The sequence below is a fragment of the Aquarana catesbeiana genome, linkage group LG03 (genome assembly GCF_042186555.1).
Source record: "Aquarana catesbeiana isolate 2022-GZ linkage group LG03, ASM4218655v1, whole genome shotgun sequence".
Lineage (NCBI taxonomy): Eukaryota > Metazoa > Chordata > Amphibia > Anura > Ranidae > Aquarana > Aquarana catesbeiana.
In genome coordinates, this window is record NC_133326.1 from 706,414,527 (window position 1) to 706,558,705 (window position 144,179).

The window sequence follows — 144,179 nt, forward strand, 5'->3', positions numbered from 1 at the left end:
TATGATTAAGTTTATACTCCGCCATATGGATGGGTGTCAGAAATAGGCGGAACCGGCTGGCCAGGATTCCAAATGTGTTCTCCACCACTCTTCTGGCTATGGCCAGCCGGTAATTAAAAACCCTCTGTTCCGGGGTGAGGGTCCTCATAGGGAATGGCCGCATAAGATGGTCCCCCAGCGCAAACGCTTCATCAGCAATGAACACGAATGGGAGTCCTTCCACATTGTCCTCTGCAGGTGGCAAGTCCAAGCTGCCATTCTGGAGACGTCTGTAAAACTCCGTCTGGGCGATGACTCCACCATCGGACATCCGGCCATTCTTCCCCACGTCCACATGCAAGAAGTCGTAAATAGCCGACACCACCGCCAACATCACTATACTATTGAACCCCTTATAGTTGAAATAGTACGACCCGAGTTGGGTGGTGGGACGATGTGGACGTGTTTCCCATCAATTGCCCCTCCGCAGTTAGGAAAGTCCCACCGCTGGGCAAAGTGGGAGGCCACAGTCTGCCATTCCTGTGGCGTGGAAGGAAACTGTTGAGGGAAAAAAAAAAAAAAATTACTATTTTTGCACACAAACATGGCAAGCAGATTAGACACAAACATTCTTGGCCAACCCCCAGATAGCATTTAGTAAGGGGAATTAAACAACACCAAAGTATAAGGTACACCTATCATATTCCCCCTCCCCCCCTCTCATGGGCCATTTCTAACATTATATGGGGGGTAATCTTGGACAGGTAACCCTCTCCACTTCATTTAGAGATGAATGCCTAAATAATGTATATTACTTTGACCAGCCCCTCCTTAGTTACACTATTGGCAGCCCACTGGACAGGAAGTGTCATAATACAAAGATATAAATACACATTGTACACATTTGAGGACATTTGGACATTATGCTATTACCTGTCAAGATAATAATAGTATACAAAAACTTTAAACAGTACCATTTGCAAGTATACAGGCAGGCCCTTGCACTACATGCTTTGGGGAATTCATCCATAAATCTGACCACAAAAGAGGTGGGTATATAGTGTGTATGGGTTTGGCAAAGTCAGCAGATAGATGATTGAGGATAGATAGAGAATTCGGATCAGCTGACTTAGCAGTTGGGGGGAGGGAGGGTTCATAAAAATGATTTGGGGACACTACAAAACAAAGCCTCTGGCACTCTGCCTGAATTTAAAGCACAAATCACATTTCTAAACATTTTAGGGGGTGTTTGGGGTAAAGCACTACTATGGAGCAGATAAAATACATTGTTAAGTGACTACATGAGGTGAATATAGGGCCAGGAGAGAACATGCTGGGGAGGTTATTGAAGGCCAATCTGTATGAAGGACTAAAAAATTATTTACAGAAAAATCCAGCATGCATGAGGAGAAAGGGGACATTCACAGCTATTACAATCATGGTAATTAGGGAATGAGGAAAGAAATACAATATATTAGCAAACATTAAATACAATAAAAATGTGATATTAAAGGATAAAAATCTTACCTTCATATACTCCTTCTGCAGGACCTGGATGATGGCAGAACAGGTCTCTGGGATAATGAGTCCCAGAGCCTGGGGGGAGATGCCTGTCGAGAACTTAAGGTCCTGCAGACTTCTCCCTGTGGCCAAATACCGCAGGGTAGCGACGAGCCTCTGCTCCGGAGTGATGGCTTGCCTCATGCAGGTATCCTGCCTGCTAATATAAGGGGTCAGCAAAGCCAACAAACGGTGAAACACGGGGTCCGTCATCCTGAGAAAGTTCCTGAAATCATCAGGATTATTCTCATGGATCTCACGGAGCAAAGGCATATGAGAGAACTGGTCACGCTGAAGCAACCAATTCTTGGTCCATGAACCCCTCCCCACCCTGTTCATGGACTGGACTTGTGTCAAGGTCAGGACCCCAACACCAAGCCCCCGCACAGCACGAACTCTACGAGGAGTACGCCTACGAAACATGGCTAGAAAACGGTCGGCTGCTCAGAACGCAGTAACAGAACGCACTGAAGAACAGCAAGGCCTGTGAAGAGCGACCTGAAAAACAGTAACGAACGAACAAGAATACAATGACTAATTAAAGTCACGCGGAACTTGCTTGCACGCACTGAAGAGCAGATACAAACCCACAAGCACAAACTGAACCGCAGAAAACGATCTGAAAGCCACGAGTCTGAAAAAGCGCGAATCGTCTCTCACCAAACTTTTACTAACATGAAATTAGCAAAAGGAGCCCAAAGGGTGCCGCGCTTGGTTCTGAACTGGCCTTTTCTAGTCTCGTCGTACGTGGTTGACGTCACCGCGTTGTTGCCGATCGGAAATTCCGACAACTTTGTGCGACCGTGTGTATGCAAAACAAGTTTGAGCCAACATCCGTCTGAAAAAATCCTAGGATTTTGTTGTCGGAATGTCCGAACAAAGTCCGACCGTGTGTACGGGGCATTAGATTGCACACAGGTGGACATCATTTCACTAAATATGTGACTTCTGAAGGTAATTGGTTGCACCAGAGCTTTTTATGGGCTTCATAACAAAGGGGGTGAATACATACGCACACGCCAATTATCAGTTTTTTATTTCTGAAAAATAGTTTTATGTATATATTTTTCTAATTTTACTTCACCAACTTAGACTATTGTGTTCTGATCCATCACATATAATGCAGATTAAAAAAACATTGAAACAAAGGCTGTAATGTAACAAAATAGGTAAAAAGCCAAGGGCATGAATACTTTTACAAGGCACTGTGTATATATATATATATGTATATATATATATATATATATATATATATATACACACACACACACACACACACACACACACACACACACACACACACACACACAAACACACTAGTCTGACTGTGTGTATATATACAGCCAGAGTAAGAGCAGGGATGCTCGCAACTGTATACAGTAGCTGGGTGAGGACAAAAGTGATTAAAGTATTGGTAACTGTGATAATGTTAATTAGGATCTACGATCTCTAAATTAAAACATAAATCTATTATCACTGATTGCCAGTAAAGTGATAGTGCTGTGTTTAAAGTGACTACGTGCAAGTGGTTGAAATAACAAAACGACCATAAGGTGACAACTAGCTTAGATACCATAAATAAATTGATGCAAATAAATATTAGTGAATAAATATCCTTAATTAAAAATAATTTTCAACTGTGGATAATTAATAAAGTGCAACCCATCAAAAGGATAAATATATTATACACAAAAAAAAATATATAAATCAACAGTTGACTACAATTAATGCAATCATCATGCTGATAAATGTGCCTAAAAAGGTGATGACAGCATTGTAAAATTGAAACAGAACAGTTCATAAATTCATAGATAGGTGGCGCTATTACAGAGGTAAAAAAGTCCTTCCATTCAGATCTGTGTATGTCTTATGTGTTGAATGAGTTGTTCCTATAGTGGTGCCTCCTAGTTCAGTCTCTCAGAACTCTCACCTTAAAGTAGTAGAAATCAGGCTGTGGTAATATGCTTTTTAAGGTGTGGAAATACTGTCTGAAAACTTCTCCTTCTTGCTGCTTAATTCTCCTTGTTATCTCCTTATTTCTTCCGCTCTGGTGCAGCTCAGACCCAGGGGGAGAAGAGGGGGGAAGGGGGGGGGATAAAGAGAAGGGAGAGGGAGAGAGAAGATAGGCTCCACTAGTGTATTATTGTTTATAAGCAAAGGGAGATATTTATTTGATATATGCTCTTACATTTGAAAGCATACAAATAGGCAGAGTAAAGAACGTATGAGAAGTCTGGCGTTCTCAGCGCCCTCTCACTTGTGTTGACAGCTGTGTGCCGCTCCAGCCAATCCCTACGCGTTACGACACGTCACGTGTCTTCATCTGGGGAGTCCCCAGATGAAGACACGTGACGTGTCGTAACGCGTAGGGATTGGCTGGAGCGGCACACAGCTGTCAACACAAGTGAGAGGGCGCTGAGAACGCCAGACTTCTCATACGTTCTTTACTCTGCCTATTTGTATGCTTTCAAATGTAAGAGCATATATCAAATAAATATCTCCCTTTGCTTATAAACAATAATACACTAGTGGAGCCTATCTTCTCTCTCCCTCTCCCTTCTCTTTATCCCCCCCCTTCCCCCCTCTTCTCCCCCTGGGTCTGAGCTGCACCAGAGCGGAAGAAATAAGGAGATAACAAGGAGAATTAAGCAGCAAGAAGGAGAAGTTTTCAGACAGTATTTCCACACCTTAAAAAGCATATTACCACAGCCTGATTTCTACTACTTTAAGGTGAGAGTTCTGAGAGACTGAACTAGGAGGCACCACTATAGGAACAACTCATTCAACATATAAGACATACACAGATCTGAATGGAAGGACTTTTTTACCTCTGTAATAGCGCCACCTATCTATGAATTTATGAACTGTTCTGTTTCAATTTTACAATGCTGTCATCACCTTTTTAGGCACATTTATCAGCATGATGATTGCATTAATTGTAGTCAACTGTTGATTTATATATTTTTTTTGTGTATAATATATTTATCCTTTTGATGGGTTGCACTTTATTAATTATCCACAGTTGAAAATTATTTTTAATTAAGGATATTTATTCACTAATATTTATTTGCATCAATTTATTTATGGTATCTAAGCTAGTTGTCACCTTATGGTCATTTTGTTATTTCAACCACTTGCACGTAGTCACTTTAAACACAGCACTATCACTTTACTGGCAATCAGTGATAATAGATTTATGTTTTAATTTAGAGATCGTAGATCCTAATTAACATTATCACAGTTACCAATACTTTAATCACTTTTGTCCTCACCCTACTTCAATTCACATTACTCACGTAAATATTGCGCAAAATCTCCTTTAATTATCATTTCATTAAGTGGTTGTGTGAGCACTTTTATTTTGCAGCAATATTTATCTATTAATCTACACTACTTAGTTATCAGTATTTGTCACATCCACCAGCGCGAAGACAATTTTACCATTCACTGTATACAGTAGCTGCAATTGATGTACATGATCTGACGATTTTGATGACTTGAAGATTCAGATATAAAAAATACACTGCCTGTACTGACTGAATATAGAGTTTACACTATATATAGGCTACCCTGAATGCAGAGTATATACATATATATATATATATATATATATATATATATATATATATATATATATATATATATACTAGTCCGCCTGTATATTATATATATATATACATATGTAACGCTGGTAGATTTACAATCTACCGCTGATTAGGTAAATTTAGTAAATTGTGTGTTAGGAAGGTTAAAAGTTTGCCTCTGTTCCAGCTTGGCTGACGTTGTGTATGTTTCCGTGCTGACCGGTGGGTGTCGCTGTTACCACTGGACAGTGTTGGAAAGGCAACGTGTCAAAGTGTATGGATGCTCCTCTGTCTCGGAGACAAGCTCGGTGGAGGTGGTCCTCCGAGTTGCATTCTGGGAAGGGGGTATTTATGGGACAGACGCCATGTTCTAATAATCTAGGGTCATTTTTCAGCCACCTGCTGGCCCTCCTGACCGACAGGTATGCATTAAGGAGCTACCTCGTGGTCCTCCGATCGGGAGGCCCACGATGCTGCGGCGCAGGGGTGGGTCCAGAAGCTTGTCTGGGGCCTACCACCATGGCAGAGGAATGGTCCTGAGCTGTCGGTCCTGTGTGACGAAGCTGGACAGCCGAGGAGATCCCGGGGAGGACCCGTCTTGAAGAGATCGCGCAGCGTGCGGGTCTATAGAGGGGCCTGGTGACTCGGTTGCAGGACGTATCCAAGAGAAGTAATTATACACGCATAGTGTCGCCAGTTCGGCTTTAAGGTTCAGGCGCTATGACTGACTGTTCATTTCAGAATATCTGATACATCCTGTGGCAGAGGATCGTGCAGATTTACCCCCCAAATAAGTCTGTGGCAGAGACTTTAGATTCGTGCTGTGTACTGGCTGCTAGACCAGTGAGAGAGGCCTATCCAGACGAGCAAAGAGTGTGTCCCATGAGGGGAACGCATTCCACCTAGTTATCTGAATTCTACCGGGACATTTGTTGCAAAGATTATCTAAGAAGATATTTGAGTTTCTCCTGAAGGTTTCCTTTTTCGTCTCTTTCCTGCTACTTCCTAAAGTTTGCCTGTTTAATAAAGCATTGAAAAACGTACTCCAGTGTTGGTGCGTGTGCCTCCAGCTGTGAACTCAACAGAACCCCTAGACCGGTGCCGGTAAGACAGAGGGAAGCAATTTGAAGGCAACAGACCTGCTTAAACTAGCAGCTCCACCGAGAGTTAGTGCTACATGTGGGGGCTCGTCCGGGATTTGTTGACCGACAATTATTGCAACCCAGTGAAGTGTTTTACCGGGAGTTTACAGAGAGAGCTGGACTTTAAAAAAAAAATCTTTTCAGGAAGAGGAAAGGTTAAACTTTGGGACTTTGCTTCGGGTGCTGTCACATACCTGGTAGGAGTCTGAAATTACGAGGTCAGCCTCTCTTGTATCTCCAATCCAAGCCCCACTGGAGATGGAACAGATGGTGGCAAGGATCAGGAGGAACACGAGTGCCTTTGAATGCTGCGTGCAGAACTTGCCGGAAGTGTTGCAGACTGGGAAGTGCAGGCAGGGTTTCTGGTGAAGAGCTGGAACCAGCACAGCTGAGACGATGGACAGCCAGCACAGGTACTCGGAAACAGCGTGGAACCAAACAGGAGACAGGAGCGAGGTCATCAGGTAAGCCGGGTTCAGTAACGGGCGGGCAGCGAGGTACCAAGGTATAAACAGGAGCAAGGTCAAACAGGAAGCCAGGATCATGAACCAGTAATCAGAGTAATCAGAGTCCAGAAACAGGGTCAGGAAGGCCAGGGTTTCAGCAACAGGAAGTCAAGTCAAACAAACAGGGTTTCAGAATCTCAGGACACAGCTGAAGATCAAGCAGCACCTGTCAGAAATCAGAGCAACCCTTAAATAGGCTGTCAGGTGCCAATTGTGGTCAGATGTGTGTTCCTGCGCAAGGAAATCTGCCGATGCCCGTGAATGCGCGCATGCGCACGTGTGCGTGCCGGGCGCATCCTGACAGTTCTCTTACATTGCCCCCCCTTAAGGGCAACCTCCGGATGCCCTTCAAGTGTCTTTTCTCTGGGTGGCGTTGAAAAAAGGCTTGCACTAGTTTGGGAGCATGCACATTTGAAGCTGGTTCCCAGGAATTTTCTTCCGACCCATAGCCTTTCCATTTAATGAGGAACTGTGTTTGGTTATGCCTTCTTCTACAGTCCAACACGGCTTCCACCTCAAATTCCTCATTCCCTTCGATGAGCAGCGCAGGAGGAATTTCAGAAACCCGATCTGGAAATGGATTTGGTGCAGCTGGTTTCAGCAAAGAGACATGGAATACAGGGTGGATCTTTAGATTCTTGGGTAACACTAACTCTAATGTTACTGCATTAATTTTCCTCTTGACTGGGAAGGGTCCCAAAAATTTTGGGCCAAGTTTTCTTGAAGGACAGCTCAGTTTCAAGTTTGTTGTGGAAAGCCAGACCTTGTCTCCAGGTTTAAGGTTCAGATTACCTCTCTTCTTCTTGTCGAAGAACTTTTTATTGTTTGCTTGAGTCCTGGAGATTGTATCTTGCAGTAACTGATGAGTACTGAGGAAGTTTAATCTGTCTTGTACAGCAAGTACAGATGATTCAATGGCCAGCTCAGGTAAGAAAGAGGGGTGGTACCCATAATTGGCAAAAAAGGGTGATTGCTTGGTTGCAGAGTGGATGGAATTATTGTATGAAAATTCTGCCAGTGGGAGAAGTGATAGCCAGTCATCTTGTGCAAAAGAGGAAAAACACCGTAAGTACTGCTCGAGAGTTTGATTGGTTCTTTAAGTTTGTCCATTAGTTTGTGGATGGTAGGCTGTGGAGAGGCGGAGTTCAATGTTCAGTGCTTGGCATAATGCCCTCCAAAATCTGGACGTAAACTGCACCCCACGATCAGAGATGATGCTATCAGGGACACCATGTAATCTTACAATCTCCTTGATGAAAGCTGAGGCGGTCTCTGTGGCCGAAGGAGTTCCTTGTAAGGGTACAAAATGGGCCATCTTGGTCAGGCGATCCACCACAACAAACACGGTGGTGAAGTTTTCGGATAGGGGGAGTTCCACGATGAAATCCATGGAGATCATGCTCCATGGTTTCTCAGGTACAGGGAGTGGCTCAAGTAGGCCCCAAGTTTTGGCTCTGTCCGTCTTATTCCGAAGGCATGTCACACAAGAGTTAACATATCTTTTGCAGTCTTGCATCAAGTCTGGCCACCAGAATGTACGAGAGATCAGATCGGCCGTTTTGCGAATTCCAAAGTGGCCCGCTAATGGGTGGTCATGACATCGCCTCAAGACAGCAACTCTGAATTGCTCAGGGATAAAGATTTGCTCCTTATGAAAGTACAGACCATCCCTCAATTGAAGAGCCAGATCTTTGGAAGGTGGTTGGATTATCACATCTGCTTTTATCTGAGACATCAAATCCGCCTGAAGAAGCAAAACATTTTTGGCTGGTAGAATAGTATCAGGTTCTGAGGATACCACTGGGTCGCTGAACATGGCATCCGGTTTACCATTCTTTGAGCCAGGACGATAAGTTATATGAAACATAAAACAAGAAAAGAAAAGTGCCCACCTTGCCTGCCGGGGTCTTAGTCGTCTAGCCGTCCTCAAATATTAGAGATTTTTATGGTCCGTGAAGATGAGGATGGGGTGAGCTGCTCCTTCCAGGAGGTAGCGCCTTTCTTCATGCGCAGCCTTGATAGCCAGCAATTCTCAGTCTCCAACATCATAGTTCCTTTCAGAAGGATTTAATTTCTTGGAGAAAAAAGGCCACAGGATGGAGCAAAGATTTGGGACCTTGGCGTTGAGACAAAATAGCATCCAGTGCACTCTCAGAGGCATCCACCTCCAAAACGTAGGCTAAGGATGGATCAGGATGTTTCAAGATAGGAGCTGACGTGAATAAAGTTTTTAACTGTTTAAAAGCTGTTTGAGCTTCAGGGGCCCATCGGAAAGGAACATGCTGCTTTGTTAACTGAATGATGGGAGTGATGATGCCAGAAAAGTTCTTGATAAATTTTCTGTAAAAGTTGGCGAATCCCACATATCTCTGAACAGCTTTCCTGTCGACAGGGGCAGGCCATTCCAGGACGGAAGTGCATTTCTGTGGGTCCATGGAGATACCGTCAGCAGAGATGACAAGTCCCAGGAAATGTATGGTTGGTTTTTCAAAGTCACATTTCTCAGCCTTTGCATAAAAGGTGTTCCCTCAGCCGACCCAGTACTTTCTTTACATGAGTCCTATGGGATTCTAGAGTTTCAGAGAATATAAGGATGTCATCCAGATACACGATGACGAATAAATCAAGGAAGTCCCAAAAAACGTCATTAACCAGATGTTGGAATATGGCAGGGGCGTTGCAGAGTCCGAATGGCATGACTTGATATTCAAAATGCCCGAAGCGTGTTTGGAAGGCCGTCTTCCATTCATCTCCCTCCCTGATTCTGACAAGATTATAAGCACCTCTCAGATCCAATTTGGAAAACACTTGTGCCCCACGCAGCCTTTGAAAAAGTTCAGGGATCAGAGGCAGAGGGTACTGGTTTGTAACAGTGACCCTGTTAAGATCACAATAGTCCACACAGGGCCTAAGGGTATGGTCTTTCTTTTCCACAAAGAAAATACCGGCCCCTGCTGGTGAAGTGGAGGGCCGGATGAACTGTTTTTCAAGGCTTTCATCTATATAAAGCCACAGGGCTTCTAGTTCAGGCTCAGAGAGAGGATAAATTCGCCCAAATGGGATCTCGGCCCCTGGAAAAGTTCAATAGGACAATCATATGTTCTATGGGGAGGAAGAGTGTCCGCTCCTTTCTTGTTAAATACATCTAGATACTCGTGGTAGGCAGCAGGGACTAGATTAGAGGTTTCATGGTCAGGGAGGATACCCAGGAGGGGTGTGATATTGAAAGTCTTTTCAGGTAGGCAGTGAATTTGGCAGTAGTCAGAGGAGAAGAAGATGTCTCCGGTAAGCCAGTTAATGTGAGGATTATGTGCCTTCAACCATGGAATGCCAAGGATGACCGGGAACATGGGAGAAGCTATGATATCCAAACGGAGGAATTCATGGTGGCCGGAAGAAGTATGGCAGGAAATAGGTAAAGTCTCTTGGGTAACTGGGCCTGATTTAATGCCGGAACCATCAGCCAGATGAACGTGGAATTCCTGCTTCTTGGCACATACAGGCAGCTGGTGGAGAGAAGCAAATGCAGAGTCCATAAAACAACTACAGGCCCCAGAGTCTATGATTGCAAGTACAGGAACAGTCTTTTCATAAAACTGGAGCACAATGGAAAGAGAGACATGAGACTGGTACCTCCCTGAGAGATGCATCATGTGAGGCTGACGGGAGAAAGACCTGCGGGTCTTTGCCGGGCAAGTCTGTATAAAGTGACCCGCCTCCCCGCAATAGAGACACAGATTGTCCTGTAATCGATGAAGGCGTTCATCAGGAGAAAGGGGTGGTCTTCGAAAACTTCTATGAGGAGTCTTATGCAGTTGAAGCCACAGAAAGGGTTCCTTTGGACCTTTCGGATTGCCTTTCACGTAATCGCCGATCGATCTGAATGGTTAGATCGATCAGGTCTTCCAGGGATGCTGGAACTCCCACTCTGGCAAGCTCATCCTTTAAGGTGTCGGACAGTCCTAGTCGAAACTGGTGGCGAAGTGCGGAATGATTCCATTGGGTATTTGCACTTCATACACGGAAGTCAGTTACATATTCCTCAGCAGGCCTTGGACCTTGCTGTAATTTGCCAAGCATGAATTCAACAGTCTGCTGGTAGAAGGGGTCTGCATAAAGCTGAGCCATGGCTGAGAAGAAGAATCCGTAGTTGTCAGGACAGGGTCATGTTCCCGGAGATGTTGAGCCCAGGAAAGTGGTTCATCCAATAGTAACATAATGATAAACCTTGATGTTTTCAGACGTGAAGGTCCGGGGTAACAGGGAGAAATATAGTTCGCAGAAATTCCGGAATGTGTGAAACTTCTTGCGATTTTTGGAGAATCGCTCAGGCATAGGCACCCTGGGTTCAAGAGCGGAAGCAACCTCAAACAAGCCGGGCTCTGTTTGGGTATATGAATCAGAAACCAAAAGTGGAGCACAGACCAATGTGACATTCTCATTGTGGGGAAATCGCTCTTCCATGCGACTCAGATTTTCTTGTAACTTCTGCACAATATTGGATAGCACAGAAATAGATCTGTAAATGTCCTCTGATGGAGAGGCCTCCCTTTCAGACTCCATTTGTGTCAAGTACCTGGTAGGAGTCTGAAATGACGAGGTCAGCCTCTCTTGTATCTCCAATCCAAGCCCCACTGGAGATGGAACAGATGGTGGCAAGGATCAGGAAGAACACGAGTGCCTGTGAATGCTGCGTGCAGAACTTGCCGGAAGTGTTGCAGACTGGGAAGTGCAGGCAGGGTTTCTGGTGAAGAGCTGGAACCAGCACAGCTGAGAGGATGGACGGCCAGCACAGGTACTCGGAAACAGCGTGGAGCCAAACAGGAGACAGGAGCAAGGTCATCAGGTAAGCCGGGTTCAGTAACGGGCGGACAGCGAGGTACCAAGGTATAAACAGGAGCAAGGTCAAACAGGAAGTCAGGATCATGAACCAGTAATCAGAGTAATCAGAGTCCAGAAACAGGATCAGGAAGGCCAGGGTTTCAGTACAGGAAGTCAAGTCAAACAAACAGGGTTTCAGAATCTCAGGACACAGCTGAAGATCAAGCAGCACCTGTCAGAAATCAGAGCAACCCTTAAATAGGCTGTCAGGTGCCAATTGTGGTCAGATGTGTGTTCCTGCGCAAGGAAATCTGCCGATGCCCGTGAATGCGCGCATGCGCACGTGTGCGTGCCGGGGGCATCCTGACAGTTCTCTTACAGGTGCGTAGACGCTGGGCGCCAGAAGAGGCCGGGGAACTACGTGATTGAAAGAACAAGTGGGAGGAGTTACCCTACTTGCTACAGCATGGGACGCGTGTAGTGTGCTTGGAGCCAGAGGAGAAGAGAGGCCTCATGATCGTGCTGAAGAGATCAGAGTGTGGCCATGTCTTTTCCGGCGTTGCAATCGGTTGTGGGACCCAGAGTGTTCCCTGCAAGCACCGTAATGAATACTGTGCAATCTGGAACTCTGCTCACAGATACTGGAGTTTGAATGAAACTGCAGGGGAAGCTTGTCCTGTATACCTCGGGAGATGTTGAGGGACTGGGCATGACCTGCCATCGATGTGGAGGATTGGCCGTGCATCTTCGTCCATTCGGCCGATGTCCGCAGTGTGGAGAGTATTTGTTTGTAGTGGAGCCACCTACTATGCCACCCCGTGCCTACCGGATGGATAGGGTGACAGGTATCGCTACAGTGGAAGTTGCTACCGCTACCGAGAGAGAGCGACGGGCCGCCACTTCGCCTGTTGCTAATGACAACGTTTCAGAGAGAGACGCTGCTGCTTCCGTCTCATCAGGAGACATTACTTTGATTCCTGATTCTACTACACCTGTTCTTGTGGTGCCTACTCAGAAGAAGGTGGGCTATGTGAAGGCTTCTCGCGGCCGCGGTCGAGGCCTACCCCAGAAGCTGTTTGGGACTACTTGTCTGTGCCTAAGCCCTTTAGAAAGACTGGACGTTCTGTCCAGATGGATGAACGTTTTACCGGATGCTTTGTTCATTGGAACTATGGTCGGCAAATCTATGCTGATAAAGTGGTGATCTGCAGACCGGGTAAAGACAATGCTGTATATTTTATTACCACTGCAGATAAAGAAGGAAAATATGTGACTCTACCAGATCCTCGGTTTTACTGGTAATTGTGGACACTAATACCTTGAAGTTAGCTAGTTAGATAGCGACAGGGCAGAGAGATCGGCGTGGTCAAGATCTACAGATCCTGTTCTGTGTTCAAATCCAAAGACTTCTTTTGATAGCCGGATTTCTTTTTTAGAAAAAAAGTTCTTATGCAGGGATGGACTCCTAAAGAATATGTATATATTTTGGTATAGATCATAGGAAGAGAGTCTCATTTTTTAACCACTTAAGGATCGCCTCATGCCGATTTACGTCGGCAAGGCGGCACGGGCAGGCAAAATCACGTACATGTACGTGATTTGCCTCCCGCGGGTGGGGGGTCCGATCGGACCCCCCCCGGTGCCCGAGGCGGTCCCGTTTTGTCCCCCGGCGATCGGAGGTGAGGGGGAGGCCATCCGTTCGTGGCCCCCCCCTCGCGATCGCCGCCGGCCAATCAGATTACTTCCTTTGCTGCTGTATGCTAAACAGCAGCAAAGGAAATGATGTCATCTCTCCTCGGCTCGGTATTCCGTTGCAGCGCCGAGGAGAGAAGACAGGTATGTGAGTGCACCAACACTACACAACACAGTAGAACATGCCAGGCACACAAAACACCCCGATCCCCCCCCCCGATCGCCCCCCGATCACCCCCCAATCACCCCCCCCCTCCCTGTCACAAACTGACACCAGCAGTTTTTTGTTTTTTTTTTTGTTTTTTTCTGATTACTGCATTGGTGTCAGTTTGTGACAGTTACAGTGTTGGGACAGTGAGTATTACCCCCCTTTAGGTCTAGGGTACCCCCCTAACCCCCCCTAATAAAGTTTTAACCCCTTGATCACCCCCTGTCACCAGTGTCACTAAGCAATCATTTTTCTGATCGCTGTATTAGTGTCGCTGGTGACGCTAGTTAGGGAGGTAAATATTTAGGTTCGCCGTCAGCGTTTTATTGCGACAGGGACCCCCATATACTACCTAATAAATGTTTTAACCCCTTGATTGCCCCCTAGTTAACCCTTTCACCACTGATCACCGTATAACTGTTACGGGTGACGCTGGTTAGTTTGTTTATTTTTTATAGTGTTAGGGCACCCGCCGTTTATTACCGAATAAAGGTTTAGCCCCCCGGTCGCCCGGCGGTGATATGCGTCACCCCAGGCAGCGTCAGATTAGCGCCAGTACCGCTAACACCCACGCACGCAGCATACGCCTCCCTTAGTGGTATAGTATCTGTACAGATCAATATCTGATCCGATCAGATCTATACTAGCGTCCCCAGCAGTTTAGGGTTCCCAAAAATGCAGTGTTAGCGGGATCAGCCCAGATACCTGCTAGCACCTGCGTTTTGTCCCTCCGCCCGGCCCACCCAAGTACAGTATCGATCGATCACTGTCACTTACAAAACACTAAACGCATAACTGCAGCGTTCGCAGAGTCAGGCCTGATCCCTGCGATCGCTAACAGTTTTTTTGGTAGCATTTTGGTGAGCTGGCAAGCACCAGCCCCAGGCAGCGTCAGGTTAGCGCCAGTACCACTGACACCCACGCACATACCATACACCTCCCTTAGTGGTATAGTATCTGAACGGATCAATATCTGGTCCGATCAGATCTATACTAGCATCCCCAGCAGTTTAGGGTTCCCAAAAACGCAGTGTTAGCGGGATCAGCCCAGATACCTGCTAGCACCTGCGTTGTGCCCCTCCGCCCGGCCCAGCCCAGCCCACCCAAGTGCAGTATCGATCGATCACTGTCACTTACAAGGCACTAAACGCATAACTGCAGCGTTCGTAGAGTCAGGCCTGATCCCTGCGATCGCTAACAGTTTTTTTGGTAGCTTTTTGGTGAACTAGCAAGCACCGGCCCCAGGCAGCGTCAGGTTAGCGCCAGTACCGCTAACACCCACGCACGCAGCATACACCTCCCTTAGTGGTATAGTATCTGAACGGATCAATATCTGATCCGATCAGATCTATACTAGCGTCCCCAGCAGTTTAGGGTTCCCAAAAACGCAGTGTTAGCGGGATCAGCCCAGATACCTGCTAGCACCTGCGTTTTGCCCCTCTGCCCGGCCCAGCCCAGCCCACCCAAGTGAAGTATCGATCGATCACTGTCACTTACAAAACACTAAACGCATAACTGCAGCGTTTGCAGAGTCAGGCCTGATCCCTGCGATCGCTAACAGTTTTTTTGGAATCTTTTTATTGAACTGGCAAGCACCAGCGGCATAGTACACCCCGGTCGTAGTCAAACCAGCGCTGCAGTAACACTTGGTGACGTGGCGAGTCCCATAAGTGCAGTTCAAACTGGTGAGGTGGCAAGCACAAGTAGTGTCCCGCTGCCACCAAAAAGACAAACACAGGCCCGTCATGCCCATAGTGCCCTTCCTGCTGCATTCGCCAATCCTAATTGGGAACACACCGCTTCTGCAGCGCCCGTACTTCCCCCATTCACATCCCCAACCAAATGCAGTCGGCTGCATGAGAGGCATTTTTATGTCCTCCCGAGTACCCCTACCCAACGAACCCCCCCAAAAAGATGTCGTGTCTGCAGCAAGCGTGGATATAGGCATGACACCCGCTATTATTGTCCCTCCTGTCCTGACAATCCTGGTCTTTGCATTGGTGAATGTTTTGAACGCTACCATGCAGTAGTTGAGTATTAGCGTAGGGTACAGCATTCCACAGACTAGGCACACTTTCACAGGGTCTCCCAAGATGCCATCGCATTTTGAGAGACCCGAGCCTGGAACCGGTTACAGTTATAAAAGTTAGTTACAAAAAAAGTGTAAAAAAAAAAAAATATATATAAAATAAAAAAAAATAGTTGTCGTTTTATTGTTCTCTCTCTCTATTCTTTCTCTCTATTGTTCTGCTCTTTTTTTACTGTATTCTATTCTGCAATGTTTTATTGTTATTGTTATTGTTATTATGTTTTATCATGTTTGTTTTTCAGGTATGTAATTATTTATACTTTACTGTTTACTGTGCTTTAATGTTAACCATTGTTAACCATTTTTTTGTCTTCAGGTACACCATTCACAACTTTGAGTGGTTATACCAGAATGATGCCTGCAGGTTTAGGTATCATCTTGGTATCATTCTTTTCAGCCAGCGGTCGGCTTTCATGTAAAAGCAATCCTAGTGGCTAATTAGCCTCTAGACTGCCTTTACAAGCCGTGGGAGGGAATGCCCCCCCCCCACCGTCTTCCGTGTTTTTCTCTGGCTCTCCTGTCTCAACAGGGAACCTGAGAATGCAGCCGGTGATTCAGCCAGCTGACCATAGAGCTGATCAGAGACAAGAGTGGCTCCAAACATCTCTATGGCCTAAGAAACCGGAAGCTACGAGCATTTTATGACTTAGATTTCGCCAGATGTAAATAGCGCCATTGGGAAATTGGGGAAGCATTTTATCACACCGATCTTGGTGTGGTCAGATGCTTTGAGGGCAGAGGAGAGATCTAGGGTCTAATAGACCCCAATTTTTTCAAAAAGAGTACCTGTCACTACCTATTGCTATCATAGGGGATATTTACATTCCCCGAGATAACAATAAAAATGATTTAAAAAAAAAAAATGAAAGGAACAGTTTAAAAATAAGATAAAAAAGCAAAAAAATAATAAAGAAAAAAAAAAAAAAAAAAAAAAAAAAGCACCCCTGTCACCCCCTGCTCTTGAGCTAAGGCGAACGCAAGCGGCGGTCTGTCGTCAAATGTAAACAGCAATTGCACCATGCATGTGAGGTATCACCGCGAAGGTCAGATCGAGGGCAGTAATTTTAGCAGTAGAGCTCTTCTGCAAATCTAAAGTGGTAACCTGTAAAGGCTTTTAAAGGCTTTTAAAAATGTATTTATTTTGTTGCCACTGCACGTTTGTGCGCAATTGTAAAGCATGTCATGTTTGGTATCCATGTACTCGGCCTAAGATCATCTTTTTTATTTCATCAAACATTTGGGCAATATAGTGTGTTTTAGTGCATTAAAATTTAAAAAAGTGTGTTTTTTCCCCAAAAAATGCGTTTGAAAAATCGCTGCGCAAATACTGTGTGAAAAAAAAAAATGAAACACCCACCATTTTAATCTGTAGGGCATTTGCTTTAAAAAAATATATAATGTTTGGGGGTTCAAAGTAATTTTCTTGCAAAAAAAAAAAACTTTTTCATGTAAACAATAAGTGTCAGAAAGGGCTTTGTCTTCAAGTGGTTAGAAGAGTGGGTGATGTGTGACATAAGCTTCTAAATGTTGTGCATAAAATGCCAGGACAGTTCAAACCCCCCCAAAATGACCCCATTTTGGAAAGTAGACACCCCAAGCTATTTGCTGAGAGGCATGTCGAGTCCATGGAATATTTTATATTGCGACACAAGTTGCGGGAAAGAGACAAATTTTTTTTTTTTTTTTGCACAAAGTTGTCACTAAATGATATATTGCTCAAACATGCCATGGGAATATGTGAAATTACACCCCAAAATACATTCTGCTGCTTCTCCTGAGTACGGGGATACCACATGTGTGGGACTTTTTGGGAGCCTAGCCGCGTACGGGACCCCGAAAACCAATCACCGCCTTCAGGATTTCTAAGGGCGTGAATTTTTGATTTCACTCTTCACTGCCTATCACAGTTTCGGAGGCCATGGAATGCCCAGGTGGCACAAACCCCCCCCAAATGACCCCATTTTGGAAAGTAGACACCCCAAGCTATTTGCTGAGAGGTATAGTGAGTATTTTGCAGACCTCACTTTTTGTCACAAAGTTTTGAAATTTGAAAAAAGAAAAAAAAAAAAAAGTTTTTTCTTGTCTTTCTTCATTTTCAAAAACAAATGAGAGCTGCAAAATACTCACCATGCCTCTCAGCAAATAGCTTGGGGTGTCTACTTTCCAAAATGGGGTCATTGGGGTCATTAGAAACTCAAATACTACTCTCAGGCTTGAGAGTTATTGTTACTGCGTTCAGGACAGATGTTGGGGACAACGTCTATTGTTACGGGGGGGGGGGGGAGTACGTAGCGCTGGTAGATTTACAATCTACCACTGATTAGGTAAATTTAGTAAATTGTGTGTTAGGAAGGTTAAAAGTTCACCTCTGTTGCTGCTTGGCTGACGTTGTGTGTGTTTCCGTGCTGACCGGTGGGTGTCGCTGTTACCACTGGACAGTGTTGGAAAGGCAACGTGTCAAAGTGTATGGATGCTCCTCTGTCTCGGAGACAAGCTCGGTGGAGGTGGTCCTCCGAGTTGCATTCTGGGAAGGGGGTATTTATGGGACAGACGTCATGTTCTAGGGTCATTTTTTAGCCACCTGCTGGCCCTCCTGGCCAACAGGTATGCATTAAGGAGCTACCTCGTGGTCCTCCGATCGGGAGGCCCACAATGCTGCGGCGCAGGAGTGGGCCCAGAAGCTTGTCTGGGGCATACAACCGCGGCCGAGGAATGGTCCTGAGCTGTCGGTCCTGTGTGACGAAGCTGGACAGCTGAGGAGATCCCAGGGGAGGACCCGTCTTGAAGAGATTGCGCAGCGTACGGGTCTATAGAGGGGCCTGGTGACTCGGTTGCAGGACGTATCCAAGAGAAGTAATTATACACACATAGTGTCGCCAGTTCGGCTTTAAGGTTCAGGCGCTGTGACTGACTGTTCAGTTCAGAATATCTGATACATCCTGTGGCAGAGGATCGTGCAGATTTACCCCCCCAAATAAGTCTGTGGCAGAGACTTTAGATTCGTGCTGTGTACTGGCTGCTAGACCAGTGAGAGAGGCCTAACCAGACGAGCAAAGAGTGTGTCCCATGAGGGGAATGCATTCCACCTAGTTATCTGAATTCTACCGGGACATTTGTTGCAAAGATTCTGTAAGAAGATATTTGAGTTTCTCCTGAAGGTTTCCTTTTTCGTCTCTTTCCTGCTACTTCCTAAAGTTTGCCTGTTTAATAAAGCATTGAAAAACGTACTCCAGTGTTGGTGCGTGTGCCTCCAGCAGTGAACTCAACGGAACCCCCAGACCGGTGCTGGTAAGACAGAGGGAAGCAAAGTGAAGGTAACAGACCTGCTTAAACTAGCAGCTCCACCAAGAGTTAGTGCTACATGTGGGGGCTCGTCCGGGATTTGTTGACCGACAATTATTGCAACCCAGTGGAGTGTTTTACCGGGAGTTTACAGAGAGAGCTGGACTTTAAAAAAAAAAAATCTTTTTAGGAAAAGGAAAGGTTAAACTTTGGGACTTTGCTTCGGGTGCGTAGACACTGGGCGCCAGAAGAGCACGTGATTGAAAGAACAAGTGGGAGGAGTTACCCTACTTGCTACTGCGTGGGACGCGTGTAGTGTGCTTGGCGCCAGAGGAGAAGAGAGGCCTCGTGATCGTGCTGAAGAGATCAGAGTGTGGCCATGTCTTTTCCGGCGTTGCAATCGGTTGTGGGACCCAGAGTGTTCCCTGCAAGCACCGTAATGAATACTGTGCAATCTGGAACTCTGCTCACGGATACTGGAGTTTGAATGAAACCGCAGGGGAAGCTTGTCCTGTATACCCGGGAGATGTTGAGGCACTGGGCATATATATATATATATATATATATATATATATATATATATATATATATATATAATAAATACACTGTCACTAACTAACTAACCTGCCTGCCTAATCTAACTCAATCTCTCTATCTCTGTTCACTATAACACACTATACCGGCGCTGTGTAAGCAGCCTTATATAGTGTGGGGTGTGGGTCCCCCTGAGCCACGATTGGCCAAAGCCACCCTGCCTTTGGCCAATTATGGCTCTCGCTGAGGAGCGCGCTGTGATTGGCCAAAGCATGCAGGTCAGGTGTATGCTTTGGCCAATCATCATACAGCAATGCACTGCGGTCTTGCAGTGCATTATGGGGCGCTCAAATTTGCTGTGAATGCCCCATAAAATTTGCTGTTCAGCGAACGCGCGAACACCCGATGTTTGAGTCGAACTTGAAGCTCATCCCTATTGATTGATAATAAATGGCTTCAGCCAAACACTAACCATGAGTGAAAGAAAAGTTTTTGTGTTATCATTCATATTCTCTGAAAAATGGCCAAGAAATAAATTCTTCCAGGGTATGTAAACTTATGAGCACAACTGTATACTTATAACATATTCATATAGGATTCACTACATACCTCATGTATATTGTTATGGGACACATTACCCCCTTACTAGTCAGCCTTTAAAGAGTAATGACCTCTATCTGGAGGCCTACACAAAGGTAACTTCATTCTCAATTTTGGATTAGAGCCTTTTCTTTTTTGACATATAGTATGTCATTATCTTTATTTCATAAACTTCATTATTTTACATGTGGACTCATTATTGGCTATTTAACCTTTCAGGTCTGATCAGGCCATTTTATGTCTACATACCTTTGACCCAGTAGGACATTTGCCATTCTCCCTTTTTATTGTAAAATATGTAGTTTCTAAACCTTTGGTGTAAATAACAGTATTCAACTTATACAATATATAAAGGGTAAGTCCGGGCTTGATAATGTTTTATTTTCATTGGCCTTATTTTTACCACCCACATATGGCTTATGCATATCTTAATTTTTTTATTAATCCAGCTTTATGACAAGTGCCATAACATCTTATGCACTGCAATACTGTATGTCTAGATTGTATCCTTGAATATATCTTCAGTCTATCTGTTGAAGGGTAAGTTGGCTTTGTTAGACTCTATTCCATTTTTTGAATTATGGCCCAACCCTTACCATCTATTGCTATTAGTATTAGCTTACATCTATATTTTTTTATTCTGCTGATACAGTTTAATCTACTGATTTACATACCTGAGGGGATTTCCTCCCATGGGCCAGTAGTCTATAGATGACCTCTGATCTCTTCCTTCACTTTACTCTGTATGTTAGTTTTTTGCCTATTGGGGTAAGTAATGACCTCTTATACATGTCTTTGTTGGGGCTATTTACTCTTTAAAGGCTGACTAGTAGGGGGGTCCTGTGCCCCATAACAATATACATGAGGTATGTAGTGAATCCTACAGTATATGGATATGTTATAAGTATTTATGATGTTTGGATCTGCACCAATATATTTTGAAGATGTAATATCTAATTGTATATTTTGTGTTGATTATCCCCCCCCCCCCTTTGTTGTAGATCTGTTCTTATTCTGTAAATAGGCTTTTCCAATATACAAAATTTTGCTGGTCCTGAAGAAGCGGACTTTCCGCAAATCCCTGCTAAATTTATTTAGTAATCTATTTAGTATGACTAATATTGTAACATTTTATGTGGACAATATAAATATGTTTGTTGTATTTTTTTTGTACTGTGTGAAATAAAAGACAAAGCTTTTAGATCATTTTTTCTATTCCTGTTTGTGATTATAGAGGTATGTTTAAAGTCCCAATATCAATTCACATTTGCCCTTCTTAAACGCATCGGGGTGATGCCTCTATATCACTATTATTATTAGAGATACACCCCATTCCACAAACAAATACCTGTAGTCCCTATTCCTATATTTGTATTTGTTTTAGTCATGCCCATTGTAGAATATTCTTCTAACCCCCATGGTCATATTCATCACTGTTGACTCCTGTACTCACTCTAGCTAATGCTAATAATTTCTCTACAAGTATCATTTTTACAGCATTAGTCTTTGTGTGCTGACCCCATCCTCCAACTCACCATTGTGTCCTTGTGTGCCGACCCCATCCCCAACTCACCATTGTATCCTTGTGCGCTGACCTCATCCCCAACTCACCATTGTATCCTTGTGTGCTGACCTCATCCCCAACTCACCATTGTATCCTTGTGTGGTGACCTCATCCCCAACTCACCATTGTATCCTTGTGCCCTAGTCCATCTCCTGCTCAGCATTGTATACTAGCTTCCCGATTCTTACCTAAAACCATCTTTGTATGCTAAAGTTGGCTTCACCCAGTTCTCACTCTGGACACAGTAACCCTATAAAGATTTTATATTGCCTAACATTTTTTTCTTCAATACTAGTCCTAGTCTTTTAACTTGTTTTTACTTTTACTAGCCCCTACTATAATTAGTTTTGGTTCCTGGTATAATGGTCCTAGCTGAGCTCAGCCTTGTGTCCATGCAATCATCTAGGCAGGATTTCTCCTGTTTTCCTTCTTCACCTTTCTTGTCATTTTTCATTGTTGTTTTGGGTAATGGCCCTCATGATGCTCAGCTGGTTCAGACCTTAATTGGTGCACTGGATAGATCCTTAATCCAGCGTGTGAACCAGCGCACACACAGGAGTACCTGCACGATAGGACCGTGCTGGTTCTCGGCGAGGTACATCTCGCGCTCGCTGCAATAGGAAAAATACATCTTCCTATTAAAGCAGCGCGAGAAAAACCGGCATGGGTTCCCCCTACGGAGTGCATGCCAGGCCCTTCGGTCTGGTATGGATTTTAAGGGGAACCCATTACGCCGAAAAAACGGCGTGGGGGGTCCCCCCCAAATCCATACCAGACCCTTATCCGAGCACGCAGCACGGCCAGTCAGGAAAGGGGTGGGGACGAGCGAGCGCCCCCCCTCCTAAACCATACCAGGCTGCATACCCTCAACATGGGGGATGGGTACTTTGAGGAAGGGGGGCGCGCTGCGGCCCCCCAACCCCAAAGCACCTTGTCCCCATGTTGTTGAGGACAAGGGCCTCTTCCCGACAACACTGGCCGTTGGTTGTCGGGGTCTGCGGGCGGGGGGGCTCATCAGAATCCGAGAGCCCCCTTTAATAGGGGGGCCCCCAGATCCTGGCCCCCCACCCTACGTGAATAAGTATGGGGTACATGGTACCCCTACCCATGCACCTAGGAAAAAAAATGTCAATAAAAAAAACACACTACACAGGTTTTAAAAGTAATTTATTAGGCAGCTCCAGGGGGTCTTCTTCCGACTTCGGGGTCTTCTTCCGCGCTCTCTTCTACCGCTGTCCGGATCTTCTGCCGGATCCCCCGATATCTTCTTCCAGCTCTTTTGCTAGGGGGGCCCAGTCTTCTGCCGCTGTCCGGATCTTCTGCCGGATCCCCCGCTATCTTCTTCCAGCTCTTTTGTTAGCGGAGGCCCGGCCTTTTTCTTCTACGTCGTCGTCTTCTCCCCTCTTCTCTTCTTCCGATGTTGACACATCACTCTCTCCAGCTGGAATGCTCTCTGAGCACTCCGCAATGGAGTTATATAGGCGGTGACCCCACCCCCTTGTGAGGTCACAGTCCCGGGGCATGCTGGGACTGGGACCTCATATGGGGGTGTGGTCATGTCATTCGATGACCAAGCCCCCATATGAGGTCACAGTCCCAGCATGCCCCGGGACTGTGACCTCACAAGGGGGCGGGGTCACCGCCTATATAACGGTGTATCACAGTATCATAGCGCTGCCCCATTGATTTCAATGGGGAGGACCGGTGAGTTCACCGCTCCAAAGAAGCTGCTGGCAGAACTTTTTGTGATGCCCTGCCAGCATACCACTCCAGTGTGAAAGCCCTCACTGGACTGAATGGATCTGCTTCTTTAGGGCATTTTTCAGATGCTATTTTTAGGGCTGTAGCACCTAAAAACACCCCAGTGTAAAAGGAGCCTAAAAAAAGGCCTGCTAGCAGCACCTTTGGAGCCGTGTATAAACCGCTCCAGCCCATTGAAATCAATGGGACAGCGCGGATATACCGCCTTCAAAACACTGCTGCTGTGGCGTATTGTGGGTGGATTAATATAAGCCCCTTTTCAGCCACTAGCGGGGGTTAAAACCACTAGCTGCCGAATACCGCTGCTAAAAATAGCGCCGTTTTCCCGCTGACACCCGCACCGCCCCACTGTGAAAGGGGCCTAAGGCCCCTTTCACATGGACGGACCTTTCAGACACTCCATAGACCTCTATGGAGGGTCAGGTGTCAGTGGTGACATGTCCGCTGACATCCGACCCACTCCAATGGGAAAAAGTGTAACGGAGGAAACACCTATTTTTCCATCCGTCTGCGGATGGATCGGGTGATGACGGACTCTACGGTCCGTCATCATCCGATCCCCCATAGAGGAGAGCGGCACTCTGACAGGTCTATCCCCGCACAGTGTGCAGATACAGACCTGTCATCTGCCTGCTTAGTGGGGATCCACGGAGCGATCCCCCGCTGAGCAGAGCGTCCGTGTGAAAGAACCCTAAGGCCAACGCCCTTTGTACAAAAATCCACGGGAAAGTTTCTACAAAGTCCCATCGTGTGTATGAGGCTTAAAAACCAGAAATTCAACTTTTCATATCTTTAAAGGTCACCATACACTGGCCAATCAGTTAGATCTTCCATAAATTAGATTCAGTGCAAGAGCCTGTTTGGTTTTCTAGAATTAGAAGTAATTCTTACAGAGCATCTTCCTATTACCGCTTTAGCCTAATGCTCTCTTTCCACTATTTCAACACCAAAGTTGCGTGATTTGGCTTGTTTTCCACTATTGCAACTTGTCATGCCACTAAGGGACTGAAAAGTTGCATCACAAGTTCTACCCCATGATTTACAATGAGTACCGTTCATATGTCTGCGACTTCAAGTCGCAGCAACTTCAAAGTAGTCCCTGCACTACTTTGGTCCCACTTTGATGCGACTTGAGGTCCATAGACCTCAAAAATACACAGGCATTGCTTCAAGTTTCAGCAAAAAGTTGCGGGAAACTCACGGCAAAAAGCACGCAACTTTGGCCTTGCAATAGTGGAAACCGAGCCTTAATGCCATGTCATGTGACCAATTCAAAACATCTGAGAAAAAGTCGCACTGAAGTTGGAACAAAGTAGTTCAAGAACTTTTTTTGGAGTTGCACCAATTAGAACGGGGGAACATTGAAATACATGTGTTTTGACTTATCCTGCGACTTCACATGTGTCAAGTCGCACAACAACTCGCAGTAGTGGAAAGAGAGCCTAAGGCCACTTGGGACTGTAAAGTTGCATCACAATTTCTACCCCATGATTTACAATGGGTACCGTTCATATTTGTGCGACTTGATTACGCCCATGCCGTATCCACAGTGGGCACACATCTTTATTACAGACATCCATATTTGGCATGGAAATTAACCACTTGCTTACTGGGCACTTAAACCCCCCTGCTGTCCAGACCAATTTTCAGCGCAGATGCACTTTGAATGACAGTTGCGCGGTCACACTTAGCCAAATGTTTTTTTTTTAAAGTTACCACCAAAAGAATGCTCTATTTGTGGGATTTGATCACCTCTTTTTTTTTTAACAAAAGAATAAACCCACAAAGAAAATACAGATTTTTAAAAATTATTTTGTATATTTTTAGATATTTTGATATTAAATTTTGCAAACAGGTAATTTGTCTCATTGATGTACGCTGATGAGGCGGCACTGATTGGTTACACTGATAGGCAGCACTGCTTGGGACCACTGGTGGGCATTGATAGGTGGCACTGGCAGGTGGTACTGGTGGGCACAGATGAGGCACAATTGCCTCTTCGGGATCAATGTCCCTTTTACCTAAGCCGGTGATCAGCTTTTATTTTTATCCTCATGCTGTCAGCGTGAGGAGAAAAAATAAACAATTACCGAGCTTTAGTTTACATCATGTGATCAGCCATCATTGGCTGACAGCTAATCGCGTGGTAAGGGGCCGGGATGGGCCCCTTACTCGGATCTGTGATCACCCGAGTCTCAGTGAGTCCTGCAGGGAGCAAACGGAGAGCCCGTCCTATGACAGCCTCCCAGAAATTCAGGTCCACGCTGTGGCCGTCGTTTGGCTATAGCACAGACACCAAGTGGTTAATAGAAAAACAGATGCAGATTTCTAGGATTGGCCAAAAATAATGTTTATATTCAAAGGCAACTGTTGACTTTCTATTAAAGGTCTAAATGGGCCATTAACATGCATCACAATTGAACTTAGGAATGTGTCTTTGCAAAGTTAAACTCATTAAAATCCTTTCTTATTTTTGCTTGGGGATAGACTGCAGAGGGATTAGAAGTTTTGGGGGATGTCTACACCCCTGATAGGGTGAAGACACCTCCCAAATTTTGCCAATTTCTCATTCAAAATTCACTTCCTGTCACATAGCCAAACAGGAAGTGAGGGTAAAACTCTACCAATGTATGTCCCTGGGGACACACAGGTCAATCTAAATAGTTTCCCCATTCTGGAAATTGCACTCCAGCATTTTGCCATATACATCCCAAATTATTATATATCTTGGGGTTTATTTACTAAAAGGTAAATCCACTTTGCACTACAAGTGCACTTAGTGCAGTTGCTGGAGATCCAAGGGGGGCATGCAAGGAAAAAGAAAAAAAAACATCTTTGCCTCTACATGATTGGATGAGAAAATCACCAGTGCTACCCCTCTGATCTTCATCAACTACACTTGTATTGCAGAAAGGATTTGCCTTTAATAAATCCCAAAATACCTAATAATTTGGGGTGTACACAACAAAGTGCAATTTGCATAATGGGGGCACTAGTTAGATTGACCTGTGTGTCCCCAAGGAAAATATTAGGGTTTTACTCTCACTTCCTGTTTGGCTATGTGACAGGAAATGAAGCCAATTTTAAGAAAAAAAGACAAAGCCCAAAAAAAAATAGAAATAAAAAAAAAATAAAAAACAACTTGATTTCCCTCAAATGTCCACAATTAAAATAGGATTGTTTTCAGCTTGATTTTAGTTCAGTGCTTCTCAACCCTGTCCTCAAGTAACCCCCAACAGGCCATGGTTACAGGTATTCCTTTATCTTGCACAGAATGGCATGGGCAGGCAGAATCACGTACCTATACGTAATCTGCCTCCCGCGGGCGGGGGGGGTCCGATCGGACCCCCCCCCCGGTGCCCGAGGCGGTCGGCTTGTGACTGGGAGCGATGAGAGGTGAGGGGGAGACCATCCGTTCGTGGCCCCCCCCTCGCGATCGCTCCCAGCCAATGAGAATCTTCCTTTGCTGCTGTATGCTAAACAGCAGCAAAGGAAATGATGTCATCTCGCCTCGGCTCAGTATTTTCCGTTCCAGCGCCAAGGAGAGAAGACATCACTGTGAGTGTAAAACACACACTCAGTAGAACATGCCAGGCACACATTACACCCCCGATCGCCCCCCCCAATCACCCCCCCCCCGTCACACTGACACCAAGCAGTTTTTTGTTTTTTTTTCTGATTACTGCATGGTGTCAGTTTGTGACAGTTAGTGTGGTAGGGCAGTTAGTATTAGCCCCCTTTAGATCTAGGATACCCCCCTAACCCCCCCTAATAAAGTTTTAACCCCTTGATCACCCCCCGTCGCCACTGTCACTAAGCGATCATTTTTCTGATCGCTGTATTAGTGTCACTGGTTACGCTAGTTAGGGAGGTAAATGTGACGGATCCTATCCCACACTCCACTGAGTGCCTCCGTCAATAACACCGCTTACTCCAGTATGACCATCAGACAGATATAATATTATAGCTGCAGTAAATACTAAAGTCTAGTCGATAATAGCTTGTAGAATCTTGACTGCTTTATTGGACAGAACACAGCCTTTTTATACACATTTAACACAAGGGGTTAGATAACGAGGTAGGGCTGACTCATGGACACTCCCCCCTCCCCTCTAGCAAAAACTTAAAAGACAATAATATAATTAACATGTTAATTAACACAACACTTAAGGCAGACCTGGTGACCAGACAGTTCGTCTCTGCAGGTTAATGTGATCAGCTCTTTCAAGAATCATGTATTGGGCAAGTTCAAAAAAAATAAAAGATTAATATAGAAATACCAAATAACAGGGTGAATGTGGACAGAAAAAGGTCCTTGCAGCCAGTGTCCGCGACAGTGCCCCCCCCTGTCCCATAGTCCGGCAGACCCAACTAGATCCACCACGGGTCAGCTTGGGGCTGTCCGGGAGAGTTTTATAGTTCCGTTTGCCGGGAAAGTCCATCAGCATTCCCATTCTGCTTTCCTGGCCGATACTGTATGGTAAAATTGTAGGGCTGCAGTGCCAAGCTCCATCGTAACAAACGTCCATTATCCCCGGAGACCCGATTAAGCCAGATTAATGGATTGTGGTCGGTGAGCACCGTAAAAGATTGTCCGTAGAGATAAGGTTGGAATTTCTTGAGAGCCCACACCAGCGCCAAACACTCCTTCTCCACGGCTGCATAACCGACTTCCCTGGGTAGCAGCTTCCGACTGATGTAGGCCACTGGGTGCTCACTGCCATCAGGTCCTACTTGGCTCAGTACTGCCCCCAGACCGAATGTAGAGGCATCTGTGTGGACACAAAAACGTTTGGTTGGGTCAGGGGCAGCTAGAACAGGAGCTGAAGTTAGTGCATTCTTTAATTGTTGGAAGGCAGCTTCACACTCGGGGGACCACAGTACCTGTCGGGGAAGGTGCTTCTTAGTCAGGTCTGTCAGGGGCTTAGCGATGGAACTATATTGCGGGACAAATTTCCTATAGTACCCAGCTGTGCCGAGGAACGCCAGGACCTGGGTTTTAGTACGGGGGGTTGGCCACTTGGCAACGGCCTCAATCTTAGCAGGCTCAGGTCGTTGTTGTCCACTGCCTACTCGATGTCCAAGGTACTGTACCTCGGACATCCCTATGCTGCATTTCTCTGGCTTAAGGGTTAGTCCTGCAGCCTTGATGCGGTCTAGCACGACACCCAGATGAACCAGATGGTCCTCCCAGGTATCACTGTAGATCGCAATGTCGTCCAGATATGCACAAGCATAGTCCTGGAGGCCATCGAGGAGTTGGTCTACCATCCTCTGGAAAGTCGCCGGTGCATTCTTCATCCCAAATGGCATTACTTTAGACTGGTATAAGCCAAATGGGGTAATGAACGCCGATTTCGGAATAGATTCCGCATCCAGAGGAATTTGCCAGTATCCTTTGCATAGGTCAAGGGTTGTCAGGAATTTTCCCCGAGCAATGCGATCTAACAGATCATCGACCCGGGGCATAGGGTAAGCATCAGTGGTGGTGCACTCATTTAATCTGCGGTAGTCTACACAGAAGCGAGTTGTGCCATCCCGCTTCGGTACAAGGACCACCGGGGAAGCCCAGGGGCTGCTGGATGGCTCAATGACTCCCAATTCAAGCATCTCCTTAATCTCATGACGCATCCCCTCTCTCACTGCGTCAGGTATCCGGTAAGCTGCCTGTCTTAGTGGCAGTTGTCCCGGGGTCTCCACACGGTGCACTGCCATAGTAGTGTACCCAGGGACTGTGGAGAACATTTCCCTTCTCTGACTAAGGACCTGTCTAGCTTGTTCTCTCTGCGTCGGCCCTAGCTGGTCGTCAAGCTTTATCATCTCTATCCCTGCAGTAATTCTATTTAGCTCCGGGAGCACCAGCAGGGGAAGATTCTCAGAATCTTCCACAGCTGGAGCACATATAGCGGCTACCTCTCCTGATCTTTCCCAGTATGCTTTCAACATGTTCACATGAAAGGTCCGTCGGACTCTTTCATCCGAACATTTAGCCACTAGGTAGGTTGTGTCACAGAGCTTTGCCACAACCCGGTAAGGTCCCTGCCAAGTGGCCTGTAACTTGTCCTGCTTGGTTGGTCTGAGGGCAAGAACCTTCTGCCCAACCTCCAGAGTGCGGTTCCGAGCAGTACGATCGTACCATCGTTTCTGCCGCCTTTGGGCAGCCCGAAGGTTCTCCTGGACAGTGTCCGTGAGCTCCTTCAGTCTGTCCCTAAACTCAAGAACGTATGCTACGATAGAGGACCCTTGGGGATCAATTCCCCCTTCCCAGTGGGCTCTGACTAGATCTAGGGGCCCCCTCACCCGCCTCCCATACAGTAACTCAAATGGGGAGAACCCGGTAGATTCCTGCGGCACCTCCCGATAAGCGAAGAGAAGGTGTGGCAGATATCTCTCCCAATCCCTGTGAGAGGTTGCAAATGTCCTAAGCAGCTGTTTCAGTGTTCCATTGAACCTCTCACACAGTCCGTTGGTCTGGGGGTGATAGGGAGAGCTCTGTAGGGGCTTTATCCCACACAGCCTCCATAACTGCTGAGTGAGCTCAGCAGTGAACTGGGTCCCCTGGTCAGAGATGATTTCCCGAGGGAAACCCACCCTGGCAAAGATCCGGAGCAAAGCATCAGCCACAGTTTCTGCATGGATATTTGCCAGGGGAATGGCCTCCGGGTACCGGGTGGCATAATCCACCACAGTAAGGATATATCTCTTCCCAGAAGGACTAGGTCTGGGCAATGGTCCAACCAGGTCTACGGCAACACGGCCAAAGGGTTCATCAACGATCGGTAAAGGGTGTAGGGGAGCTTTCAGCGGGCCCCCATGCTTACCCACCCGCTGGCATGTGTCACAGGTCCGGCAATACTGTCGGACATCCCCTGTAATCCCTGGCCAAAAAAATGACTGAGTCAGACGGTGGAGGGTCCGGGACATCCCCAGGTGTCCGGCTAAGGGTATGTCATGCCCAATGCGCAGCAGGTCATGACGATATTTCTGCGGCACAACCAGCTGCCGCTTGGGTGGATGGGAGGCTGTCTTTCCCTCAGTAACCCGATAGAGTAATCCCTGGACCCACTCTATTCGCTCCCTCTCCAACCCCCCAGGGTCCAATCCTGCTTTTTCCCTATAGCTAGCTAAGGAAGGGTCGCTAAGAGTATACTGAGCAAATTCTTGGGGAGAAGCCCAAGTCGGGATAGGGTTAGTTGGGGTAGTACAGTCTAGGTCAGGGGTGACAGGTCTTACCTGGGTCCCGTCCTCGAGGGAGCGCACCTCCACCCGGGCTTGCTGGCGGGTAGTAACAGGATAGGCTTCCGGGGATACATCCAGGGAGAAGGCTGAAATTAAACGTCCCAAATCGTTGCCCAACAAAACCTCTGCAGGTAAGTTCTGCATTATTCCCACTTCCACTTCTTTGGCCCCCGAACCCCAATCAAGGTGAACCCTGGCAGTGGGGACCCGCATAACATTTCCCCCGGCCACCCGCACAGCCACAGACCGTCCTGTCTGCTCTGCCGGGTTTATCATTCGGGACTGTATCAGGGTAATAGTAGCTCCCGTGTCCCGCAGTCCCTGGGCAGCCCGACCATTAATCCACACGGCTTGTCGATGGTGCAAACGATTATCTGTAGTGGCAGCTTGCACAGGGTCTGCCTCATGTAGAATTCCAATATTCTCCTCGCTTGGGTAAGTCACATCATCTCTCTCCAGACAGTGTGCAGCAGCCCGGGCAGGTCCAAGGGGCCTGTTGTTCCGCGCGTCCTGGGAAACATTCTGCGGACAATACCTCCTAACATGCCCTGATTGGTTGCATCTGTAGCAGAGGTCCCCTTTTCCTCGTGAAGATGGTAGCTGAGTGGGTCCGGGGATTGACGGCTGGTGTGGAGGGGCAACGCTCCGTGGAATGTTGGGGACAGGCCGAGCTGGGGTCTTAGGCTCTGGTTGTACAGTCCGCCTTGAATCCACGTATTGGTCAGCTAGGGTGGCAGCTTCATCTACTGTGACTGGCCGCCGATCCTTTACCCAGTCTCTAACTTCATGTGGGGTATGATCATAGAATTGTTCCAGGAGGATTAGCTGGAGCGCATCTGCCATGGTAACAGCTTGGCGCCCGGTCATCCAACTCTCCGCTGCTCGGGTCATTTGATGAGCCCATTCTGTGTAAGGCTCTCTCTCCTTTCGGCGGAGGTTGCGAAACCTCAAACGGTGTGCCTCTGGAGTAATGCCGAAGCGAGCCAATAGTCTTTCTTTTACCCGGTCCTAGTCCTGGCTGATCTCATCAGGGACATTATTGTATGCCTCTGCAGCCCTTCCTGTGAGACGGCTGACCAGGAGCGTGACCCAATCTGCTTTCTTGACACCTTGGAGACCGCATTGACGCTCAAACATTTGCAGGTAAACATCCATCTCATCTTCACCATCTTGAAACATGCGGAAGGCGGCATAGGGTAGCTTTTTGCGGGCCGCTGGAGCTTCCCGGTTGAACATAACTGACGCTCCTTGGTCCCGCTGGAGTTCAGCCATTCGCAGCTGGGACACCTCTGTTAACACTTGACTGATAACCTCCTGCGGGGGGTGAGTACCATACAAGGCCAGTCGCCACTGGACGTCACGCTGGAACTTTGCCGCCTCTGAGGTATCTGCTGGTGGGTTACTGGCCTGGTCAATCTCCATTAGTTCGGTGATGAGAGTCGCTTTGGATTTGTTGCTGGAGACTTTTTCACGGGCTTCCAAGAGATCCTTCAAGGTGCTGGGCTTGAGTCTGGCGTAGTGATGTTCCATCTGCTGTTAGGAGCAGGGGGTCCCGGTGGTGATTTGGGTGTGCCTAGGCAAGAGGAGCATCCCAGAGCTTGCCACCAATTGTGACGGATCCTATCCCACACTCCACTGAGTGCCTCCGTCAATAACACCGCTTACTCCAGTATGACCATCAGACAGATATAATATTATAGCTGCAGTAAATACAAGTCTAGTCGATAATAGCTTGTAGAATCTTGACTGCTTTATTGGACAGAACACAGCCTTTTTATACACATTTAACACAAGGGGTTAGATAACGAGGTAGGGCTGACTCATGGACACTCCCCCCTCCCCTCTAGCAAAAACTTAAAAGACAATAATATAATTAACATGTTAATTAACACAACACTTAAGGCAGACCTGGTGACCAGACAGTTCGTCTCTGCAGGTTAATGTGATCAGCTCTTTCAAGAATCATGTATTGGGCAAGTTAAAAAAAAATAAAAGATTAATATAGAAATACCAAATAACAGGGTGAATGTGGACAGAAAAAGGTCCTTGCAGCCAGTGTCCGCGACAGTAAATATTTAGGTTCGCCTCAGCGTTTTATAGCGACAGGGACCCCCACATACTACCTAATAAATGTTTTAACCCCTTGATTGCCCCCTAGTTAACCCTTTCACCACTAATCACCGTATAACCATTACGGGTGACGCTGGTTAGTTCGTTTATTTTTTATAGTGTCAGGGTACCCGCCATTTATTTCCGAATAAAGGTTTAGCCCCTTGATCGCCCGGCGGTGATATAAGTTAGGTTTTAGGGTCAGATAGGGTCTGCGTCACCCCAGGCAGCGTCAGGTTAGCGCCAGTACCGCTAACACCCACGCACGCACTGTACACCTCCCTTAGTGGTATAGTATCTGATCGGATCAATATCTAATCCGATCAGATTTATACTAGCGTCCCCAGCAGTTTAGGGTTCCCAAAAACTCAGTGTTAGCGGGATCAGCCCAGATACCTGATAGCACCTGCGTTTTGCCCCTCCGCCCGGCTCAGCCCAGCCCACCCAAGTGCAGTATCGATCGATCACTGTCACTTACAAAACACTAAACGCATAACTGCAGCGTTCGCAGAGTCAGGCCTGATCCCTGCGATCGCTAACAGTTTTTTTTTGTAGCGTTTTGGTGAACTGGCAAGCACCAACGCCCTAGTACACCCCGGTCGTAGTCAAACCAGCACTGCAGTAACACTTGGTGACGTGGCGAGTCCCATAAGTACAGTTCAAGCTGGTGAGGTGGCAAGCACAAGTAGTGTCCCGCTGCCACCAAGAAGAAGACAAACACAGGCCCGTCGTGCCCATAATGCCCTTCCTGCTGCATTCGCCAATCCGAATTGCGAACCCACCGCTTCTGCAGCACCCGTACTTCCCCCATTCACATCCCCAACCAAATGCAGTAGGCTGCATGAGAGGCATTTTCTTTATGTCCTCCCGAGTACCCCTACCCAACGAACTCTCCCCAAAAAGATGTCGTGTCTGCAGCAAGCACGGATATAGGCGTGACACCCGCTATTATTGTCCCTCCTGTCCTGATAATCCCGGTCTTTGCATTGGTGAATGTTTTGAACGCTACCATTCACTAGTTGAGTATTAGCGTAGGGTACAGCATTGCACAGACTAGGCACACTTTCACAGGGTCTCCCAAGATGCCATCGCATTTTCAGAGACCCGAACCTGGAACCGGTTACAGTTATAAAAGTTACAGTTGCAAAAAAAGTGTAAAAAAAAAAAAAACAAACAAAAATATAAAATAAAAAAAAATAGTAGTCGTTTTATTGTTCTCTCTCTCTATTCTCTCTCTATGGTTCTGCTCTTTTTTACTGTATTCTATTCTGCAATGTTTTATTGTTATTATGTTTTATCATGTTTGCTTTTCAGGTATGCAATTTTTTATACTTTACTGTTTACTGTGTTTTATTGTTAACCATTTTTTTGTCTTCAGGTACGCCATTCACGACTTTGAGTGGTTATACCAGAATGATGCCTGCAGGTTTAGGTATCATCTTGGTATCATTCTTTTCAGCCAGCGGTCGGCTTTCATGTAAAAGCAATCCTAGTGGCTAATTAGCCTCTAGACTGCTTTTACAAGCAGTGGGAGGGAATGGCCCCCTCCCCCACCGTCTTCCGTGTTTTTCTCTGGCTCTTCTGTCTCAACAGGGAACCTGAGAATGCAGCTGGTGATTCAGCCAGCTGACCATAGAGCTGATCAGAGACCAGAGTGGCTCCAAACATCTCTATGGCCTAAGAAACCGGAAGCTACGAGCATTTTATGACTTAGATTTTGCCAGATGTAAACAGCGCCATTGGGAAATTGGGAAAGCATTTTATCACACCGATCTTGGTGTGGTCAGATGCTTTGAGGGCAGAGGAGAGATCTAGGGTCTAATAGACCCCAATTTTTTCAAAAAAAGAGTACCTGTCACTACCTATTGCTATCATAGGGGATAATTACATTCCCTGAGATAACAATAAAAATTATTTAAAAAAAAAATAAAATCAAAGAAACAGTTTAAAAATAAGATAAAAAAGCAAAAAAATAATAAAGAAAAAAAAAAAAAGCACCCCTGTCCCCCCCTGCTCTCGTGCTAAGGTGAACGCAAGCGTCGGTCTGGCGACAAATGTAAACAGCAATTGCACCATGCATGTGAGGTATCACCGCAAAGGTCAGATCGAGGGCAGTAATTTTAGCAGTAGACCTCCTCTGTAAATCTAAAGTGGTAACCTGTAAAGGCTTTTAAAGGCTTTTAAAAATGTATTTATTTTGTTGCCACTGCACGTTTGTGCGCAATTTTGAAGCATATCATGTTTGATATCCATGTACTCGGCCTAAGATCATCTTTTTTATTTCAAACATTTGGGCAATATAGTGTGTTTTAGTGCATTAAAATTTAAAAACGTGTGTTTTTTTTTCCCAAAAATGCGTTTGAAAAATCGCTGCGCAAATACTGTGTGAAAAAAAAAAATGAAACACCCACCATTTTAATCTGTAGGTCATTTGCTTTAAAAAAATATATAATGTTTGGGGGTTCAAAGTAATTTTCTTGCAAAAAAAAATAATTTTTTCATGTAAACAACAAGTGTCAGAAAGGGATTTGTCTTCAAGTGGTTAGAAGAGTGGGTGATGTGTGACATAAGCTTCTAAATGTTGTGCATAAAATGCCATGACCCCATTTTGGAAAGTAGACACCCCAAGCTATTTGCTGAGAGGCATGTCGAGGCCATGGAATATTTTATATTGTGACACAAGTTACGGGAAAGAGACAAATTTTTTTTTTTTTTTTTTGCACAAAGTTGTCACTAAATGATATATTGCTCAAACATGCCATGGGAATATGTGAAATTACACCCCAAAATACATTTAGCTGCTTCTGAGTACGGGGATACCACGTGTGAGACTTTTTTGGAGCCTAGCCTCGTACGGGCCCCCGAAAACCAAGCACCGCCTTCAGGCTTTCTAAGGGCGTAAATTTTTGATTTCACTCTTCACTGCCTATCACAGTTTCGGAGGCCATGGAATGCCCAGGTGGCACAACCCCAGGGCCGATCCTAGGGTCACAGACGCCTGGGTGCAGAAATATTTCTGGCGCCCTCACCTGGGTGTGGTCATCTTACCAACTCCTCCCCTTTACAAATGTTACTATGGCAATGACTCAAACCCTAGGATCTTCCCATGATCTTTTAACAATAAAGAAAATACAGGAAGAGTGTACACTAATGAGACCTGGAGGGGAGTCTCTCTGATGCACACAGAGGGCTGTCTGTTAGAGAGTCTGTTAGAAAGAGCCCCCAGATATAATACAGGAGACAGAGACTGTAGACATGATACAAGTGATGGTCAGAGACTGCAGACATGTTACAAGAGATGGTCAGAGACTACAGACATACTACAGGAGATGGTCAGAGACTGCAGACATGATACAGGAGATGATCAGAGACTGCAGACATACTACAGGAGATGATCAGAGACTGCAGACATAGTACAGGAGATGGCCAGAGACTGCAGTGCCTATGGACGTTAGTAGATAATGGCCGGTTCCTCTGATCAGGAGTCAGCTCACTCTGAATTGCCCGTTGCGAGTCCGCTGAGTAGCACCCAGATCTGAATTCTTGTAATGACTCCATTCCTTTCTCCGCCAGGGATGGCGCCATGCTGTGTGGCTTTCCCTCTGGTGGCACAGGTCAGCGGGGTTCTCTCTCTGATGGTGTTCTCTCAGCACTGTCCTCTCCCACTGGAGTCCTGGGTGTACTTCCCTGAAAGCTTTCCCGGGCTCCTGGCTCTCTCTCTCCCATTCAGCTGAGCATGCTGTGTGAGCTGCAGTTTCCGTGTTATAGTGTCACAATCCTCCTCTTTCTTTCTTTTTTTTTTCTTCCCTGGCCAATATGAAGGCGGGGGAAGAAACATAGTGCGCCGCTCACTAGTACAGCAGCGCGCGCGCGAAGAGGAGAGGGAGAGGGGTGTCACCCGGTGCGGTAAAACATGGTATCACCCCCCCTCCACCAACTATAGTGGCCCCTCAGTACAGATCCCCCTCCACTAAGTATAGACCCCCCTCCGTCAGTGCAGACCCGCCACTAAGTATAAACCCCTCCCTCAGTATAGACCCCCCATCAGTATAGACCCCCCAGGACAAAACACCCCCCTCTATCAGTATAGACCCCATTCAGGACAAACCAACCACCCCTCCATTAGTACAGACCCCCCTCAGGACAACCACCCCCCCTCCATGAGTACAGACCCCGCCAGAACAAACCACCCCCCCTACATTAGTACAGAACCACCCCTCCTCCATTAGTACAGACCCCCCCTGAACAAACCACCCCCCTCCATTAGTGCAGACCCCCCTCAGGACAAACCACCCCCCTCCATTAGTACAGACCCCCCAGAACAAACCACCCTCTCCATTAGTACAGACCCCCGGGACAAACCACCCCCTCTCCATTAGTACAGCCCCCCTGGGACAAACCACCCCCCCCTCCATTAGTACAGCCCCCCTGGGACAAACCACCCCCCCTCCATTAGTACAGACTCCCCTGGACAAACCACCCCCCTCCATTAGTACAGACCCCCCCGGACAAACCACCCCCCTCCATTAGTATAGACCCCCCAGGACAACCCCCCCTTCATTAGTATAGACCCCCCCAGGACAACCCCCCTTCATTAGAATAGACCCCCCCAGGACAAACCCCCCCCCCTCCATTAGTATAGACCGCTGACAAAGCAGCCCCCCCTCCATTGAGCTAATTAAAAAACACCCGGGCGGCAGCTGGAGAGGAGAGGACAGTGTACAGCCACGCCGCCCGGGTGGAGAACCGAGCGTGTCAGGCTTGGGCAGCAGGCGGAAGTTACACAGGTGGAGGAGAGCTGGAACACGTTGGGAACGGACCGCCCCCCCCCCCCGCGTGACGTCACTGCGCGGCTGGTCTCTCTGCACACAGAGACACAGCCGCTACAATCTGTGGCTGGTTCCGCTCTCCTCCTCTGACAGGAGGAGGAGGGAGGGGGGATGGCTGGGCTTCGGCAAGAGACACAGCGGCGGCTGCGGTGCCTGGCGGAAAGAGCCGCCTACAGACATGGAGAGGAGGAGGAGGAGGAGGGAGGGGAACACTCTGGCGCTTCAGCGCCCCCACCTCTGTGGAGCCCTGGTGCACTGCACCCCGTGCACCCCGGCCAGGACCGGCCCTGCACAACCCCCCCCCCCAAATGACCCCATTTTGGAAAGTAGACACCGCAAGCTATTTGCTGAGAGGTATAGTGAGTATTTTGCAGACCTCACTTTTTGTCACAAAGTTTTGAAAATTAAAAAAGAAAATAAAATTTTTTTTTCTTGTCTTTCTTAATTTTCAAAAACAAATGAGAGCTGCAAAACACTCACTCACCATGCCTCTCAGCAAATAGCTTGGGGTGTCTACTTTCCAAAATTGGGTCATTTGGGGGGGTTTGTGCCACCTGGGCATTCCATGGCCTCCGAAACTGTGATAGGCAGTGAAGAGTGAAATCAAAAATTTACACCCTTAGAAATCCTGAAGGCGGTGATTGGTTTTCGGGGCCCCGTACGCGGCTAGGCTCCTAAAAAGTCCCACACATGTGGTATCCCCATACTCAGGAGAAGCAGCTAAATGTATTTTGGGGTGCAGTTCCACATATGCCCATGGCCTGTGTGAGCAATATATCATTTAGTGACAACTTTGTGCAAAAAAAAAAAAAAGTCACTTTCACGCATTTTGTGTCAAAATATACAATATTCCATGGACTCAACATGCCTCAAAGCAAATAGCTTGGGGTGTCTACTTTCCAAAATGGGGTCATTTAGGGGGGTTTTAGGCCATCTGGGCATTTTATGGCCTTCAAAACTGTGAATCACTGTTGCGGTGATTGGTTTTCGGGGCCCCGTACGCGGCTAGGCTCCCAAAAAGTCCCACACATGTGGTATCCCCGTACTCAGGAGAAGCAGCTGAATATATTTTGGGGTGCAATTCCACATATGCCCATGGCCTGTGTGAGCAATATATCATTTAGTGACAACTTTTTTTTTTTTTGTCATTATTCAATCACTTGGAACAAAAAAAAATTAATATTCAATGGGCTCAACATGCCTCTCAGCAATTTCCTTGGGGTGTCTACTTTCCAAAATGGGGTCATTTGTGGGGGTTTTGTACTGCCCTGCCATTTTAGCACCTCAAGAAATGACATAGGCATTCATAAATTAAAGGCTGTGTAAATTCCAGAAAATGTACCCTAGTTTGTAGGCGCTATAAAACTTTTGCGCAAACCAATAAATATACACTTATTGACTTTTTTTTTTACCAAAGACATGTGGCCGAATACATTTTGGCCTAAATGTATGACTAAAATTTAGTTTATTGGATTTTTTTTATAACAAAAAGTAGAAAATATCATTTTTTTTTCAAAATTTTCGGTCTTTTTCCATTTATAGCGCAAAAAATAAAAACAGCAGAGATGATCAAATACCATCAAAAGAAAGCTCTATTTGTGGGAAGAAAAGGACGCAAATTTCGTTTGGGTACAGCGTTGCATGACCGCGCAATTATCAGTTAAAGCGACGCAGTGCAAATTGTAAAAAGTGCTCTGGTCAGGAAGGCGGTAAATCCTTCTGGGACTGAAGTGGTTAAATCAGTCAATGGCTTTGTATTTTGGACAGCTATTTGAGATAAGATAACATTTCCTAAACATGTCCAAAAAAAAAAAAAAAAGAAGGACACACAGGACTTGGAAAAAAAGCAAAGAAAGCATACACACATGTATGTTAAATTTGAGACACTAACAGAATAGGTTTGAGGTTTGACCCTTTTGCAGTGTAAATTAAGAGGAGTTAAAAGGAGTGCACCCACAAATGGACATCTATTAAGGATTAAAACAACATTAGGCACAACATCTTGAGAAAGAATTTTTAAAAATAATGCAGCACAGACAGTTAAATCAAAGTGAACAAGGTAAGAACAACAAAAATTGCCAACATAAAAAAGATTTCATGGTAAAATAACCACCACCCAAAAAAAACAACAAACCAAAGTAACAAATAAATTGCATCAACATAACAAACAAAAATACAAATAGAAAATACATCTGTCAGAAACTTGATAAGGACACCCAAATGTACACTCTTGCCAGCCACACACACAATCTTGGCTCTTTTCAGGGCAAAGTAAAGATTGCCATCTGCAAGCTTTATATAATATAGGTTTGTGTGCTAATGAGGCAATTGCAAACACATGCACAGTCCATGAAACACACAAAATGCAAGTTCACCCAATGTAGAGACAGAACTTCAAAGTGGGTACACCTGTTAAGGTTGTCCTTAAATTACTAACCCAAAAAACACACTCTGAGCATGCCCAGAACCATCCAAGTGCTGTTCACACACAAAAAGCACCACCAAAAAAAAAACAAAGTCCCTGAGCATTCCCAGAACAACCCAAATGCAGCTAGCACAAAATAAGCCACCCCACTGTCCAAAATTAAGCACATCATCCAGCATGCACCAAAATTACAGCTGGGACAAAACACCCCCCAATCCAGGGGGGCAACTAAAGAGTCTAACGTGCAAAAGTTATACAACAAATACCATTGCAGTCTAAGGGAACTGACTTGGCAATTTTACTAGTCCCCACTTGGCTGGCTTATCTTCTAGTTATTGGCCTTAAAATCGGTATGGGGCCCAGGTCCCACCCTAAGGGACATATATCAATGTCACCAATTGGACGACCCCAAAAATGAAACAAGGAGAAATGCCTTTAAATATGCCAAATTGCTTAAGGGCCAGTTCACACCAATGCAGTCCAGTGCATATTTTATGCATCAAAAATGCATGGAAATTCAGTTATATGGTTTTGAATGGTATAGTTCACACCAGTGCTTACAGTTCCAGTGCGTTCCAGTTCCAGAAAAAAAAGTAGAACATGCTGCATTTTTTCTGCACTGGACTGTACTGGAAAGCTGTAAAATGCATCAAAAACGCACTGGAAAGCACTTGTTCTTATTTAAGGTGAAGAAAAAAGAGGGGGGAAAAAAGCACTGGACTGCATCAAAAATGCAACAAAAACGCACTGGAACGCATCAAAAACGCGCATGCAGAAAAGCACCTGGAACGCGTCCGGACTGCGTTTCTATGGTGTGAAATGGCCCTAAGGGCCCTAAGGGCCCTAAGGGCCAGATCACACCATAGAAATGCAGTCCGGATGCGTTCCAGGTGCTTTTATGCATGTGCATTTTTGATGCAGTCCAGTGCTTCCCCTCCCTCTTTTTTCTTAACCTTAAATAAGGACAAGTGTGTTGCAGTGCATTTTTGGTGCATTTAGGTGCGTTCCAGTGCATTTTTGATGCATTTTACAGCGTTCGAGTACAGTCCAGTGCCTAAAAAATGCAGCATGTTCGACTTTTTTTTTTTGGGAACTGGAAACGCACTGGAACTGCAAGCACTGGTGTGAACTATGCTATTGAAAACCATATAACCTACTTTCCGTGCGTTTTTGTTGCAGAAAAAAACGCACTGGACTGCATGTGGTGTGAACTGGCCCTTAAGGAATAAAAGTTAGTTAAAACTACTCACGGCTATAAAGAAATGTCAGTCCGGCAATACACATAAAAGTTCATTGATAAAAACAAAATTAAGAAAAAAAGTAATGTGTGGGGTTTCCCCGAAATTCCATACCAGGCCCTTCAGGTCTGGTATAGATATTAAGGGGAACCCTGTGCCAAAATAAAAAAAATGTCATGGAGGTCCCCCTCAAAATCCATACAGGCCCTTCAGGTCTGGCATGGATTTTAAGGGGAACCCCGCGCCAACATTTTTTTAAAAAATGGTGTGGGGTCCCCCTAAAAATCCATACCAGACCCTTATCCGAGCACGCAACCTGGCAGGCCACAGCGAGAGAACGCCCCCCCTCCTGAACCGTACAAGGCCACATGCCCTCAACATTGGGAGGGTGATTTGAGGTAGCCCCCCAAAGCACCTTCTCCCCATGTTGATGAGGACAAGGGCCTCATCCCCACAACCCTTGGCCGGTGGTTGTGGGGGTCTGCGGGCGGGGGCTTATCGGAATCTGGAAGCCCCCTTTAACAAGGGGACCACCAGATCCTGGCCCTCCCCCCTGTGTGAAATGGTAAGGGGGTACAAAAGTACCCCTACCATTTCACCAAAAAATGTCAAAATGTTAAAAATGACAAGAGACCGTTTTTGACAATTCCTTTATTGCAAGTCTTCTTCTTTCTTCTATGTTCTTTCTTCTATCTTCTATCTTCCATCTTCTATCTTCCTTTGGTATCCTCCTTCATCTTCATCTTCTTCTTCTTCTGGTTCTTCCTCCGGTGTTCTCGTCCGGCATCTTCCTCCGCGGCGTCGGCGTCTTCTTCCCTTCTTCTCCTCGGGCCGCTCCGCATCCATGATGGCATGATGGGAGGCTCCCGCTGTGTGACGCTTCTCCTCTTCTGACGGTTCTTAAATAACAGGGGGGTGGGCCACCCAGTGACCCCACCCCCCTCTGATGCACGGGGACTTGACGGGGACTTCCCTATGGCATTCCCCGTGATGTCAGAAGGGGGCAGGGTTATGTAACGGGTGACCCCACCCCCTCTGACGTCACGGGGAATGCCACAGGGAAGTCCCCGTCAAGTCCCCATGCGTCAGAGGGGGGCAGGGTCACCGCGTGGCCCCGCCCCCCATTATTTAAGAACTGTCAGAAGAGGAGAAGCGTCACACAGCGCGAGCCTCCCTCCATGCCATCATGGATGCGGAGAGGCCCGAGGAGAAGAAGGGAAGAAGACGCCGATGCCGCGGAGGAAGATGCCGGACGAGAACACAGGAGGAAGAACCAGCAGAACCAGAAGAAGAAGATGAAGATGAAGGAGGATACCGAAGGAAGATAGAAGAAAGAAGATAGAAGAAAGAAGAAGACTTTAAATAAAGAAATTGTCAAAAACTGCCTCTTGTCATTTTTAACATTTTTGACAATTTTTTGTGAAATGGTAGGGGTACTTTTGTACCCCTTACCATTTCACACGGGGGGGGCCGGGATCTGGGGGTCCCCTTGTTAAAGGGGGCTTCCAGATTCTGATAAGCCCCCGCCCGCAGACCCCCACAACCACCGGCCAAGGGTTGTGGGGATGAGGCCCTTGTCCTCATCAACATGGAGACAAGGTGCTTTGGTGGGCTACCCCAAAGCACCCTCCCAATGTTGAGGGCATGTGGCCTGGTACGGTTCAGGAGGGGGGGGCCCTCTCTCGTCCCCCCCTCTTTTCCTGCGGCCTGCCAGATTGCGTGCTTGCTAAGGGTCTGGTATGGATTTTTAGGGGAACCCCACGCCATTTTTTTTTTCTTGGCGTGGGGTTTCCCTTAATATCCATACCAGACCTGAAGGGTCTGGTACAGATTTTTAGGGGAACCTCGGGCCATTTTTTTTTTTTTGACGTGGGGTTCCCCCTAATATCCTTACCAGACCTGAAGGGCCTGGTATTGAATTTCGGGGGAACCCCACGCATTTTTTTTCTGAATTGTGTTTGTTTTCTTAATGCTGTTTTTATCAATGAACTTTTATGTGTATTGCCGGGCCGACATTTCATTAGAGGCGCACGAAGTGAACCAGCGTTAAAAAAAAAAAAAAAAAAAAGTCTAGAGGTGCGCCCGTTCAACCTATGCAAATGCTTTTATGTTGCCTGACATTTACTAATATTTTGCCGGCGCACTGAACTAAAGTATTTGAACAAGCGCAAATGCTGTTTGAGCATGCGCAGTGCATAAATTCACCTCCCGCATTTTAAATGTATTTGCCGGCGCTTCCGGCTTATTCTGAGAAAGTCACTTTCTCATTCTATTTTGGCCATATTTGTGACTTGGGCAGTTAGTACCATACTTCCCCATATCACCCCCATATTATTGGCACTTCCAGCTTGTTTAAATTTGAAGTTAAAGATGCCGTGCACCAGGTCTATAGTGGCGTACAGATCACCTCTTCCCGTGCGCAGGGAAGAGAATATTAAATGGGGGATCGCGCTGTGTTACCGGCGCAAATGCTTTATAAATACGAAAATGTTATTTGCGCATCGGCGTGCACCGCAAGTCATGGCGCAAATGCTTTGTAAATCAGCCCCTTTGTCTTTTTACACTTGGCAGTCATGCTCAGATGTAAGCTATCTATATCTATTTTTGCTTTACAGAGGAGGATATATATAAACATATGTTGCTAGAACCCTGGGTTACTCCACTTGGACATTCATTTACCTCTGAAGAAGTGATATTGAGGATTACTCCCAAAGTGAGTCTTGTTCTTATGAATGTCAGTATTCAGGTCTTTACACTGGATTTTGGAAGAGGTAAGCCACATTAGGGTGACAATATTGACATTCGTTATGTAATATTTTACCTACACCTTTAGCTCATGGTGATCTGATCTCACTGTTGTAGATGGGATTATCAAACTGCAGAATCCTCTCATTAAGTTGTTTGTTACATTTTCTTTTTATTCATAACAAATGTGCTACTTTTCATTAATATTTAAATGTCAGGAGCACAGCATTTTCTGATGTAGGGTTTGTGTCCCGACTCTCTCACCTTAACTAAACCTTCTCCCACCCACTGTCTACACCACCCAGAGGAAACCTGGAGCAAGAGTCATTAATGACCTTTCTTTTGAATATGCTGTTTGCCTGGCTGACCAGCTATTCAGTATACACAGACCCTGAACAGTTTACAGATGAGTAGTTTTATCCTTGATCTATCTTTCCTTGCTGCATGCTAGCGCTAAGTCAGTCACCAAGGAAGACCAAAACCCAGAAATAACTAACATTTTCAGAACTCAGCTGCAGCATTCGGAGTATTTCCACTTTTAGGAGAGCTGCACTCTCCTCCAGGCAATTCTCTGACATATAAACCCTTCTTGTAAGAAAAAGCATAGAAGTTGCTGGGATAGCTAATCAGTGAACAGCACAGTTCCCAGGTGCCTAATGGAAAGCTCCAGATCGCTACTTGTGATTTAGAGCTTTCCAATCATTTAACCACAGCAATAGTGAATCACAGGGGTAACATGATCATAAAGCCTGCCCCACCTCCTGGCATCAGAACCCCCTTAAACGGCAATGGAAAAATAGCATTATCTTATTGGTATTGCTGTCTTAAAGCATTCATGTTGAGCTAACAAATCTGGTATCGGGGCAGATCAGCAGACCAGAGGATCTCCACAGTCTCCTTGACCCCCAAAACAGGTTGGCTACTTTTTGGATTGTCCCCTGGCTTTTTTTTTGCAATAAAGTTGTATCTGGACCTCTTAGCAGTGGTGTGGTGCATTTGTGAGGTCAGGTATTGATGTTGGATGAAAAGAGCTGGCTCATTATCAGGGTTCCAACTCATCCAAAAGGCATTCAGTAGGGTTGAGGTCAGGGCTCTGTACAGGACACTCTATGGATCTGGCTTAGTGCAATCATGCTGGAAGAGAAAAGAGCTGTCCTCAAATTGTTGTCATAAGTTTGGAAGAGCACAATTGGCTAAAGAGTCTAGATAGATAGATAGGAGTGTACAAACTGTAAACAAAATTAACAAAAAAAAGTTTGTCTTGAACTGAAAACTAAATTGTATTTTCTTTTGTATTATCCAACACAAACTTTGCAGAGTGCGGAAGGAACTCAGATGTCACTGGTAAGTAGCTCATCATAGAATTCAATTTACATTTTAGTATATTGTATTTTTCACTCAAAGTTTGTAAGATTATGTAATTGTCAGGGACAAGAATATACCTGGATAAGATTTATGCCCAGTATGTTGAAATGTCCTCAAAATTCAGAAAATACAAACTTTTCTCCAAAAGTGTATGGTGGTGTATCTTGGTATTCAATGCATTATTTTTGAGGGGCAAATATACAAACTATTGTTAAAAAAGATGCATAGGAAGCCAGACACTGCCATTGGGGGTACTGTATGCACCAAAGAAAAGCAAAACAAAACCTCACCCTGTGCAATCAGGAGAGCATTTAGTTTGTATGCCAAACCCAAACCCAATAAAATCAGCGGGAGACAAATCTGTCATTTTAAAAATGATCGTTTTCTGGGCTAACATGCAAGGGGCACGTTGAAAAAATTCAAGGATGTGGGCACTGCCCTGTGGACAGTGGTGTATTTTGGTTTTGTGCCTCCCTAGGCAAGACTAAAATTGGGCATTCCATCTAAATTTGTTCCACCCCAGCTACGTTATATCATTTTTGTCTCAGGGTCTGATGAGGAAGCTGCAGCCATTCACAGTGAACAGCTGTGGCTTCCTCATCAGACCCTGAGACATGATTCCTCCTAGTGCCACATATGTGGTCAATGGAGCAGAGGATGGGGTCAGCGGGACATAGGAGGTACTGCACTGGTGGGTACTGATGAGGATGCACTGATGAAGCTGTACTAATATGTGGCACTGATAGACACTGATAGGTGACACTGATGAGGATGCACTGATGAAGCTGTACTAATATGTGGCACTGATAGACACTGATAGGTGACACTGATGGGCACTGAAAGGCGTCACTTGTGGGCACTGATAGGTGGCACTGATGGGCACTGGTAGGCAGCACTAATGGGCAATAATTGGAGGCGCTGATGGGCAATAATATGCTGCAGTGAATGACACTGATAGGCGGCACTGAAGAGCACTGATAGGTGGCACTCATGGGCACCAATTGGAGGCACTGATGGGCACTTATAGGTGGCATGGATGAGGAGGCACCGATTGGCAGCACTGATTGGCAGCTCTGATGGCCAGCACTGATATGAACTGATTGGCACCACTGATTGGCACCACTGATTGGCAGCACTGATGGGTGGTGTTGGAGCTGCACTGATAATCAGCACACTGATTATACACACAGTGCCCTACTTATCAGTGCAGATGTCCCTTTTTATACTTGCCCGTTCCCGGCTCTCCTCTCCTTGCACTGTGACAGCGTGAGGAAAGGAATGCAGATAACTGGCAGGTTTTTTTAGATCATGATCAGCTGTGATTGAACGTAGTAAAGAGCCTCTGTGATTAGCTCTTTATCCCAATCTGTGATCAGCTTTGTCCGTAGAACAGAGCTGATCACAGATCGCGCCAGGTGCGAGCCTCAGCAGGCGCTCGGTTCTGGAAGTGCGTCAATAGACGACCACCCCGACTGGACGACTGAGCTATAGCTGTCATTCAGCTATAGTAGGGCCGCCGGGGGGGCTTCCCCCTGAAAATGCACCACAAAGCAAACGCCTTGTTTGCCTTGTGGCAGATACACCCCTGCCTGGGGAACATGTACAATGCAAAAAATGTTTAAAAAATTCCATTTGAACAGGAGTAATGATTTTTAAATGCTTAAAGAGAAACATAAAAAAAGTCCAATTCCTTTAAATGACATGCCTGGTGGGTGTTCTAATTCTGCCTATGAAGGGGCATATCTGTGATGTACAGAAAGTGCTGCAGCAGTGCTGACATTTACAAGGGGAAAAATGTTTTAAATTTGTCGGCAAATGACTTTGGCAGCTGTCATTGACAGCTTTGTTTGTTTAAAAAAAAAAAAACACACAGACCTCTCCAAGGATCTGCTATGTATTATGGGGGACCTCTGGAGGGATCTGTGTACTTTTTTAGAAGTTGACAATGAACGTCATTTGCTTACAATTTTAACTGTGTAATTTTTTCTTCCTCTGTAAATTTTTGCTTAGGGATGGGCCGAACGACCCCCTGTTCGGTTCGCACCAGAATATCGCAAAGTTCGGAACCGAATAATGATCCCCATTGAAGTTTATGGGACCCGAACTGTAAAAATCAAAAGTGCCCATTTTGAAAACTTATATGCAAGTAAATGGACATACAATGGTTATGGGGGTCAGGGCACTTCCCTGGGAGACATGTATCAAGAGATTTCATCTTCTGCAGCCTCTGTGCAGATGAGTTCTGAGAGTTTCCCCTTGTAATGGTGGTCAAGGAGGGTTGCCAACCAATAGTGATCCTTCTCCTTGATACCACGTATTCTTGTGTCCTTTCGCAGGCTTTTAAACATGAGGGAGTCCATGCACCGCAAGTTTGTGGAGGCTTGAGAAGCAGACTCCTTGGGGTCACTAAGGATTATGGTATCTGGAACTGCCTTATCCCACATACAACTTCCAAGGGTTCTCGAGATGGAAAACCATCTCTTAAGGTTTGACGTATGTCTTCCTCTGCTTCAATGCATCCAAAACTGCCAGAATCCTCCTCCCTCTCCTCTTGTGTGTTCTGTGGCATAGGAACAAAGTAAAGTGGGTCTTGAGAGGAAAGGAAGTCCTCCTCTTCCTCCCACTCCTCTGCTTCGAGTGACCTATCCATAATGCCATGCAGAGTTTGCTTCAGCCGGAACACACCAGGAATTGTGTCACTGATGCATGCATTGTCATGACTCACCACATTTGTGGCCTCCTCAAATGGTGACAGTACAGTGCATGCATCCTTTATCAGCAGCCATTGGCGTGGGGAAAAAAAGTTGAGCCGGCCTGAGCCTGTCGTCATGCCATACTCACATGGGTACTCAGTGACAGCCCTCTGCTGCATCGGCAGCCACTGTAGCATTGCCAAAGTAGAGTTCCACCTGGTGGGCATGTCAGAAATCGGGCTGTTTATGGGCAGATAGAAATTCCCACTGAATTTCAGCCAACCGAGAACTGGGACTATATGACTGCCTGAAATGGCTACAGACTCTTCTGGCCTGCTTTAGCAAATCTTCCAACCCTGGGTACCTATTTAAGAAATGCTGCACCACCAAATTGAGGACATGTGCCAGGCATAGTACATGTGTACATTTTTTCTGTCTAAGGGCGGACAGGATATTTGTGCCATTATTGCACACCACCATTCCTGGCTCCAGCTGGCATGGTGTGAGCCACCTCTGGGCCTGCCCCTGCAGAGCTGCAAGAATCTCTGCTCCAGTGTGGTTCCTGACCCCTAGACACACAAGCTGAAGCACTGCATGGCACCTTTTAGACTGACTCATTGAATAGCCCCTTGAACGTTTAGGGGGTACTTTTGGTTCATAGGACAATTCAGCAGAGGAGGCCATGGAGGAGGAGGAGGAGGAAGAGGGGGTAGAGCTGACAAATCTCGCTGCATGGAAGCGTGGGGGCACAACAAGCTACAGCACTGAGCCCTGTCCTGCATACTTCTGAGTTGCAAGCAGAGTTACCCTGTGTGCTGTGAATGAAATATATTGTTCCTGACCATACTTGCTGGACCACGTGTCAGCAGTAATGTGGACTTTGCGGCTAACTGCCTTGCCCAATGATGCCACAACATTGCCTTCCACGTGATGGTACAGAGCTGGAATGGCCTTACATGAAAAGAAATAGGAACTGGGAACCTGCCATTGTGGTACAGCACATTCTCCAAATTCACGGAAGGGAGTAGAATCCACTGGATGGAAAGGAAGAAGTTGTAAAGGCAGCAGTTTTGACAAGCTTTCATTTAGATGCTGGGCGTGTGGGTGGCAGTGACTGTATTTGTTTTTTGCTGCAGTAGATGCGGCACAGAAATCTGCCAGCTATAGTCTACAGATGGTGGTGTGCTACTGGCAGATGTGCTGCAAGGACCTGGGACACCCTGTGCTATACCATCATCCCTGTCAGTGGAGGCTGCTGAGAGGTCATGAGGTATAGCACGGACAGACTGAGGCGAGTAAGAAAGAGGAACAAGTTTGCACCCCTTTAGTGTGGCTTTCAGGAGCTCTTGCCAACGGGCTGAGTGGTAGAAGATTAAATGCCTTGTCAAGCATGTGGTACACAAATGGTTGGTGTTTTTGCCACGCTTGATGTGTTTGAGACAAAGTTTGAAAATTGCAACAGTGCGATCGGCTGTACATGTACTAAAAAAGGCCCAGACAGCTGTGCTGTGGGAAATGGGCCGGAAGATAACAGTTCCACAATGTGATGGAATAGGGTGGCTGCTCTCTACTCTTCCATGATGGCTGCATCGTTGGAGTTGGGCCTCAACCTCACTTTCACCCTCTGCTCTATCTGGTACCCAAGTTTTGTCAGTGACCTCATCATCATCAACATCATCATTTCCTCCATCCTCATTACCACTGGAGGCAACTTAGCAATACACTGTGGCAGGGTGAACATGACTGCCAATTTGTGTACCAGTGTTCTCCCTTCTATGTAGGCTCATGTTCCTGCCTTCCTCAACCTCAGAACCAACATCTGAATTGAGTAATGGCTGTGCATCATCAAGGAGCAAGTGGCTGACGCTGTGTTCAATTAACTCAGCTTACTCCTCCATGCCTGATGCTGGGGCTATGGCTGGAATAGCTTTGGACAAGGAGGCAGAATAAGCTGCTCTGGCAGCTGCAGTGGACTGTGCACTAGTCTCTGCTTAGGTGATGGAGGATGAGGAGGATGAGGATGGTTTAGTAAGCCAGTCCACCACCTTCTCTGCATGCTCTGACTGAATAGCACGGGCAATATCACTAAACAGAGGAAATGATGCCCTGCCTGAGGACTGACCACGTCCACTTTTGCTGCCTGTGGACACATATGCTGCTGGCCCCCTCAGTGCTATGGGAACGTCTGCCTCTCCTTGTTGGCCTCCCAGACATGATGGGGGGTGCTTATTAACAAAATGTAAAAAAGATGTGGAAATATGTACTTGGATGCACTTTAACCAATAGAAAGTGGCGTTTGGTGGCGTACTCACTACACAGACACAGTCCATTGACACACTATAATATACTGCAGTAAAACTACACTGACACACTGCAATATACTTCATTAAACGTGCAGTAATGCACTGAAATATACTGCGTTAAACGACACGTAACACAGAAATATACTGTGTTAAATGCGCAGTAATGCACAGAGATGTTCTCAGGGCTGGGCTCAGGCCTTCCTTCTCTGAGGTGGCCACTCAGCTGTCAGCTAATTGCCAGCTCCTATCTCTCCACAGTGACTCACCTGTTGATGATATCCTGCTTGTCAGTCCTGCCTACTTAAACTGTCCAGCCAAGATGATCTCTGCCTTCGCCTTGGTCACATCTCTAGAGACGCTCTCCTGCATTCCTGTTAAAGACTTGCTTGGCTGACATTCCTTCTGGCTCCAGATCCTGCTTGCTGTTCAACTTTGCTCATCTCTGGCACCCTGACGTTTTGGCTTGTCTGACTATCTGTTGCGGTTCCTGAACTTTGGCTATGTTTTGACTACGTTTACTCTGTTTACCTTTTTTTTATTATTATTAAACAAGTGAGATTTAACTGTACTGCTGTCTCTGATTCATGGTTTCTGATAGTAGACGAAGGCCATGAATTCAGAATATGCAGTCAATCCACTTGTTGGTAATATCTTTTCTAGATTGGATGAGCAGGATCACCGCGTAGATCAGTTTGCCATGGCGTTACAAATGCTCCTGAGTTGCACGGCTCACCTGGAATCTCCCACTGTGGCTGCTCTGGTACAACCTGTGTTGCAGGCTCTCCCTGCTGCTGCTCCAGTCTCTATGCAGGCACCCACCTCGAGTATTACCTCCTATAAGAGGTATGTCTGGTTCCGCTCTGCTTCCCCAGCGATTTGGGGGCAATCCAGTTCAATGCAGAGGGTTTCTCCACCAGGTTGAGATTTACTTTGAGATACTTCCCCAGGTGTTTCCCACAGACAGAAGCAAAGTAGGTTTTGTGATATCTTTGCTTTCTGAGAGAGCCTTGGCCTGGGCAAACCCTCTATGGGAGACACAAAAACCTGTTGTCTTGAGTTACCCTGAGTTTGTGGCTTCCTTTTAAAAGGGTATTTTATGTTCCTGCACGCTCTGCTTCTGCTGCCAAGTGCCTCATGTCCATCAAACAGAGTATGAGAACTGTTGCCGATTAAGCCATTGAATTGCGTACTCTGGTAGCAGAGGTTGCTTAGAACAATGAGGTCCTTGTGGCTGCTTTTTCTCATGGTCTCTCAGATACCATCAAGAATGAGATAGCAGCGCGAGATATACCCAGTGGGCTGGAGAAGTTGATCACGTTTGCCATCCTCATTGACTCCAGACTCAGAGAAAGACTCTCTTTTAAGGAGCGCTTGCGAAAGCCTCCTGTATATTTGTCTCCAAGCTTTGCCTCCCTCACCTTCCATGCCTCCTTGTACCGAGTCAGTCTTTGAAGATAAACCCACGCACTCGGGCTTCATGTGTTTCTCTGCGGATGAGAGAACCCTTAGGAGGAAGGAGAGATTGTGCCTTTATTGTGGCCAGGCAGGTCACTTTTTGAAGTCTTGTCCTACACGTCCAGGGAACGCCCGAACCTTGAGGTTCTGTCATGGAAAGACCTTAGGTGGTGTTGTTTCATCCCCAGTTATCCAGAAGGATAAGCCCCTGGTTTTGGTTACCCTTTCTTGGGCTGAGTCGTCCATCAAGATACAGGCTCTAATCGACTCTGGGGCTTCAGGCCTGTTCATTGATGCTACCTTTGTATCGAAGCACTCGATTCCGCTGCAGCTGCATGACACTCCACTTGCCATTGAGGCTCTTGATGGGAGACCTCTACAGCCTGCCCGTGTGACTCATGAGACTTTTCCATTGTCTATGGCTGTAGGGGCTCTTCACCATGAGATAATCCAATTCCAAGTTATTTCCTCACCTAAGTTTACGCTGGTTATTGGTTATCCTTGGTTACAGAGGCACAACCCCTCTTTTGATTGGCTCCATGCTGAGGTTCTCTCCTGGTTGCCACAATGCAGTAAGACATGCTTCCAGAAGGTAGCCAAGGTCCTGTGCACTTCTCTCTCCTCCCTGCCAAAGTAGTACTGTGATTTTAGCGATGTCTTTGACAGAGGTTAAGCCGCTAGTTTTCCTCCACACCGGTCGTATGATTGCGAAATTGACCTTCAACCTGGTGCAATACCCCCTCGTGGCCGGGTTTACCCTTTGTCGGTCTTAGAGAATAAGGCCATGGAGGAGTATGTTGCAGATGCACTTTCTCGAGGTTTCATCCGCAAATCCTCATCTCCTGCTGGTGCTGGTTTCTTCTTTGTGAAGAAAAATGGTGAACTGAGACCTTGTATTGATTATAGGGGTCTCAATCATTTCACGATATTAAGAATGCCTATCCGATTCTGTTGATTACGGAGTTATTTGACCGCCTCAAGGGAGCAACGGTTTTCACAAAGCTTGATTTGAGAGGGGCATACAATCTTGTGAGGATTAAGGAGGGCGACGAGTGGAAAACTACGTTTATTACCAGAACAGGTCATTATGAGTACCTCGTAATGCCTTTTGACCTTTGTAACACCCGGGCAGTTTTCCAGCAATTTATTAACGATGTCCTCCGAGATTTGTTGCAGTTATGTGTGGTGGTTTATCGCGACGATATCTTCATATTTTCCAAGTCCCTGGAGAGCCACCACACAGATGTCTGTCGTGTGCTTAAGAAACCTAAGTGAGAATAATCTCTATTGTAAATGGGAGAAGTACAAATTCCATCATGAACAGGTTAAATTCCTGGGTTATGTAATTTCCACTGCTGGTTTTTCGATGGACCCATAGAAACTTTCAGGAGTCCTACAGTCCTACCCAGAGAAACTTTCAGCAGTCCAACCCATGGGTTTATGTCTTCTGCAGCGTTTTCTTGGCTTTGTCAGCTATTGTTGGAAGTTTATTTGTAGCTTCTAGTCCCTGGTCAAGCCCCTGACTGATATGACCAGAAAGGGCGGTAACCCACAGAGTTGGTCTCCAGAGTCCCTTAAGGTCTTTGAGAGTCTCAAGGCTGCCTTTGTTTCTGCTCCTGTGTTGACACATCCTGACCCTATGTTACCTTTTATCCTTGAGATTGATGTTTCGGAGACTGGAGTTGGCGCCCTTCTGTCTCAACATCATACCTCTGAGAGCGCTATGCATCCTTGTGGTTACTTTTCCAAGAAATTGTCACCTGCGGAGTGCAATTACGAGATTGGTGACAGAGAGCTGTTAGCGATCATTTTAGCCCTGAAAGTATGGAGACATCTCCTCGAAGGTACCACTGTGCCGGTTCTCATTCTTATTGACCATAAAACTCTCACATTCTTGTCTGAGGCTAAATGCCTCTCTCCCAGAGGAGCAATGGGCTCTTTTCTTGTCTAGTTTCGATTACATTGTCTCATTCTTACCCAGTACTAAGAATGGAAGGGCTGACGCTTTGTCACAACAATTTTCCTCCACATCCAAGATGGAGTCGGTTTCGGTTCCTGTGATTCCTCCTGATCGTATTCTGGCTATGGCTCGTACCAGTCTCACTTCTTTGGGTGACAAAAGTCTTGCTGCTCAGGTTCATGCTCCTCCTGAGAAACCTTGTGACCGCTGCTTTGTCCCAGAGAGTCTCCATACTGCCGTGCTCCACACTTACTATTCTCCCAAGGCTGCTGGCCACCTTGGGAGGAATCAACTCTTTTGGGCCATGTCCCAACAATTCTGGTGGCATAGTCTACGTACTGATGTACAGTATCTCACAAAAGTGAGTAAACCCCCTCACATTTTTAAAATATTTTGTTATATCTTTTCATGTGACAACGCTGAAGAAATGACACTTTGCTACAATGTAAAGTAGTGAGTGTACAGCTTGTATAACAATGTAAATTTGCTGTCCCCTCAAAATAACTCAACAAACAGCCATTAATGTCTAAACCACTGGCAACAAAAGTGAGTACACCCCTGAATTAAAATGTCCAAATTTGACCCAAAGTGTCAATATTTTGTATGGCCGCCATTATTTTCCAGCACTGCCTTAACCTTCTTGGGCATGGAGTTAACCAGAGCTTCACAAGTTGCCACTGGACTCCTCCGTGACGACATCACAGAGCTGGTGGACATGGACGTCTGCAGAACTTTTTTTAGGGGGGGCAGCATTTTAAGGTCACTCATGCTCCGCCACTTTTCAATGATGTAATGAATGGGGGGGGCTTAGTCATTATCACAAAAAGTGCAGGCATGCAAATGTTTGAGAAACCTGATGCAAAAGCTTCATAGAAGGATCAAGCTGCCATTGTCTGATTAAGTATTTCTAATTTGCACTGGAAATATATAGGTGTTATATTAGAGATAATTCATCTTCACTTTGTATTGGAAGTTACTCAGGCATACCATGCCCATATACATAGCCTAGAGAATGTAGATTTTTTTCATATATATATGTTGTGGGTGCCCATATTTGGTATTGATGAAAACATCTATACTGTATGAGTATTGGAGCCATTGTACTGTAAAAATCCATGGAGAATCACGCTCATAACCTAGAAACCTGGCTGGTTAAGGGAATCCCTGTGTCCTGGAGCAAACAGTGGCTGACCTTATGCAAAGCTTAAGTGAGCTGAGATAACAAGTGGATAGATAAGAGTTGCAGAGTCTGGAAATGCATACACTGTCACTCCATTTAGAATCTGTGTAAACACTAGATGTGCCTAAGAAGTCATCTCCAGCTCACCGGACCCCCTCCTTGTTCTTCTTCTATTGCCAGTCCACGGCCACTTCCCATTTCCTCTACATGTGTACATTCTGCTTCTCCCGTACACCTTCACTTACTCTCCTGATGCTGCCCAGTTTCAAAATGACTGCGTTTCCATCATCCAGAGGCAGGAGACGTGGCCGCTGCTGATCCTTGAAGGCTGGCCACACCCCCTTCCCTTATTCCTGCCCAATCACTGCCTTTCTCCTCACAGAAGGCGCCATTACATAGCAGAGAGTGCCCAATAGTTAAGCTGCGGGGTGGAGGGAGGGATCTGTGCTGTGCCCACATGATTGATGTTTTTACAGACAATGATCCTGCCCGGCCAAGCAGCCTAATTTTGAGGGGGACATAAGGTGGGGCAAGGGATAACCTGAGTTTTACCACTCCACTTGTGGGCGGCGCCGGCTGGATCTACATCTTCTCAACTCTCTCTACACAGTAGGGTAGGGACTGGAGGCGGAGATGAGTGGCCGAGCGAGTGAGTCTGAGTCAGATCATGTCAGAGAGCAGCAGCAGTCAGCAGACTCAGAAAAAAGTCTGCGGCGGACCGCTCAGCTCACGGACACCCACTTGTCTTGTGCGGACACCTTGCTGATTCCAGGGGGGGGGCACTTGACCCCCCTTGCTCCCTGCTGCAGACACCCATGCTGGTGGATGTTAGAGACCTTGCGTTCCTCCGCCTTCCGTTTGAGGATGCCCCACAGATGCTCAATAGGGTTTAGGTTCTGGAGACATTCTTGGCCAGTCCATCACCTTTACCCTTAGCTTCTTTAGCAAGGCAGTCTTGGAGGTGTGTGTGGGGTCGTTATCATGTTGGAATACGGCCTTGTGGCCCGGTCTCCGAAAGGAGGGGATCATGCTTGGCTTTAGTATGTCACAGTACATGTTGGCATGCATGGTTCCCTCAATGAACTGTAGCTCCCCAGTGCCAACAGCACTCACGCAACCCCAGACCATGACACTCCCACCACCATGCCTGACTGTAGGCAACACACACTTGTACTCCTCACCTGATTGCCGCCAAACATGCTTGACAGCATTTGAACCAAATAAGGTTATCTTGGTCTCATCAGACCACAGGACATGGTTCCAGTAATCCATGTCTTTAGTCTGCTTGTCTTCAGCAAACTGTTTGTGGGCTTTCTTGTGCATCATCTTTAGAAGAGGCTTCCTTCTGGGACGACAGCAATGCAGACCAATTTGATGCAGTATGCGGAGTATGGTCTGAGCACTGACAGGCTGACCCCCCACCCCTTCAACTTCTGCAGCAATGCTGGCAGCACTCAAACATCTATTTTCCAAAGAAACCTCTGCAAGTGACGCTGTGCACGTGCACTCAACTTCTTTGGTCGACCATGTTGAGGCCTGTTCTAAATGGAACCTGTCCTGTTAAACTGCTGTATGGTTTTGGCTACAATGCTGCAGCTCAGTTTCAGGGTCTTGGCAATCTTCCTATAGCCTAGGCCATCTTTATGTAGAGCAACGATTCTTTTTTTCACATCCTCAGAGTTCTTTGCCATGAGGTGCCATGTTGAACTTCCAGTGACCAGTATGAGAGAGTGAGAGCGATAACGTCAAATTTAACACACCTGCTCCCCATTCACACCTGAGACCTTGTAACACTAATCACAACACCGGGGAGGGAAAATGGCTAATTGGGTCCAATTTGGACATTTTCAATTAGGGGTGTACTCACTTTTTGTTTCAATAGTTTTTGTATTGATTTTCACAGAAATAACAGAGGAAACAGTATCTGTCACATAACAAAACTGAGAAAAAGGTATACAGCAATTGAATACAGATGTCAAAATCAGAGTTGCATGTATGTTGAAGCTCGATAGGTGCATTCAATTACTTGTTTAGAAAGAGGTGTAGGTTGTCGTCTCCTATTGCAAGCACCTCATATTGGGAACACACTGTGTCTAGCAGCGGAGACCACTCCCCCAACCCCTATTGATTCTTTCAACGGACAAGATACTGGGAGGAAAGGAGGGAGAACAGGACAGTATCAGCAATTGTAGTAACATGGAGTTCAATAATGTGGTGTAAATGAGTCATAGGTTTAACGCTTTCCATTTAGTTCACAGTTGCTACTTGTGAGTGAATTGTTTTAGTTTGTCTGAGTGAATTGCAGTGATTTGTTCATGGGCGTAGTGTAGCTGGGTTAATTCTATCACATCTCGTATGGTGGGAGGGTCTGGATTTTTCCATCGTTTTGTGATAGTAAGTTTGGCTGCTAGGAGGATATGGGTCATTATGTGTTGTATGTGGTAAGAGAGGGTTTTGATTTCCAGAGATAGAAGTGCTAGGGCAGGAGAGGGAGTGATGCTGAGTTGAGCGACTTGGGATATGAGTTTGATTGTGGATGTCCAGAATGCCGTCAGTTTAGGGCATCCCCAGAAGGTATGTAGGCGGTCGCCTTTGTGGTCACAGTGTCTTTAACTGGTGACTTTAAATGTGGCGTTACAGGCTGTAGTCCATTGTATGTCGGTATAAGTGCATTTTAGGTCGTCTTCCCATTTGAGTAGGGGAGCGGTTTTAGTAAAGGTGCGATTTTGCTGTAGAATGTTATAGAAGATCGAGATTCCTTTAGTATGTAGTGTACTGGTGGTGTAATATATCCAAGCTGATAAGGGGATTTTGTATGGCCATAGAGGGAATGTTGATATGCTATGTTTTGTATGAATGTATTTGTAGAGGTTCGAGTTTGGGAGATGAAATTCATGTTGGATTTTAGGAAAGGGTTTGATGTTGTCATTGCTGAAGAGGTCATTATTGTAATTTATCCCTTTTGATTGCCATGCTGTGAAGGCTATTGAATCCATAAGGTGGTGGAGCACTGAGATTGGGATCTTTAGGGTGGTGGAATGGGGGTGAGAGTGGGCTGATTGGATTAGTATAGTCCAAGCTTTAATTGAGGCTTTCATGGTAGGAGGAATATACGTAGGTATTCTAGCTCTCAGCACTGTGCTAGTGAGCCAGGGGTAGAGGGAGTGACCTGGTACATAGGATGCTTCTATGGCTCCCCAGATTGTGGTAGGGGAAGGTAGGAGCCATTCCTTAAGTTGTGTTAGTAAAGAGTCTAGGTAGTAGTCAGTAAAATCAATATAACCTGCTCCTCCTACTGAGCGATGTTTGATGAGCTTTGCGTGGGCGCAGCAAAATTTTTTACCTTGCCATATAAATTTGGTGAGTATAGATTGAAGCGACTTAAAGTAGGTAGTTGGGAGTGGGATTGTTAGGGTTCTGAATAAATAGAGAAGCTGGGGTAAATGAAGCACTTTGAATGCTGCTAGTCTTCCTATCCATGAAAATTCAAATTTCGCTAAGTTAGTAAGGTCTTGCTGTAACTTGGTACGATATGGAATATAGTTTGTTTGGAATAGAGCTTTAGTGGATTTGGTCAGCTGAATTCCTAGATAGGGTATATTATTGTCCACCCATACGTAGGGGTAAAGGTTTTGGAGGAGGTTGCTGGAAGTTGCGTCTATTTCTAGGTTAAGGATAGAAGATTTCATCTCATTGACCTTAGAGTAAGAGACTTTGCTGAACCAGGAAAGCGTTTCTTGTACTGCGGGTAGTGATGTCATGAGATTGGTTAACATTAAAAATACATCATCAGCAATTAGGCTGATCTTGTGGTCGTGTGTGTTAATGGGGACCCTGGGAAATGGGGGGTGTTCATTCTAATATGTTCCACTAAGGGTTCCATTAGTAAGTTGAAGATTAGGGGTGACAGGGGGCACCCTTGTCTAGTTTCATTAGTTATTTGGAAGGGAGAGGAGAGGATATTGGGCGTGTATACGCGTGCTGATGGTGTTGTATATAGGGCCATGATTGCTTTGAGAATTTGGCCATTGAAACCGAATTTAGTGAGAAATGAGGCTAGGTAGTTCCAGTGGACTCTGTCGAACACCTTCTCTGCATCCAAAGATAGGAGCAGAGAAGGCGTTCCAGAGGACTCAGCGTAGTGGATGATATTGATTATGCGACGTGTTGCATCAGAGGTTTGTCGCCCCTTAGTGAATCCTGATTGGTCTGGGTGGATTAGGGTTGGGAGGATATCTATCAATCATTCTGCTATGCGTTTTGCATAGATTTTCAAATCAATGTTAAGTAGGGATATTGGTCAGAAGTTTTTTGGTGTTGCAGGGTCTTTGCCTGGTTTAGGTATCGTCACTACAAGTGCACTCAGCATTTCGGAGGGGAAAGAGGAAGAGGAGGCAACGTTATTATAAACTTTACATAAGAGTGGCGCTAGAAGGTGCTGGAATTTTTTTGTAGTACTCGCCAGTAAATCCATCTGGGTCAGGTGATTTGGAGTTTGGTGATTTGTGGATAACTTGTAGGATTTCTTGTATAGTGAATGGTTCACTGAGAATAGAGAGTTGTTGCTGGGATAGGGATGGGAGTTTGATATGATTGAGGAAAGTTTGGATGTCCTCTTGGGAGGGTTGATGGGTATTATGGTCATCTTGGATGTTGTATGGACTACTGTAGTACAGGCTAAACGTGTCAGCGATAGCTTGGGGTTTGAGGATTTTTTCATTGGTAGTCAGGTGATAGAGGAAGTGATTTTTAGATTTAAGGCGTTGCCCTTTAATTTTTGAGGCCATAACTTTCCCCGCTTTATTGCCCGTGGAATACATTAGCTTTAAGCTTCCTTTGGGATTTTTCGAATGACGCTAGTAATAGGGATCCGAGTTCCTGGCGTAGGGAGAAAATTTTATTTTGGAGAGCCAAGGAAGGATTTGTTTTGTTGAGGGATTCTGAGACTGCTAGATCAGCCATCAGTTCGTCTAAGCGCTGCGTCCTTTTTCTCTTTTTCTTTGCTCGGGATCCTAATTGGATAAAGGTACCTCTGATTACTGCCTTGTGTGCATTCCACACTGTTGCTGGGTCTGTCACAGAATCAGCATTAAGGGAAAGAAAATCTTCCAGGTTTTTGAGGAGCATAGAGGTGTGCATGGGGTCTTGTAGAAGGAAGTTATTGGCTCACCATAGGTATGTGTTAGGATGGGAAGGTTTGCTAGATAGGGTAATGCTGATAGGGCTGTGGTCTGACCAAGTGACAGTGTGGATGGTGGAGGCTGATACTTTTTGAATAACCATTTATCTGTTACAAAAAGAACTATTCGTGAGTGGGTGTTGTAACGCGGAGATAGATATGTGTAGTCTCGTTCGTCAGCATGACAACACCTCCACACAGCGTACAGATCGTTGGTAGCCATATAGTTGCTCAAGGGTGATTAGGGTCTCTTAGGGCCTGAGGTTGTGTCCATTTTTAACCATATATAGACTAAAAGAGTGGGACTTTAAGGGTACAAACGTATTTAAACTACAAGAGGATAGATACGGTTTTTAAATTTTATTAACAAAGTACAAAAAACAGAAAATGGACATAAAAGATTAAAAACAATTACTAGCTGTATATAGAACCTTATTATTAGGTACACCATATGAATCCTATTCTACATACTCCCATAATATGTCTTGTATCTAATTGTATACAATCCAAACATTCATTCCATAGGAAAAAGAAAACTTCCCCAAACAAATGGTATGGTAGGAATGTGGAACTGTAATTTGAAAGGAGCTGCAGGTCTGGTGGTCCAAGGTGGAGTGCTCTCTAACTGCTCAACATGTTTCACGTTGCAAAGAACGCTTCTTCAGGAGCTAGAGGTTCTGTTAAAAGTGCACAGAAAAAAGAGAAATCACAATAACAATATTTATATTTATACAATGTTATCAAAACATGATCTTCAGAAAAAGTATATATTGTAGGAAGTCCTCCACTCGGGCACAAGTCCAGGAGGCTTTGCGACATACTAATGATAGGTATAGACTCCATGCTGACCGCAGACGCCTGCCTGCGCCTTCCTACCAGGTTTTGGACAGGGTCTGGCTGTCATCTTGCAACCTCTGATTTCGTGTTCTCTCTCTAAAGTTTGCACCTCAGTTTATTGGGCCTTTCCGTATTCTTCGCAGGATTAACCCAGTGGCTTAAGCATTAGACCTTCCTTCTAATATGCGTATCTCAAATGTATGTCATCTCTCCTTATTAAAACCTTTGGTCTGCAACCGCTTTACCACCTCGGTGCCACGTTCTCACCCTGTACAGGTTGAGAACCATGAGGAGTATGAAGTACAGTCCATTGTTGACTTCCGTAGGTTCCATGGGCACATACAGTACCTGGTGCATTGGAAAGGGTACGGTCCGGAGGAACGCTCTTGGGTCTCATCCTCGGACATACATGCCCATGTCCTCCTCCGTGATTTCCATAGATGTTTTCCCCTCAAGCCTGGTGGTCCTCCAGGGGGAGGGGGCATTGAGGAGGGAATACTGTCAGGGCTGGGCTCAGCCCTTCCTTCTCTGAGCTGGCCGCTCAGCTGTCGGCTAATTGCCAGCTCCTATCTCTCCACAGTTACTCAGCTGTTGATGATGTCCTGCTCGTCAGTCCTGCCTACTTAAGCCGTCCAGCCCAGAGGATCTCTGCCTTCGCCTTAGTCAACATCACAGAAACAATCTCCTGCATTCCTGTTAAAAGACTTGCTTGGCTGACATCCCTTCTGTCTGCAGATCCTGCTTGCGTTTTTTCTACGCTCATCTCCGGCTCCCTGATGTTTAGCTTGTCTGACTATCCGCTCCGGTTCCTGAACACTGGCTGTGTTTTGACTACGTTTGTTCTATTTGCTTTTATTATTAAACAAGTGTGATTTAACTGTACTTCTGTCTCGGTCTGATTTCATGGTTTCTGACAATGATGCATGGCTCCCCCTGAATAGGGGGCCAAACAGGATAATGTTTGGGCCCAAACAGCCAAAGTTCAGTCTAAACCTAGGTTTGGACCAAACCGTCAGCTCATCCCAAGCTGGTATTTATAATAGTGACCAGGGCAAGAGGGCCTATAGTGCTATGTGAAAATAGAGGGAAGGAATCAAGCAGTGGGATAGATTGTTCCAGGGTCCCTCAATGGACTATTTTCTCAAACGTAATGGTCTGTTGGAGTCATGGGGTTACAAGAGATATGAGATTGTGACTTGATCCGGATAAAAAAAGCCAGGATGCAGAATGCCATCTCATGTCTATCTGTTGACCTTTAGACATAAGCTGCTTTTAGATTTGGCAAAGTTAAATATTTGTGTTTATATTAACCACTTCCCGCACGGCCTATAGCGGATTGACGTCCGGGAAGTGGTTCAGTTATCCTGACTGGGCGTCATGACATCCAGCAGGATAACATGCCGCCGCGCACCCGCAGGGGCGTGCATCGCGGCAATCGGTGGAGCGGTGTGTCAGCCTGACACACCGCTCCACCGATCTTGGTAAAGAGCCTAAGGGCCTGGTATGCCCCGCGCTCTCCGCAATAGGAACATTTGTTTTTCCTATTGCAGCAAGTGCGAGATGCGGTATCCTGCCCTTGTGTCGTATCTGGTCCGTCGGACCAGCATACAGATGAATAGGTTTTCCGTCAGGAACTGAGTTCGGCGGAGTTACGAAGTAAAGATTTTAAACATGTTTAATTTCTAGGTCCGTCTGACTTTTGGGGAAAAAAAAGTCTGCGGGAGCCTACATACGATCAGATTGTCCGGCGGACTCCAGTCCGCTGAACCAAGTATGCCGTAAAGTCCGGTCGTGTGTACGCGGCATAAGGCTTCATTCACACTACAGCATTTTGAATCACAGGCAGATTTGCCGTGGATCTGCCCGCGATTTGACAGCGCCCACGTGTGAATGACAAAACACGGGACTCGCATTGGAGATGACATTCATTTGAACGACACCTCAAATCGTGGTTCGGGTCTGCTGCGAATGTCACGCAATAAAACGTGCTGCAATTGCAGCAACCCGCATCGCAGGACGCATGTCACCCAAAAATAGTTCAGGAACTATTTTTGGGTGACATGCGTCCCGCGATGCGGGTCAAATGAATGGCATCTCAAATGCGAGTCCCAAATTTTGTCATTCACGTCTCGGCACTAGGGATGAGCCGAACACCCCCCGGTTCGGTTCGCACCAGAACCCGCGAACGGACCGAAAGTTCGCACGAACGTTAGAACCCCATTGACGTCTATGGGACTCGAACGTTCGAAATCAAAAGTGCTCATTTTAAAGGCTAATTTGCATGGTATTGTCCTAAAAAGGGTTTGGGGACCCGGGTCCTACCCCAGGGGACATGTATCAATGCAAAAAAAACTTTTAAAAACGGCCGTTTTTTCGGGAGCAGTGATTTTAATGATGCTTAAAGTAAAAAAAAAAAAGTGAAATATTCCTTTAAATATCGTACCTGGGGGGTGTCTATAGTATGCCTGTAAAGTGACGCGTGTTTCCCATGTTTAGAACAGTCCCTGCACCAAATGTCATTTTTAAAGGAAAAAATCTCATTTAAAACTGCTTGCGGGTTTAATGTCATGTCGGGTCATGGCAATATGGATGAAAATCAGTGAGACAAACGGCATGGGTACCCCCCAGTCCATTACCAGTCCCTTTGGGTCTTGTATGGATATTAAGGGGAACCCCGCACCCAAATTAAAATAAGGAAAGGTGTGGGGCCACCAGGCCCTATATACTCTGAACAGCAGTATACAGGCGGTGCAAACAAGACAGGGACTGTAGGTTTGTTGTTAAGTAGAATCTGTTTGTAATTTTGAACATTTTTAACGTGTTTAGCTCCAGCCAAAAAATCTTTTCTAAGCTTTTTGGAAAACATAGGGAAGGGTTATCACCCCTGTGACATTTGTTTTGCTGTCTTTCCTCCTCTTCAGAAGATTTCACCTCACTTTTTTGTCCCAATGAAAAATGTTTTTTGAAAATTTGGGGTTTTTTGTGGAACAAGGATTGGAAAGCATCAGTGGAAAGGAGAACTTGTTTTCCCATATTAACTCTTACAGGAGAGAATTTCCCTTCCTAGGGGTAGATTTCATCTCACTTCCTGTTGTCTCCTTCCGTTTACAAGTAGGAGTCGTTTGTAAGTTAGATGTTTGAAAGTAGGGTCCTGCCCTATATACTCAGCAGAAATTTGGGCCTTAGGTGTTGCTGTGGCCACAACACTGTAAGCCCTCACAGGGCCCTGCTGTGAAATATTAGATCAAGAATTGTAATTACATGCCCCTGTTGAACAGGAGCTGAAAAATTAGGCCTTAGGCACTGGTGCTGGTGCCACAACACTGCAACCCCTCACAGACACTCTAGTTGGAACGCAGGAACGAGCCCTGCTGCAAATTATTGCTTCAAAAATTGTAATTACACGCCCCTGTTAGACAGGGGCAGAAAAATTGGGCCTTAGGCACTGGTGCTGGTGCCACAACACTGCAACCCCTCACAGACACTCTAGTTGGAATGCAGGAACGAGCCCTGCTGCAAAGTATTACATCAAAAATTGTAATTACACGCCCCTGTTAAACAGGGGCTGAAAAATTGTGCCTTAGGCACTGGTGGTGGCGCCCAGAACCAAAAATGTTCTTACAAGCTATCAGCGTGATGATTGAGGAGGAAGAGGATAATTACTCAGGGATAGTCACTCAGCATCAGCATAGGCAGTCTTTGAAGGGATCTGAGATTTCAAAAAAAATTATTCGGTTACATCAGCATCAGGTGCTTGGTAGCTGGTGGTGATCCAAGACTCATTCATTTTTATGAAGGTCAGCCGATCGACCGAGTCGGTGGACAGACGCACCCTGTGATCGGTTACCACGCCTCCAGCAGCACTGAATGTGCGTTCCGAAAGAACGCTGGATGCAGGACAGGCCAGTAGCTCAATTGCATACTGTGCAAGCTCTGGCCAGTGATCCATCCTCAAGACCCAGTAACCCAGAGGATTTTCGGTGGGAAAGGTGTCCAAGTCTGATCTTGCCCCTAGGTATTCCTGCACCATGTAAAACAGACGCTGGCGATGGTTGCTGGAACCGATCATACCTTGGGGCTGCGGACCAAAAAATTGTCTGAACGCATCGGTCAGACGGCCACCTTCTCCACCGCTCCTTCTTTGACTGACCGAAGCCTCAGCAACACGTTGTCCAGAAACAGGAGTTTGTAACCTCCCAGTCTCTGGGAACGCGTTGCACAGACCTTTCTGCAAGGCCTCCCGAAGATGTTTCATCCTCTGCTCCCTCTGCGATGGCAAGATAAGGTCCGCAACCTTACCCTTGTAACGTGGATCAAGGAGGGTTGCCAGCCAGTATTGGTCCTTCTCCTTGATACCACGAATACGAGGATCCTTACGCAGGCTTTGCAGGATCAGGGAGGCCATGCAGCGTAGGTTTGCTGAGGCATTCGGTCCGGAGTCCTCTGGGTCACTAAGAACGACATGGTCCGCAGCCACCTCCTCCCAGCCACGTACAAGTCCATGTGTTTCTTGGGACTGATCCCTTAAAGACTGCTGCTGATGCTGAGTGCCAGGCTCCACCTCCATACTGACACAATCTTCCTCCTCCTCCTCTTCCTCCTCCTCCTCTTCCTGTGTGATCGGCGGGCACGCAGGAACACTGTCTGGATAAAGGGGGCCTTGAGAGCTAAGGAAGTCCTCCTCTTCCTGCCTCTGTTCTGCCTCAAGTGCCCTGTCCATTATTCCACGCAGCGTGTGCTCCAACAGGTGGACAAGGGGGACAGTGTCACTGATGCATGCACTGTCACTGCTCACCATCCTCGTGGCCTCCTCGAATGGTGACAGGACAGTGCATGCATCCCTGATCATGGCCCACTGGCGTGGGGAAAAAAAACCAAGCTCCCCTGACCCTGTCCTGGTGCCATAGTCGCACAGGTACTCATTGATGGCCCTCTGCTGCGTGTGCAGCCGCTGCAGCATGGCCAACGTTGAGTTCCACCTGGTGGGCATGTCACAGATTAGGCGGTTCTTGGGCAGGTTAAACTCCTTTTGGAGGTCCGTCAGCCGAGCACTGGCATTATATGACCGGCGGAAATGCACACAGACTTTCCTGGCCTGCCTCAGGACATCCTGTAAGCCCGGGTACCTGCCCAAGAACCGCTGCACCACCAAGTTAAGGACGTGAGCCAAACAGGGCACATGGGTCATTTGTCCCTGTCGGAGGGCAGAGAGGAGGTTGGTGCCATTGTCGCAAACCACCATTCCTGCCTTAAGTTGGCGTGGCGTCAACCACCTCTGAACCTGCCCCTGCAGAGCTGACAGAACCTCTGCCCCAGTGTGGCTCCTGTCCCCCAAGCACACCAGCTCAAGCACCGCATGGCATCTTTTGGCCTGCGTACTTGCGTAGCCCCTTGAACGCCTACGGAGCACCGCTGGTTCCGAGGAAGAGGCCATGGAGGAAGAAGAAGAGGAGGGGGTGGAGGAGAGAGGTGTGTCACAATCAGCATTTTGGAGGCGTGGTGGCGGAACAACCTCCAACACTACTGCACCTTGTCCTGCATCCTTCCCAGCTGCCAGCAGAGTCACCCAATGCGCCGTGAAACTTAGGTAACGTCCCTGTCCATGCCTGCTGGACCATGAGTCAGCGGTAATATGCACCTTACCGCTGACCGCCCTGTCCAGCGAGGCATGGACATTGCCTTCCACATGCCGGTAGAGAGCCGGAATCGCCTTCCGTGAGAAAAAGTGGCGTTTGGGTACCTGCCACTGAGGAACCGCACATTCCACAAACTCACGGAAGGGGGCAGAGTCTACCAACTGAAAAGGCAGCAGTTGAAGTGCTAGCAATTTTGCCAAGCTAGCATTCAACCGCTGGGCATGTGGATGGCTGGGAGCAAACTTCTTTCGGCGGTGCAGCAGCTGGGGCAGGGAAATTTGCCTGGTACAATCTGACGTCGGTGTACCAAAAGCAGATTGCCCACAAGTACTTGGTTGTGACACACCTAATTCTACACCTTCATTCCTCTCACTGCAGGTCTCAGAGAGGACTGAAGGTCTAGTGGGGTTGGAAATCTCAGCTGATGAGGAGCAAGGAGAGATCCTCTTTGTTCTTTGGTGTGGGTCTTTTAGATACGCTTGCCAACGAACTGCATGGCAGGTCAACATATGTCTGGTCAAGCATGTGGTACCCAAGCGGGAGATATTTTGGCCACGCGAGATACGCTTGAGACATATGTTGCAAATAGCAGCGGTGCGATCTGATGCACTCGTCTCAAAAAAGGCCCACACCAAAGAACTTTTTGAATAACGCGCAGAGACTGCAGCGCCCTGCACATGTGGAGCTTTGGGGTGTGATGCAGTCAATGTGCTGCCCTTAGGCTGGCCCCTGGAGGGCATCCTGCCTCGTTGGTGATGTGCTGCCGCCTCCTCCTCCTCCTCCTCCTCCTCCTCCTCTCTCCTATCAGGCACCCACGTTGAGTCAGTGACCTCATCATCCCCTCCCTCCTCATCACTGGAGCAAACCTGGCAGTATGCTGCAGCAGGGGGAGCATGACTGCCAGATTGCTGTCCTTCTTGGGCACCCCCTCTGTCCGCGCTCATGTTACTGCCTTCATCGAGCTCAGTATCGTCATCAGAGCCTTCCAAACGCTGGGCATCCTCCTGGAGCATGTACCCAACACTGTGGTCAAACAGTTCGAGGGAATCCTCATGAGGACATGGTGGAGCTAGGGAAGGAGTCACTGATGACATTGAGCTGAGGGAAGAGGCCGCTGCTTTGCCAGACAAAGCACCCTGGGCATGGGTGAGAGAGGATGAGGAGGATGAGGACGGCTTGGTCATCCACTCGACCAAGTCTTCCGCATGTTGCGGCTCAACATGGCCAGCTGCCGAAAAAAAGGCCAAGCGTGTCCCATGGCCACGTGCTGATGAGGATGCACCGTCTCCACGACCAGCACTAGACACAGAGCCTGCTTGCCCTCTCTTATTGGCTTGTGACTGTCTGCCTCTCCTTCTTGGCCTTCCAGACATACTAATGGCCTGTAGCTGCACTAAGCTGGGATAGAACACCTGTAATTTTCTTCAAGTAGCTTTATATACTGTAACCAGACAAGCCTGCCTGTCAGTAGGAAGATAACAGGAACGGATCTAGCTGAACACTGTGAGCAGGACGCACTGTACTAAATGTAAATAGTCTAGCTGCCTGACCGTGGTACTAATAGGATCAAATAGAACACCTGTAATTTTCTTCAGGTAGCTTTATATACTGTAACCAGACAAGCCTGCCTGTCAGTAGGAAGATAACAGGAACGGATCTAGCTGTACACTGTGAGCAGGACGCACTGTACTAAATGTAAATAGTCTAGCTGCCTGACCGTGGTACTAATAGGATCAAATAGAACACCTGTAATTTTCTTCAGGTAGCTTTATATACTGTAACCAGACAAGCCTGCCTGTCAGTAGGAAGATAACAGGAACGGATCTAGCTGTACACTGTGAGCAGGACGCACTGTACTAAATGTAAATAGTCTAGCTGCCTGACCGTGGTACTAATAGGATCAAATAGAACACCTGTAATTTTCTTCAGGTAGCTTTATATACTGTAACCAGACAAGCCTGCCTGTCAGTAGGAAGATAACAGGAACGGATCTAGCTGAACACTGTGAGCAGGACGCACTGCACTAAATGTAAATAGTCTAGAAGATAACAGGAACGGATCTAGCTGAACACTGTGAGCAGGACGCACTGCACTAAATGTAAATAGCAGGAACGGCTCTAGCTGAACACTGTGCGCAGGACGCACTGCACTAAATGTAAATAGCAGGAACGGATCTAGCTGAACACTGTGAGCAGGACGCACTGCACTAAATGTAAATAGCAGGAACGGATCTAGCTGAACACTGTGAGCAGGACGCACTGCACTAAATGTAAATAGCAGGAACGGATCTAGCTGAACACTGTGAGCAGGACGCACTGCACTAAATGTAAATTGCAGGAACGGATCTAGCTGAACACTGTGAGCAGGACGCACTGCACTAAATGTAAATAGTCTAGAAGATAACAGGAACGGATCTAGCTGAACACTGTGAGCAGGACGCACTGCACTAAATGTAAATAGCAGGAACGGATCTAGCTGAACACTGTGAGCAGGACGCACTGCATTAAATGTAAATAGTCTAGATAGAAGATAACAGGAACGGATCTAGCTAAACTGAATACAGTGTATATATATATATGCAACACCTGGGATGCATATATATACACAATACACTGTAAGTGCAGCTAACTGACTGACTGTTCTGCCTAATCTATCTAACTCAAATCAAATGACACTGTCTCTCTCTCTCTCTATCTCTCAGCACACCGGAACACACACTACACAGGGCCGCCGTGCAGGCGGCCTTATATAGTGTGGGGTGTGTACTAAATCCCCTGAGCCATAATTGGCCAAAGCCACCCTGGCTTTGGCCAATTACAGCTCTCTCTACTGACAGCGCTGTGATTGGCCAAGCATGCGGGTCATAGTGCATGCTTGGCCAATCATCAGCCAGCAATGCACTGCGATGCCGCAGTGAATTATGGGCCGTGACGCGCCACACGAATTTAGCGCGAACGGCCCATAACGTTCGCAATTCGGCGAACGATCGAACAGCCGATGTTCGAGTCGAACATGGGTTCGACTCGAACACGAAGCTCATCCCTACTCGGCACTGTCAAATCGTGGGCAGATCCACGGAAAACCTGCCCGCAATTCAAAATGCTGTAGTGTGAATGCAGCCTTATTTATATTCCATAACTTCTAATGTAATTGTGATACCTTGCTAAAAAGTGAGTACACTAATAAGGAGATGCCAGTCACACACCAAACATATCTACATTACAAGGTCCAGAAGGCTAATAAGACCCTTTAGATTGTCTTAGAAAAATATACACAGTATTTGGTATCTGGAAATTCGTAATTTTAAAATAAAACTGTTACCTTAGCTGCTCTGAGCTTTCGTTTGACATCAAAACCACCAAGGATAGTGCAAGTCACATTCTGGGGGTCAGTGACTGCCATATCAGACTGAACTTACTGTGCAAACAACTAAACTCTGTACGAAGCCAAAGACCAGGCAAATCCCATTTAACTATTTTTCTCTTCAAACCTTATTTTATTGTTGCTTATATCAATTTCATAACATTTTTTTTACCATGTAAAAGTTTTTCCTGCACTGTTTTTCTCTCCTTTTAATTAACCCCTTTTCTGCCAAAGCCATTTTTCCATTTTTTTAGACACATAGAAAAACTAAAATTTTAGGCCCAACGATTAGTGAAAACCTTAAAGTAGAACTATAGGCAAAACTTTCTTTTCAAATTTTGATAGAGCAAGGGAGGGTTATAATCCCTGTCATATTTTTTTTTTCGCCATCTGTGTCCCATTGTGGAAATTTGCCTTCACTTCCTGTTTTGGCTATGGGGCAGGAAGTGAGAGTAAATCCCAGCAAATTAAGGGAATTCCTTGGGGTCCCTCAGATTACCAGAACTAGTGTCCCCATTGGTAGCTATCCCCAATATTACTTCTTCTTCTACTTTCACTAATAATGGTAAACCAGACAAATAGTGAGGACAGATCTCTCTAACGGGGACACAGACAGCAATAAAAACTGACATGTTCTAATCTCTCTCCACAGGGCCGGTCCTAGACGGGGTGCACGGGGTGCAGTGCACCCGAGCGCCAGAGAGGTGGGGGCGCTGAAGCGCCAGAGTGCTCCCCTCCCTCCTCCTCCTCTTGTTTGTGTCCAGCGGCGCCTCTCTGCCGGTGTTCTAAGAAGAAAGGCTCCGCTGTATTAACTGCTCAAGCCGGAGATGAGAAGGGAGGCAGAGCGGCTGGTCTCTGTGTGGAGAGAGACCAGCCGTGCAGTGAGTGATGTCGCGCGCGGGGGGAGGGGGGGGGAGCGGTCCGTGCTGACACATTCTCCTCCTCTCTGTGTCTCTCACTCCTGCTGCCTGCTGTGTAGTGTTCTGTTCTCCACCCGGGCGGCGCGGCTGCACACTCTCCTCTCCAGCTGCCGCCCGGGTGTTTTTATGTACTGTACCCTAATGGAGGGGGGGGGGTCTGTACTAATGGAGAAGGGGGGTCTGCCCTGGGGGGTCATTACTAATACAGGGGGGTCTGTACTAATGGAGCGAGGGTCTGTCCTGGGGGGTCTGTAGTAATGGAGGGGGGGTCTGTCCTGGGGGGTCTGTAGTAATGGAGGGGGGGGGTCTGTCCTGGGGGGGTCTGTAGTAATGGAGGGGGGTCTGTCCTGGGGGGTCTGTAGTAATGGAGGGGGGGGTCTGTCCTGGGGGGTCTGTAGTAATGGAGGGGGGTCTGTCCTGGGGGGGTCTGTACTAATGGAGGGAGGGTCTGTCCTGGGGGGTCTGTAGTAATGGAGGGGGGGTCTGTCCTGGGGGGGTCTGTAGTAATGGAGGGGGGGTCTGTCCTGGGGGGTCTGTAGTAATGGAGGGGGGGGTCTGTCCTGGGGGGGTCTGTACTAATGGAGGGAGGGTCTGTCCTGGGGGGTCTGTAGTAATGGAGGGGGGTCTGTCCTGGGGGGGTCTGTAGTAATGGAGGGGGGGTCTGTCCTGGGGGGTCTGTAGTAATGGAGGGGGGGTCTGTCCTGGGGGGGTCTGTACTAATGGAGGGAGGGTCTGTCCTGGGGGGGTCTGTAGTAATGGAGGGGGAGTCTGTCCTGGGGGGTCTGTAGTAATGGAGGGGGGGTCTGTCCTGGGGGGTCTGTAGTAATGGAGGGGGGGTCTGTCCTGGGGGTCTGTAGTAATGGAGGGGGGTCTGTCCTGGGGGGGTCTGTAGTAATGGAGGGGGGGTCTGTCCTGGGGGGTCTGTAGTAATGGAGGGGGGGGTCTGTCCTGGGGGGCTGTAGTAATGGAGGGGGGTCTGTCCTGGGGGGTCTGTAGTAATGGAGGGGGGTCTGTCCTTGGGGGGTCTGTAGTAATGGAGGGGGGTCTGTCCTGGGGGGTCTGTAGTAATGGAGGGGGGGTCTGTCCTGGGGGGTCTGTAGTAATGGAGGGGGGGTCTGTAGTAATGGAGGGGGGGTCTATCCTGGGGGGTCTGTAGTAATGGAGGGGGGGTCTGTCCTGGGGGGTCTGTAGTAATGGAGGGGGGGTCTGTCCTGGGGGGTCTGTAGTAATGGAGGGGGGTCTGTCCTGGGGGGTCTGTAGTAATGGGGGGGGGGGTCTGTCCTGGGGGGTCTGTAGTAATGGAGGGGGGTCTGTCCTGGGGGGGTCTGTAATAATGGAGGGGGGGTCTGTCCTGGGGGGTCTGTACTATTGGGGGTGGTCTGTAGTAATGGAGGGGGGTCTGTACTAATGGAGGGGGGGTCTGTCCTGGGGGGTCTATACTAATGGAGGGGGGTCTGTCCTGGGGGTCTGTACTAATGGAGGGGGGTCTGTACTAATGGAGGGGGGGTTTGTCCTGGGGGGGTCTATACTAATGGAGGGGGGTCTGTCCTGGGGGGTCTGTACTAATTGAGGGGAGTCTGTCCTGGGGGGTCTATACTAATGGAGGGGGGTCTGTCCTGGGGGTCTGTAGTAATGGAGGCGGGGTCTGTCCTGGGGGGTCTGTACTAATGGAGGGGGGTCTGTCCTGGGGGGTCTATACTAATTGAGGGGGTCTGTCTTGGGGGGTCTGTACTAATAGGGGGTCTGTACTAATGGAGGGGGGTCTGTACTAATGGAGGGGGGTCTGTCCTGGGGGTCTATACTAATGGAGGGGGGTCCTGTCCTGGGGGGTCTGTACTAATTGAGGGGGGGGTCTGTCCTTGGGGGTCTGTACTAATGGGGGGTCTGTACTAATAGAGGGGGGTCTGTACTAATGAAGGAGGGGTCTGTCCTGGGGGGTCTGTACTAATGGAGGGGGGTCTGTACTAATGGAGGTGGGGTCTGTCCCGGGGGGTCTGTACTAATGGAGGGGGGGTCTGTCCTGGGGGGGTCTGTACTAATGCAGGGGGGTCTGTCCTGGGGGGGTCTGTACTAATGGAGGGGGGTTTTCCTGGGGAGGGGTCTGTACTGAGGAAGGTCTGTACTGAGGGAGGGGTTTATACTTAGTGCGAGTTCTTCACTGATGGAGGGGGTCTATACTTAGTGGAGGGGGGTCTGTACTGAGGGGCGACTATAGTTGGTGGAAGGGGGAGTGACCCCAACCCTAGTGATGCCAATGCAGCTGCGGGCTCTTCTTTCCCCCCTCTCCCCCCTCCCTCTCCCTCTCCCTCTCGCGCACGCTGCTGTACTAGTGAGCGATGCTTGCCAGTACAGCTGCCCACTCTGTATCTTCCCCCGCCTTCATATGCCCAGGGAAGAAACAGAATAGAAAAAGGAGCAGAGAAGAGGATTGTGGGACATGTAGTCCCGAGGACTGGCAGCCCCACTGTAACACGGAAACTGGAGCTCACACAGCATGCTCAGCTGAATGGGAGAGAGAGAGCCAGGAGTCCGGGAAAGCTTTCAGGGAAGTACACCCAGGACTCCAGAGGGAGAGGACAGTGCTGAGGGAACCCCATCAGAGAGAGAACCCCGCTGCCCTGCACCACCAGAGGGAGAGACACACAGCCTAGCGCCATCCCTGGTGGAGAAAGGAATGGAGTCATTGTCAGAATACAGATCTGGGTGCTATCCAGCGGAGTCACCATGGGCAATTCAGAGTGAGCTGACTCCTGATCAGAGGAACCGTTGCTGTATCGCTGGGTCAGGTGAGAGGGCCGATCGGCCATTATCTACTAACGTTCATAGGAAATGCAGTCTCTGACCATCTCCTGTACTATGTCTGCAGTCTCTGATCATCTCCTGTACTATGTCTGCAGTCTCTGATCATCTCCTGTACTATGTCTGCAGTCTCTGATCATCTCCTGTACTATGTCTGCAGTCTCTGATCATCTCTTATATCCTGTCTGCAGTCTCTGACCATCTCCTGTACTATGTCTGCAGTCTCTGATCATCTCCTGTACTATGTCTGCAGTCTCTGATCATCTCCTGTACTATGTCTGCAGTCTCTGATCATCTCCTATACTATGTCTGCAGTCTCTGATCATCTCCTATACTATGTCTGCAGTCTCTGATCATCTCCTGTACTATGTCTGCAGTCTCTGATCATCTCATGTACTATGTCTGCAGTCTCTGATCATCTCCTGTACTATGTCTGCAGTCTCTGATCATCTCCTGTACTATGTCTGCAGTCTCTGATCATCTCCTGTATTATGTCTGCAGTCTCTGACCATCTCCTGTACTATGTCTGCAGTCTCTGACCATCTCCTGTATTATGTCTGCAGTCTCTGATAATCTCCTGTACTATGTCTGCAGTCTCTGATCATCTCCTGTATTATGTCTGCAGTCTCTGACCATCTCCTGTATTATGTCTGCAGTCTCTGATCATCTCCTGTATTATGTCTGCAGTCTCTGATCATCTCCTGTACTATGTCTGCAGTCTCTGATCATCTCCTGTATTATGTCTGCAGTCTCTGATCATCTCCTGTATTATGTCTGCAGTCTCTGATCATCTCCTGTATTATGTCTGCAGTCTCTGATCATCTCCTGTATTATGTCTGCAGTCTCTGATCATCTCCTGTATTATGTCTGCAGTCTCTGACCATCTCCTGTATTATGTCTGCAGTCTCTGATCAACTCTTATATCCTGTCTGCAGTCTCTGATCATCTCCTGTATTATGTCTGCAGTCTCTGACCATCTCCTGTACTATGTCTGCAGTCTCTGACCATCTCCTGTACTATGTCTGCAGTCTCTGACCATCTCCTGTACTATGTCTGCAGTCTCTGACCATCTCCTGTACTATGTCTGGGGGCTCTTTCTAACAGACTCTCTAACAGAAGCCCTCTCTGTGTGCATCAGAGAGACTCCCCTCCAGGTCTCATTAGTGTACCCTCTTCCTGTATTTTCTTTATTAAAAGATCATGGGAGGATCCTAGGGTAACAAAGACTTCTTAGGGGAGCATCTCTGTGTTTGAGTCGTTGCCATAGAAACATTTGTAAAGGGGAGGAGTTGGTAAGATGACCACGCCCATGTGGGGGCGCCAAAAATATTTCTGCACCCAGGCTCCGGTGACCCTAGGATCGGCCCTGTCTCTCCACTCCATCCAAAACTGCCTTCAGTTACACTTTAAAGAATAAAGAGGTGGTAATTACACATTTTTATGTTACATGATATTAGTGTGCAGGTTTATCAAATCCATATTTTCAGTAAAAAATACAAAAAGGTAGTTTTAGTGTACAAATACAATACATTACAATTTTTTTGGTAAAATATAAACCATGAGATTGTCATAAGTATATAGATACCAAAACATGTCAAGCCTTAGAGCTGTGAGCGCTTGTGAAAATACAACAAACTACAGTACCCGAAATTGTCCAAAGTGATGCTTTAAAAGCCTTTACAGCCCATCAGCTTAGATCTAATAATGTTTGATACTCCTAGAATACCTGCTCTCACTCTGGCATGTGTAGTGATACTCAATCATCATTTTATTTCTTTTTAACACACACAACACACATGTTTACATTTGTCTGTATGTGGGGACAGGGGGCTTTAAAAAAAATTCTGAAGTGTTTCAGGCAATATTATCTCCTCATATTCAGCAAAATGCTTCAGAACTCATTGGACGGCGCTTCACAGTGCAGATGGACAATGACACGAAACATACTGCGAAAGCAACCAAAGAGTTTAACCACTTGCCTACTGGGCACTTAAACCCCCCTCCTGCCCAGACCAATTTTCAGCTTTCAGCGCTGTCACACTTTGAATGACAATTACTCAGTCATGCAACACTGTACCCAAATGAATTTTTTGTCCTTTTTTTCATACAAATAGAGCTTTCTTTTGGTGGTATTTGATCACCTCTGGGTTTTTTATTTTTTGCGCTATAAATGAAAAAAACCGAAAATTTTGAAAAAAAAACGCATTTTTCTTAGTTTCTGTGATAAAATTTTGCAAATTAGTAATTTTTCTTCATAAATTTTGGCCACAATTTATACTGCTACATATCTTTAGTAAAAATAACCCAAATTAGTGAATATTATTTGGTCTCTGTGAAAGTTAGAGAGTTTACAAGCTGTGGTGCAAATCATAAAAAATTGATCACACCTGATGTACTGATGGCCTATCTCATTTCTTGCAACCCGAACAAGTCAGGAAAGTACAAATACCCCCCAAATGACCCCTTTTTTGAAAGTAGACATTCCAAGGTATTTAGTAAGATGCATGGTGAGGTTTTTGATGTGGTCATTTTTTCCCACAATTCTTTGCAAAATGAAGATTTTTTTTTTTCCCCACAAAATTGTCATTGTAATAGGTTATTTCTCTCACATGGCATGTGTATACCACAAATAACACCCCAAAATACATTCTGCTACTCCTGAGTATAACGATACCACATGTGTGGGACTTTTTCACAGCCTGGCCACATACAGAGGTCCAACATGCAGGGAGCACCATTAGGTGTTCTAGGAGCATAAATTACACATCTAACTACCTATTACACTTTTGAAGGCCCTGGAGCACCAGGACAATGACACGTGGCACTGATACGTGGCACTGACACTGATGTGGCACTGATGACAGGTGGCACTGATGACAGATGGCACTAATACGTGGCACTGATGACACGTGACACTGATGACAGATGGCACTAATATGTGGCACTGATGACAGGTGGCACTGATGACAGGTGGCACTAATACGTGGCACTGATGACAGATGGCACTAATACGTGGCACTGATAGATGGCACTAATACGTGGCACAGATGGCACTGATGACAGATAGTACTGATACGTGACACTGATGACAGATGGCACGTGACACTGACAGGTGGCACTGATGACAGATGGCACTGATGACAGATGGCACTATGTGGCACTGATGACAGGTAGCACTAATGACAGGTGGCACTGATGACAGGTGGCACTAATACGTGGCACTGATGACAGATGGCACTAATACGTGGCACTGATAGATGGCACTAATACGTGGCACAGATGGCACTGATGACAGATAGCACTGATACGTGACACTAATGACAGATGGCATGTGACACCGACAGGTGGCACTGATGACAGATGGCACTGATGACAGATGGCACTATGTGGCACTGATGACAGATGGCACTGATGACAGATGGCACTATGTGGCACTGATGACAGATGGCACTATGTGGCACTGATGACAGATGGCACTATGTGGCACTGATGACAGTGACAGGGACAGATGGCACTGGGGATAGATGGAATGGGCATGATAGTTGAGACAGATGGCAGGGACAGATGGCAGTTTAAAACTTTATTTTCGTTTTTTTTTTTTTTTTTATTTTTTTTTTCACTTACCGCCGCAGCGGTTCGTTCTCCCTCCTCACACGCTGTCTGTGTGAGGAGGGAGAGCCGCAGAACACCGGCGATGAGAGATGATCTCATATGTATGTAAACATATGAGATCGTCTCTCATTGGCACAGCCGATTGCGCTGAAAACGGCCGCTGTCATTGGCCGTTTTCAGCGATCTGTGACTGGCTGTGTCCGAGGGACACGGCCAGCACAGAACTTCCCCGATGCGCGCCCGCGGGAGCGCGCAACGCGGAAGTAAACACCGGGACGGCCGCCCGGCAGATAGCGTCCGCGCTGCAGCTGTCTTTCGGCTATAGCGCGGGCGCGAAGTGGTTAAGGGAAAGAAGTGGAATGTTATGCAATGGCCAAGTCAATCACCTGACCTGAATCCGATTGAGCATGCATTTCACTTGCTGAAGACAAAACTGAAGGGAAAATGCCCCAAGAACAAGCAGGAACTGAAGACAGTTGCAGTAGAGGCCTGGCAGAGCATCACCAGGGATGAAATCCAGCGTCTGGTGATGTCTATGTGTTCCAGACTTCAGGCTGTAATTGACTGCAAAGGATTTGTAACCAAGTATTAAAAAGTGAAAGTTTGATGGATGATTGTTAATCTGTCCCATTACTTTTGGTCCCTTTAAAAAGTGGGAGGCACATATACAAACTGTTGAAATTCCTACACCGTTCACCTGATTTGGATGTAAATACCCTCAAATTAAAGCTGAAAGTCTGCAGTTAAAGGACATCTTGTTCGTTTCATTTCAAATCTATTGTAGTGGTGTATAGAGCCAAAAAGATCAGAATTGTGTCGATGTCCCAATATTTATGGACCTGACTGTATATATTCCAAAATTTGAAACTGCGCTTGGAAAAATATTAAAACCACCAGCTAATCTGCTGTGAGATAATTAACTCAGAATAAATTCAAATATGTAACAAAAGAGCTGAGGTAAAATAAAGTGATAATAATAATAATGTTCATATAATAATCCCCTTTTTTAGGGATAACCATACAAAATAAAGTCCAAATACAGAAAGGAATATATAGTGACAAATTGATGTGCAGAAGTGATAATCCTCTTCACAAGTATTCAAAAACAGCCATATGAAAAGTGAACCTCCATCACCACCATTAACACATCCAAGCCGTGACACTGCCACCTTAATAAAGAGTGCAGGCTTACCGACTTTAATGGACCTTCTAATTAAAGAGACCTGCAGAACAAATGGCCAAACCACCCGGCCAGGGTTCTCCCAAGATGTTACTAAGGGGCTTCCTCAAGAAAGGACAGATATATTAAACTCATTAATCATCATCTCCATTGGATAATCATAGGCATAAAACAAAGCTTTGCAGTGTAAAAACCTTGAAGTGGTAGTAAAGGGGTTTTTGTGACAGTAAAAATCTCCTAAATGTGTACTGTTTAGAAGATATTTGCTTAAGCAGCACCGGCGAGGTCACCAGTGAATGCACTCTGTGCTCTCAATGGATGGTTTGCATTCCATTGAGAGAGCTGTGCCACAGCTGTGACTCCCCCATGCATGGAGTCAGGACATCGCATCTCGGCCAATCAGATGCCCACAACCCGTAAACCCAAAAAGAAGACTAGGTGAAGATAGAAGCCCTGTCAGCAGGTGCTGGAGGGCTTCCTTTTCAGGTAAGTCTTTCATAATGTGCTAGTATGCAATGCAAACTAGCACACACTGACAAAAAAGAGGGCTTCACCTTGTCAGATCAGTGTGATTACCACATCCCTGATAAACAATTTGAGAAAAAGAAAAATCTACCTTCGTTGGAACTATGTAGACAACACACATGTATATATAAGCAAAAAGTAATATTTATTGAATATACATAAAACATACGATCATGAGGTGATCGATATTAAAAGGACATCAAAATGTGGCAAAAGTGTGCAAACATAAAACATAACAAAAACAAAAGATAACAAGTTACATGAAAAATATGACAGCAAAATAAGTACTCTCCGGTATATAGTAATGCCCAGTACCGGGGATTACCAGCACACACTAATTTTCAGGGAGATTTTATTTTGCAGTTTGCTACCACTTTAACCACTTTAGCTCCGGAGGATTTTACCCCCCTCCTGACCAGAGCACTTTTTCGGCACTGCGTCGCTTTAACTGACAATTGCATGGTCATGTGACGCTGTAGCCAAACAAAATTGACGTCCTTTTTTTCCAACAAATAGAGCTTTCTTTTGGTGGTATTTGATCGCCCCTGTGGTTTTTATTTTTTGTGCTATAAACAAAAAAAGAGCGACAATTTTTAAAAAAGCGCAATATTTTCTACTTTTTGCTATAATAAATATCCCCCAAAAATATAGGAAAAAATAATTTTTTTTCCTAAGTTTAGGCCAAAATGTATTCTTCTACATATTTTTGGTAAAAAAAAAAAAAAAAAAAATCACAATAAGCGTATATTGATTGGTTTGTGCAAAATTTATAGCGTCTACAAAATAGGGGATAGTTTTATGGCATTTTTATTTTTTTTAAATTAGTAATGGCAGAGATCTGTGATTTTTATTGGAACTGCGACATTATGGCGGACACATCGGACACTTTTGACACTATTTTGGCACCATTGTCATTTATACAGCGATTGATGCTATAAAAATGCATTGATTACTGTGTAAATGACACTGGCAGTGAAGGGGTTAACCACTAGGGGGCAGTGAAGGGGTTAAGTGTGTCCTAGGGAGTGATTCTACCTGTAGGGGGGGGGTGGGCTTCAACACACAGGACAGTGATCACCGCTCCCGATGACAGAGAGCAGTGATCTCTGTCCTGTCACTAGGCAGAACGGGAAAATGCTTTGTTTACAAAAGCATCTCCCTGTTCTTCCTCTCCGTGACACGATCCAGGGCACCTGGCAGACATCGAGTCCGTGGGACCCGCGGTCACTGAGACCGCAGCGGGCACGCTTCGTAAAAGGGTACATACCTGTACGCCCTTTTGCCTACCAGTGCCATTCTGCTGACGTAAATCGGCATGCGCTGGTCTGTTAAGCTAAGACCAGTAGGCCTAGCATTGCTTGGAAAGGGTCATCAACTTTCTCAGCAAGACTCCAATGTAGCAGTATACATTAAAATAGGGATTAATAACCTCCAGGGCAGCATTCAAATATAACAGCACAGCACTCCATACAGCTAAGGGGAAATCTCAGAATGTTCCCCCTGTTATTTGAATGTGCAAAGATATGATAGCACACACATGGGGAATGAGGGCCTGTTCATTTGTGTCAATCTTTGCCTTCAAATAATAGACAACACATTTTCTGAAAACTACAGCTCAGAGGAAAATTAAATTAAAACTGTATTGTTAAAATGTGAAACAGAGCTTTGCATGCACACTGTCTGTTGGTCGTATGAAAAACTGGGGTACAGATGTCTCCACTTTTATTTTGACATTGATGGTAAACCTACTAGAATTAAAGGTTTATACTGCACAGTGCACAGAGTGAACACTGCAGGACTCAAGTGATTTTATAAAATCATTATCCTTGCATACAGAAAATATTGTCAACTCTGGAGGTAAGAGTGAATCCATTATACATTCTATTAATTTAATTTTAGGACAGCAAGAGCAAAAAAAAAGTCCAACCTGCCCTCTGTACTTATATTTAGAATGGCACAGGATTGGCTTTTGTAAGAGATCATCAACCTTACATCTATTTTACACTCTGCTCTGGTGATATGCAAGCAGCATCATGCATGAAAGCATCACATGAGTCCTGAGATAATATGAAAGAGTTAAGTGGACTCCAGAACAGAAGAAAAAAAAACTGAACTCCTAACTGTTCTGGGCTGACAGCCCTAACTTGGTCCTTGGTTGAAGAAAGTTCAGATCTAGAATAGAACACAGAAACACACACACACATACACATACATACAGACACACACATACAGACAGACACACACACACATACAGACAGACAGACAGACACACACATACAGACAGACAGACAGACACACACATACAGACAGAAGGACACACACATACAGACAGACAGACACACACACACGCATAGACAGACACACACACATACATACATACATACATACATACATACATACATACAGACAGACACACACATACAGACATACAGAAACACACATACATACAGACAGACAGACACACACACATACAGGCATACAGACACACATGCATACAGACAGACACACAGACAGACAGACACACACACACATACAGACAGACACACACACACACACATACAGAGAGACAGACACACATACAGACAGAAGGACACACACATACATACAGACAGACAGACTCACATACAGACACACATACAGACAGACAGACTCACATACAGACACACATACAGACAGACTTACATACAGACACACATACAGACAGACAGACACACACATACAGACACACACACACACATAGACGGACACACACACATACAGGCATACAGACACACATACAGACAGACAGACACACACATACAGACAGACAGACACACATACAGACACACATACATACAGACAGACAGAGACACACACACACACACACACACATAGACAGACAGACACACGCACATACAGACAGACACACGCACATACAGACAGACACACACATACAGACACACACACACACATACAGACAGACAGACACACATACACACACATAGACAGACACACATACATAAACAGATGTAGCAATAACTCTCGGTGGAGCTGCTGGTTTAAGCGGGCTTGTTACCTTCGCTCTCCTTCCCTCTGTTTCACCGGCACCGGGTCTAGGGTTCGTTGAGTTTACCTCCGGACGATATAAGCACCAACACTTGAGTACGTTTTCAATGCTTTATTGAATCAACGAAGGGAGTAGCATGAAAGAGACGGAAAGAGAACTGCAGGGAAGCTCAAATACCTTCTGTAGGATCCTTTGTGAATGTCCTATAGAATTTAGCTTTGTAATCGGATGCGATCCCCGTACGGGATACAATCTTTGCTCGCCTGGATAGGCCTCTCTCACTTGCCTAGCAGCCAGTACGTAGCACGAACAAAAGTCTCTGCCACAGACTTGCTTAAGATGAACTTGTATAATCCTCTGCCACAGGATGTATAAGTGTTGCAACGAACTTCAGACACAATACTTGAACCTTTAAGCCAACCCGGCAATACTATGCTGTAAAGTAACTTTGGAATACGTCTAACAACCGAGTCACCAGGCCCCTCTCCAGACCAGCACTCTGCGTGATCCTTCCATGACGGGTCTTCCCCTGGGATCTCCTCGGCTGTCCAGCTTCTTCCCTCTGGATAGACAGCTCAGGACCATTCCTTGGCTTCAGTGGAAGCCCCAGACAAGCTTCTGGGCCTACCCATGCGCCGGAGCGGCGCGGGCCTCCGAGACGGAGGACCACGAGGTAGCACTGTAACGCATACCTGTCGGCCAGGAGGGCCAGCAGGTAGCTGTAAAAAAAAACCCTAAAACATGGCGTCTGTCCCATAAATACTCTCCCCCAGAATGCAACTCGGAGGACCCCCTCCACCGAGTTATCTCCGGGACGGAAGAGCACCAATATGCTTCGACACATTGCCCTTCCAACACTAACCAATGGTGACAACGACACCTACCGACTCAGTATGGAAACACACGCAACGTCAGCCAAGCTGGAACAGAGGCAAATCTAACTTCTTTAAATGAGCAATTTACTAAATTTACCTATTAGATGGTAGATCGTAAATCTACCAGCGCTACACAGACACACACACATAGAGACAGACAGACACACACACACACAGATACACACACACAGACAGACACTCACTCACACACACACACATAGACAGACAGATAACAGACAGACAGACAGACACACACACAGAAACCTGGTGGTTGGTGACCTGACCTGTGTGTATTGAAGTCTGGAACTGCCAGCACAGCAGCACTTCACAATTCAGATGATGATCCACATTCCACAACGATGACCACGGGGTTGGTCTGGGAGGCACACCGACAGCTTAGCAGCAGCACCCAGGCTCTGCTCCTTCCCCACGCAGCCAAAGGTGGGAAGCAGCAGAACTGTAAAGAGGCGGAGCCAATATAGATCAGACCAGTTGGTGGGTGGAATTAGGTGCCTGCCACTCCCTCCTGCTCTGCTCTCAGCGGTGCTGTGACAGTCTGACCTGGAAGCTTCTGTTCTGTTTACTTGGCTGGACAAGTCAAGACATGTCTCTGGAGTCACTGTGGAAAGAAGTGGAGGCAGAGCAGAGAGACCAGACTAGAGGACTGTCAGACAGACTCGCCTCCCTTATCACAAGTCAAGCCTACAGTGCGCCAAATGGTCAGACGTAGTAACAGCAGGAAGCAGCATTAAAATAACAGTGTATTAGTGCCGAGTGCATGTGGCCAGCCACCGGCGCACCAAATTAATCGCAACAGCCTGGCACAACAATTTAAAGCTACACTGATGCTCTAGGGGGGGTTCAACCCCCCCTTATCTACGTCCCTGGTAGGCTTAGGAAACACCCCCTGCCACACCCCCTCAGAGAATTATATTAACCCACAAGTGCATTTTTTAGCACTACTATTCCTTAATGTTGGCTTTTATTATTTTAGAAATTGGGTGAAAGGTTTAGCACTGAGAAACACTTTTTGATAGTGTATTTTATATACATCTATATAGATCAGACCAAAATGAGGGACAAATGAGGGGGAAAGAGGGGCAGAGGGACCTTGTTCCAAATCAGGGGCAGTGTCACAAAATCAGGGACAGTTGGGAGCTATGTTCTCAGTCTGCTGGGTAAAGGGACCTGTAATGTTATTATGGACAGGATTGGGATAAGAGGACCTGTAATGTTATTATGGACAAGATCGGGATAAGAGGACCTGTTATTTTATTATGGACAGGATTGGAGTAAAAAGGACCTCCAATGTTGTTATGGACAAAATTGGGATAAGAAGTCCTGTTATGTTATTATGGACAGGACGAGCAAGAGGACCTGTAATGAAAGAAAATATAGGAACCAATAGGTTCCAAACCCATGCAAATCAATAAGCAAAAGAAAAAATAAACTACAATAAGGCGCTGTGTGTTGTAAAGTGTAAAAACCCCTATAACGTGAAAATAAACAAAGGAACCATGCTCTTATATCATAAATTACATATCATCATAGGGATTAAACAAATACAACTTCATTTCAATTATAACAGATTCATAAAAATTGTGAAGTCCATGTATAATTCCCACACGTGAACAATGTCCTCAGTGAGTATAGGAAAGGTTCCTCTCCACCCGCATACAGACACACAATGCACTCACCAGATTTAATTGACCCCTATTACAGGGAGTCATTTTTATAATAATATATAAATACATATACACACATACACACATATATATATACACACACATACACACACATATACACACACACACATACATACATATACACTGTAGATAACGTATTCAAAGCTCCAGTTTTGCCATATAGGGAGGGAAAGGAAAGGACACTCTCATGGTGCAGTATCTCAAATCATTTATTTAAAAAAGAAGGTAGTATTGCACTTCAACGAAGACAAGGATCAGTATGTATTGTATAGGAATCGCCAGTTTGTGCTCCACCTGCATTACAGCTGACCAGAAATTACATATGTCAAACACCATCCAATGCGATTTCATCAGCCTATGTCTGACGTCTTCAGGGGTGACCTCTCCCTCTCTATATGGCAACACTGGAGCTTTGAATAAGTTCTCTACATACAGTAGTGCTCAAAAGTTTGCATACCCTGGCAGATATTGTGAATTTTGGCATTAATATTGAAAATACACTGATCATGCCAAAAAACTGTCTTTTTATTTAAGGATAGCAATCACATGAAGCCATTTATTATCACATAGTTTTTTGGATCCTTTTAAAAATCATAATAACAGAAATCACCCAAATGGCCCTGATCAAAAGTTTACATACCCTGGAATGTTTGGCCTTGGTACAGACACAGAAGGTGGCACACACAGGTTAAAATGGCAATTAAAGGGTAATTTCCCTAATTTGTGGCTTTTTAAATCACAATTAGTGTCTGCATATAAATAGTCAATGAGTCTGTTAGCCCTCACATGGATGCCAAAATTTCACAATTTCTTCCAGGGTATGCAAACTTTTGAGCACAACTGTATATACTGAATGGATGACAGCAGCTGTTTGGATTCATTCCTGTGACCTCATGTATAACATCTTGGATTTTCCCATATGAGCAATTTGACTCCCTGTAATAGGGGTCAATTAAGTCTGGTGAGTGCATTGAGTGTCTGCATGCGGGTGGAGAGGAACACTTCCTGTACTCACTGAGGACGTTATTAACATGTGGGATTTATACATGGACTTCACAATTTTTATGTATCTGTTATAATTTAAATGAAGAATTATTTGTTTATTCAGTATGGTGATATGTAATTTACGATACAAGAGCGTGGTTCCTTTGTTTCTTTTTAAGAGGACCTGTAATGTTATTATGGACAGGATTGGGGTAAGAGGACCTGTAATGTTATTATGGACAGGATTGGGGTAAGGGGATTCTATACTGATCAATCAATTTACCCCTCATTGTTCTCTAAATATTTCTAATAACATAAAATAACAGGAATAGAAAAATGATAATTAAAAAAATTTTAAAAAGTATAAGGAATTTCCCTGTGGGGTTTTGTATTGCAGCAAAAAATTCAAAATGAATTATAAAAAAGTATATTTTATTACAAAAAAGTATTCAACAAAATAGCACATGTCAGTGAAAGCATGAGGTTTAAAATCCAAACTGGAAGACATACATAGCATACATTGGGTACAGTGTTAAATCCATACAGTATTACATCAATACAATGAACCTTCAAAAATAACACAGTATCTGTAGAACATCATGTAAAGAGACCCCCCAACGCGTTTTGACCACATGTAGTATAGGTCTTCTTCAGGGGGAAAAAGATACAGATTTCTAAAAAAATATATAGTATTTGAAGAAATATATTAAAAACAAGCCTGTCAAATTTTTTTGCTGCAATACAAAACCCCACAGGGAAATTCCTTATACTTTTTTCTATATCTTTATCGGGGCATGCAGCTAACCATTTGCTCACCTAGAGTATCATCTCTCTTTTTTTTAAAAACATTTATAAAATGTGTAACAAAAACTGAAATGTAGGTTCGGATTTTCTGATTGTCTAACACTTTACTCCCATACTTTTGCAGATGGTGAATCTACATTTGTCATCTACGGTAAGATACTCATCATACAATGCAATTTAATTTTAAAAACATTACTATCTTGACTTCAAATATGTCCAGGCGTTTTGTTTGTTTTTTTTTTTTTTTGCTCACATTTTCAACTATCCTCTATTAATAGACAGAATTAAGATGCATTTTTCAAAGTTAACAAAAGTATCAAATATAATGAAACCAAATAGATAGCTAGATTATAACTAGAGAGATAGACAGGCAGACAATAAATAGAAGAACAATGAAAGAGAGAGATATGGGCACTACCCATCAACCCAAAGAAAACAAAAATTGCAGTGTTCCAAAAGAAGAATACTAAATGAGTTCTTCCTTTACATTAACTACTTCCCACCCGCCCATAGTACCCGTACCATGATGTACCAGTATGTCACTTAGTACATGCGCACTGGCACACCCACTGGGGTAAAATAAAAACGTGTGAAAAATTTAAATACCTGATCACCCCCCAAGAGAAGTACAGTGACACTATGGTGACACTGAACTACTCTGATGACAGGATGTAAAAGAAATTTTTCTCGAATCGTCTTCCAGGGCAGCATCCGAGAGATAGGCTCCTCCTCCCTAAAACAGGAAACACATTAGTCCACCATTATAAATTTCACACTCTTACCTGTGTGCCTCAGTTGTTTGTGTTTCCTCCGGACCCACAGGAGCTGCAAGAACGTTTGTTATTTTATTTTCACCTGTCTCTGTGCTTGTTGCAGGAGACCCCCTGCCAGCATCCCATACAGCCCAAGGGGCTTTGGGAGGGCGAGCAGGCGCAGCACTGGGCAACATTGCTCAAAGCCTGAGATTTCGCCCCTACTGAGGGGTCTGCAATCATCCCCCCAGGCTGCAGGAGGACTCTGTCATCCCCACCCCATGCCGCTGTTTAGGCCTGTGTATGCTTCCGCAAGCACCCCCCTCTGGCTTTCCGCAGAATCTGGAGCCCGCCAGGGGGGATGGATACATGCATAGATGGGCGCCCCCCCCCCCCCCACCGCCGCCGCCGACCGCTGCCGAAATCCTCAGCAGCAGAGGGTCTAGCAGGGAGGGGTTTGCACCTTCTAAATTAGGTCCCTGGTGGCTGCGGCTGTCCCCCCAAACGAATCCGCCGCTCTCCGGGCGGCGCAGCAGCGTCCTCACCGCCACAGGCCGCTACAGGAAGTCGGGGGTGTACCAAGATGGCGCCGAGGAAGTTCCGCTTCCGGGTTGGCGGCCATTTTCCCGTAGTCTATCTACTGCGGAGATAGAGCAGGGACTCCTAGGGGCGGGAAGTTTAAAAAAAAAAAAAAAAGAGAAAACAGAATACAAATAGCAAATTTGTTCAATGCTACCCTTCACTACCAGCACAGTTACTCTACAATACAGCGGCATGTGCAGGTGTGTCCACCAACCTGCACGGGGTCAGCCGGGGGCGGGGCCGGAGCTTATGCAGGAAGCAGATAAAAAGGCCTCTAAGCAGAGGATCCTGGTGGCTGATCATGTCTGACGCTTCCCCACCCTGCCCTGCAGATCCTGCAAATCAGGACAGCTCCAAGGTAAGCCAGAATATTCTTGAATTATCTCTGTCTTAACCTCTTTACTGCCTATCTACAGGCAGTTCCTTTGACTCACGGGGTTTTTCTTTGTTGTTCTCTATGCTCGCTTGCAGGCAAAGACCCCTGAGGAAAGGAAGGCTAAAGGCAAAACATGTGCCTCATGCAGCCACAGGCTTTCCCCAGATTGGAAAAAGCCCCTGTGTCAGAAATGCTTAGACAAAATGGTGGCAAAAGAATCCACAGGGATTTTTGAAAAACCTGCTCAATTCTTTTAAGAAAGAAATTCAGAGCACCATGGCACCACTACGCTCAGCTATAGAGAAATTAGAAACGCCAGCAAGTGTCGCTCAGGCCAGTATCCCATCTACCAGCGGAACACACATTCCAAGGGAGAACAAGGTACAGGCAGAACAAGAGGTGGATTCAGATGAATCTGAACAATCTGAATCAGAAGACGGTATCTGTTCAGACTCAGAGGAGGAAGATGACACGACAGACTGCAACCTGGTTCCTTCTGAGGACACAGACAGTCTTCTCAAAGCCATCACTGACACTCTAGGCATTAAAGAACAGAAAACCGCAGAACTCACTATGCATGACAGAATGTACAAAGGGCTCCAGCCCAAGAAGCCAAGAACGTTCCCGGTACACCAAACACTTAAAGACATAGTCAAAAAGGAATGGGAAGACCCAGAGAAAAAGCTTTTCATCCCCGCCACAATCAAACGCAGATACCCGTTTGCGGAAGCAGACACCAAAACCTGGGCTAAATGCCCCAAGGTGGATGCCTCTCTGGCAAAAATCACGAACAAATCGGACTTGGCTTTTGATGACGCAGGTACCCTCAGCGACCCCATGGACAAGAAAATAGAAGCTCTCCTGAAAAGGGCATGGGAAGCAGGGGCGGCAAACCTAAATCCGGCTATTGCTTCCACCTGCACAGCCCGAACCTTGCTAATCTGGCTAACCCAGCTGCAAGATCTATTGGAGAACGACACACCCAGGGAGGAACTAATTAAAACCATCCCCACACTAACTAGAGCGGCAGCTTTCTTGGCAGATGCTTCAGCAGAAACTGTCAGAATATCCTCTAGGACCACGGCACTACTAAACTCGGCCCGCAGAGCCCTGTGGTTAAAATCCTGGGGGGGGGATGCACCTTCCAAGAACCGTTTATGTGGCATACCATTCACTGGAGACCTACTGTTTGGTCCCGAACTAGAAACAGTCCTGGATAGGACTGCAGCAAAAAATAAGGGGTTCCCTCAAACCAAGAAGAGACAAGGGAAGGCGCCCTTTCGGCATTTCAAGAAATTCAATAAGCCAGGGGCAAAAAAGCACTGGGGTCAACAAAACAAGAAAGGCAAAAGTGAATTCATCCTCAAGCCTAATACCCAAAAGAACAAAAAACAATGACTGCCTTCAGGTGGGGGGCAGATTGGCGGCTTTCTCCCACCAATGGGAGGAGATAACAGAAAACAAATTCATACTGCGCACCATAACGGATGGTTACGCAATAGAATTCTCCAACCGCCCCCCAACCAAATACTTAGCGACCATGCTACCCAAGGACAGCAATCAAGCAAAGGTGTTTCTAGAATCCCTACAGAAACTATTAGATCAGAAGGTGATTTGTCACGTTCCCCAAGAGGAGGAACAAAAGGGCTTCTACTCACACATCTTCGCAAAAAGAAAACCATCAGGCAAACTAAGGCTGATACTAAACCTCAAACCACTCAACCGAGGAATAAGATACAAGAGATTCAGAATGGAATCTATCTATTCAATCAGGAACATCCTACCGCAGGAGACATTCATGGCAACACTAGACTTACAGGATGCCTACCTACATGTCCCCATAAGGAAGGATCACCAAAAGTTTCTAAGGTTCGCAATCCAGGGGCCAGCAGCTACGCTGCACCTACAGTACACAGCTCTCCCCTTCGGAATCTCCTCGGCTCCAAGAATATTCTCAAAAATAATGGCGGAAGCGCTAAAAGGTCTAAGACAGGAGGGTATTGGAATAATACCATACTTAGACGACCTCCTGTTCTTTGCGGACTCAGCAGCAATCCTAGAAAACAACCTGCGCAAGAGTATGATCTATCTGCAAAACCTGGGATGGTTAATAAACGCAGAGAAATCGCAAATGATCCCAAGCCAGAGAGTAGTGTACCTGGGATACGTGCTGGACTCCAGACTGTCAAAAATTTTCCTAACAAAGGAAAAAGACGTAAAAATGACACAAGCAATTACGTCCCTGCTAAGGAACCATTCCACAACGATCAGGCACGGAATGCCCGTACTAGGACTGATGACGTCTTCCATTCCAGCCATCACCTGGGCACAAATTCACATGCGACCCTTACAGAACTACATTCTGTCCCAATGGGATGGCAGGCAAGCATCCCTAGAAAAATCCATTCCCGTCCCCGCCACAGTCAAACAAACACTCTACTGGTGGCTCAACCCACTTCGGGTCATCGAGGGGCGCAGATGGGCTCAAGTCAATCCAGTCAGCATCACCACCGATGCAAGCGCCCTAGGATGGGGAGCCCACATGGAAGGGCGGTTCTCGCAAGGGAAATGGACACCCAAATGGGCACAAGCCTCCTCAAACTTGAGAGAGCTGAAAGCTGTGGGGGAAGCGCTAAAAACCTTCAAGCCAGCATTACAGGGGAAGGATGTAAAGATACAATCAGACAAACGACAGTCGCATACCTAAACAGACAAGGGGGCACAAAATCCCAAAAACTGATGAGACTGACACAATCTATCCTACTGTGGACAGAAGTGAACATAAGATCGATATCCGGTATTCATCTAAAAGGAACAGACAATACAGTGGCAGATTTCCTGAGCCGGAAAACGATAAAACACACGGAATGGTCACTAAACCAAACAACCTTCACTCAAATCACCCAGAAGTGGGGAATACCCGAAGTAGACCTATTTGCTTCCAGGGCGAACGCAAAATCTCTGATATTTTTCTCCCTGGACCCTACAGATGGCAACAGCGGGGTGGATGCTTTCAACCAAAACTGGAAATGGCATCTGTGCTATGCATTCCCTCCAACTGCCATAATCCCAAAAGTAATCCAAAAAATCAAGGCAGAGAAAACAACAGTAATACTAATAGCACCACACTGGCCCCAGAGAGCATGGTTCAGTCATTTAAAAAATCTCAGCATACAACCTCAGCTGACACTGACGGACCGCCCGGATCTACTGTCACAAGGCCCAGTCAACCATCCGAACCACAAAATCTTGAAGCTCTCGGCTTGGTTACTGAGAGGGTAAAACTCCAGAACAAAGGCCTGTCGGACAGAGTAATCAACACCATCTTAAACAGCAGAAAGCCGGTAACGAGAGCCATCTATGAGAAAATAAGGGAAAAAATTTGTTTCTTGGTACGAAGACAGACCAATCTCCAACGGTGGGATAATTCCAATAGTTTTGGACTTCCTACAAGATGGTGCAGACAAAAACATATCACCAAGTACCCTGAAAGTACAAGTTGCAGCACTTTCCTCGGTCATGGATACTAGACTAGCGGAAGACCCGCTGATAAGACGATTCCTCATAGCTCTTAAAAGATCCAAACCAGCCAAATTGTACAAAACTTCCACCTGGGACATGGGCACAGTACTTAAGGGCTTTCTCTCCCCTTCGTTTGAACCTATCGAGGACAGCTCAGACAAAAACCTCACGTTAAAAACTGCGCTCCTTCTGGCCTTAGTATCCGCCAGAAGAGTGAGTGAGATCCAAGCTCTATCTTCAATAGAACCATACTGTCTAATACATCTGGACAAGATAATTCTCTCTCCAGATCCGGCCTTTCTACCCAAGGTCTCTTCTACATTTCACAGAACCCAAAACATCGTCATACCCTCACTTCCAACAACCATGGATAGTAGGAAAAGAAACATTTACAGCAAACTTGATGTAAGGAACACGCTCATAGCGTATCTCGAAAGAACAAAAGAATGGCGTAGAACGACCTCCCTCTTCATCCTCTATGCAGGAATCAACAGAGGGAAACCAGCTTCAAAAAGCACCATCAGCAGATGGATAAGGATGGCCATACAGATTACCTATAAGGCACAGAATCTCACTCCACCTAGTGAAATCAGAGCGCACTCAACTAGAGCCTGGGCAACCTCGGCCGCAGAGAAAGCAGGGGCAACTCCGGAGCAGATCTGCAGGGCAGCGACATGGTCGAGCTTCAGTACTTTCGCTAAGCACTACCGCATAGACCAGCTGTCTGACCAAGACCAAGCATTTGGTCGTAAAGTGCTCCAGTCTCTAACCCCACCCTAGTAAGTATTGCTTGATATATCCTCTCGGATGCTGCCCTGGAAGACGATTCGAGAAAACAGAGTTAGGTACCTGGTAACTCTTTTTCTAAGAAGTCTTCCAGGGCAGCACTAGTTCCCACCCTTGAAACAACAAAAACCAGGTACAGAGGGGGAGCTTGCAGCTTACAGGGAATTCCTTCGGTGCTTTAACATAACTGAGGCACACAGGTAAGAGTGTGAAATTTATAATGGTGGACTAATGTGTTTCCTGTTTTAGGGAGGAGGAGCCTATCTCTCGGATGCTGCCCTGGAAGACTTCTTAGAAAAAGAGTTACCAGGTACCTAACTCTGTTTTTTTTAAGAAAACGGAATAAAAAATATTTTATTTTAAACATACTGTCACCAGTCAGTATCCCTGATCACATCCCCACCAGTCATATGATGACGCTGTACTGCACTGGTGACAGTATGTAAAAAAAAAAAGAGGAAAAAAATTATTTAATTTCTTTGCTTTCCAAAAAATTATGAAAAATTACAACTTCAAAAAAACTTGTCATGCCTCTTACTAAATGCCCCAGACTGTTTACTTTGCAAAAAGTTCATTTGGGGGATATTTGTACCGTCCTGGCATTTTAAGGGCCTCAAGAAATGAGATCCATCAGTATATCAGGATTGATCAATTTTCAGATATATACCATACAGTAGTTTGTAGACACTATAACTTTCACATAAACCAATTATACACTTATTGGGATTTTGTTTTTACCAAAGACACCAAAGACATGTAGCAGAATACCTTTTGGTATAAATGTATGAGGAAATTTGGTTTTATTGGATAAGTTTCATAACAGAAAGTAGAAAATATTGATTTTCTTTTCAAAATCTTCAGTCTCTTTTCGTTTATATATTTAAAAATAAAAACCCAGTGGAAATGAAATAACGCCAAAAGAAAGCTCAATTTGTATGAAAAAATCATATCAATTTAATTTGGGCACAGCGTTGCATGACCGCACAATTGCCAGTTAAAGTAGGGAAGGGCTGAATAGAAAAAATGGCCTGGGGTCTCACCAAGAGCCTCAGGCCCCGTACTTTCGATCGGGACCCAGATCTCCTGATTCCAGGTCACCTGATCGCTGTAATAGCCTCTGACTGGCTACCACAGGGACTGTGAAGCCCACCCTTGTGTTTTTTTCTTTCTTTACATTGAATGGAATCGTATCACTCTCTTTCCTTGAAGAAAGGGTACTGCCATACCCTCCACACTCCTCTCCTGTACATACTGCCCACTGTCATACCCTCCACACTCCTCTCCTGTACATACTGCCCACTGTCATACCCTCCACACTCCTCTCCTGTACATACTGCCCACTGTCATACCCTCCACACTCCTCTCTCATATATACTGCCCACTGTCATACCCTTCAGACTCCTCTCCTGTACATACTGCCCACTGTCATACCCTGCACACTCCTCTCCTGTACATACTGCCCACTGTCATATCCTCCACACTCCTCTCCTGTACATACTGCCCACTGTCATACCCTGCACACTCCTCTCCTGTACATACTGCCCACTGTCATACCCTCCACACTCCTCTCCTGTACATACTGCCCACTGTCCTACCCTCCACACTCCTCTCCTGTACATACTGCCCACCGTCATACCCTCCACACTCCTCTCCTGTACATACTGCTCACTGTCATACCCTTCACACTCCTCTCCTGTACATACTGCCCACTGTCATACCCTCCACACTCCTCTCCTGTACATACTGCCCACTGTCACATCCTCCACACTCCTCTCCTGTACATACTGCCCACTGTCACACCCTCCACACTCCTCTCCTGTACATACTGACCACTGTCGTCTCCCCCACACTCCTCTCCTGTACATACTGCCCACTGTCATATCCTCCACACTCCTCTCCTGTACATACTGCCAACTGTCTTTCTCTCCACACTCCTCTCCTGTACATACTGCCCACTGGCTTACCCTCCACACTCCTCTCCTGTACATACTGCCCATTGGCTTACCCTCCACACTCCTCTCCTGTACATACTGCCCACTGGCTTACCCTCCACACTCCTCTCCTGTACATACTGCCTATTGGCATACCCTCCACACTCCTCTCCCATACATAGTGCCCAATGTCAACCCTCCATACTCCTCTCCTGTACATACTGCCCAATGTTATATCCTCCACATTCCTCTCCCTCACCTGCACATGCTTCCCACTTTTATACCTTTCATACTCCTCCCTTATGCCTCTTACCCACAAAAACAGTTCTTAACAATGACATTGAATACCATCAATGTTACCAGCTCTAGAATGGGCACACTGTCACAGCCTCCACACTCCTCTCCTGTACATACTGTCCACTGTCATACCCTCCACACTCCTCTCCTGTACATACTGCCCACTCTCATACCCTCCACACTCCTCTCCTGTACATACTGCCCACTGTCATACTCTCCACACTCCTCTCCCATACATACTGCCCACTGTCATACCCTTCACACTCCTCTCCTGTACATACTGCCCACTGTCACACCCTCCACACTCCTCTCCTGTACATACTGCCCACTGTCATACCCTCCACACTCCTCTCCTGTACATACTGCCCACTGTCATACCCTGCACACTCCTCTCCTGTACATACTGCCCACTGTCATACCCTCCACACTCCTCTCCCGTACATACTGCCCACTGTCATACCCTCCACACTCCTCTCCTGTACATACTGCCCACTGTCCTACCCTCCACACTCCTCTCCTGTACATACTGCCCACTGTCCTACCCTCCACACTCCTCTCCTGTACATACTGCCCACCGTCATACCCTCCACACTCCTCTCCTGTACATACTGCCCACTGTCACATCCTCCACACTCCTCTCCTGTACATACTGACCACTGTCATCTCCCCCACACTCCTCTCTTGTACATACTGCCCACTGTCATACCCTCCACACTCCTCTCCTGTACATACTGCCCACTGGCTTACCCTCCACACTCCTCTCCTGTACATACTGCCCACTGGCTTACCCTCCACACTCCTCTCCTGTACAAACTGCCCACTGGCTTACCCTCCACACTCCTCTCCTGTACATACTGCCCACTGGCTTACCCTCCACACTCCTCTCCTGTACATACTGCCCATTGGCATACCCTCCACACTCCTCTCCCATACATAGTGCCCAATGTCAACCCTCCATACTCCTCTCCTGTACATACTGCCCAATGTTATATCCTCCACATTCCTCTCCCTCACCTGCACATACCTCCCACTTTTATACCTTCCATACTCCTCCCCTATGCCTCTTACCCACAAAAACAGTTCTTAACAATGATATTGAATATCCTCAATGTTTCCAGCTCTAGAATGGGCACACTTTTGTTAGTTCAACTAAAGGAAATCTTCTCAGTCCTCATATTTGTTCTGCCCATTATTAGTACTCATTTAATTTTGTGATTACTACTGTGATGGATAGAGGAACATAGGGTATGTCAGCTACTCTATATATACCACTGGAAAAAAAAGGGCCCTGAAAATATTTTTGAAATGTTGGCAACTATACACTTGGGAATTGCCCAAGGCCCACGGGGTCAGTAGGGTGGGGGGAGTAACTGGGAGTGATATCTTTTGGAGCAGGGTCTGTCTTCTGCAGGTTGGGAAATGATCACCTGTGATATAAAGCTGAAGGGAGGTGCTAACATGGGAAGTGGCTGGGAGTGACCTGGTTGGTGGTGAGTGTGAAATGGATGATGTGCTTCAAGTTTCTTTCACATTTGCGGTAATGCTTACTGCCCTCTGAAAAGTGATCTGTGGTGGATTGCTTTTCAATGAGTGGTATAGCAGTAGCTGACAGGCGTTCATGAGGTGCTACTGCCACCTCCTTGTTTTGTTTTACATTGGTGAATGGTATTTTTACATTGTTGGACTATGCTGCTACTGCGAGTGAATTTGGCTTGCAGTTGCAAAGTGGCCCCATTGAAATCAATAGGCGAGTTTGATAGGCGGTGCTGCCTGTCATACTCTGCAGGCTGAATTAAAGATGCTGCAGCTAAAGAAATTACAAAAAAAAGTTGCAGCTGTGAAGTAAGGCATCAAAGCTCTAGCATTCATACAGCCCTGTCCAAATGTATTTTGAAGATTCGGGTCGGGGACATGCGGTGAGGTGAGTGGCTGGTAAGGCACTGGCTAGTATCAGAGCCAGATACACACAGGTTACATATGCCACGATCGTTAGAGCGAGAGCAATAATTCTAGCACTAGACCTCCTCTGTACTGAACTCTAAACATGTAACCTGTAAAAAATTTTAAAGCATTGCCTATGGAGATTTTTAAGTACTGAAGTTTGGCACCATTCCACAAGTGTGCGCAATTGTAAAGCGTGACATGTTAGGTATCTATTTAGTCGGCTTAACATCTTTCACATTATACAAAAAAATCGGGCTAGATTTACTGTTTTTTTTTTTTATTCATGAAACAGTTTCTTTCCAAAAAAAACACGTTTGAAAAATTGCTGTGCAAATACCGTGTAACATAAAAAGTTGCAACGACCACCATTTTATTCCCTAGGGTGTCTGCTAAAACAATATATATATAATGTTTGTGGTTCTGAGTAATTTTCTATCAAAAAATTATGATTTTTACACGTAGGAAAGAAGTGTCAGAATTGGCCTTGGTGGCAAGGGGTTAATTACCATAAATAAGAAACATGCAAATAATTATTATATATTGTTTTTAAGGTAATTTACTATATTTTCAAAAACTGTACTCAAGCAGGTGGCTTAACGGACAAATTACTGACATTTCAAGTTATCATTTCCAACCAGTATATTCACAGTAAATAGATATAGATCTTATAACATATAGCATATAAATATATGATTTATCTTGTAGCTTTTCAGCAGCAGAAGATTTTTTTTTTGGGGGGCCTATCTTAAGTCACTGACCGGCCCCCCAGCCCCCCGTTTTACTCACCTGACCCCTTTCGATCCAAATGCTGGACTCGGGAGCATGCCGCACAGTTACCCCCAAGGAAAGAGCTTCTCCTAGGGGGTTCCAGATGCGAGAAGGAGCCTCGAGCGCTGCCGGGGGACCCCAGAACAGGAGCATCGGGCCACTTTGTGCAAAACGAACTGCACAGTGGAGATAAATATGATATGTTTGTTTAAAAAAAAAACAAAAAACGAGGGTTTACAACCCCTTTGAGGAGTATATATAGTGTAGGATAATTTAAGTAGTATATATAGCGGCGGATAAATTAAGGTGTATATATAACAGAGGATAAATTAAGGAGTATATATAACAGAGGATAATATAAGGAGTATATATATATATATATATATATATATATATATATATATATATATATATATATATATATATATATATATATATATATATATATATATATATATATAATGGGGAATCAATTAAGGAGTATATATAGCGGTGGATAAATTAAGTTCCCTGGCCCGCTGTTACAGGGAGGGGGATCGGGAGAGGGGGGCAGTGGGCAGCAGACAGATGCTGAACATGTGTAGGATCCTCTAGCTTGGGTGCTAGGGTAGTGTACATGGTTTGTAGTGTAGGTAAATTTAGCCTGGCTGAGATTCCAGCTGGGTTGAATCTGGTTCAGGTTAATTGACTCAGGGAAAGCAGGATGACTCATCAGGCAGCACCTCTGGTACCTCCCCCTACTTGCTGGAACCTTGAAGAAATTTCCAGAATAATGGGAGGGAGGTTAGGAGGAGCTACCTGGAGTATTAAGACGGAGCCCCAGATAATCCCCAGCAAGTGAGCTGGCAGGGGGTAGGCCCCTCTTTTATACTCAGGGTCAGCCCAGCAGGGCTGTGGTGTCAGGTGAAAGCTAGAGATGGAGTGCTGAGGGGCTGTTGGAGGCCCCTGAGGGTGCCCCCTAGTCTGGGGGGTTGGTCTCAGACCTGGGGCTCGTGTGCTGGAAAGATCTTCTGCAACACATGGAAGAGTCTTGTCTTGGATGCAAGGGATCTGGTGCGAGGACAGCGGGAGAGAGTCAGCACGTCCGGGAGATCTCCAGGGAGAAGTCAGCCAAGAGGGCTGGTGAGTGTGCAGTCTGGCAGGACTCTGGGAAGTAGCGAGGAGCAGGGACGAATTAACATAGGGGCTATTGGAGCTGCAACTCCATGCCCCTTACCTTAAGATAGGCCCATTTGACCAAAAAAAAAACTAAAAAAAAACAATCAAGTTTTGAGAGTCGTAGCCGAAGACCTACCCCACCACTGGTCAAATTTTTGGGCTCCTACAACCTATGGTTCTGAAGATACGAGGCTCCTTGGGCAACCTGTCAAAAGCTACATACAGAGCGGCCAGTTTAAATACAGTTTAAATACAAGCTGGCACACTCTGTTTGAGTATGTATAGGAGAGGAGTGTGGAGAGTATGACAGTGAGCAGTATGTACAGGAGAGGAGTGTGGAGGGTATGACAGTGGGCATTATTTACAGGAGAGAAGTGTATGACAATGGGCAGTATGCACAGAAGAGGAATGTGGAGGGTATGACAGTGGGCACTATGTATAGGAGAGAAGTGTGGAGGGTATGACAGCAGACACTATGTATATGAGAGAAGTATGGAGGGTATGACAGTGAGCAGTTTGTACAGGAGAGGAGTATGGAGGGTATGAAAGTGGGCAGTATGTACAGGAGAGGAGTGCAGAGGATATGACAGTGAGTAGTATGTACAGGAAGGACTGTGGAGGGTATGACAGCAGGCAGTATCTACAGGAGAGGAGTGTGGAGGGGATGACAGTGGGCAGTATGTACAGTAGAGAAGTGTGGAGGGGATGGCAGTGGGCATTATTTACAGGAGAGAAGTGTATGACAGTGGGCAGTATGCACAGAAGAGGAATGTGGAGGGTATGACAGTGGGCACTATGTATAGGAGAGAAAGAAGTGTGGAGGGTATGACAGTGAGCAGTTTGTACAGGAGAGAAGTATGGAGGGTATGACAGTGGGCAGTATGTACAGGAGAAGAGTGCGGAGGATATGACAGTGAGCAGTATGTACAGGGGAGGAGTGTGGAGGGGATGACAGTGGGCAGTATGTACAGGAGAGTAGTGTGGAGGGGATGACAGCAGGCAGTATCTACAGGAGAGGAGAGTGGAGGGGATGACAGTGGGCAGTATGTAGAGCAGAGGAGTGTGGAGGGGATGACAGTGGGCAGTGTGTACAGGAGAGGAGTGTGGAGGGTAGGGATGGGCTTTATGTTCGGGTTGAATATGAGTTTGACTCGAACATTGGCTGTTCACCCGTTTGACGAACAGCGAACAATTTGGGGTTTTCGCGGCAAATTCGAAAGCCGCGGAACACCCTTTAAAAGTCTATGGGAGAAATCAAAAGTGCTAATTTTAAAGGCTTATATGCATGGTATTGCCATAAAAAATGTTTGGGGACCCGGGTCCTGCCCCAGGGGACATGTATCAATGGAAAAAAAAGTTTTAAAAACGTCTGTTTTTTCGGGAGCAGTGATTTTAATAATGCTTAAAGTGAAACAATAAAAGTGTAATATTCCTTTAAATTTCGTACCTGGGGGGTGTCTATAGTATGCCTGTAAAGGGGCACATGTTTCCCGTGTTTAGAACAGTCTGACAGCAAAATGACATTTCTAAAGGAAAAAAGTCATGTAAAACTACTATCGCTACTATCACTACTAACTACTGTAAAACTACTATCGCTAGCGCCGGCTATAATGAATTGTCGGTCCGGCAATACACATAAAAGTTCATTGATAAAAACAGCATGGGATTCCTCCACAGGGGAACCCCGAAGCAAAATTTAAAAAAAAAATGCGTGGGGGTCCCCCTAAATTCTATACCAGGCCCTTCAGGTCTGGTATGGATATTAAGGGGAACCCCGCGCCAAAATTTAAAAAAATGGCGTGAGGGTCCCCCTCAAAATCCATACCAGACCCTTTAGGTCTGGTATGGATTTTAGGGGACCCCGCGCCAAAATTTAAAAAAATGGCATGGGGTCCCCCCAAAAATCCATACTAGACCCTTATCCGAGCACGCAACCTGGCAACCTGACTAGAGAGCACCCCCCCTCCTGAACCGTACCAGGCCACATGCCCTCAACATTGGAAGGTTGCTTTGGGGTAGCCCCCCAAAGCACCTTGTCCCCATGTTGATGGGGAGAAGGGCCTCATCCCCACAACCCTTGCCCGGTGGTTGTGGGGGTCTGCGGGCGGGGGGCTTATCGGAATCTGAAAGCCCCCTTTAACAAGGTGACCCCCAGATCCTGGCCCCCCCTGTGTGAATTGGTAATGGGGTACAAATGTACCCTTACCATTTCACAAAAAAGTGTCAAAAAAGGTTAAAAAACACAAGAGACGGTTTTTGACAAGTCCTTTATTAATTTCTTCTTCTTCTTTCATTTCAAGAAAGAAGATGGAAGAAGAAGAAATTAATAAAGGACTTGTCAAAAACTGTCTCTTGTGTTTTTTAACCTTTTTGACACTTTTTTGTGAAATGGTAGGGGTACATTTGTACCCCATTATCAATTCACACAGGGGGGGGCGGGATATGGGGGTGCCCTTGTTAAAAGGGGCTTCAAGATTCCGATAAGCCCCCCACCCGCAGACCCCCACAACCATCGGGCAAGGGTTGTGGAGATGAGGCCCTTCTCCCCATCAACATGGGGACAAGGTGCTTTGGGGGGCTACCCCAAAGCACTCTCCCAATGTTGAGTGCATGTGGTCTGGTACAGTTCAGGAGGGGGGCACTCTCTTGTCCCCCTCCTCGTTTCCTGCAGCCTGCCAGGTTGCGTGCTTGGATAAGGGTCTGGTATGGATTTTTGGGGGGGGCCCACGCCATTTTTTTAAAATTTTGGCACGGGGTTCCCCTTAAAATCCATACCAGACCTGAAGGGTCTGGTATGGATTTTGAGGGGGACCCCCACGCCATTTTTTTAAAAAATGTTATCGCGGGGCTCCCCTTATATCCATACCAGACCTGAAAGGTCTGGTATATAAGTTAGGGGGACCCCCACACATTTTTTTTTTAAAATTTTGGTTCGGGGTTCCCCTGTGGGGGAATCCCATGCCGTTTTTATCAATGAACTTTTATGTGTTTTGCCGGACCGACAATTCATTATAGCTGGCGCTAGCGATAGTAGTTTTACAATAGTTAGTAGTGATATTAGCGATAGTAGTTTTACATTACTTTTTTTCCTTTAGAAATGTCATTTTGCTGTCAGACTGTTCTAAACACGGGAAACATGCGCCCCTTTACAGGCATACTATAGATACGAAATTTAAAGGAATATTACATTTTTATTGTCTCACTTTAAGCATTAATAAAATCACTGCTCCCGAAAAAAACTTCCGTTTTAAAAACTTCTTTTTGCATTGATATATGTCCCCTGGGGCAGGACCCAGGTTCCTAAACACTTTTTATGACAATAACTTGCATATAAGCCTTTAAAATGAGCACTTTTGATTATTTATGTTCGTGTCACATAGACTTTAATGGTGTTCAAGTGTTTGAACAAATTTTTTGCCTGTTCGCATGTTCTGGATGCGAACCAAACCAAGGGGTGTTCGGCTCATCCCTAGTGGAGGGTATGACAGTGAGCAGTATGTACAGGACAGGAGTGTGGAGGGTATGACAGTGAGCAGTATGTACAAGAGAGGAGTGTAGAGGATATGACAGTGGGCAGTATGTTCAGGAGAGGAGTGTGGTGTATATGACAGTGGGCAGTATGTACAGGAGAAGAGTGTGGAGGATATGACAGTGGGCAGTATGTACAGGAAAGGAGTGGGGAGGATATGACAGCGAGCAGTATGTACAGGAGAGGAGTGTGGAGGATATGACAGTGGGCAGTATGTACAGGAGAGGAGTGTGGAGGGGATGACAGTGGGCAGTATGTACAGGAGAGGAGTGTGGAGGGGATGACAGTGGGCAATATGTACAGGAGAGGAGTGTGGGGGGTATGACAGTGGGCAGTATGTAAGAGAGAGGAGTGTGGAGGATATGACAGTGAGCAGTATGTACAGGAGAGGAGTGCAGAGGCTATGACAGTGGGCAGTATGTACATGAGAGGAGTGTGGAGGATATGACAGTGAGCAGTAGGTACAGGAGAAGAGTGTGGAGGATATGACAGTGAGCAGTATGTACAGGAGAGGAGTGTGGTGGATATGACAGTGGGTAGTATGTACAGGAGAAGAGTGTGGGGGATATGACAGTGGGCAGTATGTACAGGAGAGGAGTGCGGAGGGTATGACAGTGGACAGTATGTAAAGGAGAGGAGTGTGGAGGATATGACAGTGGGCAGTATGTACAGGAGAAGAGTGCGGAGCGGATGACAGTGGGCTGTATGTACAGGAGAGGACTGTGGAGGGTATGACAGTGAGCAGTATGTACAGGAGAGGAGTGTGGAAGGGATGACAGGGGGCAGTATGTACAGGAGAGGAGTGTGGAGGGGATGACAGTGGGCAGTATGTACAGGAGAGGAGTGTGGAGGGTATGACAGTGAGCAGTATGTACAGGAGAGGAGTGTGGAGGGTATGACAGTGGGCAGTATGTAAGAGAGAGGAGTGTGGAGGGTATGACAGTGAGCAGTATGTACAGGAGAGGAGTGTGAAGGGTATGACAGTGGGCACTATGTATAGGAGAGGAGTGGGGAGGGTAAGATAGTGGGCAGTATGTACAGGAGAGGAATGGGGAGGGTAAGACAGTGGGCCGTATGTACAGGAGAGGAGTGTAGGGGTATGACAGTGAGCAGTATGTACAGGAGAGGAGTGTGGAGGATATGACAGTGAGCAGTATGTACAGGAGAGAAGTGTGGAGGGGATGACAGTTGGTGGTATGTACAGAAGAAGAGTGCTGAGGGTATAACAATGGGCAGTATGTACAGGAGAGGAGTGTTGAGGGTATGACAGAGGGAAGTATGTACAGGAGAGGAGTGTGGAGGGTATGACAGCAGGCAGTATGTACAGGAGAGGAGTGTGGAGGAAATGACAGTGAGCAGTATGTACAGGAGCGGAGTCTGGTGGATATGACAGTGGGCACTATGTACAGGTGAGGAAGATGAAGGAATCTGGGAAGGAAAAAATTTAAAGATTTGTGAAAGGATGTTTAGGGGCTGCGTAGTGGCCATACATGGATTGAAATTAAGCCAATTAAGCAAAACCCAGCCATAGTCGATCTATGTATGGGCTAGCTGGTCGTACACAAGTCAATCTATTAAATCGACTTGAGTACAATCAGTCTGTCAGGTTTTTCCCAAAACAATTAGTGTTGCCAGCTATAGTTAGCAACACCGATGATTGTATTGTGTGGGTAGGGAAGGCTCCCCACTGGCAGAACACAAGAACACTGGGGGAGTGATTCCCCCATCCACAGGTCAGCAGGTGAGAGGGTGTGAGGGGACAGGCTGGGAAGAGAGGTCTGTCAGCAGGGGGGTGTGAGGTGGTCATGGAGGGATATCAATCAGTGGGTGAGGGGAGTAACTGGGAGTGATATCTTTTGGAGTAGAGTCTGTCATCTGCAGGTTGGGAAATGATCACCTTTAATATAAGTTGAAGGGAGGTGCTAACATGGGAACTGGCTGGAGAGTGACCTGGTTGGTGGGGAGTGTGAAATAGATGATGTGTTTCAAGTTTCTTTCACATTTGCGGTAATGCTTGCTGCCCTCTGAAAAGTGGTCTGTGGTTGACTGCTTTTCAACGAGTGGTATAGCAGCACCTGACAGGGGTTCATGAGGTGCTACTGCCGCCTCCTTGTTTTGTTTTACTGAATGGTAATTTTACATTGTTGGACTATGCTGCTACTGCAAGTGAGTCTGGCTTACAGTTGCGGAGTGGCCCCATTGAAATCAATAGGCGAGTTTGATAGGCGGTGCTGCCTGTCATACTCTGCAGGCTGTGTTAAAGATGCTGCAGCTAAAGAAATTACAAAAAAAAAAGTTGTAGCTGTGAAGTAAGGCATCAAAGCTCCGGCATTCGTACAGCCCTGTCCAAATGTATTTTTAAGATTTGGGTCGGGGACGTCCGGTGAGGTGAGTGTCTGGTGAGTAGGGATGAGCTTCGAGTTCAAGTCGAACTCATGTTCGACTCGAACATTGGCTGTTCGCAAGTTCGCCGATTAGCGAACAATTTGGGGTGTTCGCGGCAAATTCAAATGCCGTGCAACACCCTTTAAAAGTCTATGGGAGAAATCAAAAGTGCTAATTTTAAAGGCTTATATGCAAGTTATTGTCATAAAAAGTGTTTGGGGACCTGGTTCCTGCCCCAGGGGACATGGATCAATGCAAAAAAAGTTTTAAAAACGGCCGTTTTTTCAGGAGCAGTGATTTTAATAATGCTTAAAGTCAAACAATAAAAGTGTAATATCCCTTTAAATTTCATAGCTGGGGGGTGTCTATAGTATGCCTGTAAAGGGGCACATGTTTCCTGTGTTTAGAACAGTCTGACAGCAAAATGACATTTCAAAGGAAAAAACACATTTAAAACTACCTGCGGCTATTGCATTGCCGACAATACACATAGAAGTTCATTGATAAAAACGGCATGGGAATTCCCCACAGGGCAACCCCGAACCAAAAAAAAAAATGACGTGGGAGTCCCCCTAAATTCCATACAAGGCCCTTCAGGTCTGGTATGGATATTAAGGGGAACCCCGTGCCAAAAAAACAAAAAAATGTCGTGGGGTCCCCCCAAAAATCCATACCAGACCCTTATCCGAGCACGCAACCTGGCAGGCCGCAGGAAAAGAGGGGGGGACGAGAGTGCGCCCCCCCCTCCTGAACCGTACCAGGCCACATGCCCTCAACATTGGGAGGGTGCTTTGAGGTAGCCCCCCAAAACACCTTGTCCCCATGTTGATGAGGACAAGGGCCTCATCCCCACAACCCTGGCCGGTGGTTGTGGGGGTCTGCGGGCGGGGGGCTTATCGGAATCTGGAAGCCCCCTTTAACAAGGGGACCCCCAGATCCCGGCCCCCTCTGTGTGAAATGGTAAGGGGGTACTTACCCCTACCATTTCACTAAAAAACTGTCAAAAATGTTAAAAATGACAAGAGACAGTTTTTGACAATTCCTTTATTTAAATGCTTCTTCTTTCTTCTATCTTCCTTCATCTTCTGGTTCTTCCTCCGGCGTTCTCGTCCACCATCTCCTCCGCAGCGTCTTCTATCTTCTTCTCCTCGGGCCGCTCCGCACCCATGGCATGGAGGGAGGCTCCCGCTCTTCTCTTCATCTTCTTCTTCTTCTCTTCTTCTCTTCTTCATTTTCTTCTCCGGGCTGCTCCGCACCCATGCTGGCATGGAGGGAGGCTCCCACTGTGTGACGGCGTCTCCTCGTCTGACGGTTCTTAAATAACGGGGGGCGGGGCCACCTGGTGACCTCGCCCCCCTCTGACGCACGGGACATGACGGGACTTCCCTGTGGCATTCCCAGTGACGTCACAGGGAAGTCCCGTCAAGTCACCGTGCGTCAGAGGGGGGTGGGGTCACCGGGTGGCCCTGCCCCCCGTTATTTAAGAACCGTCAGATGAAGAGACGCCGTCACACAGCGGGAGCCTCCCTCCATGCCAGCATGGATGCAGAGCGGCCCGGAGAAGAAAATGAAGAAGAGAAGAAGGAAGAAGTGAAGAAGAAGAAGATGAAGAGAACAGCGGGAGCCTGCCTCCATGCCATGGGTGTGGAGCGGCCCGAGGAGAAGAAGATAGAAGACGCCACGGAGGAGATGCTGGACGAGAACGCCGGAGGAAGAACCAGAAGAGCCAGAAGAACCAAAAGAAGATAGAAGAAAGAAGAAGCATTTAAATAAAGGAATTGTCAAAAACTGTTTCTTGTCATTTTTAACATTTTTGACAGTTTTTTAGTGAAATGGTAGGGGTAAGTACCCCCTTACCATTTCACACAGGGGGGGGCGGGATCTGGGGGTCCCCTTGTTAGAGGGGGCTTCCAGATTCCGATGAGCCCCCCCGCCCGCAGACCCCCACAACCACCGGCCAGGGTTGTGGGGATGAGGCCCTTGTCCTCATCAACATGGGGACAAGGTGTTTTGGGGGGCTACCCCAAAGCACCCTCCCAATGTTGAGGGCATGTGGCCTGGTACAGTTCAGGAGGGGGGGCGCACTCTCGTCCCCCCCTCTTTTCCTGTGGCCTGCCAGGTTGCGTGCTCGGATAAGGGTCTGGTATGGATCTTTGGGGGGACCCCACACCGTTTTTTTTTTAAATTTTGGCCGGGGTTCCCCTTAATATCCATACCAGACCTGAAGGGCCTTGTATGGAATTTAGGGGGACTCCCACGTCATTTTTTTTTTTTTTTAATTTTGGTTCGGGGTTGCCCTGTGGGGAATTCCCATACCGTTTTTATCAATGAACTTCTATGTGTATTGTCGGCAATGTAATAGCCGCGGGTAGTTTTAAATGTGTTTTTTCCTTCGAAATGTCATTTTGCTGTCAGACTGTTCTAAACACGGGAAACATGCTCCCCTTTACAGGCATATTATAGACACCCCCAGCTACGAAATTTAAAGGGATATTACACTTTTATTGTTTGACTTTAAGCATTATTAAAATCACTGCTCCTGAAAAAACGGCCGTTTTTAAAACTTTTTTTTGCATTGATCCATGTCCCCTGGGACAGGACCCAGGTCCCCAAACACTTTTTATGACAATAACTTGCATATAAGCCTTTAAAATTAGCACTTTTGATTATTCATGTTCGTGTCCCATAGACTTTAACGGTGTTCGCGTGTTCGAACAAACTTTTTCCTGTTCGCATGTTCTGGTGCGAACCGAACAGGGGGATGTTCGGCTCATCCCTACTGGTGAGGCACTGGCTAGTATCAGAGCCAGCTACACACAGGTTACATACGCCGCGATCGTTAGAGCAAGAGCAATAATTCTAGCACTAGACCTCCTCTGTAACTCTAAACATGTAACCTGTAAAAAATGTTAAAGCGTCGCCTATGGACATTTTTAAGTACTGAAATTTGGCGCCATTCCACAAGTGTGCGCAATTGTAAAGCGTGACATGTTAGGTATCTATTTACTTGGCGTAACATCTTTCACATTATACAAAAAAATTGGTCTAACTTTACTGTTTTTGTTTTTTTTTTAATTCATAAAACAGTTTCTTTTAAAAAAAACACGTTTGAAAAATTGCTGTGCAAATACCGTGTAACATAAAAGGTTGCAATGACCACCATTTTATTCCCCAAGGTGTCTGCTAAAACAATATATATAATTTTGGGGGGTTCTGAGTAATTTGAGTAATTTTCTAGCAAGAAAATTGTGATTTTTACATATAGGAGAAAAGTGTTAGAATTGGCCTTGGTGGCAAGGGGTTAATTACCATAAGTAAGTAATATACAAATAATTATTATATATTGTTTTTAAGGTGATTTACTGTATTTTCAAAAACTGAGCATTTTTATTTTTTAGACACATGCTTCCTTCTATGACACTGCAGTGAGAGGCGTGCCTCCACTGCAGCATTTTTATTGGACAATTGGGCCAATGGTACTTTACCATTGGTCCAAGCTGTCCATTGAGCTCAGTGCCTCTGACAATGCTATGTAAAGGGTGCATGGTTCAGGAGTGTGCTAGGTACAAAGTGCAGAGTTCAGGAGTGTCCTAAATACAATGTTCAGGGTTCAAGAGTGCTCTATGTGCATAATGACATTTTCAGGAGTACTCTACATACAAAGAGCAGGGTTTAAGAGTGCATTATGTAAAGAGTGCCGATTTCAGGAGTGTGCTACATAAAGAATGCAATTTTTAGAAGTTTGCAACATATAGAGTGTAGTGTTTAGGAGAGTGCTATGTAAAGAGCGCAGAGTTCAGGAGTACACTACCCAAAAAAGTGCAGGGTTCTTGGAGTTTTCTACACACAGATTTCAGGTTTCAGGAGTGCGCTATGGATGTATAGTGTACATAGTTAAGGAGCGTTAAGGAGTGTGCTACATAGAGTGTGCTACATAGAGTGTGCACATTAAAGAGAGCACTATGTATAGAAGTAAGGAGTGTAGGACATACAGAGTGCAGGGTTCAAGAGTGTGCCATGTACAGAATACAGAATTTAGAGATTCGCCATGTACAGTGTGCAGTGTTCAGAAGTGTGCTACGTACACAATGCAGGGTTCAGGAGAGTGCTATCTATAGAGTAAAGCATTCAGGAGTGTGCTACGTATATAATGCAGGGTTCAGGAGTGTGCTATGTACAGAGTGCAGTGTTCAGGAGTGCATTGTGTACAGAGTGCAGAGTTCAGGAGAGTGCTATGTACAGAGTGCAGAGGTCAGGAATGTGCTGTGTACAGGGTGCAGTGTTCTGGAGTTTGCCACGTACAGAGTGCGGGGTTCTAGAATTTGCCACATAGAGAGTGCAGGGTTCTAGAATTTGCCACATAGAGAGTGCAGAGTTCTAGAGTTTGCCACATAGAGAGTGCAGGGTTCTGGAGTTTGCCATGTACAAAGTGCAGGGTTCTGGAGTGAGCTACATTACATATTAAATGCAAAGTTAAGGAGTGTGCTACATATGGAGTGCAGAGTTCAGTATTTCCTTTAAAGGAAACCTAACCCCAAATTCTTACATTTCTATTGATTTTGTATAACAAATATTAATGTATAAACTTAAAGAGGAAGTAAACCCTGATGGGTTTACTTCCTCTTTGTTTCCCTGCAAAGGTAAAGCATAATGGGCTACTATGCATCACATAGTAGCCCATTATGTGTCACTTACCTGACACAGGAGCCTGCGATGTCACCGCTGTCCCCTCTGCTACGGAGTGTCCATCTTCTTCCGGGTATCGTGGCTCCGGCGCTGTGATTGGCCGGAGCCATGATGATGTCACTCCCGCACATGCGCATGGAAGCCACCACTAATGGCATATCGCCGTTAGCAGCGGCATGCTCAGTGCGCCTGTGCGCCGCTGTCTACGACGCATGCGCCGTAGACAGCGGTTCCTGTCTTTTTGCAAATATCTCCTAAACCGTGTAGGTTTAGGAGATATTTCTTGGACCTACAGGTAAGCCTTAATCTAGGACTTACCTGTAGGTCAACGTTGTCTGTAAGGGTTTACAGCCACTTTAACAAGCTTGCCAACACGCTAAAGACTAGAGTGGCTGTTCACACCCCCCACACCGTAGTCTGCTGTCATAGGAAAGTGCAGGACAGGGAGGGTTCTGTGTGTGCCACTGGGAGAGTGCTGTCCCTTGTAACCATAGAAGCCAGGCTTCTGAGCAACCAGCAAAGGGCTAGCGCTGGAGGTGGCAGAAGTTCTGCCGTATTCTGACAGAAAAAAGCCCTGTATATATAGCTATATAGAGGAAGAAGGGCTCTGGTTCAGAGTGATTGTTGTTTGTTGTTTTGTTTGTTTCTTCTTAATTTTACTTTATATGAGCTATTCATTTTCTATTTTTTTCAACCACAGTTCTGCTTTAAAAAAAAGTTAACTGTATCCAATTTCTTTACTGTATTAATGCTAATACTGGGTGTTTACTTTACAGATATTGATTATGAAGTCTTCTGTATTTTAAGACATTGGAGTGTGACCATTCTTGTCCCATCCATCTATACTGTTGTGTTCCTCGTGGCTCTTCCTCTCAATATCATGGTGATCATCATGTTTCTGGTGAAGATGAAGGTCAGGAAGCCAGCAGTGGTCTACATACTGAACCTCACCATAGCAGATCTCCTCCTTGTTTGCGTCCTTCCTTTTTATATTGTCTACAGATTCTTGGGAAATAACTGGATCTTCGGAGATGTAATGTGTCGCATTGTCACAGCAGCATTTTACTGTAACATGTTTTGCTCCATCCTGCTCATGACAAGTATCAGCGTGGACCGTTTCCTGGCCGTAGTCTACCCGGTGCGGTCTCTCCCCTGGCGCACAGTGAAGCGAGCCTGGCTGGTGTGTGGTGTCATCTGGGTCATCTCAATTGCCTGCACTGTGCCTCTTCTCATAGTAAACCAAACCTTGCATAAAGGCAGAGACATAGCAATGTGTCAGGAAAGTCAGCATTTAGGGTATTATATTGCTTCTAGTTATGTTTACTTCTGCACTGTGTTCTCACTTTTTAATTTCTTACCGTTATTCATTATAACTTTCTGTTACATCGGAATCATCCGCAGTCTCAGCAGATCAACATTCGATCGCACACATAAGAGATCACGAGCTATCCGTCTATCCGTGATTGTACTGAGTGTCTTTGTCCTTTGTTTTGGCCCAACCAATATCATCTATTTAATTTACTACAAGCAGTTTCCTAATAATGATGATCGCTATCAGTATATTCCCTCCATCATCTTTTCCAGTATCAGTAGTATAAACTGTTGTCTGGATCCTCTTATCTATTATTTTGCATCCTCCCAGTGTCAGAGATACGTCTACAGCTTGATGTGCTGGAAGAAAAATGATCGCCCTCCAGTACACATAGAGCTGCCACCCTTGAGGACTCATTGTGCTCAGCTCACTAAGAGTGAATGATTTATTTTAGCCCCTTTATGCCCAGCCCTGGAATCTCTTTAACTGGGTCTATACACCCAGGAAGAACTGCCCAATTATGTGACCACTGTCATTGGCTGTCACAGTGGTCACATGATCAGAAGCTCATCCCTCCAGCTCCCGATCATTGCTAGAGACTGTGAGCTGTCTATGACAGCTCCATCACTGTGGAAAGAGGGCACAGTGAGTTTAAGGGGCACTGATAAGGCAGTACAGCCAGCCCTCCTGTGCTGGGCCCGGGCCCCATCAGTTCAAAAGGGGGGACCGGGCACCTGCTGAGCAGGAGGGCCGGCTGTACTGTCTTATTGCAGACGCTGATCCCTTTCTGCCTCCCCCTGAAGCACTGGCAGATTCTCCTCCACTCCCTCCCTCCAGCTGGGATTGGTTCTAGCACATGTGCCCCCTCCATCTGCTGTCTGGGACCCCCTGTGTGCCCCTTTCCCCATGCAGTGATGCCGGCTCCCCTCCTTTCCCACCGGCAGCTGCTGTGGGCACACAGGGGGATTTTTCAGAATGGAGAGTAGGGGAAGGGGCTTGTAAATATTTTATTTACTGGCCCCTTCCTGAATGGACACAGGAGTGATCAGTACCAATCACTCCTGTGTCCATTCATCACTGAAGCATAGTAAATACAGTAAACTATGCTTACTATGCTTCAGTTTGTGAATGAGCAGGAAGCCTCACAGCGCTTCCTATTCATTCATCTGTACAGTCACTTCCACATCACAATTATGTGCCACTTTGTGTTGGTCTATCACATAAAATCCCAATAAAATAAATTTACGTTTTTGGTTGTAACATGACAAAATGTGGAAGATTTCAAGGGGTATGAATACTTTTTCAAGGCACCGTATTAACATTTTTTGTATGGTCTTTGTATTTTCTCAAAGTTTATTTTTATTTTTTGAGGGTGTGGGTGACTGATAGTACAGTGGACCTCTTTTTAAAGTTTAAGTATTACATAATGCATACAAACATGTAACTGGCTGGAAGACTTATAAACGACATTATTTTGTCTAATGAAGTTTTGTCTTATAATCACCTTACATGTCTCCTTTCCCTGCTCTCCTCAATGCACACCTCACTCTTAAGCCTCGTACACACGATTGGATTTTCCAATGGGAAATGTGTGATGACAGGCTGTTGGCGGAAAATCCGACCGTTTGTACGCTCCATCGGACAATTGTTGTCGGATTTTCCGTGGACAAATGTTGGATGGCAGGCTTTAAAATTTTCTGCGGACAAATGTGTGTTGTCGGATTTTCCGATCGTGGGTACACAAGTCCATCGGACAAAAGTCCAAAGTACAAACACACATGTTCGGAAGTAAGGATGAGCCAGAAGCGGTTGGTCTTGTAAACTAATGTTCGGAATGGAGAATTAACATTCGTGCAACGCACAAGAACAACAAGAAATAAAGGAAAGTGTGTTTCCTTTTCAAAGCCTTATTGTAGAGAGATAGGTTAAAGGTATCTGCATGCAGTGTCTCTGTGGGGTGTACACAAAGTGGGCTTCTGCCTGCTCACCAATCCTGATGATACCAAGGCTCAAGGGAATAGGATGTCCTGGAGCAGGCTTTTGAAGAATCTGCAACCAGTGGATGGTGCCTGGCCCTGCACTACACGACACTGAGATTCAGCTGGGTCTGTAACGATGACAATGATAGTGACCCCCGATTGTCACTTGGCCACCAGGGGGCTGGTGATGGGAGATCTGCCATCAGGTGTAACGCTCACTTTCTGGAGTCTCCTCAAGCTGTCAAGGCCGTATCACCCACTCATGTTCCCCAAAGCGGCCGGGTCCCTGCTCGCAGCTGAATGCCATGCTCCCAAAAAGAAGAGCTCTTCCCAAGACCGGACCATTTATGTCCTCGCCCAGCATCCCTCTCTCTCCTAGCCAGCTGGAACTTGTAGTCTACAACAACACTGGCTCCAATGTAAATCCTCGCTCTCCGGACCAAATATCCCACAATCCTCTGCTTTCAGTAGTGGTCTCTCTCTCTCTCTGCATTCATGAAATGATGGCACAATGACCAGGCTGAACACTAGAGGGAAACAAGCTCACTGCAGCTGCTGTTACAAAATGTCCCACAATGACACAGGCAAGTTAGCCAGCATCTGGCTACATACAGCATATAGGGGACATGTCCACCATGGTGATATGAGGTTTTGTGCTGAGATTACAATTACTATGCACTCTGAAAACACTGACTGAGTTGTCACCAACAGCCCTCAGTCAAGGCTCCTGATCATTAGTCAGTGCGATGGGCTCCAGATCATGTGACAGCTGTGGGAGCCAATCACAGAAGTCACAGAATACAGAAGCCTGTATTGGGGTGTCCCAATAGTTTTTGAAATATAGTGTAACATGCTATTGGAAAATAACTAAGATTAAATATAATTCATTGTCCATAAAAAGTTCCTCCCTCAGAGTCCCCACCCTCCATGGATGTCCATGGCTCTATGTTTTGGGGATTCTGGGAACTCTAGAGGATATCTGAGGTATGAGAAGGCTTTCCATCCCCCTGTTTGCATTATCAAAGTTTATTATTTACATTTAAAATGGCTCAGCTCTCTTGTACATTATTTAGTTATATATTCATGTATTTGATATTATTCATCATTACTCTGCTTATAATAAAGACAATTGTTAAGTGTCAGATGTGTGTCCTGTCTGTGTGAATAGTTCAAATTTATATATAAAATAACATAATGACCAACAAACAAATTTTAGTCCACCTGGAAAACTTACACAGGGCTGTGTGTTAGGATAGTCATGGGGAAAAATCAAACTCTAAAAGAATAAACACTTCTGCTCAGTTCTCATCGCTGTCCCATTGGGGAGATTTCACCTCACTTCCTGTCCCAGTGACAGCAGGACCACCATTGGGATGAGTAATGAGTATATCTCTAGGCAAATCTTTAATTTTTTTTTTGCTTGTATATTGAAATTTCAAATATATACCAAAAAACAGTGCTGCGCTCCTAAGTGACTCAAAACATATAAAACAGGAATACATTCATAGTGTATATAAATAAGTCCACTAAATGTGAAAAAATTAATCAAAGTTTGTGCAAATAAGTGGTGACTGAGGATCCAACCGTAAATCAATTCACCCAAATGCAGACAATATTATGTGCTCTCCTCCACCAGTTTCACAAGCTGCTCACCTCATATAAGAGTAAAACCAGCAGTTTTCCCCTCCGGGGATAATGAAAACAACTGGTGTGATATGGATGCAAAACCTCCTATGGCCAAGACTCCTTATTTGGGTTCTGTGGAACCCCGATCGACTTGCCTGTTAGATGTTATATGCAAAGAAAAAGGCAACATCTAGTGCTCTCTGTTTAAGATAATTTAATAGTATAAAAAAAGTGGTACATAAACTCACAAGTAACGCACAATCAGCTTGTGCTATTTGCAAATGCATTCAAACATCCCAATCTCAAAATGACCGCCGTGTGATGTAAGTACGCAGGCTCCGCCCCGTAAATGCGTGAAATATTTAAACCCCTAAATGGATTAAATAATCAAAATCAAATAAGACTGAATATCACCCCATGATTTACCCCAAATAAAAGTAAAACAATGTATCATTGATATATCTCAGCTTAACACCTACAATCTCCTAATCCAAACATAAAGTTTACCCATTGGTCGGATGGTCTTGTGTGTCTTTTTATCCTGACTATGTAACTATGTAAAGGTAAAAAAGTGACCAATCTTTTATGAAAATTTTTTTTTAAGTGGAAAACTATTGCAGGGAGCTACATTCCAATGAGGCAAGACCTAGAGGAGAAAGAACGCTCTGGAAGGTTTGTTCCCAATATTTATCACCTTCCCCCAGCTCCACCACTCAACAAACTTCTCAGTGATTGGCTGGGTTGGATAAATATCATTACTCAGATATTGTGATTTTCTACACTAACAAATGGTGACAACTCAACAGCAGCGGGGACAAGTAATTAATACTCTGAGCTCAGGAAAAATATACAGAGTACAGAAAAAATAAGCAGTTAAACACAGGAGACAGAGAATAGAGAGGTGTCAGCAGCAATAACCATATTTGTTATACAAAATAAAATATCGACTTAAGCCGACCTGTCACGTACCTGAAGGGAGACTGAAATGACGAGGTCGGCCTCACTTGTATCTCCAGCTCAGGTCCCACTGAGGGTGGAACAGAAGGAGCCAAGGGACAGGAGGAACACAAGTGCCTGCAGATAAAGACCCAGAAGCTTGTAGCAGGAAGTCACAGCTGGTTGCAGGACCGTAGTCACAGATACTCAGATGGCAGTGTTAAGCCAAGCAGGGAACAGGAGCGAGGTCAAAAGGATAGCCGGGTTCAGTAGCAGATGGGCAGTAGGGTACCAAGGCATCAGGCAGAAGCAAGGTCAAATGGGAAGCCGGGATCAGGAGCCAGTAAGCAAGTATAGCAGAGTCCAGAAGCAAGGTCAAATGGGAAGCCGGGATCAGGAGCCAGTAAGCAAGTATAGCAAATTCCAGAAGCAGGGTCAAATGGGAAGCCGGGATTAGGAGCCAGTGATCAAGTATAGCAGAGTCCAGGGGCAGGGTCAAGGAAAGCCAAGTTCAGCAAAGGGTATCAACAGGATAATCACAAGATTCAAGGTATCAGGAGCACAGCTGAAGACCAGTCAGCACTGATCAGTGGTTAGGGCACCCTTTAAGTAGGCTGTCTTGCGCCAATTGGCAGTAGGGACGCGCTCCTGTAGGTTCACTCCGTTCGCCGCGCACAAGCATAAGCGCCTATGGGCATTTGCAGCCGCCTGTGAGCGCGCGCCAGATGTTTTCCAATGGTTTCCTTACACGACCATACATGGATTGAAATTTGCCTGGTTCAGTAGGGACTGGCTGAATTTCGATTCATGTATTGGCACCCTGGCTGTACACAACCAGTCTGTTGAGTTTCTCCCAAGTGATTAGTGCTGCTGGCTACAGCTGGCAACACTAATCATTGTGTTATGCCGACAGGGAAGGTTCCCTGTACTCCCCACCAGCAGAACACAATAGCACTGTGGGAAGGATTCCCCCCTTAACATTGACCGATAGAAGGAAAGAAAATTACATGATCAATGGCCTGCCTTACACATAAGAGAGAAGGATTATGCCTCCGCACTGGAAGCATGGGATCATTACATCTCAGGGCATAATGACAGGTCTGGGGAGAGATCCAGGGAGACACAGAGTGGTGTTCTTTGAAAGAATCGGTAATCAGAAGCAACCAGCGGTCACAGATAAACTCCGCTATGGAGAAGTGCTAGAGATCTTCTCACAGCATGCAGTGAGCATTGGACTAGAAGCAAACATGCGACCTGGAAAACAACAGACAAATGTTTCTAGGCTTTCTTCCCCTTCATCAAGCCTGATTTATAGTAATAATGTGGGTATTTAAAAGTTACTGAAAAACTTCAGGATTGCTGAAATCAGAAGAAAAAAACACACAGAGTATAAAAACTAAACAAAACTTCAAAAAACTTCAAAAAAGGGTAAAATATAAAAATCAATGGGAAATACTTATTGGGAGATAAAAAAAAACACATAACAAAAAGACTAGTGTGTTCCCTAGATCTCTACCTATACACAGATAACACACTACGTGGATATAGCAGCTCAAGCAAGCACTGTGCTCTATTAATGAGCAGAGAGAGGGCTGGAATTAAAAACAAGTGTCAATGAATAGATACAATGAGCATCACTGAGAAGGGAAAAGCAACAAATTAAGAAGTCAAATGTAAAGAGTAATGAAAGGACACAATCTGAGAAACATACTGAAAACTAAAAAAGCTGTGTGTGGATAATATATACACAAACAAGGGAGATTTATAATACCATATTCATAACAATAATTTAATTTAACCCTTTAGGAGACAAGGTGTCAAACTTGTAGGTCCAGGATGTCTCTTTCTTTCACAGAGCCTTTTAAACTGCTCAGCAGGGGAAAGACTACCTGGTATGGTTTTCAGAATGCACATTGGTGAAACTAATGTGCTTCTCTATGAAGTGTCTAGAGACACTATGACCATCTTCACCCTGTTTAATAAATCTTATGTGATCTCCAGAAGGACTATGGAGAGCGCAGATAGTGGGGCTTACATAAAGCAGGTCAGCTTAAACAATATATTACAGACTGTGTGGAGGAATTTCTTGCATTAATACATCCACACTAGATTTCCAAACATATTACCACTAAAACAGTGGGGTGGATTTGGCTTTTTAAGTTCACTAGGTGCAACTTTTCCTTATTCGCTCAGGGCTTTACAGTAGACTACTCTAGGTTTCTTAGGGAGATGTGGGCCCAATTGGGGGTCCCCTAGCAAAATGGGCCAGTGCCTGTTCAGGGTTTGTTCCATGTGCTTAAACTGGCTATGAAACTGGGTAATAAATCTAACCTCCCTGAAGATGTTATTAGGTCATTAGGAATAGTAATTTTTCTAACCTGAAGTTTAAAATATACAGTAGCTGGTTGGCTTCTTCCACCACCTCTTTTTGATATTGCTTGTCCTGAAATTTTCTGACCTCATTCCGCTGGGTATAACCATCCAGTAGAGTACAGTTCTTCCAGAGTCAGCAGAACTGGTTCTAGGGTGTGTCAAGTTTCCACTTTTGATGGTGGCAACTTATAACAGGCATTATCTGCAACTGTCTTAGTGTTTTCTGGAGGTGATGGTATGTTCATGATGACTGAGTTCTAGATCTAAGAAAACCAGAAATTTTGGTCGCATCTAAATGGTATTAGTGAGGAATATGGTTATCACTGCTCACACCTCTCTGCACTCTGTCTTCTGTGTTAAATTATTTTAAAACTAGATCTTTTCCCACGATTACTGATGTTGATGCTGTGGTTGGTATATAGCTCAGTCCTGAACAGAGAATCCATTCCAGCTGATTACAATCCTTTGGGTAGATGCTAATGAATATTTTCCCATGATTTGGAAAAGGTTATGAACGTTTATTAGGCTATAAACTTTAACTCCTTATTTTTTTTTGTTAAATGAAACATTTAAAACCGGCTCACTTTTAGCACTACAGTTTATATGTGTTTTCCACAGAGAAAGTAAGCAACAGTCTAACCAAAAAATGAAACACAGAATTTAATTACATGTAGAAGTCTAAAAAGAATATTCCCCATAGAACTTTAGTGAAATAATAAAGTTGATAATGCGTTTCTTACAAAGTACAAAATGTATTCCATATTAGAATTTAAAACCAGGTATAGACAATATTGTAAATACACTCAAATGGATGCACATTGGACTGAAATCTTAACACGTTTCATGGAACAGCACTCACTTTCTCAGGAGACAGCCAACATTTATTGTAGCACCCTCTAGTGTGTGATAGAAGTTAGAGTAGGTAAATTATAGTTTAACTCAGGGCTGAACATGAGCTATGGAATCTGGGTCAGGGGTTTACTAAAGTTCAGGGCTGGGTGACTCATCCTGGCAGCTCTCTGGTGTCTTCCCCTGGTTTAGAAGCTTGGAGAATCTTTTAGAACTAGAGGGTGGAAGTTAGGAAGAGCTGCCTTGAATATTTACAGTGCCTTGCAAAAGTATTCACCTCCTTGGCCTTGTTTTGTTGCCTCACAACCTGGAATTAACATGGATTGTTTGAGGATTTGCATCATTTAATTTACATAACATGCCCACAACTTTGATGTTTTTTTTTATTGTAAGGCAAAAAACAAAAAGAACAAAATAACAGAAAAGTCAATGTGCATAACTATTCACCCCCCCAAAGGCAATACTTGTAGAGCCACCTTTTGCGGCTATCACAGCTCCAAGTCACTTTGGATAAGTCTCTATGAACTTGCCACATCTTACCACTGGGATTTTTGCCCATTCCTCCTTGCAAAACTGCTCCAGCGTCTTCAAGTTGGATGGTTTGCACTTGTGAACAGCAATCTTTAAGTCTGACAACAGATTTTCTATTGGATTTAGGTCTGGGCTTTGACTAGGCCTTTCCAACACATTTACATGTTTCCCCTTAAACCACTCAAGTGTTGCTTTAGCAGTGTGTTTGGGGTCATTGTCCTGCTGGAAGGTGAACCTCTGCCCTAGCCTCAAATCACACACAGAGTGGTACAGGTTTTGCTCAAGAATATCCCTGTATTTAGCACCATCCATCTTTCATCCAACTCTGACCAGTTTCCCAGTCCCGAATGTTGTAAAACATCCCCACAGCATGATGCTGCCACCATCATATTTAACTGTGGGGGTGGTGTTTTTTGGGTGATGTCATGTGTTGGGTTTGCTCCAGACATAGAGTTTTCTTTGATGGCCAAAAAGTTAAATTTTAGTCTCATCAGACCAGAGCACCTTCCTGCATACATTTTGTGAGTCTCCCACATGCCTTTTCGCAAACTCAAAATGTGCCTTTTTGTTTTTTGCTGAAAGTAATGGCTTTCTGGCCACTCTGCCATAAAGCCCAACTCTATGGAGCGTACGGCTTATTGTCGTCCTATGTACAGATACTCCAGTCTCTACTGTGGAACTCTGCAGATCCTCCAGGGTTACCTTAGGTCTCTGTGCTGCCTCTCTGATTAATGCCCTCCTTGCCCGGTCCGTGAGTTTTGGTGTGCTGCCGTCTCTTGGCAGGTTTGCTGTTGTGCCATATTCTTTCCTTTTGATTATGATAGATTTGTTGGTGCTCCTAGGGATCATCAAAGATTTGGATATTTTTTTAGAACCTACTCTGACTTGTACTTCTCAATAACATTGTCCCTTACTTGTTTGGAGAGTTCCTTGGTCTTCATGGCAGTGTTTGGTTAGTGGTGCCTCTTGCTTAGGTGTTGCAGCCTCTGGGGCCTTTCAAAAAGGTATGTTTATGTCTAATGACAGACCATGTGACACATAGATTGCACACAGCTGGACATCATTTCACAAATTATGTGACTTCTGAAGGTAATTAGTTGCACCAGATCTTTTTATAGGCTTCATAACAAAGGGGTTGAATACATACGCACATGCCAATTATCATTTTTTTATTTCTGATTTCTGAAAAATAGTTTTATGTATATATTTTTCAAATTTAACTTCACCAACTTAGACTGTGTTCTGATACATCACATATAATTCAGATTTAAAAAAAAACATTGAACTAAAGGCTGTAATGTAACAAAATAGGTAAAAAGCCAAGGGGTGAATACTTTTGCAAGGCACGTTATGGAGCCTTGGCCAATCCTTAGAGGAAGGCTGGCAGGGGGCTGAGACCACTCCATAAATAGACATGGGCCATGCCAGCAGGGGGAGTTGGGTGGAAGATGGAGATACAGTGTTGAGGAGGTTGTCAGTGGCCCTCAGGGGTACCCCCTAGGCTAGGGGGGTTTCCTGCCTTGTGCCGGGGCTCAGGTGCTGGAAGGATCCTATCAAAACACACAGGAGGAGGCTTTCCTGGAGGCACATGAGCAAGAGAGAGACAGTGAGTAGAGCAACACTGTTGGGGTCTAACAAAGGGGGGAGACTGCAACATGTAGTCAGTCTCCCTGAAGACAGCGGTGTGCTTAAGTGTTCATCCCTTCCCTTAAAAATCTCCTGAGAGTTAGCCAGGTAAGCTGGTGAAGATTCATCCAAGTGGGCTGGTGAAGAGTCCGTTGGATGGACTGGTGTAGATAAGTAGCCGGGAGGGCTGGTGAAAGGTGCAGTTGCAGTCAGGTGAGTTGGCAGTGCCTGAAAAGATGGTGCTGGGATCAATGGCCACAGAGGAGAAGTTACATGCTGTTTCATTGCTTTTGTGCTACATAAAAAGGGTCTATGAAAGGCTATTGCTAAATCTGACTGGAAGCCTGTCAGATCATTCTGCCGTGATTCAGCTGGAGTAAGCAAGTGTGTGCAGGAGGAAAGTGAAGTAGACTTTATATGTGTATAAAGGAAGAATGTCCCTGAAGTTTGTTGAAGTAAAAGCGTTTGTAACCCTAAAAAAAAAAATTGATCCAGTACCTTTTAAAGCTGTGTCATTTGGCCCCCTGTATCACCTGAATTACCTAGCTGAGCCTGCCTAGCTATTCCCTTCCCCCTGTAAACTGACTTTGGTTTTATCATGGCTGCTGAGCTCTGACACTGTGGTCAGTTTACGTGCCTCCATCATCTGCAGCTCTCCTGTCTGTCCTCTCTCTCCTCTCTGCCTGTCAGCTCTGCGTCAGGGCCCGCCCACTGCCCCTCCTGTGGCTGAAATAACAGTAATAACAGTAAAAAGTACATATAATCCCCTCTGTTAGAAAACGTTCTATGCTGCGGTGTCTGTGCTTTGTAAAAAATATGCCCATTTCTACCTTATTTCAGAGCACTGCTCAGCGCTCACGTGACTCCTCGCTGTTCCCCTCCTCCCCGGTTGACGTCTCGGCTTATTTCACCTCTCCTCCCCTCCTCCTCGAATGATGTCAGTGAGGGATTCTTGGACCCTCCATTGTAGCTGTCAAATTGGGAGAGGGAGCGACAAGGAGTCACCTGAGTGCAGGGCGGTGCTGTGAAATAAGGTAGTAATGGGCATATTTTGTACAAAACACAGACACTGCCGCATAGAATGTTTTCCAGAGGGGATTGCATGTACTGTACTTTAAAGGGTGGCTTAACAACCACTTTAAGTGGATTTCACATAACTTCCCATCCCTATCCAAGTTATTAAAGGAGAAGATCAGCCTGATCTGGTTTGGCTGGACTTCTAAGGGTCACAGGAGTGCAATTTGTTTTGCACTCCTGTGACCCGTTTTTAGCAGAGAGCGGTCTGAAGTCCGCTCATTGCTGATGTCGCCAAGATCAGTGTCATCCTGACTTTGGAAGTCTGGATCCGCCAGGTGCCTGGACTGATAGCCATCTCAGTGAGCCGCTAAGACGCTGAGACAGCCATTTCCCGCCCCTCCACAGCTCAGTGCTCCAATGAGCATGGAGGAGCAGAGCAGGAGAGCTGCTGACTGTCAGGGATCTGTGAGAACCGAGCCATCAGTGGTGTTCAATCGCTCGGTTCTCAGTGCAGAGGCGCCGAGGGACAGATGCAGCATCGGACTGATGCTGCATCCACCTAGGTAAGTATGATAAGGGAAAAAAACACAAACCCATACTTCTTGTTTAACCCTCTAATAACCCTCTAATAAAGAAGCAAAACAAAGCTATGGACTGTTCCCTGATTTTGGGAGCTCATGAAAATTTGGTGTACCTGGCTGTGCAGGAGTGAGGGAATCCAGTTCATCTGCAGTCCCTACGGGGGGTGTGCTACATAATGTATCTGTGGAGAGACCATGTCAGAAAAAGAATAAGATAATAAGCCTATGTACTGTATGTATATATAAACAGTATATAGGAAAATTATCCTGTATAGGACCACTCTGAGTAGTAATTATTCATTCCCTTAGTGAATATAATTACTTATCAAACAGATTAAATCAACAAAAACACAAAGAATGCAATTCAAACAATAAATGCAAAAGGGATAACAAAGACATGGGAGTACATCCACAGGATAAACACTGTTTTTGGAGCTGAAGGTGGAACTGGCCCATGGCCAAGGCAGACATGTGGACCAAAAGGAAAGGAACCCTAGGACATGAAAATATAAAATAATAATAGGGAAGGTAAAGTGAGAAGGAAAGCTGTTAAACATAAGAAGGTGAAAAAAGTGGAGAGAAAAAGGTAATAAAAGTGAAAATAACGGGGGCAGGAGGCGGAGCCTAGCGGAGCAGACATGCATTGTTAGAGCTCCACACCGCTGAGGAGAGAAGAGAAGGACAAAGCGGAGCCTGCAGGCTCAAAAGGTATCCATTTGAACCTTTTTGCCCCAGGGAACAAACTGTGAAAGTTTGGGCAGGAAATATGGTACTGGGAGGAAACTGTGGCAGAAATAAAAATCACCTCACAAAGAGCTCACAGGCACTCACTGCAGCTGAAGCAGCTCCAGTCACCTCACAAGATACAGCATCAGGGCGCTCTCACAGACAGAAAATGTCACAGCAAGACTCTCCATTTGAGTCAGATACAGAACAAATCCTCTCACAAACTTCTCCACAAGCCTCCTCAGTATCCCCAGTAATATTATTACAATTTGAAAAGATGCTTCATAAGGCTTTAAAACAAACCTCAGACCAAATAACAAAAAGCCTAACCAAAGAAATAAGAGAGCTGGGAAACCGCAACCGCAGCCTTAGAAATAAAAATGGATGAAATTGAAATTACAACCCAAGAAAATATAACAGAATTGGAACAATTAAAAAAAGAGAATTTAATACTTCAAACTAAGCTCGAAGATTACGAAAATAGAGCCAGACGTTCAAACTTGCGCATAAGGGGAATACCTGAAACTGTGACAGACCTGCAATCTACTATTACTGCTCTATTACAAGAACTAAAGCCAGATATCCCTATTGAACGTTTAGAACTGGACAGAGTACACAGAGCCCTCACAGCCAAAAAGAAAGATGGACCCCCACGTGATATAATCACAAAATTTCATTATTACAGAACGAAAGAACAAATACTAATTGCTGCAAGAGAAAAAAAGGAACTTAATTTTCAAGGACACAATTATCAAATTTTTGCTGACCTATCCCAACTTACTATTACTAAAAGACGATCCATGAAACCCCAACTAATGGAACTGCAACGCCACAACATTATGTATCAATGGGGCTTCCCCTTTTCAGTCAGATTTAACTACCAAGGTACAATTTACAGAAGCAGATCAGCAGATGAACTACAACAAACCCTTTTAAAATTAAATCTGACAGAACCCACAAGCAGCAACACTCCCACACGCAGAAGAATGGCATCATCTTCACCTTCAGGCAGCACCCAGAAAATTTCAGAACAAAATGGGAATCATCATTCTCACAAAAGAGGCCGTTATGCCACATCATCCATGGACCAAGAAGATTCAATGGACTGACATCCTAATTCCTGATATCTCTTCATTTATTATACTAAGAGATGGTTCTCTATAAAAAAACCTATATTTATAACTGAATGTAACTGCATTCTGATAGTCACACACTGTGTGGGATCATGTTACATTCCAGTTATATTTCTTATTACTTCTGATTCATATAGCCTTAGAATATATAAGTGAAATAAGGAAATTCTTGTTCAGTTATATATTATCAGGTAATAACAATAGATTTATTACTTTTTAGGACAAATATGTTCAATAATCCAGAAGTAATGGAAGCTTTTTCTTTCTTTTTTTAAAACAAATATATTATTACCTAACTAGTTCCTAGAATTATGTTTTTGTTTATTCTAATCTGAAGCAATACAACCTCAATTTTATGAGTTAACATATCTAAACAGTTGCATATGAATAAAATATGTAATTGTTTACTCTAAAAGGGTTAAAATCCCAAAATAATTCAAACTATCTTCATCAATACCAAAGTTATTAACAGTACCTTTCTAACTGAATTATTTAGCCTAGGGCAAGACTAACCATATACAACCACCCTGGAATAAATAATTTCAACAAAAACTATATTCTGCACTCCAATTAATGAAACATCATTTTGATGTCTTTTGACATAGCACTTCTCTCCTGTAAGCGGAAGATCCGTGTAACCCCATTAGTCCTCCTCATTCTCCCAACCATATTATGTGGGAGTGTGACGAAGGCACTTATTCCCCTGAGAGAGATATTTATTCTCTTTCACGGGTAAATTGTGATTACTTGCAAAAAATAATTTATACAATGTATCATCTAATCTCATATGTTTTTTGTTTACTCTTTACTCCAGAATTCACTGGTTTCTTTTCTATCTATTCATCTCTTCAGTCCACACAGGTTGATCTGCGCAGTCAGCTCTGCATAACAAAAAGTAAGTCAAAACTATTTGATCTATTGCCATGGCACCACTGAATATACTTTCCCTGAATGTTCAGGGAATAAATGTCCCTCAAAAAAGGACCAAAGCCTTCCGTACTTTCCATAACAAGAAGGCTCACATAGTATGCCTCCAAGAAACACACTTCACCAAAGATTCTACTCCAAAATATATTTCTCCTTTTTATCAACAAATTTACACGGCTTCTGCCTGTACCAAGCAAAGGGGAACTCTAATTGCATTTCACCGATCCACACCATTCACCTTATCATCAGAAATTAAAGACCCAGAAGGTAGATACCTGATACTCATGGGTTATATAATGGATACAGCAATCACGGTGATTTCCTACTACGCTCCTAACAAACAACCTACACCATTCCTCTCACATATATTACAAGTGATTAATACACACAAAATAGGAACAGTGATAATGTGTGGGGATTCGAACCAGGTCCTCCTCCCATTTCTAGATAAATCACCTTTTACACCATCCAAAATAACCTCTAGATTACCTTTTTCTCAACTTCTTTCCAAATACAATCTGGTAGATTCATGGAGAGAAAGTAACCCAATGAAAAAGAAATTCACTTATTTCTCGCACCCTAATCAAACCTTCACCAGAATAGATCATATTTTTCTAACAATAGGAATGATACCAGAAATTATTGCATCAGATATAATTCCGATTCCGTGGTCTGACCATAATGCAGTATACACTACTATAGCCTCAGCCATACCAAAAGCGCATGACCCAACGTGGTACTTACCGGACATAATGCTCAAACACCCACTACATCAGATGGCCATTGAACAAGCTTTAAAGGAATACATATCAATTAATAATACAACAGACATCTCCCCAATAACACTGTGGGAAGCTCATAAGCGTGTCTTGCGTGGTACAATACAAAGACAAATGGCACTATTTAAACGGGAACGCAAAAATCTAGCAAAAAAACTAGAACTCAATTTTAATGCAGCCTACATATCATTTCAAGATAATCCATCTCAGAGTACAAAATCTCATCTGGAAAAATCTAGATTGGAATACGATCTATTTCTCACTGAGTCAGTTGATAAATCCCTCAAACGCTCCAAACACAATTTCTACATGAATACAAACAAACCAGGTACATATTTGGCTCGGGCATTAAATTCAACTAACAAATCTTTCAAACCAATACGTTTGAAATTATCAAAAAATGTGTACACTTGTAATCCAGTTAAAATAGTTCATAAATTTCACTCACATCTCGCAACTTTATACAAGACAAACAATGAATTTAATCCTACAGAGGCTGAATCCTTCTTCTCAAAAATAACCTTACCTGAGTTATCTCAGAATCAAAAAAGCAGTTTGGATGAGCCTATAACTATAGATGAAGTTGCTAACGCCATAAAAGACCTAAAACTTAACAAAAGACCAGGCCCAGACGGCTACTCGGCTTTATACTATAAAACATTCTCAGAAATACTCTCTCCCATTCTCACTGAAACTTTTAACAAACTTCTAGATGGACATTCTTTTCGGCAAGAAACACTAATGGCAATTGTTTGTATGATCCCAAAACCCCTTTCTGATGATACTTCCTGTGTGAATTATCGGCCTATCTCTCTGTTAAACCTCGATATTAAATTATTAGCAAAAATAATAGCAAAACGCCTCAATAGCATTATAGGAAAATTAATACATAGAGATCAAGTAGGCTTCATGCCAAATAGACAGGCAGGCGATAATATACGCAGGGCAGTGTTATTGGCACATATTGCTAAAAAACGGAAAATCCCTTTATGTTTTCTATCTCTCGATATTAAGAGGGCATTTGACACAGTATCCTGGCAATATATGCAATATTCATTACAAAAATGGGGTTTTGGACCCCACTTTTTAACATGGATCAAAGCATTATATAATAAACCCAAAGCCTATATAAAATATGCTGGATACAAATCTGAAGCCTTTAATATCGAAAGAGGTACCCGACAGGGTTGCCCATTATCTCCCTTATTATTTGCCCTTATACTCGAACCCATGGCCCAATACATCAGAACAAACCAAACTATAACTGGCATTGAAGTAGGAGGTATTACACACAAATTATATATATTTGCAGACGATATATTACTTTTTCTATCATCACCACAGGTCTCTGGTCCTAACTTAATACCAGCTCTTGATGGATTTGCAGCCCTATCCGGCCTTATGATTAATCCTAAGAAATGCCTAGTGCTTAATATTTCACTCACAAACATGGAACTGATCCCGGCTAGGGCTGCACTCCCATTCACATGGGCAGAAAAATCAATCCCATATCTTGAAATTCATTTAACAGCATCTCATTCTGACTTATTCTCAACCAATTATCCTCCTGTATTAAGACAGATCACAAATCTAATAAAACAATGGTCGCAACTTCCTTTATCCTGGATAGGGAAGATTAATGCAATCAAAATGACTATTCTACCCAAATTGCTTTATCTATTCAGAGTCCTCCCTATTCCAATTCCTTCCTATTTTTTGAGAATAGTACAAAAAAGAGCAACTTCGTTTATATGGGGCTCTTCTAAACCACGTATACCTATACACACCTAACATCTTCCCAAAAATAAAGGAGGCCTGGGATACCCTAATTTTACTAACTACTACAGAGCAGCACATTTGGCCAGTCTGTCCAAATACCATGCAAAACAGGAAATCCCATTATGGGTATTTATAGAGGCTTCAGAAAATGACCCTCTATTAATATCAAATTTATTATGGTTTGATCCTAAAGACCGCTTTAAAATTCATAATCCCATAACTAAACACTTCTTATCTCTCTGGGATAAACTAAAAACCAAATATCAGTTACAATCTCCACACAATCCTCTCCTTTCTTTTATCAGAAATCCGGCCTTTTATCCGGCATGGATCTACCCAAATTCTTTTAAAGCTTGGACAACATCAGGCATTCAGACACTAAATGACTTCATAGCATCTAAATCATTCCTTTCATTCCCATCGCTTAGAGAAAAATATGATCTACCAAACTCTGAGATATTTAGATATCTCCAGATCAAAAATTTCTATACACCATTCCTAAAGGGGGATACACCATTATCCCAATTATCCATTTTTGAATCAATCTGTACAAAAGATCCATATGCTAAAGGTACAATTTCATCACTTTATAATCAATTATATGGAGTAGCAAATCTTAATAGACCCTCTTACGTTCAGAGGTGGGAGGAGGACCTGGGACGAACTTTAGAAGACACGGACTGGTCTAACATATGGCTCACATCTAAGTCATCTTCACCCAACATCTTAGCACTGGAGACAAATTATAAAGTCCTAACTCGCTGGTACCTTGTACCCGCTAGAGTGGCAAAATATTCACCTAATACCTCAGCTCTTTGTTTTCGAGGATGCCCAGAAATAGGCACACATTTACACATATGGTGGACGTGCCCAGTAATCCAAACCTTCTGGAAGGAAGTCTTCGTGATTGCATCTAAAATATTTAAAAAAATAATACAACCAGATCCATATTTAACTTTACTTAATCTAAAACCGGAATGGTTAACACTCTCTCAATTCAAACTTATGATTCAACTAATAACGGCTGCAAAACAAACAGTGGCCAAGGCATGGAAATCTCCTACATTGGTACTAGCAGAAACAATTCACAGAATGAATAATACAATGTCCCATGCTAAGATGGTAGCCATCGATCAAAATCAAATTCCAAAATTTGAAAAACTTTGGCATCCTTGGATAAAACAACAGTTCCTGTCAAACTTCAATGACTCTGTCCTGTTGCCATGGTAACAGATTAAATGACTTACAGAGACACCCATTCTAAGGCTTCAAAGAGAACTAAAAAGAATAATAAACTGACGAGCGGGACAACCTTGTGGACCATACCTCTACCTTTCAACCCTTTTTCTTCTTTCTCTTTCCTTTTCTCCACCTTACGATTAAAGCTCATTATCAGAATTTATTTGACCTATATACACTCTACTTGTAAACAGTATGTATAGTAGGTATAAATCATTTAAATACCTACAAAAGTAACTAAGGAAATGATATATATCTTTAATTTAAGTTTACGTGAACCCAATGTTTAATATTTGAAATTTCATGATATTTACCTATATAAACCCTACTGTAAAACAATGAGCTTACTTTATAGATCCTTGTAAACTTACTTTATGTATCTTTATAACATTGTATACTCAATAAACTTCTTTTGACAAGGAAAAAGTGAAAATAACTAGATGCAGCTCAGACCAAGGGTTAAATAATTAATTAGGAGGTCCAAGCAAGAAAAAGTACACAAATCAAGTGAATGAAAAGTAAATAAAAAGGAGAATGAAGCTTAAGGAAGAAATAACAAAGTGAAGCCCAAACAAGGGAACCAGATGCAATACCTTGTAATAAGTAGGGTGGAGCACTAATCCTTGATGTCGCCATGTATTAGCCAGCTGGTCAGAGTGTAATAATCTTGTTTTTTACGGTAATAATAACGATATTTCATTAGTTCATATTGATGAGGAAAGTTCCAGGAAAGTCCGTTCAGTTCTCTTTAAAAACTCAAAAATGTATTTAATAATAAAAATAGCAAAATATTACAAGAACAATATCAAAATATAGTATGTCATTAATAATGTATAATCTTCTTAAGATGAAGATTGAATCAGATGTGTGTGTATATGTAGATGTGGCAGCAATGTCTTGTGATGTGTGTGTGTAGTTGTCCTCATGGAGAGAATGTCTGCCCTCTGTTACTAGCTTTTTACTCCTAAAACCAGACCCCACCTTCTCCTATAAAGGCTGGATTAAAGGTTTGTTTTGTCTTATAGTTCCACAGAAAACCGCAGCAAACGGTTTTCTAACTTTCAATCTAATGCCAGAAGTCATTCCATGGGGATGGGCAAGACTGCTATGTGTGAAGTTTTAAACATATACAATAGAAGTTTCCTTTAACTTCTAAATCAAATACTACATACATCAGTAGGTATATTCATTTAAAATGCAATGTTCTTATTAATATCCTAATCAAGAAATATTGTAATATAAAGAAATTATGATCTTAACTAAAACATGAACCTTTACATCTTAAAGTATGTGAATCCTTCCTTCTCACAGATGGGGGGGGGGGGGTGAGAGCTCAGCTCATTGTTAATTACAAACACATGTTTAGTTCTCCGTAGGAATGTTTATGAAGCTTATAACAGCATATACTTTCACGAGTATAAAGATCTTATATAATTTCACTTTTTCCATACATAGAAGAGATATAAATAAATAAATAAAAAAATATATATATATATATTAATTTAAACTCAATTATTCTGTATGATCTAATCCATTCATAAATATTAATATTCTAACATTTCCCTCTCAAAATGATTGATTAAACAATCTTAATCATTTTCTTATCTAAATCCATTTATACCTCAACTTTTTAAACCTTTTGCTTCATATACCATAAAACATATTTTCACCCTTATAATTTTCTTTTTCTTTTACCTATTAATCCCCTTCATTTCATAATTCATAAATATAACATTGTTAAACAATATTTTAAAATATGGATGTCACTTCAGAAATATATGTTTCATACTTTGCCTCCAAATTGTGTTTAGCATAAATCTATAATCCATACAACCTTTCAAATAATCTTTGTCAAAATTTGAACTTAAAGTATGTTTCTTAACTTCAATTCATTCATATATGTGAGATGATTTTTAAAAAAAAAATTACATATTACTATGTAAACATTAGTCCTAACTTGTCTATATGACTTTAGAAAAATGTTCTGTTATCTTAATTAGCACCAGATGTTCCTTCTAACTAGAGTGACTCTATTGTAAGGATGTTTAACCCTTTCAACTCTGAAGATACACTATATATGATTGTAAAAATTGATGTGTAAAAAATAACTCATCTTGATATGATAAACATATCACGTCACAAATTGTATATATATATATATAAAACTGCAATATATCTGATGGATACATTATTTCATCAGTAGTCAAAAATCTAAAGTCAATTGTTTTTAGAAGTTTCTCTCTTATTAGAGATCTTGAGGTTTTTCTTCTTATTCTTCTTTTTGCACTCTGTAAAGTTGAACATTAAAACAAGAACAATAATTATAACAAAAATAATCTCTTCTTATCAACTCTTCTCCCAGAACTGATATTCCTAAGCTTCAAGATTTTGTTTTCATCTGGAAGGTCTAGAAATATTCAATTTCTTTTATTTTGGTGACTTACAAGTCAAATCGTGAAACAGAATGCAGTATCATTATTGGGAATTTACTAATCCAAAAAAAATTCTCTTATTCATTTTACATACCACAACCCTAATATTTTATTATGACATGCAAGTCATATTTTAGTAATACCATTTCTAATTACCGTACCTTATTTTGCTCTTTTTCTTAAACTGACCTATACTCCTTAATCTATTATTCTGTGTATTTTAACCACTTCAGCCCCGGAAGGATTTACCCCCTTCCTGACCAGAGCACTTTTTACAATTTGGCACTGCATCGCTTTAACTGCTAATTGCGCGGTCATGCAATGCTGTACCCAAACGAAATTTGCGTCCTTTTCTTCCCACAAATAGAGCTTTCTTTTGGTGGTATTTGATCACCTCTGCCGTTTTTATTTTTTGCGCTATACACGGAAAAAGAACGAAAATTTTGAAAAAAAATGATATTTTCTACTTTTTGTTCTAAAAAAAATCCAATAAACTCAATTTTAGTCATACATTTAGGCCAAAATGTATTCGGCCATATGTCTTTGGTAAAAAAAAATGTCAATAAGCGTATATTTATTGGTTTGCGCAAAAGTTATAGCGGCTACAAACTAGGGTACATTTTCTGGAATTTACACAGCCTTTAATTTATGACTGCCTATGTCGTTTCTTGAGGTGCTAAAATGGCAGGGCAGTAGAAAACCCCCACAAATGACCCCATTTTGGAAAGTAGACACCCCAAGGAAATTGCTGAGAGGCATGTTGAGCCCATTGAATATTCATTTTTTTTGTCCCAAGTGATTGAATAATGACAAAAAAAAAAATTACAAAAAGTTGTCACTAAATGATATATTGCTCAGACAGGCCATGGGCATATGTGGAATTGCACCCCAAAATTCATTTAGCTGGTTGTTCTGAGTATGGGGATACCACATGTGTGGGACTTTTTGGGAGCCTAGCCGCGTACGGGGCCCCGAAAACCAATCACTGCCTTCAGGATTTCTAAGGGCGTAAATTTTTGATTTTACTCCTCACTACCTATCACAGTTTTGAAGGCCATAAAATGCCCAGATGGCATAACCCCCCCCCAAATGACCCCATTTTGGAAAGTAGAAACCCCAAGCTATTTGCTTTGAGGCATGTTGAGTCCATGGAATATTTTATATTTTGACACAAGTTGCGGGAAAGTGACAAATTTTTTTTTTTTATGCACAAAGTTGTCACTAAATGATATATTGCTCACACAGGCCATGGGCATATGTGGAATTGCACCCCAAAATACATTTAGCTGCTTCTCCTGAGTATGGGGATACCACATGTGTGGCACTTTTTAGGAGCCTAGCCGCGTACGGGGCCCCGAAAACCGATCACCGCCTTCAAGATTTCTAAGGGTGTAAATTTTTGATTTCATTCTTCACTGCCTATCAGTTTCGGAGGCCATGGAATGCCCAGGTGGCACAAACCCCCCCAAATGACCCCATTTTGGAAAGTAGACTCCCCAAGCTATTTGCTGAGAGGCATGGTGAGTATTTTGCAGCTCTCATTTGTTTTTGAAAATGAAGAAAGACAAGAAAACATTTTTTTTTTCTTTTTTCAATTTTCAAAACTTTGTGACAAAAAGTGAGGTCTGCAAAATACTCACTATACCGCTCAGCAAATAGCTTGGGGTGTCTACTTTCCAAAATGGGGTCATTTGGGGGGGTTTTGCCACCTGGGCATTTCATGGCCTCCGAAACTGTGATAGGCAGTGAAGAGTGAAATCAAAAATTTACGCCCTTAGAAAGCCTGAAGGTGGTGCTTGGTTTTCGGGGTCCCGTGCGCGGCTAGGCTCCCAAAAAGTCCCACACATGTGGTATCCCCATACTCAGGAGAAGCAACAGAATGTATTTTGGGGTGTAATTTCACATATTCCCATGGCATGTTTGAGCAATATATCATTTAGTGACAACTTTGTGCAAAAAAAAAAAAAATTGTCTCTTTCCTGCAACTTGTGTCACAATATAAAATATTGCATGGACTCGACATGCCTCTCAGCAAATAGCTTGGGGTGTCTACTTTCCAAAATGGGGTCATTTGGGGGGATTTTGAACTGTCCTGGCATTTTATGCACAACATTTAGAAGCTTATGTCACACATCACCCACTCTTCTAACCACTTGAAGACAAAGCCCTTTCTGACACTTTTTGATTACATGAAAAAATTATTTTTTTTTGCACGAAAATTACTTTGAACCCCCACACATTATATATTTTTTTAAAGCAAATGCCCTACAGATTAAAATGGTGGGTGTTTCATTTTTTTTTTAAACAGTATTTGCGCAGCGATTTTTCAAACGCATTTTTTGGGGAAAAAACACACTTTTTTAAAATTTTAATGCACTAAAACACACTATATTGCCCAAATGTTTGATGAAATAAAAAAGATGATCTTAGGCCGAGTACATGGATACCAAACATGACATGCTTTAAAATTGCGCACAAACGTGCAGTGGCGACAAACTAAATACATTTTTAAAACCCTTTAAAAGCCTTTACAGGTTACCACTTTAGATTTACAGAGGAGGTCTACTGCTAAAATTACTGCCCTCGATCTGACCTTCGCGGTGATACCTCACATGCATGGTGCAATTGCTGTTTACATTTGACGCCAGACCAACGCTTGCGTTCGCCTTAGCGCGAGAGCAGGGGGGACAGGGGTGCTTTTTTTTTTTTTTTCTCTTTATTATTTTTTTGCTTTTATCTTATTTTTAAACTGTTCCTTTCATTTTTTTTTTAAATCATTTTTATTGTTATCTCAAGAAATGTAAATATCCCCTATGACAGCAATAGGTAGTGACAGGTACTCTTTTTTGAAAAAATTGGGGTCTATTAGACCCTAGATTTCTCCTCTGCCCTCAAAGCATCTGACCACACCAAGATCGGTGTGATAAAATGCTCTCCCAATTTCCCAATGGCGCTGTTTACATCTGGCGAAATTTAAGTCATAAAATGCTCGTAGCTTCTGGTTTCTTAGGCCATAGAGATGTTTGGAGCCACTCTGGTCTCTGATCAGCTCTATGGTCAGCTGGCTGAATCACCGGCTGCATTCTCAGGTTCCCTGTTGAGACAGGAGAGCCAGAGAAATACACGGAAGATGGTGGGGGGGGCATTCCCTCCCACTGCTTGTAAAAGCAGTCTATAGGCTAATTAGCCGCTAGGATTGCTTTTACATGAAAGCTGACTGCTGGCTGAAAATAATGATACCAAGATGATACCTAAACCTGCAGGCATCATTCTGGTATAACCATTCAAAGTCGTGAATGGTGTACCTGAAGACAAAAAAATGGTTAACAATAAAGCACAGTAAACGGTAAAGTATAAAAAATTGCATACCTGAAAAGCAAACATGATAAAACATAATAACAATAAAACATTTTTTTTTTTACACTTTTTTTTGTAACTGTAACTTTTATAACTGTAATCGGTTCCAGGTTTGGGTCTCTCAAAATGCAATGGCATCTTGGGAGACCCTGTGAAAGTGTGCCTAGTCTGTGCAATGCTGTACCCTACGCTAATATTCAACTAGTGTATGGTAGCGTTCAAAACATTCACCAATGCAAAGACCAGGATTGTCAGGACAGGAGGGACAATAATAACGGGTGTCACGCCTATATCCATGCTTGCTGCAGACACATCTTGTTTGAGGGGGTTTGTTGGATAGGGGTACTCAGGAGGACATAAAGAAAATGCCTCTCATGCAGCCGACTGCATTTGGTTGGGGATGTGATTGGGGGAATTACGGGCACTGCAGAAGTGGTGGGTTCCCAATTAGTAATGGCGAATGCAGCAGGAAGGGCATTATGGGCACGACGGGCCTGTGTTTGTCTTCTTGGTAGCAGCGGGACACTACTTGTGCTTGCCACCTCACCAGCTTGAACTGCACTTATGGGACTCGCCACGTCACCAAGTGTTACTGCAGTGCTGGTTTGACTGGGTGTACTAGGCTGCTGGTGCTTGCCAGTTCACCAAAATGCTACCAAAAGAACTGTTAGCGATCGCAGGATCAGGCCTGACTCTGCGAACGCTGCAGTTATGCGTTTAGTGTTTTGTAAGTGACAGTGATCGATCGATACTGCACTTGGGTGGGCTGGGCCGGGCCAGGCGGAGGGGCAAAACGCAGGTGCTAGCAGGTATCTGGGCTGATCCCGCTAACACTGCGTTTTTGGGAACCCTAAACTGCTGGGGACGCTAGTATAGATCTGATCGGATCAGATATTGATCTGTTCAGATACTATACCACTAAGGGAGGTGTACAGTGCATGTGTGGGTGTTTACGGTACTGGCGCTAACCTGACGCTGCTTGGGGCTGGTACTTGCCAGTTCACCAAAACGCTACCAAAAAAACTGTTAGCGATCGCAGGGATCAGGCCTGACTCTGCGAACGCTGCAGTTATGCGTTTAGTGTTTTGTAAGTGACAGTGATCGATCAATACTGCACTTGGGTGGGCTGGGCTGGGCCGTGCGGAGGGGCAAAACGCAGGTGCTAGCAGGTATCTGGGCTGATCCCACTAACACTGCGTTTTTGGGAACCCTAAACTGCTGGGGACGCTAGTATAGATCTGATCGGATCAGATATTGATCCGTACAGATACTATACCACTAAGGGAGGCGTATGCTGCATGCGTGGGTGTTAGCAATACTGGCGCTAATCTGACGCTGCCTGGGGCGACGCATATCACCGCCGGGCGATCAGGGGGCTAAACCTTTATTCGGTAATAAACGGCGGGTGCCCTGACACTATAAAAAATAAACGAACTAACCAGCGTCACCTGTAACAGTTATACAGTGATCAGTGGTGAAAGGGTTAACTAGGGGGCAATCAAGGGGTTAAAACATTTATTAGATAGTATATGGGGGTCCCTGTCGCTATAAAACACTGACGGCGAACCTAAATATTTACGTCCCTAACTAGCATCACCAGTGACACTAATACAGCGATCAGAAAAATGATCGCTTAGCAACACTGGTGACAGGGGGTGATCAAGGGGTTAAATCTTTATTAGGGGGGGTTAGGGGGGTATCCTAGACCTACAGGGGGCTAACACTCACTGCCCTAACACTTCTAACTGTCACAAACTGACACCATGCAGTAATCAAAAAAAAAAAAAAATACTGCTTGGTCTCAGTGTGACATAGGGGGGGAGGGGTGATTGGGGGGTGATCAGAGGGCGATCGGGGGTGTTATGTGTGCCTGGCATGTTCTACTGTGTGTGTGTGTATGTGTTCACTCACTGTGAAGTCTTCTCTCCTCGGCGCCGGAACGGAATCTGCCGAGCCGAGGAGAGATGACATCACATCCTCTGCCTGTGTGTACTATACACAGGCAAGGGATGTTTCTCACTGGCTGGGAGCGATCGCGAGGGGGCGGTCATGATCGGATGGCCTCCCCCTCGCCTCTCAACGCTCCCTGATAAATGCCGACCGCCGCTGGCACCGGGGGGGTCCGATCGGACCCCCCGCCCGCGGGAAAGCAGTCACGCATGAGTACATGATTCTGCCTGCCCGTGCCATTCTGCTCACGTATATATGCGTGAGGCGGTCGGCAAGTGGTTAACTAGAACAGGATGCAATTTCTCTTTGTTTTGTCATGATTCAAAACCTCGTTTTCACAAACAAAGAAAGGTTTCAAATCAACCCCAGAAGACTGAAGCAAACTGTATCCATTCACTTCTTTAAAATTTTGAGTAATGCGTTCTGTACTGTAATTTTTTTTATCTTTCAATTCAGCATTTTCTGTAGAATTTTTGCTGAATAGCATAACCATTCTTTGGGTAACACATAGAAAGACATGTTGAACGACTCTTAATAACATTAACAAATACTGGCTCAAAGCCCCTCTCAGCACTTGTTCTAAAATACCATTTACAGGCTTGAATACATTTATACAAACATCATTTTGTGAATATAGCTGGGAATGTTCTGTTACCAAATCTACCTGTATAGATTTAAATTGCAAAGTTTTAAAAAATGGGCAATATTTGTCATATATTTCTCCTGAATTAATTCTCTTTAAAATAATTTTTAATGACAGACCAGGTGTCTGTAATATGATCCTACTAGATCACACAATCTTTTCTGTTACTTTGACTGCAAAATAAACACTTAACAATTGCTTCATATGTTTGTCAAAAGTCTGTTCCATATTTGTCAAACCTCTGGAGAAAAAAACTATTATTTTCTGTTCACCTTCTTTTAATTAAGACAAAGTTACTGAGATGGAATTCTCAGATACATCAGTATGCAAAACAACAGGCATTGAAACACCAACTTTGGTTGTATTTAATGAAAGAGCATTCTCCAAATCCCTTTTCAACATTTTAAAGGCATCTGTCTGGGTTTGACCCCATTGATCAAACACAACATCTTTTTGTTTCAAAAAATCAAATAATGGTCTAACTTTATCATCATATTTCTGTAAAAACTCTTTGCAACAATTTACTTCACTCAAAAATTTATATAATGCCTTGTAAGATGTTGGAATTGGAACAGCAGAAATGTTTCAAACTTTTTCTTGTGAGAACTGTCTCTGTCCATGATTAATTTGCATATGAAGGAATGTTATCTGACTTTCCATTAACTGAACTGACTCTGTGTTCGATTTCAGCCCTGCTGTTTGTAACCAGGGATGAGCCAAACACCCCCCGGTTCGGTTCGCACCAGAACATGCAAAAAGGCAAAAAATGTGTTTGAACACGCGAACACCGTTAATGTCTATGGGACTCGAACATGAATAATCAAAAGTGCTAATTTTAAAGGCTTATATGCAAGTTATTGTCATAAAAAGTGTTTGGGAACCTAGGTCCTGCCCCAGGGGACATGGATCAATGCAAAAAAAGTTTTAAAGATGGATGTTTTTTCGGGAGCAGTGATTTTAATCATGCTTAAAGTGAAACAATAAAAGTGTAATATTCTTTTAAATTTCGTACCTGGGGGGTGTCTATAGTATGCCTGTATAGGGACGCATGTTTCCCGTGTTTAGAACAGTCTGACAGCAAAATGACATTTCAAAGGAGGAAAAGTCATTTAAAAGTACTTGCGGCTATATGAATTGTCGGTCCGGCAATACACATAAAAGTTCTTCTTCTTTCTTCTATCTTTTTTCTTCTATCTTCTTTCTTCTATCTTCCTTCGGTTTCTTCCTCCATCTTCTTCCTCCACCTGGTGACCCCGCCCCCCTCTGACGCACAGGGACTTCCCCGAGGCTTTCCCCGTGACATCAGAGGGGGCGGACAGGGAAGTCCCCGTGCATCAGAGGGGGGTGGGGTCACCTGGTGGCCCCGCCCTCCATTATTTAAGAACCGTCAGAAGATGAGAAGCATCACACAGCGGGAGCCTCCCATCATGGATGTGGAGTGGCCCGAGCACGAAGAAGGGAAGACGACGTGGAGGAAGATGCCGGACGAGAACACCGGAGCAAGAAGCAGAGGATCGGAGGATAAGAAGAAGATGGAGGAAGAAACCGATGGAAGATAGAAGAAAGAAGAAGCATTTAAGTAAAGGAATTGTCAAAAACTGTCTCTTGTCATTTTTAACATTTTTGACACTTTTTTTGTGAAATGGTAGGGGTACAAACCCTTACCATTTCACACGGGGGGCCGGGATCTGGGGGTCCCCTTGTTAAAGGGGGCTTCCAGATTCCGATAAGCTCCCCGCCTGCAGACCTCCACAACCACCGAGCAAGGGTTGTGGGGATGAGGCCCTTGTCCTCATCAACATGGGGACAAGGTGCTGGGGGGGGCCCCCAAAGCACCCTCCCAATGTTGAGGCATGTGGCCTGGTACGGTTCAGGAGGGGGGGCGCTCTCTCGTCCCCCCTCTTTTCCTGTGGCCTGCCAGGTTGCGTGCTCGGATAGGGGTCTGGTATGGATTTTTGGGGGGACCCCACGCCATTTTTTTTTAAATTTAGGCATGGGGTTCCCCTTAACATCCATACCAGACCTGAAGGGTCTGGTATGGATTTTGAGGGGGACCCCCACGCCTTTTTTTTTGGCACGGGGTTACCCTTAATATCCATACCAGACCTGAAGGGCCTGGTATGGAATTTAGGGGACTCCCACGCCATTTTTTTTTAAAATTTTGGTTCCAGGTTCCCCTGTGGGGAAATCCCTTGCCATTTTTATCAATGAACTTTTATGTGTATTGTCGGACCGACAATTCATATAGCCGCGAGTACTTTTAAATGACTTTTTTTCCTTTGAAATGTCATTTTGCTGTCAGACTGTTCTAAACACGGGAAACATGCGCCCCTTTACAGGCATACTATAGGCACCCACCAGGTCCAAAATTTAAAGGAATATTACACTTTAATTGTTTCACTTTAAGCATTATTAAAATCACTGCTCCCAAAAAAACAGCCGTTTTAAAAAAAAAATTTCGCATTGATCCATGTCCCCTGGGGCAGGACCCAGGTCCCCAAACACTTTTTATGACAATACCATGCATATAAGCCTTTAAAATTAGCACTTTTGATTTTTCCCATAGACTTTTAAAGGGTGTTCCGTGGCTTTTGAATTTGCCGCGAACACCCCAAATTGTTCGCTGTTCGGCGAACTTGCGAACAGCCGATGTTCGAGTTGAACATGAGTTAGACTCGAACTCGAAGCTCATCCCTATTTGTAACAGAGTAAATAACTCTGACAAAAGAGTGACATGTTCCTCTATACTTTGAGTAGACAGCAAAATTTTGTCCACACGCTGGAAAATACATTTTGGGCTAGAGAATTTTGATAATACTTTCTCCAAACACTCATGCACTATTCCGTCACTAATATCCAATCCTGGAATTATTCTCGTGAATGCATATGTTTCTTTATTAAAGCTGACGGCAAGTTTAAATTGACAGCTTTTAGTTAATGGTACTGAAAAATGACTATTAGCGATTTCCAGTACTGAAAATACTTTGGCCGTGGCATCCATGTGTGACATTAAATCTAAATAGGAACAATAGGTTTGTTATTTGTAATGCATTTATTTATTCAGTGATCTTAAATCAACTGATAAAGAATGTGAATCATCAGCATTCTTGATAGGCCAAATACAATTATTTACCACTGACTGTGCCTTCTTTAATATTCCTTGTTGTAAAAATTCTTGTCTAATGTCAGAAACTTGACTTATTGATTCTTGTGGCAACTTATTTTGAATTTGGGGTTTAGGATCTTTTCCCTCAATTTCTATTGCAATATCTTTAAACAAACCTGTATCAATTTTGGTCTGACTCCAAAGACTTTTATGTGATCAAACCAATTGTTCCAATACGAGATTGGATCCTGTATGTGGCCAATTATAATCTGAAGAAATGTCAGCTGCTGTACAAAAATTTCCAACATTGAGGGTTCTATTAACATAGATTTGAGTCTAGATGAATCTTTCCATATATAGTGGGGCAAAAAAGTATTTAGTCAGCCACCAATTGTGCAAGCTCTCCCACTTAAAAAGATAAGAGAGGCCTGTAATTGTCATCATAGGTATAGCTCAACTATGAGAGACAAACTGTGGAAACAAATCCAGACAATCACATTGTCTGATTTTTGAAAGAATTTATTTGCAAATTATTGTGGAAAATAAGTATTTGGTCACCTACAAACAAGCAAGATTTCTGGCTCTCACAGACCTGTAGCTTCTTCTTTAAGAGGCTCCTCTGTCCTCCACTCATTACAAAATAATTTGTTATCTTCTAGTGGGGAGGAAAGGCCGGAGCTACAAACATCACGATCCAGGAGGAGGAGCAGGAGATGTAAGGTCACCAACATGTCCTTTGCTGAAATGGTGGAGATGGTGGAGTATTTACACAGGGAGGATTATGATAGGAAACATGGTCCATACACCCATCCAAATTTACTAAAAGACCAAATCCTGTCTCGTGTTGTGAGGACTCTGGAAAGCAAGTTTGGGGTACGACGGAAGAAAGACCAATTGAGGAAGCGCTGGTCCGACATAAAAAACAGGGAGCCAGATCAGTATCTCAAAATAAAGAAGGTGCTTCGAAAAAGTAAGTACTTGTCGTGTGTTCCTGTTAATGATTATTCACTTGCATGCTGCTCCATGTGCTTTTCTTTACTGTTGTACTTAATCGTTCGTAGGTAGGAAACAACATTCGTAGAGACAAACAGTGATCGTTTGCCAATAAATACGATCTCTTTAGCTGATATAGGGTTATGACTGTTTTGGTCATGATAATTTGTCTGATTGAATGAAGTTTAAGACATTGTTGTCTAGATGTCTTTGAAATTTGAATTAATTGCTAAATAGATTTAGTGGAATGTAAGGAGAGGACACTCAGCAGCTGTTTACACATCTGGACTCAGAAGCACTAGTGTGGGACACCAGAGAAACTTGGCCAAAAAAGGTAAGTATTGCATTTTGTTTAAAAGGGAATTTTAATCATATCTTCAACTTGGATCTTTTCCTAAACAGATAATTGTACACCACTTGAAAGCAATGTTTCATATTCTTATTTCTGGCCACAAATATCTGTGTGCTAATTATACCTTTTGTTTCTTTCTCATAGGGGATAAAAGACGCAGACAACAGGATCGCCGGGACCTCCAACCTCGCCAGGACCCCCAACCTCGCCAGGACCCCCAACCTCGCCAGGCTCAATGTGAACTGAGCCCCAGCGTCACTGAGGATGTGGAGGAAGTGGGAGAGTGTACCCCACCAGGTGAGTGTCTGACACCCCAGCTTCTGGTAATCTATGTATGCCTGCATATTTCTAAATACATGTTTATTAAACCATTTTTAGGTGATGCGCTGGTTGTGGAACAGGAAGCAGAACGTTTCACGACGGACAGCGCCCAAAGGCTCATTGGGCAGATCATGGCCTGGAATGGCAAAATTGATGCCATGCATAATTGCCTGGACATCAAGCAGGAAATGAAGAACATGATAGATGTTTTGGATAGAATAAAAACCCCTTTTTACGTCAAAAAACATTTATCATGTTCTTCATTTCCTGCTGCATGATGATGTCCACATTCCAATTTGTATACGTTGAACTTTGTAAGTTCCATAGTTGTCTATGTTATGTTTTTAAACATGCCTATTTTTCAAAAAAATAAATAAATAAATACAAAATTTTATATATATATATATATATATATATATATATATATATATATATATTTGCATAGTTTTTTGAAGTTGAACTTTGTAAGTTCCAGGGTTATGCAAGTTCTGCTTTAGAACATGCCTATGTCTGAAAAAAAAAAATTCAAAAAGCACAGATAAAAAATTTTAAACAAAAAACAATGTGTGGCTTCTTATTTCAATGCTCAATACCAGTATATTTGTTGAGTTGGTGTAGTTACATTGACAGTGAACTCTAAAATGTGTATAGCTGAGACACAGCACAATATAATAGTTCGCTCAAAGAGAGCTTGTCACCTCATGTTGCACATCAGGTTGGTTTGCACTAGTGGCAAAAATGACAAAGATCAAGGCTATTTGCAAAGCTAGTAAACACAGACAACAGTAGTTCAAAGGAAATATTATTTTATTAATAAGTCAAATAATTAATCAGCAAGTAAATATTGCTGCCAAGGCTCTACCGAAAAAGTAGTCCATATATTGTTCACGGACAAGACGGGCATTCTGGAAGCCCAAACCAGCACGCTCACTTTCCAGAGCTGGCATCACAGCCTCTTCAGCTGGTTGGGAAAAAGGCTCATCACTTTGCCCTGAGGCAATGTAGCTGGAAGCATTCCTCCTTAAAAAATTATGGAGGATGCAGCAGCATAAAACTACATGATTCATTTTATATTCTGCCAAGTTTATGGCAGTTAAAAAGAGCCTAAATCTACTGGAAAGGATGCCAAATGCATTTTCCACGACCCTTCAGGCACGAGAGAGGCGATAGTTGAAAATTATTTGTTCTGGGGTGAGGTTCCTCATTGGAAAGGGTTTTAGAATATGTTCCCCCAAAGAAAAGGCCTCATCTGCCACAAAGACAAAATTTAGTCCCTCAATATTGTCCTGAGTATTTGGCAAATGTAAGGTCGCTTTTTGTAGACGATCATAAAATTCTGTACGCATCATCACACCTCCATCAGAGTGGCGTCCATTCATCCCAACATCAACGTACATAAACTCATAGTTGGCTGATACCACAGCAAGCAGAACTATGCTGCAAAACCCTTTATATTTAAAATAATATGATCCCGAGTTTGGTGGTGGGACTATCCTCACATGTTTGCCATCAATGGCACCTCCACAGTTGGGGAAATTCCATAAATTGTCTAACTGGGCCGCCACATCCTGCCATTGCTGGGTGTTTGAAGGAAACTGTGGAGTCAAACAAATAACAAAAAATTAAGACTTGAGCACATAAAATTGCAACCATATTTGACACAAACATTGTGGGGCAACATAATATTATGACATTTAAATGTGTATTTACAAAAAAAAGGATAAGTTATAATTATATGCTCCCTCACCCCCTTCTGGTGGCACATTCTAAAAATGTTAGGGGAGGAGTTGAATGGGTAGATGTTTTTGACAAGTAAACCTCTACACTTCCATGAGAGCCAAATGCATTAAAAATTAAGTTTAATTTTGCCTGACCATCCATCTTTACAAGATTGGCAGGCCATTGGCATAATCCACAAATAAGAATGCACATTGCCCAAATCTATACACATTTTGACATACATCAGACAAAATAATAACAATGTTCGTTAATTATGATTATTCGTTATGATGAAGTTAAAAACCCAGGAAGTCAGCACAGTACAGGGATGGCGGGAGCCCCTCATAAGGAACACAGCACAGGGATGGTGGGAGCCCCTCATAATGAACACAACAAAGGGATGGTGGGAGCCCCTCATAATGAGCACAGCACAGGGATGGTGGGAGCCCCTCATAATGAAAACAGCACAGGGATGGTGGGAGCCCCTCATAATGAACACAGCACAGGGATGGTGGGAGCCCCTCATAATGAGCACAGCACAGGGATGGTGGGAGCCCCTCATAATGAACACAGCACAGTGATAGTAGGAGCCCCTCATAATGCTAAATTCATCATAATGAACGTATAATTTGTATCTTTTGAAGGTAATCAGGCAGGCCCTTGCACTACATGCTTTTGAGAATTTATGCAGCAATCTTAACTCAAAAAATAAGGTATACTGTGTATGTGTTTATCAAAATCAGCAGATAGAGTAGTTCTATCGGTTGACTCTGCTTTTTAAAAAAAAAAAATTTGGGGGGGATAAAAAAAAAAGTGTTTGCACCACCAAAAAGGGACTCCTGCACTCT

At 44.7% G+C, this 144,179-nt stretch overlaps 1 protein-coding gene across 1 annotated transcript; it reads left to right on the forward strand.

Annotated features, from left to right (window-relative positions):
* The first annotated feature begins 43,776 nt into the window (after positions 1 to 43,776).
* On the forward strand, positions 43,777 to 111,347 carry LOC141133616 (proteinase-activated receptor 1-like). Its single transcript, XM_073623093.1, has 4 exons — positions 43,777 to 43,933; positions 86,454 to 86,480; positions 89,220 to 89,231; positions 109,822 to 111,347. Exons 1-4 carry the CDS (start codon positions 43,798 to 43,800, stop codon positions 110,799 to 110,801), a joined length of 1,155 nt encoding a protein of 384 aa, XP_073479194.1. The 5' UTR covers positions 43,777 to 43,797; the 3' UTR covers positions 110,802 to 111,347.
* Positions 111,348 to 144,179: the final 32,832 nt, after the last annotated feature.

Coding starts and splice junctions, on each gene's coding strand:
- LOC141133616 (XM_073623093.1), top strand. CDS start 43,798: ATGTTGCTAGAACCCTGGGTTACTCCACTTGGACATTCATTTACCTCT. Junction 43,934..86,453: donor TACACTGGATTTTGGAAGAG/GTAAGCCACATT, acceptor ATACTTTTGCAG/ATGGTGAATCTACATTTGTC.